General features: G+C 41.9%; 2 protein-coding genes across 3 annotated transcripts; one reads left to right on the forward strand and one right to left on the reverse strand.

Annotated features, from left to right (window-relative positions):
- Window positions 1-13,833: 13,833 nt before the first annotated feature.
- On the forward strand, window positions 13,834-28,845 carry LOC117520644. Its single transcript, XM_034181955.1, has 2 exons — window positions 13,834-13,967; window positions 25,383-28,845. The coding sequence occupies exon 2, from the start codon at window positions 25,522-25,524 to the stop codon at window positions 28,024-28,026; it is 2,505 nt and encodes an 834-aa protein (XP_034037846.1). The 5' UTR covers window positions 13,834-13,967; window positions 25,383-25,521; the 3' UTR covers window positions 28,027-28,845.
- Window positions 28,846-36,315: 7,470 nt separating this feature from the next.
- LOC117520645 (cytokine-dependent hematopoietic cell linker) lies at window positions 36,316-79,643 on the reverse strand. Of its 2 annotated transcripts, none has more exons than XM_034181957.1 (16): window positions 79,550-79,643; window positions 71,327-71,463; window positions 57,182-57,234; window positions 57,027-57,075; window positions 44,563-44,613; window positions 44,444-44,478; window positions 44,330-44,340; window positions 44,161-44,244; window positions 37,960-37,981; window positions 37,810-37,834; window positions 37,658-37,739; window positions 37,564-37,580; window positions 37,396-37,490; window positions 37,235-37,312; window positions 36,700-36,855; window positions 36,316-36,613 (listed from the first exon to the last, which is right to left on the reverse strand). In XM_034181957.1, the coding sequence occupies exons 2-16, from the start codon at window positions 71,421-71,423 to the stop codon at window positions 36,461-36,463; spliced, it is 1,008 nt and encodes a 335-aa protein (XP_034037848.1). In that variant the 5' UTR covers window positions 71,424-71,463; window positions 79,550-79,643; the 3' UTR covers window positions 36,316-36,460. The 2 variants fall into 2 exon arrangements, with proteins under 2 accessions (XP_034037848.1, XP_034037847.1); XM_034181956.1 differs by having other exon boundaries at window positions 37,235-37,315.
- Window positions 79,644-144,179: the final 64,536 nt, after the last annotated feature.

Genomic DNA, 144,179 nt, shown 5'->3' on the forward strand with positions numbered 1-144,179 from the left:
TTTAAGAGGTAAATTTATTGTTCAGTCCCATGTACAGTAAAACTCAACTAAACCGTCATCGTATAAATCAGATATTTGCAGTCACCAGACAAAAAAAGTCCCAGTGTTTTTGTATTGTTTTCCATGTGTAGCAGCTGCACTCTGCATTGTGTAAATGTTATGACTCCCCAGACAGCAAATGGATCCGGGCTGGATGTAGTCCAACATCCAGTACCAATCCTGTAAACGGATCTGGTCCAGACAATTTTTGCACCGTGGCCAAGATCCGGCACAGTTCCACTTTACATTTCTAGAACAGATCCGGACCAGATCTGAATTGGATCCGCGAAAGACCAACCGTTTACAGCCCATATCTGGCACAGATCTGGGACAGATATGGTCTGCATCACAGCACCCTGACAGGAACATGCGGTTAGCATAACGATAAGCAATTTTATCTGCACTCGGCAGAAACTATCGATTAGCGGTCATAAACTCAGGGCTGTGAAAACTCCGCGGGGGGGGGGGGGGGGGGGGGGGCGGCGTTAGTGTGTACTCTGTAATTGTGATCATCACTGAGGTTTTTTTAAATGCTTATCGCAAAGCGGTTTGTTTCTTTACGACAATCAAGTTTTATAAGTCCACAGACACTGATCTGTGTGTTACAGATACAAATCAGTTTCCTTGGAGCCACGGAACTTTCCCCTATAAAACTTGTTCTGCCACAGTGCTGTGATGCGGTCTACATCTGTCCCAGATCCGTGCCAGATATGGGCTGTAACTGGTTGGCCTTTCGCGGATCCAGTTCAGATCTGGTCTGGATCTCTTCCAGAACTGCAAAGTGGAACCATGCCGGATCTGGGCCAGGGTGCAAAAATTGTCTGGACCGGATTTGTTTTCAGGATTGGTACCAGATGTTGGACTACATCTGGCCCGGATCTATTTGCTGTCTGGGTCCGCCCATTCGGTCCCCTCAGGAGGTGAGCTCACGCTCCTCGCCATTGGAGTTGGACTCTAACCAGAAGGGTAAAACCCAGGGCTCTGGCCTTGTGACCAGAGAATCCTTTTGAGCTGTTGGGAATGAGGTTTACTAACTACATATGCACAGCGACACCTGCTGGCCTCCGTTACATTCACCCCCTAAACTCATTCCCATCCGGGTACATGGCACCACTGTAGCGGAGCATTCTGTGTTGTGTTGTTATGACTCCGCCCATTCGCTCCCGTCTGGGACGCGAACTCATGCTCCTCAGCATGGAAGTTGGACTCTCTAACCAGAAGGCTAAAACCCAGGGCAGATGTTCCAGCAATCTCTCAACCACCCAGTTGGACACACTGAAGTTGACATGCATAGCACATTGACCTTGCTACCCAGCTGACATCATGGCAGCCCCAGCACACTCCAAGGACAAGCCACAAATGTTGACAGCTTTTGCTGTAACACCAGAGCCACCCATTACCATCCTCCATGTATCCCCAGCTTGGGCCAGATGTGAACTGAATGCCTGAGCGCACCTGAATAAATCAGGAAGGTATTAGGATGCACCTGGAGGTCTGGGGGAATCATCATCTCACATGGCACCACACTGCCACCTTCTGGCTGTCATTTGCAATGCCAGGTCACCTATTTTCAACTCTTGATAAACCTGAAAGGTAGGACCAGATTAGGAGTCCAACATAAAATTACCACTTGGCTACAATCGGGCAGCACGGTGGCTTAGTGGGTTAGCACTGTTGCGTCATAGCAAGAAGGTCATGGGATCGATTTCCATCTGTGTCCTTTCTGTATGGAGTTTGCATGTTCTCCCTGTGTTTGCGTGGGTTCCCTCCGGATGCTCCGGCTTCCTGGAAGGAACACTTTGAGGAAATCCTGCATCAGACTGGAGCACCCTCCACAGTCTGGGCAGAGCTGGAAGCTGATGGGGGATCATCATCAATTTCATCAATTTTCCTCTCACCTATGGTCATGAGGGTTGGGTCATGACCGAAAGAAATAGATTGTGGGTACAAGCAGCCGAAGATTATATCTCCAGAGTCGCCTGGGAATGCCTCGGTATCCCACAGTCACAGGTGGTTAATGTGGCCTGCCCTGGGAAAGGGAAGTTCTGGGTTGTCTGCTGGAGCTGTTGCCCCTGCGAGCCGATCCCAGATAAGCAGACGAAGATGAATGAATGAATGTTTCTCTGTGCAGCAGTAATCTATAATGTAGACAGCTTTCATATTTCTTTACCTATATTATTTATTTTTGACCCTTGAGCTGCTGTGCGACTGAAATTTCCCCTGCAGGGATTAATAAAGATCATCTTATGTTATAGTTTCATGGTGGAGTGTACAGAGAAAGATTTTCTATAAATAAAGTATATAATATATAGAATATAAAGTATTCTATCAGATGTCAGGAAAACTGTAACGAAGACTACATAGGTGAAAGGAAGCAACCTTTACACAAAAGGCTATACCAGCACCGCAGAGAGGGCATCAGTGGACCTCAGTCTGCAGTTCATCTCCACCTTGAAGACACTAACCACACATTTGAGGACAAGGAAGTTAAAATATTAGCCAGAGAGAAGCAATGGTTTGAGAGAGGGGTCAAGGAGGCATTCTTTGTGAAACGTTTGAAACCCAGCCTTAACCGGGGAGGGGGTCTGAGACACACTTTATCCCCTGTTTACAATGGGGTACTCAGGTCAAAGGAGTTTCAGTCTTTTGTTCATGGTAATGAGTCATTCACATCATCAAGGGAGCCATCAGAAAAGCATCCATCTCATCATTAGAGGGACAGCTGTCCTGTCATTAGGTGTGCTAACTAGAGCACAATAGGTGCTAATTAGAGCTATTGTTTAGTCACTAGCCTATAGCAGTCTGCCTCTCGGTAGGAGGGGTCTGGTTAGGTTTAAAACTCCAGCTGTTGTTGGCTTCTGTTTTATTCTTCTCTACAAGAGTCAGACAGAAGTCAGACTTCCAGAGCAAGTATTTTAGCTGAGGAAGCTTCTGTGATTTGAAGCGAAACGTCCTCGCGTCAAGCAACCCAGTCCAGTCGAAGATTCAAGCTTCTCTACTTTTTTCTATAAAAAAAAAGATTAATTTCTGTTTTTAGAGCTGTTTTCTTGTGTAAAAATTCTTTTCCACTCCACTGTGAAGCTGTGCCTGGTGAGACAACACTCAAAAGATGTACGATACTCTATTTCTACAATCACTGTCATGGGTCAACTTTCTGGTTTCTGTCTAGTTGGGTCTCGTTAGTTTTTTCCATGTCTAATGATTATCCTGGTTCATTCACAGCACTCTAGTGAGTTTCCTACGTGTTAGTTTCACGTCATGGACTCTTGTGTTGTTCTCTCTTGTGTAAGACTTTTTTTTGTGCTTTTACAGTACTCTAACATCTGTTCTTTGTTCACTTCACGTACGTTATCTTCCTGTTTCTGGTTTCCAGGTTCACTTCTCTGCACTTCTGCATTTTGTTGTTTACTGGCCTTTACAACCATTGCCAAAGTGTTACCTCCTTGCCAGATTGTCTGGCGTCATGCCTGCTCTCTCAAGTTATTTCCTCCTGTTTGCTTCTGTGTTTTTGACCCACATTGCTGTTCCATATTTGCAGAATTTTGCTTGCTGTTACTGGTTTTGGTTCTGTGTTATGGTTGCCCACTCTTCACTGGACCTATGCTTGTTGAGCAACTCTTCTGCTGCTTCTTCTCAGGACAGTGTTGCCAATTGGACTGACTTCCTGTGTTCCTGTCCTCAGCCTGAGTAAAGACCCCCTGACACTCGGACGATTTTGATGCACGCACTTCCACGATGAGTAAACCCGTCTTTATCTGAACATGGGAGGGGGGCCGGCGCGTGCAATTGCACAAAGAGAATTTTGAAATGTTCAAAAAATCTTTCACGCATAAAGGTCGTGCAACGTTTCCCTATCTACTCACCAACACTAAGTGCAACACGTCAAGTCAAGTAAAGAAGAAGTGAACAGTGTGAGTGACTGCATCAGAGCGCAGCTCGTCTGAACAATTATAACTAGATGTTAAATCTATCACAAATATACTTTTACAGCTGCACACAACAAGCAAAGAACATGCAACTGTTTTACCAAGCCATGACAATGTAAACATGACAAATAATTACCTTTTTAGATGGCTCCAAATGCTTTCTCCATGTTGTTCAGCACGCACACATGAGAACAGCTGTGGCTGGAGCGCTCCTCTGCGATTCAGGAAGCGATTAGAGGTTTATATACGCAGCGTGGTAGCCAGTGGAACAAAACACGATGTCTAGCTGGGAACACAGTGGGTGGGATTGTCATGATGATGTGCGTGCATCCAAGTCCTGCAAGTGTCAGGGGGCCTTAAGTGACCAAAAGATCTGTTTGTTGATCTGAAGACTGCTGAACTGTAATGGGCCTTTCAGATGGAAGGCATCAGATGCGGCAATTAATGCCTCCCAACATGTCAGTGATGTCAGATGTATTGCGTCGGACGCGGCAAGGAGGGGCGGAGATTGCTATGTCACAATCTGCCTGTTTCCTCAACTCGAAAAAAGCTGACCGATCGCCAGCTTAGCTCTGTAGAACCATGAAAAAGCTGGGATCACCCACTGACCTGAAAAACAAAGCACAATGGTCAGGGTGCTCCCCGCGTATCCCGGAGCAGAGAGCGTGCACAGTAAATTCACCAGTGTAAAACTAACACTGACTGTTAATTTAACACTAGTGATTTTACTGTGTGCCCTGCAGCAGAGTCCAACAGCTCTTCCGTGACACCATCAAGGGCCAACACAGGGGACTCCACAGTGTCTTCAGTCGGTGTGGAGGCGGGTAGCTCCTCTGTGACGTTATCAGGGGCCAAGGCGGGAAACCCCTCAATGACGTCTTCAGGGGCAGAGATGAGGGGAACCGAGGTTTCCCTTCTGGACATGCCCGCCTGGCAGCACAGATGGGAGGTCCACAGCCTCTGGAGTCCGCTGGCGATCATCCTTGGACTGGCATCCTGCTTTCCTTTTCTTGGCCCTGCCCGTGCCATATGTTGCATCAGGCGTGGATGGGGACCAAGGAGGATTGGCCAGCTCTCCACAATTTCACTGATACTTACTGGACTGGTAAGCATTCAAATCAAAATCAAATAAATTTTATTTATATAGCGCCAAATCACAACAAACAGTTGCCCCAAGACGCTTTATATTGTAAGGCAAGGCCATACAATAATTACGGAAAAACCACAACGGTCAAAACGACCCCCTGCGAGCAAGCACTTGGCAACAGTGGGAAGGAAAAACTCCCTTTTAACAGGAAGAAACTTCTAGCAGAACCAGGGTAAGGGAGGGGCAGTCTTCTGCTGGCTGAGGGAGAGAACCAGGAAAAAGACATGCTGTGGAGGGGAGCAGAGATCAATCACTAATGATTAAATGCAGTGGTGCATACAGAGCAAAAAGAGAAAGAAACACTCAGTGCATCATGGGAACCCCCCAGCAGTCTAAGTCTACAGCAGCATAACTAAGGGATGGTTCAGGGTCACCTGATCCAGCCCTAACTATAAGCTTTAGCAAAAAGGAAAGTTTTAAGCCTAATCTTAAAAGTAGAGAGGGTGTCTGTCTCCCTGATCTGAATTGGGAGCTGGTTCCACAGGAGAGGAGCCTGAAAGCTGAAGGCTCTGCCTCCCATTCTACTCTTACAAACCCTAGGAACTACAAGTAAGCCTGCAGTCTGAGAGCAAAGCGCTCTATTGGGGTGATATGGTACTATGAGGTCCCTAAGATAAGATGGGACCTGATTATTCAAAACCTTATAAGTAAGAAGAAGAATTTTAAATTCTATTCTAGAATTAACAGGAAGCCAATGAAGAGAGGCCAATATGGGTGAGATATGCTCTCTCCTTCTAGTCCCTGTCAGTACTCTAGCTGCAGCATTTTGAATTAACTGAAGGCTTTTTAGGGAACTTTTAGGACAACCTGATAATAATGAATTACAATAGTCCAGCCTAGAGGAAATAAATGCATGAATTAGTTTTTCAGCATCACTCTGAGACAAGACCTTTCTAATTTTAGAGATATTGTGCAAATGCAATGTTTAATATGCGCATTGAATGACATATCCTGAACAAAAATGACTCCAAGATTTCTCACAGTATTACTAGAGGTCAGGGTAATGCCATCCAGAGTAAGGATCTGGTTATAATAATACTGCCTAAGGGAAACATGTATAAAGTGAATAAAATTGGTCCTAGCACAGAACCTTGTGGAACTCCATAATTAACCTTAGTTTGTGAAGAAGATTCCCCATTTACATGAACAAATTGTAATCTATTAGATAAATATGATTCAAACCACCACAGCGCAGTGCCTTTAATACCTATGGCATGCTCTAATCTCTGTAATAAAATTTTATGGTCAACAGTATCAAAAGCAGCACTGAGGTCTAACAGAACACGCACAGAGATGAGTCCACTGTCTGAGGCCATAAGAAGATCATTTGTAACCTTCACTAATGCTGTTTCTGTACTATGATGAATTCTAAAACCTGACTGAAACTCTTCAAATAGACCATTCCTCTGCAGATGATCAGTTAGCTGTTTTACAACTACCCTTTCAAGAATTTTTGAGAGAAAAGGAAGGTTGGAGATTGGCCTATAATTAGCTAAGATAGCTGGGTCAAGTGATGGCTTTTTAAGTAATGGTTTAATTACTGCCACCTTAAAAGCCTGTGGTACATAGCCAACTAATAAAGATAGATTGATCATATTTAAGATCGAAGCATTAATTAATGGTAGGGCTTCCTTGAGCAGCCTGGTAGGAATGGGGTCTAATAGACATGTTGATGGTTTGGAGGAAGTAACTAATGAAAATAACTCAGACAGAACAATCGGAGAGAAAGAGTCTAACCAAATACCGGCATCACTGAAGGCAGCCAAAGATAACGATACATCTTTGGGATGGTTATGAGTAATTTTTCTCTAATAGTTAAAATTTTATTAGCAAAGAAAGTCATGAAGTCATTACTAGTTAAAGTTAAAGGAATACTCAGCTCAATAGAGCTCTGACTCTTTGTCAGCCTGGCTACAGTGCTGAAAAGAAACCTGGGGTTCTTATTTTCTTCAATTAGTGATGAGTAGTAAGATGTCCTAGCTTTACGGAGAGCTTTTTTATAGAGCAACAGACTCTTTTTCCAGGCTAAGTGAAGATCTTCTAAATTAGTGAGATGCCATTTCCTCTCCAACTTACGGGTTATCTGCTTTAAGCTGCGAGTTTGTGAGTTATACCATGGAGTCAGGCACTTCTGATTTAAAGCTCTCTTTTTCAGAGGAGCTACAACATCCAAAGTTGTCTTCAATGAGGATGTAAAACTAATGACGAGATACTCTATCTCACTTACAGAGTTTAGGTAGCTACTCTGCACTGTGTTGGTATATGGCATTAGAGAACATAAAGAAGGAATCATATCCTTAAACGTAGTTACAGCGCTTTCTGAAAGACTTCTAGTGTAATGAAACTTATTCCCCAATGCTGGGTAGTCCATCAGAGTAAATGTAAATGTTATTAAGAAATGATCAGACAGAAGGGAGTTTTCAGGGAATACTGTTAAGTCTTCAATTTCCATACCATAAGTCAGAACAAGATCTAAGGTATGATTAAAGTGGTGGGTGGACTCATTTACATTTTGAGCAAAGCCAATTGAGTCTAATAATAGATTAAATGCAGTGTTGTCATTCTCAGCATCTGTGTGGATGTTAAAATCGCCCACTATAATTATCTTATCTGAGCTAAGCACTAAGTCAGACAAAAGGTCTGAAAATTCACAGAGAAACTCACAGTAACGACCAGGTGGACGATAGATAATAACAAATAAAACTGGTTTTTGGGACTTCCAATTTGGATGGACAAGACTAAGAGTCAAGCTTTCAAATGAATTAAAGCTCTGTCTGGGTTTTGGATTAATTAATAAACTGGAATGGAAGATTGCTGCTAATCCTAAGCATTGAAAGCCAAGATAGACATGTCCAAATTTGTCCTCTGACACGCCGAAACGGAGGTGTTCCTTTGTCTCGCTTCCAAAGCGAATCGGTCGTGACGCGCGAAGCCTCCGCGTGGCTTTCCATGACAAAATCTCTTGTTAAAAGTGAAATCTGCCGGAAAATGGCTGATGTCCAGCTCTTGTGATAACCAGAGAAAGAGCACACGATGGTCTCGTATCCACAGAGCCATCAGCTCAGAAATGGTCCGGTGGCTTGTGCCGTGTCGTCGCAGCTTGGAGCGCAGCGCGCTGAGCGTCCTTAAAGGGGTCCATAAAGCTGTACTAACAGACCTTATTCTCTGTGAAGCCCATAAAATTTTCACCGAAAGCCAGATAAATTTTTCGAATAGTTTCCAGGTGCCAGTCTCTAACAGCTTCTGAAAAAATTCTGATGGAAAAAACCCCAAATCATTCCGCCATTTCCAGACAATGAAAATCCGACGACGGGGCGGGACCACTCCTTCCACAAGGCGTGCTCACAGGCGAATGACGTCACCAACAGGCGTGGGAAAAACTCACGCATGCACACAAGGGTTCAAGCTTGTCTGACGTGAAAACATATGAATCAAATTCATATAGTTTAAAAAAAAAATAAAAAGGTACGATACTTTATGGACAGACCTCGTATATATGTTTGTGATGAATTGTATTGACCATGTGTAACTGCTGACGTGTTGTTTTCCTGTAAGTAAGCCTGGCATTGACCACTTTGAATAAAGTCATTATTTGATGCCGGCATGATGCTTATGCTATAATATGTTTAAGGATCTGATAATTTGCTAAAGTGCATGTAATCTTTTGGAAATGCTTTGGATGATTTATCATGTAGTTGGAATAATGTTTCATCATTATAAATTGTTCAAATTTATTACTGTTGTTGACTGAACTTTGATATGATCTTTTTCTTTTGACTCCCTGGAACTGAAACTTTTGACTGTTAAGAGGACAATCAGTTAGCCCCAGACACCACCACACCTCCACTATGCTATCTCTCCCCCCCAATTTCCCAAAGACCGTTCATGTCACACTCCAGCCTTGCCCCGGCCACCAGTTAGAAGATGGTAACACCCCAACTGAACTAAACTGAACTGTATAAAGACTGTGGGTTTCCAGATTTTGGTGTTCTTTGCTGGCACACAACCTGTTGGTATCGTTGTTGCGTACTAAAGTGTGTTGCATTGAACCCACCCTGTGCTCAGTTGTTGACAATCTGCTGATCTGTTCTGCTGTATTCTTCAATAAACCCTTTGTATTCTGGTACTGCGGTGCTGGTATAGGTCTGTATAAGTGCAAATTGAATTCTGAGTTTTTTGTGTCTCTCACGGTTCACGAACACTCGAGGAACACTTCCAGGTCCTTTGGGACATGGGGAAGGGTGTTATCCTCAATAGACATTCCCATCTGCTGTGTTCCCAGCTGGACGCTGTGCTTTGTTCCACCGGCTGCCACGAGCTGTGCGCTGGATGCTGCATATACAACCCCTGGCAATAATTATGGAATCACCGGCCTCGGAGGATGTACATTCAGTTGTTTAATTTTGTAGAAAAAAAGCAGATCACAGACATGACATAAAACTAAAGTAATTTCAAATGGCAACTTTCTGGCTTTAAGAAACACTATAGGAAATCAAGAAAAAAATTGTGGCAGTCAGTAAGGGTTACTTTTTTAGACCAAGCAGAGGGAAAAAAAAATATGGACTCACTCAATTCTGAGGAATAAATTATGGAATCACCCTGTAAATTTTCATCCCCAAAACTAACACCTGCATCAAATCAGATCTGCTCGTTAGTCTGCATCTAAAAAGGAGTGATCACACCTTGGAGAGCTGTTGCCCCAAGTGGACTGACATGAATCATGGCTCCAACACGAGAGATGTCAATTGAAACAAAGGAGAGGATTATCAAACTCTTAAAAGAGGGTAAATCATCACACAATGTTGCAAAAGATGTTGGTTGTTCACAGTCGGCTGTGTCTAAACTCTGGACCAAATACAAACAACATGGGAAGGTTGTTAAAGGCAAACATACTGGTAGACCAAGGAAGACATCAAAGCGTCAAGACAGAAAACTTAAAGCAATATGTCTCAAAAATCGAAAATGCACAACAAAACAAATGAGGAACGAATGGGAGGAAACTGGAGTCAACGTCTGTGACCAAACTGTAAGAAACCGCCTAAAGGAAATGGGATTTACATACAGAAAAGCTAAACGAAAGCCATCATTAACACCTAAACAGAAAAAAACAAGGTTACAATGGGCTAAGGAAAAGCAATCGTGGACTGTGGATGACTGGATGAAAGTCATATTCAGTGATGAATCTCGAATCTGCATTGGGCAAGGTGATGATGGTGGAACTTTTGTTTGGTGCCGTTCCAATGAGATTTATAAAGATGACTGCCTAAAGAGAACATGTAAATTTCCACAGTCATTGATGATATGGGGCTGCATGTCAGGTAAAGGCACTGGGGAGATGGCTGTCATTACATCATCAATAAATGCACAAGTTAGTTTACGATGATATTTTGGACACTTTTCTTATTCCATCAATTGAAAGGATGTTTGGGGATGATGAAATCATTTCTCAAGATGATAATGCATCTTGCCATAGAGCAAAAACTGTGAAAACATTCCTTGCAAAAAGGCACATAGGGTCAATGTCATGGCCTGCAAATAGTCCGGATCTTAATCAAATTGAAAATCTTTGGTGGAAGTTGAAGAAAATGGTCCATGACAAGGCTCCAACCTGCAAAGCTGATTTGGCAACAGCAATCAGAGAAAGTTGGAGTCAGATTGATGAAGAGTACTGTTTGTCACTCATTAAGTCCATGCCTCAGAGACTGCAAGCTGTTATAAAAGCCAGAGGTGGTGCAACAAAATACTAGTGATGTGTTGGAGCGTTCTTTTGTTTTTCATGATTCCATAATTTTTTCCTCAGAATTGAGTGATTCCATATTTTTTTTTCCCTCTGCTTGGTCTAAAAAAGTAACCGTTACTGACTGCCACAATTTTTTTCCTGATTTCTTATAGTGTTTCTTAAAGCCAGAAAGTTGCCATTTGAAATGACTTTAGTTTTACGTCATGTCTGTGATCTGCTTTTTTCAACAAAATTAAACAACTGAATGAACATCCTCCGAGGCCGGTGATTCCATAATTTTTGCCAGGGGTTGTATAAAACAATTATTTCATGGCAGATTAATCATTTTCTCTGCGAATTAGCTGTTGAAAACGGCTCCAATCACTTCCTGAATCACAGAGGACCCCTCCAGCTGTTCGAGTGCACACTGAACAAGACAGAGAAAGCATTTGGAGCTGTCTAAAAAGGGAATTATTTGTCATGTTTATATTGTAATGACTTGGTAAAACAGTTGCATGTTCTTTCCTTCTTGTGTGCTGTTGTAAAAGTATGTTTATGATAGATTTAACATTTCATTATAATCCTTCAGACGACCTGTGCTGTGATTCAATGGTACATTGACGCAATCACTCGCTCTGTTTACTTCTTTACTGGACTTGACGAGCTGCATGTAGTTTTGGCGAGTAGATCGCGCAACATTGCATGACATTTATGCGTGAAAGATTTTTTTGAACATTTCTAAATTCTCTTTGTGCAATTGAACGTGCCAGTGCCCCTCTCACATTCAGTCTACACCTATTAAAGATGAGTTTACTCTCCTGCACGACACAAGGTGTGCAAGTGCGTGCATCAGAGTCGTGCAAGTGTCAGGGGGCCTTAATCACAGATGACACTCTTGCTTGGTGAATTCTGTCCCAAAACGTAGTGAGTGGTCACTACAACTTTAACCGCTTATCAGCCTGCTCTCTGCATTGGGGTTAACATTCTGGTTTGTGACGCTGAACCTCTGCATGTTGGTTTGGGCAACTTCTAATGATCCCTCTCAGGACACTGTCGTCAGCTGGAATGATCTCCTGTGTTTCTGACATCAGTCTGAGTAAGGGATCAAGAGAACCGTTTGCTGACATTAAGAGTGGTGAACTGTCTGTTTACACTGTGATGCTACTTGCTACAACTGGTTCAATAAAGCCAACTTTTCTATACCTGCACTGTGGTTCTCTGTGTTGAGTTCTTATATCGGAGTTATTACACAGAGTGTAGTGGAACACAGAGTACAACCATATCAACTTACTCACCTACTTCAGTAGGTGAGTAGTAAACCACCCATATTGTGGCACATGTCAAAACATGTTTGCAGGAAGAATTGGACAAACTAATACCTGAAACACTCCATTCTTTGATATCCTCAATGCCAAAATGTTTTTCAGGTGTGATGAGAAGGAATGTCAACATTCTAGTGTGGTAAATGCTTTTCCGCCCCAATTGTTTTTGGAGTGTGTGGCAATGGACGTATATTATTGTAGCAAGTCCAGATTGAAAAGATGTTCCTGCTAGCTTGGCTAGCGGGGAATTCCCCTTTGGCTGACTTGGTAGAGTTTTGATCTTCAGTTCGAGCAGTCTGGTGTTCGAACCCGCCGCTGTCCTGGCCACCAAGATAGGTCCTCCGGTCACAAACTGGCGTTGTCGGCAGGATGTGGGTAGTCACAGAACATGCTTAAATGCACCTATGACTTTGGGACAAAGTCAAAAATGGTGAGGAAATATGTAGTAAGGTGAAGCCCAGACTGAAAAGATGTTCCTACTGGCTTGGCTAATGGGGAATTCCCCATTTAGCTGATCCGGTAGAGTTTTGGACTTCAGTTTGAGGAGTCTGGTGTTTAAATCCTGCCGCCGTCCCGGCCACAAAGATAGGTCCTCTGGTCACATTAACAAATGAAATGAAGCTATTGACCACACAAATCATGAAATATCTTGGGTTCATACTGTCTGCAATGAAATAAAAGTCAAAGTAAATGTAAGAATCACTGAGTTTGTTTTTATTTCATTTGTTTCTGATTATTCACAATTCAATCTATCTATTGAACTGAATTTGAATTTATTTATTTATTCGACACACGGACGAACAATAACAAAAACTTGAAGCTTATAAATACCCTCCCCTTATACCATAAAAAATAAAGAATGCATACATATATAAATATATATACTCATAACAACAATACCAAAGACATGTGCACGATCAATATAACTTAATCAATGCACTAAAATTTCAAAACACAACCAAACAAGCAATAGTGAAATCCCAAACACAATAACAACATTAGTAAACCTAATTCTTCTCTCTCTCTCTCTCTCTCTCTCTCTCTCTCTCTCTCTCTCTCTCTCTCTCTCTCTCTCTCTCTCTCTCTCTCTCTCTCTCTCTCTCTCTCTCTCTCTCTCTCTCTCTCTCTCTCTCTCTCTCTCTCCAGTACAAAATATGTTAATGCATGATAATAAAAAAGAAAAAGGTGGGGGAAATTACAAGAGGTTTATTAATGTGATGTGGAAGTTGTCATCGTCGAGGGCGTGGACTCCCGCTGCTCACCAATCAAAGCGTTTACGTGTCTTTTGTGGACATATTTTAAATTTAACGTAAATGCTTGTTGACAACATAGACAAGGTACCCAGTCTGTCTTATTTCTACAAGAATACAAACTACGCTACGCCCTGTTTTCTGAGCGGCTGTCTGCTGTCAAGACCACAACATAAAAAAAATGACGCCTCCGGTCACAACTTTCTAAATAATATTCTTCTTCAAACAAAGCACGCACGCTTTCATTTTATCTCATGTAAGACAGCGACACAAAAGACACATAGTAAACAACAAAGTGACATAGGTTTTTTTTTTTAAACAATCAATAACGCAACTGAATATTGTTTTTATTCTGTGCTTTTATTTTGAAGGTCAACCAGACGTTTTTCCAGATTTATTGCACCTTTAGCTTTTCATGGCTAACGCGAAGCTAACGCATAGCGGCTGGGTTTGCCGCGTTGACAAGCGTCAATATAGCGACTGTACAAGCAGTTTATTCGCTTGAATTTTGTAAAAAAAAATCTAGCGCATTAATTTAGTGATCCGCAGCACGCACGTCGCCAGGTATGTGTCTGTGTGGTTTTTCTATCTTTGCTGATGCAAACATAAACACTTCAGATGTGGGCCTTCGGCTTCGCGAACCCTGTTGTGAGGCACCGTCAAGGCCTTTTTTTGTTTCTGATTAAACCAAGCCGTTATAGGATAGCTGGAGATAGCCCTAACAGTTGTATTTAATCGTTAGATAACATTTATCGCGCCCATAGTTCGTCGTTTAAAAAAAACGATTGATGAATGTGTTTTTAAAAAATGCAGCACGGGCTGTGTGCGCGGCGGGGGAGGGGACTTCCGGGCCTTGTGGCGATCTCACTAATAATATACTCTAAAATGTCCAAATCTAACTGTTGCGGGTGGTGAGGTTGTGTCGACACAAGTGGGCCAGTTGAACAATGAGATATAAAAATAAAATAAAAAGTTGAATTGCACTGTTAAAATGACAAATTTGCAAAATTAGCGTATTCTGCTTGAATTTTCTGCAGAAAAGCACAAGCCAGGTGATGCCACAAGCTTTTCCATCTGTTGTAATTACCCATATTGTGTATAGTCACCTATGAACCAAAGAAGGGGTCGCACTGTTGTTATTGCCTTATTTTGGCGAGATTTGCAGTCAGTTGTGCTTTTGTCCAGTTGCACTGAAACCTGTGTGGAGCCTATCCCAGAGCTACATATAGACAGACACACATTCATGTGCACCTACAGCCAATAAAGTGTCACCCGTTCACCCAATCAACATGTCTTTGGAAGTGGGAGGAAACTGGCTCACCTGGCGGGGAACTCACGCAAACACATGCAAACTCCACACAGAAAAGACCAGGTGGGAAGCAATTCCGCAACCTTCTTGCTGTGAGGTAACCGCGCTAAACATTAAGCCATCGTGCCGCTTATTTGCAGTAATTGGCCTAGTAAGATCCAAATCAAAATTTCAAATTTATTAATTTATATAGCGCCAATTCACGATGAAATCGTCTCAAGGCGCTTCACACAACATAAAGCAACAAAAAAACTAAAATTAAAATTTAAAACACAATAAAAAGATGACCATAAAAGAATACAAGAATAAAAACACATCATAAAACTAATGATAAAACAAGGAAAACAAATGAGTCTTTAAACGTGACTTAAAAGTCGCCACAGTATCCAACTGCCGAATGTGTGCCGGGAGAACGTTCCACAGAGCAGGGGTATGGTAGGAGAAGGCTCTGTGACCAGCAGACTTTTTATTCACCCTGGGAACGCAGGGCTTGAGCTGGTACATAGGGGCTTACCAGGTCAGCCAGATAGGGAGGTGCAAGTCCATGAACAATTTTATAAACTAATAACAGTACTTTAAAATCTGATCTTGCAGCAACTGGAAGCCAGTGCAGGGATGCCAAAATAGGCGTAATGTGGTCAAACTTTCTGCTTTGTGTCAAAAGTCTGGCAGCAGCGTTTTGAACCAGTTGAAGACCCCTAATTTTGGACTGCGGCATGCCAGAAAATGGAGCATTACAATAGTCCAATCTAGAAGAGACAAATGCATGAATCAAAGTCTCAGCATCAGCCATAGACAGGATGGGACGAATCTTCGCGAGATCCTTCTCCTTCTGCCAAGCCTTGATCAAAAATAATGAATGAAGTTCGAGCCAGAAAGCCATTCTTTGTTGTATGTGGCACGCACATATAGAACAGACTGTGTTAAGGAATTACAGACTCTCCAAAAGTCAACAGGCAGTTCAGGTTTGCATGTCCAAAGAGAAACAACATGACCTGGACAAATATGCTTATGCCACCTGTATACCATTGTAAATTAGCATATGTGCTGTGCAAATAATTAATTCAGTTGAGTTTATTTATGCAGCATGACATTTTAAATCACCCGAAGGCAGGTTTCTAATGGTTCTACTGGCCATATTGGTGCTACCACCTTTTTCAGTTGGTCTGGCAATGAGATATGGTTGCACCCTCTTTTTTTTTTTTTTTTTTTCTTTCATGACAATCAGCGACCCTGCGTGTCAATGAATAGTTGTATTTTTTTGCCCTAGTTTTGTATTGATGTAAATATTGGCAGTGCATTGAAGCATGATATTTGATAGTTACTTTAATTGGAATATTGGAATTTTAAAAGAAAACAAGTGTTACCAAAGCATAACGTACCATGTAGCTGCATATACGAGGTCTATTAGAAAGGTATCCAACCTTATTATTTTTTTCAAAAACCATATTGATTTGAATCACGTGTGATTGCGTCAGACAAGCTTGAACCCTCGTGTGCATGCGTGAGTTTTTCCACGCCTGTCGGTTGTACGTGCCGCCATCGAGAGCCACAAACCACCGGATCATTTCTAAACGGATGGCAGCATGGAGTGCGGTGTGCCGAGCGTCCTTAAAGCCATCCTTAAAGCTGTAGTAACAGTCCTTATTCTCTGTGAAGCCCGTAAAATTTTCACTGAAAGCCAGATAAATTTTTTGAATGGTTTCCAGCTGCCAGTCTCTAACAGTTTCTGCAAAAAATTCTGATGGGGAAAAAAAAGCCCAAATCATTCCGCCATTTCCTGACAATGAAAATCCGCCGAGGGGGTGGACCACTCCTCACTCAAAGCCTGCTCACAGGCGAATGACACAACCGACAGGTGTGGGAAAACCTCATGCATGCGCACGAGGGTTCAAGCTTGTTTGACGCAATCACACGTGATTCAAATCCATATAGTTTTTGAAAAAAATAATGTTGAATACTTTTCTAATAGACCTCGTATTTCTGGTGAAAAATAACATCAAAGATGCTTAACAAACCTTCCTCTTGTTAAATGTCCTGACACCTGTCCTCTCTCAAACCCACACCTGCTGCGGCTCTACTAAATATAAATAGACTGTGAAGAGCCACTCCTGTTATTTTAATGAGCGGTTTTGTTTGACATTTTAACATCAGATGAATGTTAAACATGCATATAAAATTAAAGTTCAGTCAAGACTTTCACTTGCAGAGTAAAAAGATGCCCTGCCCCTAGTGCGTATTCTGTTTTTGTGTTTACACTGTATTGATTACAACATTAACATAGTTCTCGCTAGTGTTGTAACAGCTCGTCATGCTGCGTTCTGAAAAAAATTACGTAGCAATCGGGCCGCTACGTTGTTTTCGAGGGTGTGTAGCAGGAAAATGATAATTTCTCTACCTTGATTGTGGATCACATTTGTATTTAACAAGTTTTGTTTCAAGATGCTAATCATGTCTGCAATCTAAATTTCTTCAAGTCAGCAGTATACAGTTGTATGTAAAAGTTTGGGCACCCCTGATGATTTCTATGATTTTCCTTTATAAATCAATGGTTGTTTAGATCAGCAATTTCAGTTAAATACACTCAACAAAAATATAAACGCAACACTTTTGGTTTTGCTCCCATTTTGTATGAGATGAACTCAAAGATCTAAAACTTTTTCCACATACACAATATCACCATTTCTCTCAAATACTGTTCACAAACCAGTTGAAATCTGTGATAGTGAGCACTTCTCCTTTGCTGAGATAATCCATCCCACCTCACAGGTGTGCCATACCAAGATGCTGATTAGACACCATGATTAGTGCACAGGTGTGCCTTAGACTGCCCACAATAAAAGGCCACTCTGAAAGGTGCAGTTTTATCACACAGCACAATGCCACAGATGTCGCAAGATTTGAGGGAGCGTGCAGTTGGCATGCTGACAGCAGGAATGTCAACCAGAGCTGTTGCTCGTGTATTGAATGTTCATGTCTCTACCATAAGCCGTCTCCAAAGTCGTTTCAGAGAATTTGGCAGTACATCCAACCAGCCTCACAACCGCAGACCACGTGTAACCACACCAGCCCAGGACCTCCACATCCAGCATGTTCACCTCCAAGATCGTCTGAGACCAGCCACTCGGACAGCTGCTGAAACAATCGGTTTGCATAACCAAAGAATATCTGCACAAACTGTCAGAAACCGTCTCAGGGAAGCTCATCTGCATGCTCGTCATCCTCATCGGGGTCTCGACCTTACTCCAGTTCGTCGTCATAACCGACTTGAGTGGGCAAATGCTCACATTCGCTGGCGTTAGGCACACTGAAGAGGTGTTCTCTTCACGGATGATGCGAAGGAGATGTGTTGCACTGCATGAGGCAAATGGTGGTCACACCAGATACTGACTGGTATCCCCCCCAATAAAACAAAACTGCACCTTTCAGAGTGGCCTTTTATTGTGGGCAGTCTAAGGCACACCTGTGCACTAATCATGGTGTCTAATCAGCATCTTGGTATGGCACACCTGTGAGGTGGGATGGATTATCTCAGCAAAGGAGAAGTGCTCACTATCACAGATTTCAACTGGTTTGTGAACAATATTTGAGGGAAATGGTGATATTGTGTATGTGGAAAAGGTTTTAGATCTTTGAGTTCATCTCATACAAAATGGGAGCAAAACCAAAAGTGTTGCGTTTATATTTTTGTTGAGTATATATCATATAGCAGACAAACGCAGTGATATTTGAGAAGTGAAATGAAGCTTATAGGATTTACAGAAAGTGTGCAGTAATTCTTTAAACAGAATTGGGAATGTGCGTAAATTTGGGCACCCCAACAGAAAAAATAGATCAGTATTTAGGAGTTCCTTCTTTTGCAGAAATAACAGCCTCTGAACGCTTCCTATAGCTTCCAATGAGACTCTGGATTCTGGTTGAAGGTATTTTGGACCATTCTTCTTTACAAAACATCTCAGGTTTGTTGGTTTCTGAGCATGGACAACCCGCTTAAAATCACACCACAGATTTTCAATAATATTCAGGTCTGGGGACTGAGATGGCCATTCCAGAACGTTGTACTTGTTCCTCTGCATGAATGCCTTAGTAGATTTTGAGCAGAGTTTAAGGTCGTAGTCTTGAAAGATCCAGCCCTGGCACAACTTCAACTTTGTCACTGATTCATGAACATTGTTCTCAAGAATCTGCTGATATTGACTGGAATCCATGTGACTAGGGATGCACCGATCCACAATGTTTCACTTCCGATCCTGATACCTGAATTTGGATATCTGCCGATACTGATACTTTTCAGATCCAATACCAGAGCTCTGTTTGCTTTAATATTATTGCCATTATTGTTGATTTTATATGAGGGTTTTCTTAAAAAGGAGACCTGAAAGTTCACCTACAATTTGCCAGAAGGTGTATCTAAGATGAAAGCCTAGATTTGACGTTTTGGTGAAAGAATTAAGTACTTTTATTTTTTATAGACTTAAAGAGAAAAGACAGCACTCTGTCTGTCTCTCCTCAATTTTCAATTTCAGTGGCACTTTATTAGGATATGGGAGACATAGGTTTACATTGTCAAAGCAAGTGTTACAGAGTAAAAATTAAGTCCTCTCTCCTAGTCATAATTAGGGATGGGTATTGATAAGATTTTACCTATCATTTCCCTTAGCAATACCTCCTGTGAATTTTCTGTGTACTTTACAGGTTTTCTATGTCAACAACATTTTATTGTAAACATTTTAAAATAAATAAATATGAAATTAGTCACTGGATCCTTGATCTCTGGACATAAATGGAAATAAGCAAAATCTGTAGTTTTTGTCAAAAAAAAGTTTTTGTAGTTTTTTTTCTTTCAGGTATTAATGAGACAAATTTAACGCTGTAGCCTCTGAGCTGCGGTCTTGCAGCCGGCTGCACTGCCAGTCAAGATCAATGTAATTCATAAAGAACGGAGGACGTCTCATTTTGAGAGAGAGAGAAAAAAACTAGGGCTGTCGGAAAAAATCGATTCACGTCTGAATCGCGATTCTTATTTATTACGATTCTGAATCGATCCAAAATGTCCAAGAATCAATTTTTAAAAAGCTTTTATTTATTTATTTTTTACATTTTCTTGCTTACTCACTGTGTGTACTGTTTCTCAGGCAACGGCTTCTGTACTACAGCGTCCCCGCAATGGGAGGGTCCGGCGTGCTTCAAACATTCGTGAGCTGTAGCTTAGCATGGTGGACGAAGAGCTAATTCAGCCAGCACCGTCTTTCCTGAAGTCAAATGTTTGGGCTCATTTTGGATATTTGCTGCGTAAGAAGGAGCTTGACATGACTTATGCAGTGTGCAAAATCTGCAAAATGAAAGTCAAGTACTTTGGAAACACTTCAGATCTGCAAGCCCACATGCTACGCCATCACCCGGAGCTAAAAGAGGAGAGCAGCGGTATCTGCCGACTACTGACCAGTGCTTCGCTACACTGCCAGCCAACTCCAAATGAGCAAAGCGGATAAGTAAATTTACATCTAGAATCACTTGATTAACCTTGTAAAGCTGCATTTTCTTAAACATAAACATTTTTAAGTAATATAACTATTTCTCAGAGCTCTTTGAATCGAAAATCGATTCTGAATCGAATCGTCACCCCAAGAATCGGAATCGAATTGAATCGTGAGTTGTTGTATGATTCACATCCCTAAAAAAACAAAAACGTTTTGGTCTGTTGTAGTTTGCTGTCTGTACTACGTTTTGAAAGAGGTGTCATTTCATTTAAATGGCGATTCGCTTTGAAATTATTAATTCCACCCGGAATCTATCATTCCAACGTTTAGAGCCGCAGAACAGATAATAGTAATAATAATATAGTTTCCTTTACCTGGGGGACAGTAACTTCAGTTTGTGAAGCGGGTCCAGCTCACGCCAGTGAACCATCCCGTGTGCTGCCCCAAAAAAAGTTAATGAGGAACGAATAAAAACTCTGGTGTGGAACGAAGGTATGATTCTTGTTTCTTGCTCGCAACAAGACAAGAGTCCGTTGGTGATTTTAATCAGTACAAAGGTGTGTTATGACGAAATTGTGGACCTATTGCTTCTGAAAACCAGTGAAGTAGAGAAGCTTCGCTGCTTCAAGTTTTGCTGCTTGAAGCAGCGAAGCAGTGCTGCGACCCGTTGCAGAAACATGGGTCCGCAATCAATGTAGAGAAATAATTTTCCCAATACACACCCTCAAAAACAATGGCTGCTCCGCTGTAATGTGATCTGAAGGACCGATGAGGGAATCGTTAAGCAAAAGGCTGTTGATGTCAGTGATCGAATCATTGTTTATCGATTCTTAACAGGAACCAGTTTTTGATACCCATCCAAACTCCTGTCTACTTTCTTAATCTCTCTGGCTATCCCAATTCTTTTTCGCCAGCCTCTCCTTATGCTGGACATCTTCGTTCCACCACCAAGTCTCCTTGTGTTGCTTCCGCTGTGCAGATGTCACACCCAGTACCTTCCTAGCTGTCTCCCTCACCACATCTGCAGTACTTTTCTAGTTGTCCAAAATTGCTTCCCCTCCATCCAGTGCCTCTCTCACCGCTCACTGAATTTCCCACAACAATCTTCCTCCTTCAGCTTCCACCATCTGATCCTTTGTTGAGCTCTCACTCCCTTCTTCTGTACCTCTAAAGTCATCCTACAAACCACCATCCTATGCTGTCTAGCTACACTCTCCCCTGCCACCACCGTATGGGCTCCAGTTTCTTTTAGCTTGCATCTCTGATAAAGAATGTAGTCCACCTGGGTGCGCCGTTCTCCACTTTTATCACCCTCTGCTCCTCCCTTTTCTTAACATAGGTGTCCACTATAGCCATGTCAATCCTTTCTGCAAAGTCATTTGCCACCTGCCTTTCCACATTCCTGTCCTTGATGCCATATGTACCCATTACTTCCTCATCACTTCTGTTCCCTTCGCCAACCTGCCCATTGAAGTTTGCTCCTATCACCACTCTTTCATGCTTGGGCACACTCTCCACCACCTCATCTAACTCACTCCAGACATTTTTTTCTCCATCTTACAGCCTACCTGTGAGGCATATGCACTGATATTAATCATCAGTCCTTCAATTTCCAACTTCACACTCATCACCCTGTTGGGCACATAGACTGTTGACATACTCTTTCTTTAAAATGACCCCAGCACCATTTCTCTTCCTATCCTCATCATGATACAACAACTTGAACCCATTGCCTATGCTCCTGCTCTTACTTCCCTTCCACTTGGTCTCTTGCACACACAATATGTCTACCTTTCTCCTCTCAATCATATCAGCCAGCTGTCTCCCTTTACCAATCATACTACCAACATTCAAAGTCCTGTTTCTCACTTCCTCCCTTCTGGTTTTCCTCTTCTCGTGCTGTCTGTGCACACGTTCTCCTCCTCTTCTTCTTCACCCAGCAGTAGCCCAATTTCTGCCGGCACTCTGTTCGGCAACTGCATCGTTGGGGGTTGTTGTTAACCCGGGCCTCGACCAATCTGGTATTCGATATGTGTCTGGGTGTTTTTTTTTTTTTTGTGCCTTGTTTTACATCGGATGCCCTTCCTGATACAACCCTACTCGTTTATCTGGGCTTGGAACCGGTGTCGCAGACTGAACGCCGCCCCCCGTAAAAATTGGTCCGCCTTGCCTTCACTGCGCATGCGTCATTCGGGACCACAGCAGCTTATCTGAGACGGACTCTCTTCACCCAAACCAATCAAGGGGAGTAATGTGATTATTAACCATCAGATGACAAGGTAAAACCTCTTGAATCATTCGAAAGTCAGTTTCAAGCAGAAACGAGACGATAATCAGTGAGTCGCGACTGACACTTTGAAATCACGGAGGCACAGTGAACGCAGCAGGTAGCAGCTGGTCTGGCTGTGGCGCTTTGATTACTCCCCTTGTCTTTTATGATGAAATAATGCTGAATTTATGTGGAAATAATTGTTGTACAAAAGCTTCAGGTATCTGTCGCTGAGATAGATGATGACTGGAGTGCAGTTTTAAGCGGAAACGAGGCGATAATTGGTGAACCGCGGCTGACGCACAGAAATGACACTTGCGAAGTGAAGGCAGGGCAGACAGATTTTTAGGGGGGGGTCGTTCGGTCTGCGACACCGGCACTCAGTGTACTGGCTACACACCATGTTCCATGTTATATTGTACAGTATAACAGCATGTGAATATCATTATTATTATTATTGGTTATTGTTCAGTGTTAACACTTGCAATTTGCAATTGGTATCATAAGTGGTCATGCTGCACCTTTTATGTACAATACTGTTGACATTCAGTACAAAAGATGACTAAATGGTGTCTGTGCTTTTTTTTTTTTTTGAAGACTAAATGTAAACAGTAAGTTATCGCATCCCTTGGCAATGCAGTTAAGCTTATTTATTTATTTATTTTTAAAGTAAATCACAGATACCAGTCAGTAGCTGTTGACTGTAGCTAAAGCTGGTACTCTAGGCAGGGGCTGCTTTGAACAACAAGGGGACTTTGTCTGCTACATGGAAGCAACACTGAATAGACTCCTTTCCATTTGTCCTTTTATACCCTAGATGTATTTTGTGACGCCATTTATTGGGCAAGCCACTGTGAAGGAGAAGTGGAAACATTCAAAATGTCTTTTTAAAAATGCTGTAAATGTCTCCGTTTTGATGCACACATTATCAGGATTCTTTGGATGAAGCTACATTTGGTTGCAACAACGAGAACCTTAAGGCAACTGATGGAATTGATCCTTGAGGCAGAAGCTGGTCTAAATGGTCACAGATATAGAAAAACCAAAACACCAGATCAACAATTGAACCAAATTTCACACTATCCCTCAAGCTATTTGAACACAATCATTTGTGCAAATGTTTCTGCTGGCCACAGATAGGTGAAGGGGGTGGGGATCAACAATCAGGGTCCTCAAAATGCAATGGAAAATGGAGGGTCAATTGGCCTAACATCACCATTTTTAGAGCTCACAGTAGTTATATTGTTGTATTACATATTTAGTCATTTCAGATTGATCAACAAAAAATACATACCTGAGATGAAATGCTCAGAGCACACTTTTTAATGCTGTTTGCTCGGGTGCAAGCTAAAGCTACAGCTGCGAGAAGGCCCCTCAGTCCTTTCTTCTTGATGTGTCTCGACACTCATGATGTCAAAAAAATTTTTAGTGACAGTTGTAACCTCCGCCAAGGAGGTTATGTTTTCGGTCACGTCTGTTTATTTGTTGGTTGGTTGGAATGTTAGCAGGATTACTCAAAAAATCCTAAACAGATTTCAATAAAGTTTTTACCAGGGGTGTATCTTGGCCTAACGTAGAAGTCATTAAATTTAGGTAATGATCCGGAACACGATCCGGCTCCAGTAATTTTTTTTAAGGATCCTTTATCATTGCAGGATAGGGCCACTTCCAACACTTTTGCAATTAAGTTTATGAAAACGGGTCACAAAGGCTGAACAAAAATTAAGTTACGACACAACAATAATTTAGTATTTGTTTCTCCTCATTGAATAAACTTATTATAAAACAAAAAATCTTATGTAGTTCCATGCAGTTTCTCTTTATAAATACATTTGCTGAAGATCTAAGGGTTTAACCCTCTGGGGCTGATGCTGTCGTATATGACGGATGAGACCAAGCTTTAATAAATTAGAAATAACTTTTTAATGATATGAGATAGAACTTACTTTTTTTTTGCTGAAAAGTTAACTCCGCGGACTTTTGAGCCACCGTCCACCACCTTTATACTCCTCATAGAAGCTGTGTATGACGTGAGCAATGTGAGTGTCCAATAGGAATTGGTTCACCGTCACATGGTTTTCCAAAATCCAATCGTAGGGCAGATTCACCTCACGTGGCACACCAAAGATTGTTTTTAGGAGTGATGTGTTACTAGTTTATTATAGTTTGCTGTGTGTTTTGAAAATATGTGTGGAATTTTCCGCTTTACTGTTTCCTTTCTTATTTCTGAATGTAAACCTTTATTACAATTATAAAACACAACTATAGCATATATATTTTGAAAGTACAGGTTGTCCTGAAAAAAAAAGACATAAAACTTGATTGTGGGATGCAGGGAGAGCTGTTAACAGCAATAATAAAACATTTATGCCAGGCGAGTGAACTGTCCAAAAATGCCCTCGGACCCCAGAGGGTTAACCACTGAATGTGAAACATGACGGTAGATGCGTGAAACTACGTGGAATAAGTCTCTTTGCCAAAGGGTATTCCATGTGATGTCAGTGACACTATGGCCTTGGCGGAGGTTTGCACTCTCCGAGTGCTTCTAGTTGACATTGATGCTGTTTGTATAGACAAACGCCACACATGAATTAACTATTGTCTCACTTCAGCATTAATTGGCACTTCACAGCTCACTGGCGCTTGCGTTGTTTATGTAACATGCCCAGAATGGAAAGGAGTCTGTTGAACTCATATGGCAGAGCCACAAGCTCCAAGATTTACCTCATGAGCTAGCACCCAGTGGGGGTGACAAGAAGCTGCCGGAATGCTCTGCGATTGTAGGGGGAGAGCCTTGTGAGCCTCCTACTGTTGGCTAATATGCTACTAGCCATTAGTACAGTGCATCTCCGACAGTTATAAAAGTTTAAGATTTGTGCTGTATGCTTAACTCATTTAATTATTATTTTTTCCTTCTGCAGGGGAGGTTGCATTTGTCACCTGTGCACTGGCGCTGAAACTCGGGCGAATCTTGTGCAGGAGGCAGAAATGGATATATACTGTCCTGTCAAATAGCAGTCCGAGTTTCTTGGCCCTGCTGCTCGTGGATGTCTGCTAAACATGAATCCTGTCAGCTATCAAAACATGGCATCATCTGTGAACGGTGGATATCAGAATCTGGGCTTGGACCGAGTGTTAACCACTTCAAATGTGATGTATTGTGAGAAATGTGGATTCCCTTCTACAGATGCTGCAGCCTTCAAGAAACACATGATGGAGCATATGGGGACAAGATTTTACTGTCTTTATTGCAACCATGTGGCATACAGCGAGGCAGAGTTAAATATTCATCAGAAGCAACACGGCACAATATATCCCTTCAAATGTCATCACTGTGGGCAGGGATACATGAGGAGGCTCTGCCTTGTAAAGCACATCGAGCGTTTACATAGTAAAGATGCTGCTCAAGGACCTGTGAAAGCAGACATGGTGAAACTCACACATGCACCTGTTTCGCGTGCATCTCCAAGTGCTGAACCGCCACCAGTTCGACCACTTGTTCGGGTGACTGTCCCAACTCCCAGCACACCTATTACCATACCAGGAAAAGTTGAACAGAGAGGGAAACCACTGGACAGCACTGTATCAGTTGCCACTAAAGGTGATACAGAACACCCATCTCCTTTAAATGGGCTCATTCAGCACAACAGGGCTCTGACTGTTTCCCTTCCAGAAGAAGTGTCAATCCCTGCTGGCTGCTTGGTAGAACTAGTTGAGGTGAAAACTGTCAATGGTTCGAAGGAGCTAAAGCTGAGACTTGTCTCTCAGCAAGAAAATGAGTCCGCAACAAAAGACACAAGAACCACAGTCTTACAAAACCCATCACCAGGAAAGCCATTATCATCTAACTTAAGTAATCCAAACTCAATGAGGTCGGCGAGTATGGGAATGTGCACAGTTAACCGCAAACAGTGTGAAACAAAGAATGTGAATGTGGACCATCCTCCCCATCCAGTCAGCATTCCCAAAATCCTTCCAGTTCAATCGGTCAAAGAAAAATGCAGTTTAAAAAGAACATCGCCAGAGATTACTAACGCTGTCATTCCAGTTAAGGTTTCTAAAACCATCCCAAGTCCAGTAAGAGAAGGAAACTGTGGGATTAAATATTCGCAGCGAGAACTTATAAATCCGAAAGCAGCACATTCTTCTACTGTTTACCCCAGCAGAATTACCAACAGATTGACAAGTAACATGCATACAGAAAAAATGGGAACATGTGTTCCTCAGAGAGTAGCTGATGAGAGGAAGAATTTTATTCCAGAGCCTTCCCAAAGCATCCAGCCTCGGAGGGCAAGTGACACCACAGGTAATCACCGAGATGTGTCGAAGACCATTAAGGTGGAGCCTGAGCAAGTTTGTCTTAAAGGCAGCACAGCTTTAGAAATGAGAAAAGATGTAGTGTGTCTGAACCAACAGAGCCTGAAACCACCAGCTGTTTCCTTGGGTGTTCCTCTAGCTGCAAGTTCTCAAGGAACACTGTCTGCTCTTTTGGCTCGAAAGGAAAGGGGCAACACTGCAAGTCCATCTTTTCAGATACCTGGAACTGTTCGTAGGACTCTGAATGGGCCATCATCTGTCACACAGCCAGTGGTGAAGAATGTTACAAGTCTAGCAGGTGTAAAGATGGCTGGTTGGTCACAGGCAGCTCGATCAAGTGAGAGGGCGGCTGCAGCAGACAAGCGGGAACCTGAGAGCTTTCCAGTGATTTCCTCAGTGTTTTCATTAAGCCAGCATCCTGAAGATGTCCAGAGCTCTATTAAGCCACTAGTTATCGCTCTCCGAGGCATAGTGATGAACAAAAGTAACTGCTCTGACAACTCAACTGTAAGTAACGCTGAGCCAGCAAGCTCAAGCAAGGATTACACAAAGGAAAGGCCAACGTCAAGATGCTCTGCACTGGCGGTCATGAAAGCCTTCCCCTCCACCAATCAGTCGTTGATGAAGCAGACCGGCGAATCTGTGAAAAGTGAAGAGAGTGACAAAACTACTCGGGACACTCCTACACGAATCAAGAATCTGGTCAGTGTTAAGGAGGAAGGACAGGTTGCTACATTTGTGACTGGCAATAAAAGTTCTCAAAATCTAGCTTTGAATGCTACATCTTTGAAATATCAGGAAACCGTTTCGGAAGCAATTTCTGCAGACCCTGCCCGGCCGATATGTCTTACTGAGCAGTATGAGCGCGATGCGTCCTCCAGGTTTATGACTGTCTCTTTGAAAAAGGTACAAGTAGGTGTGTGGAAAAAGTGCAAGAAAAGGCTAAAACTTAAGATAACGAACTGTAAAACTCAGCCACCCAATGGCGGTCTAAATGATTGCGCTGTTTACCACCCGATGCCGCTGAAGGTGGACCAACTTGTGAAACGCCCAAGCCAGTACCAGCCGGTGGTGGTGCTCAATCACCCCAAACCCCGGGCCCCCTTAAGCGGAATGAGCACAGCCAATGTTAGTGTCACAGGATCCTCTGAGGTTGTTCCAAAGTGCCAAATCTTGAAAATGAGGCTGAGCAAAGTCATGGGGCAGAAATACGAGGTAATGGGATGCACCGTAAGGGTCTTGACATGAAACTGTCAGACGATATGCCAAAAGACACAAAGGCTGTAAATTTATGAGGAAACTGCTAGTGTTATGACAAGAAGTCCACTTCAGGAATAGACAAAATATTAAGGTAATTATTTTCTGAATGGGGAGGATGAGATGTAGATGGGGACTTTTGAAACTCACTGAAGACTAGATCAGATGTTTGTATAGTTTTAGGATGTGGATTATTCTAGTGCAATGCAGTTTGACTGCCTTGAGAGTGCGAACACAGACCACTTTGCTGTATGTATTTGACTGCAGTCATAAACACAGAAATGTCACTGTTCCAAATGTTTCTGACGCAACCGAAGTGTCAGCATTGGGTCATTGATGCATGCTGTTAATTTAAAGAGGTCAGTTATTTATTTTTTATACGCAGCAGTAATGTTTCATTGTTCATATGACTCAGTGTCCAGAATTGACACCCTGAGGCTTTCCTGATTTGTGTAGGAGCCCTGAGGTTGTTGCTTAAATTGGCATAATGACAACATAGTCTAAGTAATTGTTATTCACAGGTACTGCAGGTCTTTGAATGTAGTTGAGCAAGGTGGATGATGGAAAAGGTGTGATCAAATATTTAGTTGCTGCCAACATTAAGGCAAAATCTTCGCATGTAGTCGACACCAAACCTACTGCAATTAAAGTATTTATCCCCATTAATCTCATGTTGTTCACTCCTAGATCTGAAGGACTGTCCAAGTCAGACAGAAAAGAAAAAAGTCCTCTTCTTTGACACATCCATGAAAACACTGAGCACTTATAAGGCTGCAAAATGTTCTGCCCACCCACCCCCATTTTTTTTTTAAAAAGCTCTTCGTATGTCAGTTTTTTTTTTTTGAGAGTTATGTTACATCTAAATTGAGGAGTTGTCTTTGTAAAAGTCCAAAATTTCAGTATAACGCTTCATAACTGCTCATCACGTCATGTGCATTTCTGAACACCCACAATTGTGGCCCTATTTTATTTTTTTTAAGTTGTGGAGGACAGAGCCTGATCTAGGCCTCCTTCGTAAATCAGCCATGATACAATACCATGGAATATCCATCCATTTTCTTCCGCTTTATCCGGAGTCGGGTCACGGGGGCAGCAGCTTAAGCAAAGCCGCCCAGACCTCCCGATCCAGAGGTCTACCATGGAATAGATTAAATTAAAAAGCAAATGCAATGTGTAAATAAATGAAGTGACACATAAATTCTGAGGTTTATTTTTGGCAGCAGTCTGAAATGTCAAAGCCTGGAGAGCAGGGAAGTTGACCCACTAACACTTTTGGCCTCTGCGATTGACGGGCATGGGGTCGGTCTACTTTCAGATCAACGTACTGCAATGTGAAGTGCATCTGGACTTTACAAGTGCTTAAAAATGATCAGTTGTAGTTTACAGGGGTTCTTCTTTGTTTATTTGTAAAGGGACCATGTACAATAAAAAACATAAATGTTTCCAGTTGATGCATTGTGTCAGAGTTAGCCTAAAGCTAATTTACATCTGCAGTCCTTTGGCAGGTCACAATTAAAACATAAATAATAAAACACAAAAACATTATCTGAAAGCTGCAGAGCTGTAGATCAGCCACACAGACATATACACACAGTCATGTCTTACATAATATTTCTAAAATCAGTGGTGACAGAGTTGAGTGTGTTTGAGTAAATTTTTGAGTTTGTTCTTGAAGCTCCAGTAGAATCCAAGTTCTTAATGCTGTCAGGGAGAGTGTTCCACTGAGTTGTGGCTTTTACAGAGAAAGCTGATTGATCAAAAGCAGTACAACAGAAAGGCACAGAACAGTCTTTTACTGAAGATATTCTGGTAGATCTTATAGACTGCTCCGGATGAATACTAATAATTTGACGTAATGGGAAAGGAGCCAAGCCATTTAAAATCTTAAATGTAAGACACAAATTAGAAAACATTAAAATTCTCAAAACTATCCAGATGAAGCTTTTCTAGAATCCTGCAGTGGTGATACTGCATAGATGTATTATGTAGAGTTTTTAAGGTTTGTTTATACAGAAGTTTTAGTGGTTTAATAGTTGTTTCTCCAGCCTGCCCCCAACATGTGATACAATATGACAAATGAGAAAGACTCATAGCGTGCATGAAGGTCTTTGCAGCATCCATTGAAAGGCAGCCCCTAATTTGTCTAAAATGTATCAAATTATATCCAATGGTTTTGGTCACTTTTTTCACGTGACTTAAAATTAAGATTTGAATCAATTACTACACCAAGATATTTAAATTCCCTCACAATCAAAGCTTTTATAACTGTTTCATCACTCGCAAACTGTTTGGTTTTAGAAAAGAACATACCTTTTGTCTTATGTTAAGGCTGAGACATGACTGGTCAAGCCACTCTGTGATCCTTTCTATAGCAGCTGTCAGCTTCCTAGCTGCTAGTTCAGCAGTTTTTGCATGTGTGTATGCAACAGTATCATCAGCATACATTTGCAGATCCATGCCTTGACACACCTGTGGCAGATCATTAATATATAGACTAAATTGGGGGGCAAAACAACCTTGTGGCAAACCCATTGTACACTTAATATCAGAAGAAACATCCATAACTTTAACGTATTGCATCTTATCAGATGAATAAGCCATCCGTTGCAGCGTTCCTGATGAAATATTACATTTTGAAAGTTTGGAGATAACATTATGATTTACTGTATCAAATGCTTTTCTCAAATCTAAAAATACAGCATCAACAGCCCCCCCCCCCCCCTTTGTCTAGTTTAAATTTTATCTGTGATCAGATGTAAAACAGCTGTTTCAGTGGAGTGATTGGGCCTAAAGCCAAACTGCAATGGTTGTAAACAAAATTTAGTATCTGAGAGACGTAGTCAGTTGTTTTAAAAATATTTCCTTCTCAGCAACTTTTAAAAGCACAGGAAGTATACTTATTGGTCTGAAATCACCAGACTTAAAGATAGGCGTAACAATGGCTCGCTTCCAAGTACTTGGAAAAGCATATTTTGACAAATTGATTAATTGGTGGCACTAACATGGTTTGGTGTTTCCTGATAAACATGGTATCGAGCTGATGACTTTAGTCACTTCTGTGACATCTCTTTGAGCCAAAACAAAGGCTTCAACAGGAGAAGTAATGGGTGCAAAATCCAATTCCCTTTCAGTGAAGTTTCTCCCAAGCTCATTAACTGAATCAATAACGATTAAAAATTTCAGTAATAGCAGAGTTGTCATCTATCAAAATTCCATCAGTTTTCAGCTGACTATCTTCTGAGACTAGTGGCGCATTCCTCATCAGCTTATTGATGCCCTACCATATTAGTTTGCTATTACCTTTGGCATTATGTAGAATATTAAGACAAAATTCAGATTTAGCCTGCCTCAGTGTATAAATAACCTTGTTCCGTAGGCCTTTAAAAATCAGCATGTCTGTGTTCACTTTAGATTTAATAGCGTTTTTTTTTTTTTTTTTTTTTTTTTTTTTTAGGGCAGCATCCCTTCATGAGTTTTCACACATTTTCAGTTAACTATGGTAGATTTTGTTTTCTTTTACATTATTTTCTGGATTATAACAGTAAAACTTAGTTAATTTTATTAATAAATATATTGCAACTGCTCTCCAGATCAAAGGCTGTTACATCATCCCAACTTAGATCAGTGATTTCATTGTCGAACACTGCCTACTTTTGGGTAGGCATAAGAAATTTGAGCTTTTGAAAGAAATTTAAACCAGTTTTTCATAAGCTTCTTAGCCACTGAGATCAGATTATGATCAGATAAGCCAGTAATCAGGTTGTAACTTTTAGCTATTCTTTCTGGTTTATTGGTAAAGATGAGGTAAAGTTGTGTGCTAGAGGTTTTTGTTTTTTTTTTGACAATTCTTGTTGCACCTTTTATCAACTGATCTAAATTATATTTATCTGCCAAGCCTTTTAACTTTTTCTCATCACATTATTTCCCCAATCTAAATTGAAATCACCCATTACATTGTTGGTTACATGTAATAGATTTTATGGTTACCCCTTTTAAGCAAGCCCATATATAGACCACCAGGTTTTAGAAATCCGTATTAATGCTTGTAGCTGGAGCTGCTTTTTTTTTTATTGTTTCCTTACTTGCTACCTGCTGTATAAGTGGATGGCTGCTACTGCTTGTCCCACCTGTCTCTGAAGTGAGGCACAGACAAAGGACACCTCACCAGAACATGGCATTTGTGAGACAACTCCACGTGTCTTCCCCTGGAGGTAGCCAAATGTGTACAGATGTCTCGTTTCCTTGGCTACAGTGAATTTTAATCTTGATTAAAATTTCAGCGTTTGTTTTGGAACAGAAAGCACACTTCATTTTTAACAGTTTATGGCAAATGTCTGCTGTTTTTTTTTTTCTGAAAAACCGGTTTAAGGGTTGGGTTTGATGAAGCTGAGGGCCTGAGTCATCTCTGCCATTATTCAGACACATCTTGGAGAGTTCTAGAGGTCCACTAATTTTCCCCAAATATGTTCTGGGGCAAAATGTGTACAGGTAACAATTTCAGCCATCTTCAGCAATAAAGTGGTATTCTGGGGAAATAGTGTGATCTGTGGAGGTGGCCTTTGTGAGTCTGCTATGAACCACTCTAACATACATTGGAGATGTCTAAAATCAGGTGTTTGACACCTAAATTCCCTCTGCTTTGGGTCCCCAAAATCTCCATCAGTAACTATGTACAAAATGCTGCATTTGCAGTGCTGAAATTTTGGATTCTGATAGATAAAGTTGAGAACCAGAGAACCTCCTCTATCTTGGACCATGTTGGCACTTTTTAAAATTAATTTGCAGTTATTTTACATAGTCAATATGAGTGTTTGCATAGTACAGGTCTGTGCTTGCTCAGGCAAACACATTGTAAAGTAGGCTTTTTTTTTCTTTCTTTTTTTTTTTGCACTGTGATTTGTGAAGTAGCTGCTTGCATGGTCCTGGTGGCCACTGAGGATACTGCAGGGTAATTTCTGCATGCACAGGAAAAAAAATGGGCTGTTTAACTTCACATGGTAAAACCTGGGTTGAAAATGGATTTTTGCACAATATAGGCCCTAAATTTCTATTCCAGTCCCAGTTTTGAGCAGGATGGTGTTTTGCCACAATGCACACAGCAGGTATAATTGTTTTGCTTTTCTACAACATATACATAAAGTGTTATAGCTTTTAAAATGAAATAGTATTAAATCTGTAAGCAGAATTCATTGTATCACTTTGATTAGTTTTTGTAGTCCCAAAATTTGACTTTTCATGGCAGCACACTTTACCCGCTACTAATAAATTCAGTGATGTTGCGTGACAGAAATGGTAAATGAACTGCATTTATATAGGACTTTTCCATCTGCATCAGTCACTCAGTGCTTTACAATAATGCCTTACATTCACCCCAATGTCAGAAAGTTGAAGATGTCAGTGTTGTGACTTGAGCTTCTATTTAATTGAATGAACCAGTTTCAGTTCATTAAGAGCCAAAAAACCCCTTTGTTTTTCAACCTAGTTTGGATTCCAATTCTGATTCAGAATTTGAAATTGAGCAGCAAGTTAATGAGGCATAGTCTGGTGCACTGCTGGTTTTGGTTTCTAAAGATACGCTGCCATCCAGCAGTTTTCATGATGAAATCAGGCCATAGCACTGTCATGCACATGCGTTACAGGTGTGCGAATGTTAACCAGAGGAACTGTTGTCATTAATTTTAATTTGGCGTATGTCACTGTATTGTGATGTCACATAAGGCAGGTTGGGTGATTTGCATGCGTTTGTAGAACAATTTTCACTGTGGGGGAAACTTAAGGTTTTACGATTTGAGTCCAGTGGGTTGCAGGTTGGACTGTTAACTCAGAATGTAGGTTGAGGCTGCCCACTTCCTTTTTTTTTTTTTTTTTGCAAGTTATTTTTAATTTAAATTGGTGGGGTGGGGTGACACTTCACTGCAGCTCTACTGTCTGCAAAAACTGGCTGCTTTGAAAAGTCTGATATTTTCAGCTGAGTTAATATTTCAAATATTCAACAATTAACACTAAAAATACATCTTACAGGGGAAATGTAAACTCGTTCAGTCTGTGCATTAAATCTCACTTTAATATGGATTTAGGGAACTTTTATTCTTGTTTTTTTTTTTTTTTTAAATGTGCTCAGTACTCCCCTAAATGTATTGTTAAATTGAATTGTTTTTGACTTCTTGCAGAAGACGCTGCTGCTGATACAGGATATGAATAGAAACGGCCCGCAGCTTCAATGCTGCAATAAAAACCCACAGTACTTGAATGGTCTGTCCACATTTATACTCGATGGTTGCAAAATTTGTATAATTTAAAAAGAAACATTGCAATCTTCTCTTGACACATTTGAGATGAGTTTTCTTGTTTATACTGTAATCAATCATAATGTATGAGGTGCTAGACCTAATGATTAAGCATACAGGTTTAGGTTGCCTATGTTAATTTTGACCCCCCCCACTTAAATGTATGCGTGTATGTATATACGGTTTGATCATGTACAGATTTTCTTGTGTATATACCTATAACAGATATAAAACGTCCTGATTGACTGGTGTTCAGACTCAGCAGGGAATCGCTGATGTTCATGGCCTCTTCTGCTTTTGCTTTATTCCCCACCTCCCCAGAAAAAAATATTAAGCACCCTCATGTCTGACGGTGCCATGATGTTTTCAGTCTCTTGTATGCCGCGTAATTATTTTAAGCGAACGTACGGGTTATTTTGATGTTTGAGCCCCAAAGTACTTAAGTATACATTATATTGCTGGTAACCAATTTTAAAACCTTCAACTGAAAATATGCTGTTAAAAGTGAAAGTTCTTTTAACATCATTTTGGTTTAGAAGTTGGTTACTTGAATATCTGGGTTCAGAATTTAAAAGTGTTACTATGGTCCCTTAAAGTTATCAAACAGCTCCTTCTGAATGTTTTCATTTGCTTTTTTGTGTGTGTGAGAACATACTCCATTTAAAAGTTTTTGGTTTGAATACTTTGTGTTCATTATCATTGTGTTTCATGCTTTTCTAATGACAGTGTAACTTCTTTTTTTATATTAAAACTAAATATTGTGACATTTTATTTTGCAAATGGCTGTTTGTTCAGAAGATGTGTTTTATATACAGTGCATCTGGAAAGTATTCACAGGGCTACACTTTATCCATATTTTGTTACGTTGCAGCCTGAGTCTAAAGAGGAGTGAATTCATTTGTTTTTCCCCTCAAATTCTACTCACAACACCCCATAATGAATACATGAAAAGTTTTTATTTATTTATTTTACATTTTTGCGAATTCATTAAAAATAAAAAACTTTATCACATGTACAGAAGTATTTACACCCTTTATTCAAGACTTTGTTGATGCACCTTTTGCAGCAAGAGCAGGTTTTCATCCAGGATGTCTCTGTACATTGCTGTATTCTTCTGGCAAACTTCAGGCAGGCTGTCATGTGCCGTTTACTATGGAGTGGCTTCCTTCTGGCCACTCTGCCATACAGGCCTGATTGATTAATTGCTGCAGAGATGGTTGCCCTTCTGGAAAGTTCCTCTCTCTCCAAAGAGGAATGTTGGAGCACTGACATTGACCATCAGATTCTTTGTCACCTCCATAAGGCCCTTCTCACCCGATCACTCAGTTTAGACGGGCAGCCTGCTCTAGGAAGAGTCCTGGTGGACCTGAACGTCTTCCTGAATTTATCCCAGGTGGACTCCAGTCGAGCTGTAGAAACACCTGATGATCAGTGGAAACAGGATGCACCTGAGCTCAATTTTGAGCTTCATGTCAAAGGCTGTGAATACTTACATACGTTTTTTTTTTTTTTTTTTTTTAAATTTGCAAAAATCTCAAAACTTTTTACATCGTCATTGTGGGGTATTGTATCTAGAATTTTCTGAGGGGGAGGGGGGATTTAATCTATTATGGAATAATACTGTCACAAAATGTGGAAAAAGTGAAACGCTGTCAATACTTTACAGATGCACCGTAGTTCCTGCGCCGCAGTGCAGCAAACTTAAAAACGTTTTTTTTTTTTAGTCACAACACAGCTCCATTTTACCTTACATGACAATTTAGACAATAAAATATACCCTAGTTATGAAAAAAAAACTCTTTAATATTCATGATTAGGTCAAGCTGCCTTGCGTGCTATTGCTGGCCACTGTTAATTATGTCATCCAAATAAAAACTTAAATCACATATAGATAAGTATTCACACCCCTTTATTCAAGACTTTCTTGATGCACCTTTTTGCTATTTCAGTCTATTCCACTAACCTTTTGTGGATGTGTGAAAAAACTACAGGGAAAGTTTACACTTTATTTTTATATACTATGTGCTTTCACTGAACAAATTTGTACACAGTCGTCGATGTTAGGATTTGCTTTTATTTCCTTAAACCCGGGGTTTTTGCAGACAGGATCTGTCAGATTTAGCAGTATGATCCCTCTGTCATTGTAGCAGTTGGTCAACATCCGTTTTAGTGACTGCATACGTCAACACGCAGTTTTCTGGGTATTTGCTTGCAGACACATTTCTCCCACTGATGAGTGTTACTGGGTGTGTGGAGTGGAATGTGATAATTTCTGCCACCGAGTCAAACATCTGAGGAGAGAGTCAGACATGAGCTACAGTAAGCCAAAATGCTCGAGTGGATGCCTTCTGATAGATTTGCGAAATTCTCCACTCACATCATTCGATCGTTGTCCTGTTCCCAGGGCGAACTTTCTGGTGCTCTCGATGAAGCGGATTTTTACGTTATAAACTTTCTTGTCATGATACACCACCAATACCAAAGGTTCACTGTTGGTGTTATTGGAACAGTCTCTCACCAGAAACGCCCCTTCCTGATGGCTCAGCAAATCAACAGTTTGAGCGACACCAATGTACAAGACAAAGGGGTTTAACTGGCCGGTTTCACAATACAATGTGCCACCTATTGGTTGGTAGAGATAGACAAAAACATGCAGATCATGGGAAATTGCTGATCTGGGAAACCTGGAAGTGGATAATCCAATGCGTTGCTATGTTTTCTATGTATGAAAAACATAGAAAACAGCAATGCATTCTGATGCTTTTCATTTGTGAATCAGCACAGTGTTATTCCCATTTACATCTACTCTTTGGCATATGCAACCCATGGTAATATCGATGTGCCTCTCGTGAGCAACAGCTAGCGGCGCTCTGCATTGTGAATCCGCTCAGTTGTATTCTTAGTGTAAATACCTTGTTGACCAGATGTAAGGCATGCTCTGCATCGGCTCGACTGCAAACCCCAACATACCAGTCCTTTTCAAAACAGGTCTGCTAAGTACATTGAAGAAACCCATAATTCAACTTTACCTCACGGCGACAAAGTATTATGTGTTTTTCAAGCAGGGGTATACCTCTTGCGACATTTCTAGTGGAACAAACTGAGGTTGGCCAATGTCGTCTTCAGTTCGAGCCCATTCTTGATGTTGATGCTTTGACAATACCTCTTCTTTAAGTAGATGATATTTAGTTATTCATTCACCAACTCTAATACAATACAGATGTTCTGTGAAGTTACTTACCTAGATTTGGTTGCAACCTAAGTAAAATCAGAAAGAGCAATTGAGAATCAAACATGTCAACAAACGTTTAAATTAAAATTTCACTTAACCGCACCATTTCTCTACATGTTGAGTTTCCAAATCCAAATATCTTGTACTGGAATGTCTGGCTGAAATACATTCACCACTTTGTAGACCTGTAATGTGATAGGCATTACAGTTTTAAAGGATGAATTGCGTATGAATTTGAAATTAAGTAGGTGTTACCTGTTGTGGATGAACTGCATGCTGCCTATTAACATAAAAAAATAAAATAAAATTAGCTTACAGTGTCCCTCCAGTCAAGTGTGACAGTGCAGAATATAATAGAAATTCTGCAATTATTTTAAACACTACTTGTATATCCAAAACACTTACTTTTTCAGTTGTTTTCTGCCCACTGGGGAAAAATAAGGGTAAGATTAATACAATTAAAGACAGCCTCCACATTTATCTTCAGTGAGTTTTCAAATCAACAGGTAATGTTGCACCAAACAAACTAGTCTCAGTGAGAAAACTTTTTTCATTCAAATTAGATTTTATATACAGTGCATCCAAAAATTATTCACAGCACTTCACTTTTTCCATATTTACTCAAGGCCATCAAATATGGCCATCGGGTATTGTGAAGGCTTTTCCATTTGTCTGTTAAGTCCAGGCCTACTGCCAGACTCTTGAAATTCACAGGGAGCATTCTTGGGACACAGACCTTGGACATCAAAGTTGGCTAATTAAGCTTAATGTATTTTAAGAGGTTAAGAAGTCACATTGTTTCAATCTCATACATTTTTTGAGTGATGTGGGTGACAATCAGAGTAGAGCTGCACCATCAGTCACTGGTCTCTTCAAAACCACTTTGTTTTGTGTGTTTATATACGTGATGTTTCTCACATATTATCTAAAAGCTAGTGAAAAATAAACACTTCTAAAACTAAGAACGCTGTTTTTGGAACCTAATAACACCTCTGAACTTATTTACAAGACGTTTTGCCTAGGTTAACATGGTCACATCACTGCCTGGTGTAGCTTCTTGCTAACAACTTCGTTTCTGGTATATTATCTAAAAGCTAGTGAGAAATAAACACATCTAAAACTGAAAACGCTGTTTTTGTAACATAACACCTCTGGAGTCATTTACAAGACATTTTGCAGAGATTAGCTTGCATGATAACTTTTGCTAATTCAAAGCTAATTTCCTATGGAGTTAAATTTGTCTCAATAACTGCAAATGCACAGAGGGTGATCTACAAATATTCCTTGATTTGCACAAAATGAACAAATGATTTGATTTGAACATGTACAAATTGTACTTAAGACAATAGGATCTTAATAATTAATAACTGCAAATTATAAAGAACACAATGCCCATACGGCTGAGGGTGTTTTAGCATTGTTATATTATGTTCAGTCTTATTTTCAAATGAAGTAAATTATTTTTTTCCCTCAAAATTTAACTCACAACACCCCATAATGACAACATAGAAAAGGTTTTTGAAATTTTTGCAAATTTCTAAAAAACAAAAAAAACAAAACAAATCACATGTACATAAATAAGTACTCACACCCTTTGCTCAATTCTTTGTTGATGCACCTTTGGCAGCAAATACAACCTCAAGAACACAATGCCCATATGGCTGAGGGTGTTTTAGCACTGCGTTATATCTTATGTTCAGTCTTATTTTAAAATGGAGTCAATTTTTTCCCTCAAAATTAAACTCACAACAGCCCATAATGTCAACATAGAAAAGGTTTTTGAAATTTTTGCAAATTTATAAAAAACAAAACAACAAAAAACAAATCACATGTACATAAATAAGTATTCACACCCTTTGCTCAATACTTTGTTGTCAAATACAGCCTCACTTCTTCTTAAATATGATGCCACACGCTTGGTGCATCCTATTTTTGGGCAGTTTTGCCCATTCCTCTTTGCAGCACCTCTCAAGCTCCATTAGGTTGGATGGGGAGCGTGAGTGCGCAACCATTTTCAGATCTCTCAGAAATGTTCAATTGGATTCAAGTCTGGGCTCTGCCTGGGCCACTCAAGGACATTCACCGAGTTGTCCTGAAGCCACTCCTTTGATATCTTGGCTGTGTGCTTAGGGTCAATGTTGAAAGATGAACCATCACCCCAGTCTGAGGTCAAGAGTGCTCTGAAGAGGTTTTCATCCAGGATGTCTCTGTACATTGCTGCATTCATCTTTCCATCAATCCTGACTAGTCTTCCAGTTCCTGCTGCTGAGAAACATCCCCACAGTATGCTGCCAACACCATGCTTCAGTGTAGGGATTAGGGATGGGTATCAAAAACCAGTTCCTGTTAAGAATCGATAAGGAATGATTTGATCCACTGACATCAATAGCCTTGTTGCTTAACGATTCCCTTGTCAGTTCTTAAGTTCACATTACGCTCGAACGGCCCTTGTTTTTGAGGGTGTGCATCAGGAAAATGAGCATTTCTATGTTTATTGCGGACCCGCTGTTTCTGAGAAGCTGCGAAGTGAAGCAACAGGTCACAGCGCAAACACGTGATTGGCGGATTGCTGCAGAGATGGTTGTCTTCCTGGAAGGCTGTCCTCTCTCCATAGAGGAATGCTGGAGCTCTGACCGAGTGACCATCGAGTTCTTGCTGACCTGTCTAATTAAGACCCTTCTTCCCTGATTGCTCAGTTTGGATGGGCGGCTAGCTCTAGGAAGAGTTCTGGTAGATCCAAACTTCTTCTATTTGCAGATGATGGAGGCCACTGTGCTCACTGGGACCTTCAAAGCAGCAGAAATATTTCTGTACCTTTCTTCAGATTTGTGCCTCGAGACAATGTTGTATATGAGGTTTACAGACAGTTCTTTTTTTTTTTTAATTTTTAATAAATTTGCAAAAATCTCAAAAACCTTTTTTTCACATTCTCATTATGGGGTATTGTGTGTAGAATTTTGAGGAAAAAAATGAATTTCATCAATTTTGAAATTAGGCTGCAACGTAAAAGATGGAAAAAGTGAAGTACTGTGAATACTTTCTGGACACAGGGTAACACATCTTTACATCATTCAGATTAGTAGATCACATTGGTTAGTGTGATACTTACAGTAGTGTTCAGAATAATAGTAGTGCTATGTGACTAAAATGATTAATCCAGGTTTTGAGTATATTTCGTATTGTTACATGGGAAACAAGGTACCAGTAGATTCTCACAAATTCAACAAGACCAAGCATTCATGATATGCACATTGAAATTGGGCTATTAGTAAAAAAAAAAGTAGAAAAGGGGGTGTTCACAATAATAGTAGTGTGGCATTCAGTCAGTGAGTTTGTCAGTTTTGTGGAACAAACAGGTGTGAATCAGGTGTCCCTATTTAAGGATGAAGCCAGCACCTGTTGAACATGCTTTTCTCTTTGAAAGCCTGAGGAAAATGGGACGTTCAAGACATTGTTCAGAAGAACAGCGTAGTTTGATTAAAAAGTTGATTGGAGAGGGGAAAACTTATACGCAGGTGCAAAAAATTATAGGCTGTTCATCTACAATGATCTCCAATGCTTTAAAATGGACAAAAAAAACCAGAGACGCATGGAAGAAAATGGAAAACAACCATCAAAATGGATAGAAGAATAACCAGAATGGCAAAGGCTCACCCATTGATCAGCTCCAGGATGATCAAAGACAGTCTGGAGTTACCTGTAAGTGCTGTGACAGTTAGAAGACGCCTGTGTGAAGCTAATTTATTTGCAAGAATCCCCGTAAAGTCCTTCTGTTAAATAAAAGACGTGCAGAAGAGCTTACAATTTGCCAAAGAACACATCAACTGGCCTAAAGAGAAATGGAGGAATATTTTATGGACTGATGAGAGTAAAATTGTTCTTTTTGGGTCCAAGGGCCGCAGACAGTTTGTGAGACGACCCCCAAACTCTGAATTCAAGCCACAGTTCACAGTGAAGACAGTGAAGCATGGTGGTGCAAGCATCATGATATGGGCATGTTTCTCCTACTATGGTGTTGGGCCTATATATCACATAGCAGGTATCATGGATCAGTTTGGATATGTCAAAATACTTGAAGAGGTCATGTTGCCTTATGCTGAAGAGGACATGCCCTTGAAATGGGTGTTTGAACAAGACAGTGACCCCAAGCACACTAGTAAATGAGCAAAATCTTGGTTCCAAACCAACAAAATTAATGCCTCACAGATGTGAAGAAATCATGAAAAACTGTGGTTATACAACTAAATACTAGTTTAGTGATTCACAGGATTGCTAAAAAAGCAGTTTGAACATAATAGTTTTGAGTTTCTAGCGTCAACAGCAGATGCTACTATTATTGTGAACACCCCCTTTTCTACTTTTTTTTTTACTAATAGCCCAATTTCATAGCCTTAAGAGTGTGCATATCATGAATGCTTGGTCTTGTTGGATTTGTGAGAATCTACTGAATCTACTGGTACCTTGTTTCCCATGTAACAATAAGAATAAAATAATAAATATAAAATAATAAAAAATATACTCAAAACCTGGACTAATCTTTTTAGTCACATAGCACTACTATTATTCTGAACACTACTGTACATTTCCAACACTGAAATATGAACCAATACCTTTTGCTTATTTCACTTATGAAACTGTCAACTGTATTTAAATACCTGTAGTGATTTTTTTTTTATTTTATTTTTTTTATTGCCTGAATCAGTGGTGATTGGAGAAAAGGATTTAGTCGGGCCGTAGCAGCTTCAGTAAACACGGCACAATCTTTCACCTCAGATTGTTCAAAATATAAAATTGTAATTTTTTTTGCTTTAGTATCATGTGTTACATCACTGACAGCTGTTTTTACACCAGGTTTTATGCACCTTTCCTGAACTATGAACTTCAGATCTTTATGGTTCACCATTAAAATCAACTTGATACTTAGAAAAAGTCTCCAAAGATATAATGTACATGATGATCTGATTGAAAGAAAGCCAACCACTATGTTTCTTAGATCAGTAGTGGGAAAGGAAATTTTATATGTTGTTAATGAATCCAATAATAAAACATCCACTGATTATAACAATATAGATAAGAAAATATTAAAAAAGGTCATTGTTGGTATTTCTAAACCACTAACACTCAACTTTCATTTCAAATTGGTCATTTTCCTAATAGTGTGAAAACAGCTAGTTATTTTGCTGTACAAAACTGGAGATGTAGACCACTTTACAGTGTCTCTCTGCTCCCACAATTCTTGAAAAAATTTAGAAAAACCTTTTAGTAACAAACTGGAGAACTTCACTGACAAGCACAATTTACTTTCTGACAGTCAGTGTGGAGTCAGAAGAAGCCAGTCAACATCAAAACCCTTAACATAACTCATTGGAATGCTTTGAAATGGTTTGTAAGTTACCTCAGGAACAGGAGACAATTTGTCTAGATGGGGGCATATCTATGAACATGTTTTGACATTGTCTGTGGAGTCCCCCAGGCGTCAGTGTTAGGCCCGAAACGTTTCATCATTGATATTATTGACTTATGTAAAGTATCGCAAATACTGGAATTCATTTTATTTTCAGCAGACTATACAAATATTCTGAGTTCTAGTATTTCTGAGTTCTTTAGGGAATGGGCAGACTGGTTGAATAGGTGTGATGCTATCATATCAATATAGACCAACATCTGTGAGGAATGTTTCCAACGGCTTGTTGAATCTATGCCATGAAGAATTCCAAAGGCAGTTCTAAAGGCAAGGGAGGTCCAACCCTGCACTAGCAAGGTGTACCTAATAAAGTGGCCGGTGAGTGTATAAATACTGTGCAGTAGTGTAAAACACACCAGTAGTATTTCTTCATTAAGTTTTTTTTTTTTTTTTAATTTTCCCCCAATTTTAGTATGCCAATAACAATGAATGTGATCATGGTATTTCCAGAGGTGTCAAATCCAGCTTCAGAAAGTAAAAGTCCAACCACATATTTGTTCCATCTTCCCACTAAACCAGCTGATTGTAATTAATTCAGCTCTTCAGGCAGGTGGATGAGTTTTAGGTGCACATGTAGAATCAACACATGGGAGGGTTTTTACTTTCTGAAGCCGGATTTGACACCTCTGGATATTTCTATTTAAAATAAATTAATATAGACATAAGTAAATACTATTTTATAGAATTTTGTCCCTTTTTAAAGCAAAGGATATTAACAAACCTTTTCAGATAAAAGAAAATCTATTTCCTCTGTACATGTACCATTTAGTAATTGGGGACAATAATCAATGAATTATCAATTGATCAACACAGTGTTCTTGCGCTTTTATTCTGGGATAGTTTTAAAAATAATTCAGTCTTAAAGGCAGACTGTACTCCTAGTTTAAGCTCTAATGCTGCTCAGTCTTTATCAAATTTTTTGATATGTAGAAGTTTACCTAATTGTTGTAGCAGCTTTTCTTTCTGATTATCTTTTAAAACTGTTGCCTGAGGTTTGTACATTACTGTATAGGCACAAACATTTTGTTGATTCACATTTCAAGTAAACACACATATGCAACCATAAACTGTTAGTCTTATCTGGCCCTCGGGCTGCCAGTTTGCCACCTCTGTCTGATCACCTGGGTTGTGGCAGTACTCACTTTCTTCTGGAGGGTTTCTGTAGAGACAGTCCAGACAACTGATTTGCTAAATTTGTGGTAGATGGTGGAGGTGATGGAGAACACCTGGAAGAAAAGAGACTTCTAGGAGAACGCCCAGTCAAAATCCACTAAATCTCAGCTAGTCTTGGATTTGAGTCAAGAGAATTACCTTTGGGAGAGCTGTGTATATTTGAAAGAGAGGAAAGTGGGAAAAGTACTGAATAAATTGTGTATACCAGTTCATAGCAGTCTTAAAAATTCACAAATGTTTGTGGATATTTACTTGCTGTCTCATCTGTGAAGGTAACATGCTTTCATCTGCAAGACAAACATGTAGAACATAATAATTCAATAAAGTTACAAGTCAGCCAACATGATAACATGATATTTATTCTGCCTCACCTAATTTAGTCTTTCTTCTGCCTGGCTTCAGGTCTCGATTTATAGGAGGGCCTGTGTTTCACAGAATAGAATGTAGACAAAATAATAACACTGTAAAACATTTAAAAGTAGACAGGCTGCATATAGTTATCACACAATGTGTTTTCAATAAGTTGTTGTGATATAAAATCATTAGTGTGAGTTCACTGACATTCATTCATTTTCTATACCCGCTTATTCCGATTCACGGTCAAGGGGGGCCTGGAGCCTATACCAGTGGTCAAGAGGTGGGGTACACCCATAGGACCATATAAACACATTCACACTCTCATTCACAGAAAGGGCCAGGTGGGAAGCGACCCCAAGACCTTCGTGCTGTGAGGTACCATGCCTCCCTCACCGAAATTCACAAAAACCTGTGTTATTCTTGAAGCTGTCAGAAAAGATTTGCAAAAGCATGAGAGACTCATCTAATAGGCAAGATCCCATAATCCATGTAGTTTGAGACAAACGTTTTTATCGTTTATTGTGGGGATTTTTCTTGTTTATACACTGTTGTCGCAGAAAATATCAACATTTATATTGAATACTTGATTTAATTTTACTGTTAATTATTGATTTTGCTTAACTGAGAGAGAGAGAGAGAGAGAGAGAGAGAGAGAGAGAGAGATTTAAATAGTTTACATCATTTATTTATTTTCAACTGCATAGTTGTTGGCCACTAGAGGGCAGAATAACCTAACAGCAATTGTGTGTAGCATGTCGTGCACTGTTTCGTGCTCTCAGTTCTCAGTGAGAAGGTCTTGGGTTTGATCAAACAAACTCCCGTTTTTTCTTTGTGATGTTTAGACTATGGGTCCAACATTTATCAATATTCCATCCACTGAGTAAAAACATCACACATTCTTGAGAAAAGTTGGTTTCTCAGAATGCAAAAGATGGTGAACCATGCCCTACTTTTTTCTTGCTCAGGCTCAAAACCTCATGATGGTAGTGGCAGACAATGTTCTTGTTATTTTGATCCAGTTGTCATTGACACTGGAAGAAGTAACACTTTTTTACAGATAAAATGTAATTTAGGACCTCTGATTTTTTTTTTTTTTTTACATTTTTGTCCAAACAAAGGTTTCAACACATTCTCATCCCAAATTCTAATCCAGTTACACTTTTTTCCCCATGAATCTGATTGGTTAATCGTGTGAGAGTGCAGATCATATAATATCTTACATATGTGTAATTTTTGCAACAACAGTGGCAAAAGATGTTTTACTCCATGCCCTGACTGCTGTTCTGACGAGATGTGATTACTGTCGAATGTCATTACCGCCCTCCGCGTGCAACTGCGCAACATTGTCGGGACGCAGAACGTTTGAGACGCATAATTCTTCAGAACACCGGCTGTGCGCGCTGCTAGCTGTTAGCGCTGTTAGCTCAGAGTGAAAGTCGCGTACTGCCACAGAAATGGGTGAATTTAAGCTACTGTACTAAAGTATTGATGTGGATTCTGATACAGAATTACCGTTTCATGTTTGATGGATTTTCACATTCAATGGTTACTCCACTTCCTGACCGGTGTTGGAGAGATGATCGCTGCTTCACGGTAAGCCGAATTACCTACAGAAAAATAAACTGTGCAAACTATGGAATTGGATTAGAATGGGAATAAACCTCTTGTGTCTGATGATGTGCGGATGTTCATGCTCTTATACAGTCGAACATATCCATTTTATGGATCTGCTAACGCGTTGCCGTAAAACTACCATTTTAAAAGCTGTATGTTCAACCGTATAACACAGCATGAACGTCCGCCCATCATCAGACACAACAGGGTTATTCCCTAATTGTCACACATGGACGTTGTTTGGGATGATTTGAGGCTTGTTGCTTTGTCACTTATAATCCAACATATAAAGCACCGAACATGTGCGTGTCCCTCCACAAGGCTAATGCATACGGGTAAAGAGGTGGAGTGTGGGTGAAACCGTGCATGAGCTGGGAAAGACAAATGAAGCTTGAACACTGACAAGCTAACAGGCTAACTTTGGTCTGGGTGTTTATTAAATCACATTTTAGGTGGCTGAGCTCTTGTTCTCATAATGGTTTTGCTTTGGTGTGGGCATTAAAAACTATTACCAGCTTATTTCCTCAGTAATCATGGAATAACTGCACCCAACATCCTCAAGTTAACAATCGCTGCTACAAATGCTAACACTGCTAGCATCTTAATGACATGCTCAGCTAACAGGTTAATTTCCATTTGGGTGTTTATTACATCATATTTTTGGGGTCATAAACAGTGGCTGTCATAACTGTTTTGCTCTGGTGTGGGCATTATAAATTATGACCCGCTTATTTCCTCAGTAATCATGGATTAACTGGACCTGAAGCTATCGATATCAGCTAAAAATGCTAATACCGTTAACATTCAAAATTACATCACACAATCATTTCACTTGACTCAAATACACACACACACACACACACACACACACACACACACACACACACACACACACACACACACATGCTTTAAATAATGTGATCAGAGATTTAACCACACAGGCCGTATTATTACACATATTTGTAATAAAATGATCCACATAAGAATGTCTTCAGCTGCAGCCAGCAGCTTCTGAGATAAGACACTCGCCGCCATTCAGCGTGGCCATGCCTCTGTGTGTTGAGAATAACATGACAGTGAACAAGATGATGACCATGTCTGAAAGACAATACATATTTAATTTATAATATGTATATGTCGTGGACATGAAGGATCGAAGCTCTTCAGCATCTCACCATGTCATTTCCGGTTTGCGGCTTCGTGTACCATCAGTTTGTGGCTTTTTTAAGACAGTGTTGTCCGGTTTGTGGCTTTTCTCCCCACTGGGCAGATTTTTTGTGCCATTTCCGGTTTGTGCCTCCGTCTACCATAGTTCGAGCTTCGTGCCACTGCGTGGCGCTTCGCTCTTATCACTGGCTTTGATCTTACGTGTGCAACAGTATGTTCAAAAATGATGACAATAACCATTGTTGTCCCCAAAAACAAACAAACAAACAACAGGGCTGTGAAAACTCCACGGATCCATGGGATTCTGTGGATTTCATCATGGGGAGGTAGACTGTGGGGTATTCCACAGAAATATGAAATTTCGTTTGACCCATTACTGAACAAAGATCTGACTCTTGCATCCTCTGATTAATGGTACAAATTTGCCAGAATGCCATTTTTCTGGAAATATTACCTGCACATTAATTTGTAACAGCTGTTTCAAATCTACAGTCTTTGTTTTAATATGACTGTAGTTCTTAACCCTATAACGCCAAGTGTATCATATTTGATACAGGATTTTCTGAGATGTCTGCTTCATCAGTGTGATATTTTCTCCCCAAAAAACCCATCGTTTACAATGAGATACTTGTAGTGCACAGACAAACCACCAGAAAAGACGGGTTATCAACAGACCATGGGGCTTAGCTTGAAAGAGGCTTAGAAATGAAGTTTCGTTTGACATATGAGCGAACAACCTGAAAACACTTATTCCTAGGTAATTTAGGGGTGCTAAATTCAAAAATGATGTTTTCTTGGTCATTCACCCTTCATGCCCCAAAACGTACAATATAAGAGCAAAACACTAAAAATTGTTTAATTGTGGGGGGGAAATGTATGGAAGCATATTGCATTCACTGGATAAAAAAATTTTTGACCACTGATCAGGATCTCGTAATTATGAGATCTTTTCTCGTAATTACGACATCAGGATCTCATAATTATGAGAAAATATCTCATAATTACGAGATCTTTTCTCGTAATTACGAGATCCTGATCTCGTAATTATGAGAAAAGATCAGGTGTCTAAAGAGTTTTATGTATATACTTCCGTACTTCCAGTCCGTCAGCACAGACGTGAGCTGAGCTCAGCCGATGATAACACACTATAATCAAACACAAAGTGTGGATTTTCCCCCTGAAGTGCTTCTGGATAAATATCACGTTATAACATGAAACTTTTCACGTAACTGCATGATACTGAGCCAAATATATATTAGGGCTTGGCAGCTCAGAGCTTCCATACGTAAGAAAGAGAGCGACGTCCAGCACGTCAGACTGGGCTTTCCGCCGGAACAATCCCAAGGACTTGAGATGCCTGCAGTGTTGACATACTAATATTAATATCATTCTCATTTTTAAGAAATATCAGTATTTCCCAGTGTCTCAGACCGAGAAGGTGGTAACAGCAGATTAATTGCGACAGCGCCATCATGCCCGCTGATCATTGAGGAAGCGCGCATACGGGGAAGCTGGAGACACCTGATCTCGTAAGTATGAGATCCCAATCTCGTGATTACGAGATCTTTTCTCGTAATTATGAGATCCCGATGTCGTAATTACGAGATCTTATTTCGAAATTACGAGATCAGTGGTCTTTTTTTTTATCCAGTGAATGCAATACGCTTCCGTAGAAATGAGCAAACAATCTGAAAATAGGTATCCTTGGGTATTTTGGGGGTGCTCAATTCAAAAATAATGTTTTCTGGGTCATAAAACTGGATACTAACCCTGCACGAACCAAAACCTGCACTATAAGAGCAAAATTCTTAAAAATGGGATAAATGTGTGCAACATGAAATTGTGCATGATTTTTCATGAAAATTTTGGAATGTCCAATGAAAGTGATATACTCTTTCCTGAAAAAAAACATATTTCACATTAACCCTTTACATGCCTGGAAAGTACATGTGTATGGTGCACGAGAACTTTAAATTCAAACTGATACATTAATGATATTTAAAGTACCAAATCACTCAATTAAACAAATTTGAATATTTCCTTAAAATAAATTTGGTGCATGTATTAACTCTTTTAAGTATCATGTCTATTAAGTGAATCACACAATACTGATATGCATCATGCCATGCCACTCAATTAATTCATCTATTAATTAGTGCATGCCATGCCATTAGTCATGCAGGGTAACTATATTTTTTTTCTCTCTCTGGAAAATAAACATTGTGCTGTTCAAACAGGATTTCAGAAAAGATTATGTGCCTTTTTCTTTCATTAATCTAGACTTTCTTTCATTGGAAAAAAAAGACATTGTGGCTTTGAATGAATTTAGGCTACATGAATTTACACAACAATGTAAATTAGTTTTTATTAATGTAGACTTTTTTCATGGGAAAAAAGACATTGTGGCTTTGAGTGGATTTACAGGAATTTACACAAGAATGTGTGGCTTTTTACTATAAGGTATGTTATTGATATTTTACCCTGATTTTTAAAATATTCTACAAGCTTTAGCTGTGGTTTTTGAAATACTTTAACAGTCTTTTCAGTTTTCATGAATTTCATGTAGTTTAACTGTTCTGAGTTAATGCATAATTTGGTTTACAATTAAAAGGAAAATCATACCAGGTCCTACTTCCATGTCATATTCTGTTATTTCAACATTATCATTGACAGTTTAAATGAAAGGTTGAATCTAGGATCATTTAAATATGCACTAATTTGAGATTTGTTCTTCCAGGAGATGTTGAAAATGTATCAGCAGATGAAAATTAAATTTGGTTTCTGGGGCCCCACAAGGCCCTAGACCCCGCCTCCTCAGGGGGGTGCGCCCCCCAGACCCCCTGCAAATGTTCCTCGGATTTCACAATTTTCATTTCACAGCCCTGAAACAAACAAAAAAATCACAGCACCCAATGGCAGTATTTACAGTCTTTTTCAAACATTCATTCTCTATTATAATATGGTCAGTATTTATTTTTTTTATCTTTTGCATTGTCCATTCTATCCAACGGGAATTTCTGCTTGCCTTAAAACTGACACTTATCTAATTACATTCGCCAAAGATGTAATAAAATCACTGGTGTTTATTTATTGATTTATTTGTCTGTCTGTTAGCAGGATTATGTCAAAACTACTGCATGGATTTGGACAAAACTTCACCATAGATAGATATTAGGTCATGGAAGACTCCATTAAGTTTTGGATGTGATCCGGATCCAAATTCTGGATCAAGATTTGTGGATAAAGTGTTGGGAAGGTGTCGTAACACGGACCCACAACAGGGGGCGCTAATGAACGGACAATGGATAAGGAAAGGAGTAACAATTTAATGTTGCACAAGTACACAACGTAAAACAAACAAAGGTTCTGCCAATCACACACAAGAGGATTGCGGGCAGGCTCGAAGATAGGAGACCTCAGATGAACGAAGAGCCGGGACCCACACCGCTTCCACCACCAACGGCCTGAAGAACACCGAAGCCGCCAAGCCCCGAGTCCCCAGGTGGTCTCTGTCCTCCGTTGTCGGCCCTGGTACTGCTGGCAGAAAAAACAGAAGGTAGTGAGTGTGAATCCTCACACCCAGCAACCTTGATTATTGATTCTTGTGGAGGGAGAGCCTCCACCTCCAATCATACACACGTGCAGCTCCGAAAATCCAGTCAAGGAAATACCACCAGGAAAAAACAGCTGCAAAACAGATCAGATTATTTTTGACATATAAGTCAGCAGAGAGATTACCTTGTATTGTAGGAGATTTCTCGGCGAGGAGGTGGAGTCGCCACCCGGCCTTTATGGTGATGGTGATGATGAGATGATGAGTGACAGCTGGTGTTGAGGATGATTGACGGCTGTCACTCCCAGTGGTTCTGGCGCCCTCTTGTGCTTGAAGCCCGCACTCCAAGCAGGGCGCCATCCGGTGGTGGTGAGCCAGCAGTACCTCCTCTTCGGCGGCCCACACAACAGGACCCCCCCCTCAACGGGCGCCTCCTGGCGCCCGACCAGGCTTGTCCGGGTGTCGGTGGTAGAAATCGACCAGAAGGGCCGGGTCCAGGATGAAGCTCCTCTTCACCCAGGAGCGTTCCTCGGGTCCGTAACCCTCCCAGTCCACCAAGTACTGAAAGCCCCGACCCATCCGACGGACGTCCAGGAGCCGACGAACGGTCCATGCCGGCTCCCCGTCGATGATCCGGGCAGGAGGTGGGTCGGGTCCGGGGGAGCAGAGCGGTGAGGTGTGGTATGGCTTGAGTTTGGAAACATGAAAAACCGGATGGATCCGCAGTGAAGCCGGGAGAGTTAGCTTCACTGCGGCTGGACTGAGGATCTTGGCGATGGGGAACGGCCCGATGAAGCGGTCCTTGAGTTTGTGGGAGGTCACCTGGAGCGGGATATCTTTGGTGGATAGCCACACCTCCTGCCCTGGTAGGTATGTAGGGGCCGGGGAACGCCGGCGGTCTGCATGGGCCTTGGCCCTCGTCCGGGCCTGCAACAGGGCAGAGCGGGCGGCCCGCCACACCCGGCGGCACCTCCGCAGGTGGGCCTGGACCGAGGGTACCCCGACCTCTCCCTCCACAAGTGGGAACAACGGGGGCTGGTAGCCCAGACACGCTTCAAAGGGGGAGAGGCCGGTGGCAGAGGATACTTGGCTGTTGTGAGCGTACTCGATCCAGGCCAGATGGTTACTCCAGGCCGCCGGCTGAGCGGAGGTGACACAACGAAGAGCCTGTTCAAGTTCCTGGTTCGCCCGCTCTGCCTGGCCGTTCGTCTGTGGGTGGTACCCGGACGAGAGACGCACGGTGGCCCCCAGTTCCTTACAAAAACTCCTCCAGACCTGCGAGGAAAACTGGGGACCACGATCCGAGACGATGTCCGACGGTATCCCATGCAGACGCACGACGTGGTGAACCAGGAGGTCTGCCGTCTCTTGGGCCGTTGGGAGCTTCGGGAGGGCCACGAAGTGGGCCGCCTTGGAGAACCGGTCCACTATCGTCAGTATGGCGGTGTTGCCCTGGGACGGCGGGAGGCCCGTGACGAAGTCCAGACCGATGTGGGACCAGGGGCGATGAGGCACAGGCAGGGGTTGGAGGAGACCCCTGGTCTTGCGATGGTCCGCCTTGCCCCTGGCACAGGTGGTGCAGGCCTGGACGTAGTCCCGGACGTCGGCTTCCAGTGACGCCCACCAGAAGCGCTGCTGGACTACTGCCACGGTCCTACGCACTCCAGGATGACAGGAGAGCTTGGATCCGTGGCAGAAGTCCAAGACGGCAGCCCTAGCCTCTGGTGGAACGTAGAGTCTATTCTTCGGACCGTTTCCCGGGTCCGGGTTCTTAGTCTGGGCCTCCCGGACGATCTCCTCCACGTCCCAGGTGAGGGTAGCCACGACAGTGGACTCGGGAAGGATGGTGTCGATGGGGTCCGACAACCCGACCTTGGCTTCCTCTTCGTGCACCCGGGACAATGCATCAGATCGTTGATTTTTGGTCCCGGGGCGGTAGGTGATCCGGAAGTCAAAGCGTGCGAAGAACAGGGACCAGCGGGCTTGCCTGGGGTTCAGCCGCTTGGCGGTCCGGATGTACTCCAGGTTCCGGTGGTCCGTAAAAACCGTGAAAGGCCCCGTAGCCCCCTCCAACAGGTGTCTCCACTCTTCTAGAGCCTCCTTCACCGCGAGGAGTTCTCGATTGCCCACGTCATAGTTCCGTTCAGCGGGGGTCAACCTGCGGGAAAAGTAGGCACAAGGATGGAGAACCTTATCGGACTCCCCGCTCTGGGACAGCACGGCTCCTATTCCTGAGTCTGAGGCGTCCACCTCTACTACAAACTGGCGAGTAGGATCAGGCTGCACCAGAACTGGAGCAGATGAAAACCGGCGTTTCAACTCCCTAAACGCGGCCTCGCACCGGTCCGACCAGGTGAAGGGGACTTTGGTGGAGGTCAGGGCGGTCAGGGGGCTAACGACCTGACTGTAACCCTTAATGAACCTCCTGTAGAAGTTTGCGAAGCCGAGGAACTGTTGCAGCTTCCTACGGCTCGTTGGTTGGGGCCAATCCCTCACCGCCGCAACCTTGGCCGGATCCGGGGCGACGGAGTTGGAGGAGATGATAAACCCCAAGAAGGACAGAGAAGTGCGGTGAAACTCACACTTCTCGCCCTTCACAAACAGCCGGTTCTCTAACAACCGCTGTAGGACCTGACGTACATGCCGGACATGGGTCTCAGGATCCGGGGAAAAGATGAGTATATCATCCAGATACACGAAGACAAACCGGTGCAGGAAGTCCCGCAGGACGTCATTAACCAAGGCTTGGAACGTCGCGGGGGCGTTAGTGAGACCGAACGGCATGACCAGGTACTCAAAATGACCCAACGGGGTGTTAAACGCCGTCTTCCATTCATCTCCCTTCCGGATCCGAACTAGATGGTACGCATTCCTAAGATCGAGTTTGGTGAATATTTTGGCTCCATGCAGGGGTGTGAACACCGAATCCAAGAGGGGCAATGGGTATCGATTGCGAACCGTGATCTCGTTCAATCCCCTGTAATCGATGCATGGACGAAGTCCGCCGTCTTTCTTGCCCACAAAAAAGAAACCAGCACCCATCGGGGAGGTGGAGTTCCGGATCAACCCGGCGGCCAAGGAGTCCCGGATGTAGGTTTCCATTGATTCGCGTTCCGGACGTGAGAGATTGTACAGCCTGCTGGACGGGAACTCACTGCCCGGAACCAAATCGATGGCACAATCGTACGGACGGTGTGGTGGAAGGGCGAGCGCCAGATCTTTGCTGAAGACGTCAGCCAGATCATGGTACTCCCCTGGCACCGCCGTCAGATTGGGAGGGGTTTTAACCTCCTCCTTAGCCGTCATTCCGGGGGGAACCGAGGATCCTAAACACTCCCGGTGGCAGGTTTCGCTCCACTGCACCACGACCCCAGACGGCCAATCGATCCGGGGATTGTGCTTCACCATCCAAGGAAAACCCAAAATCACTCGGGAGGTAGAAGATGTCACGTAAAACACTATCTCCTCCCGGTGATTCCCAGACACAACCAAGGTCACAGGCTGGGTCCGGTGTGTGATTAGCGGGAGTAGAGTGCCATCTAGTGCCCGTACCTTCAAGGGCGAAGGCAGAGCCACTAGGGGGAGCCCCACTTCCTTTGCCCATCTGCTATCCAACAGATTCCCTTCGGACCCCGTGTCCACCAGTGCTGGGGCGTGAAGGGTTAAATCCCCACTCAGGATTACCACTGGGATTCGTGCTGATTTGCGGGAACTTCCCGTGCACATGTTATGGCCCACCCTTAGCCCAGTGTCTAAGGACGGGCGTTGGTGTTTGACCGTTTGGGGCAGTCTTTTAACAGGTGCTCACATGAGCCACAGTAAAACATTCCCCGCGGGCCAGTCTCCTTTGTTTAATATCTGCTCTCACTTTAGCCCTGCTCGTGTCCATAGCTTCGTCAGCAGGGGGAGCTGTTGCCACACGGAGCCCACCGGCAATGGAGCGTGAGGACGACGTCACCCCGTCAGACCCGGAAGAGAGAGGGACGGCTTGTGCCCGGCCACGCCCCCCGGCCTGCTCCCGACGGTGTTCATTCAAACGGTTGTCTAAGCGTATAACCAGAGTGACAAGCCCGTCGAAAGTCTGCGGTTCGTCCTTAGCCAGTAAATGCTCCTTCAGTACTGGGGACAGTCCGCTTATGAAGGCGGCGCGGAGCGCGACGTCATTCCAACCCGACCTCGCAGCCGCGATGCGGAAGTCGACAGCGTAATCGGCCGCGCTCCGACGCCCCTGTCTCAGTGACAGCAGCACGGTCGAGGCGGTCTCGCCTCTGTTGGGATGATCAAACACCTGTTTGAATTCCCGTATAAACCCAGCGTATGACGTCAGAAGCCATGACTGCTGTTCCCAGAGCGCTGTAGCCCAAGCGCGTGCCTCACCTCGAAGCAAATTAATTACATAAGCCACCCGGGTGGCGTCTGCCGCGTACATGACTGGACGCTGTGCAAAAACGAGCGAACACTGCATCAAGAAGTCTGCGCACGTCTCCACACAGCCTCCGTACGGTTCAGGAGGACTTATGTAAGCTTCAGGGGACGGTGGGGGGGGTAGTTGAACGGCCAGTGGAACATCTACATTAGGCCCCGGACCAGCAGGAGGAGACACTGCAGCGACGCTTGACTCGCGTGCTTCCACTCTGGCGGTGAGAGCCTCCATCCTCTGATTGAGGCTTGCATTTTGCTCAGTTACCAGCTGTAACTGAGCAGTGAAAGCGGTAAGGATTTGCTGCAGATCACTCACCACGCCTCCTGCTGACGCCTGCGCTCCTTGTTCTCCCATTGGCTGTTCAAGCTGTGGTTGACGCCCCTCGGGATCCATGACGAATGGCCGAGAAATCCTGTTGGGAAGGTGTCGTAACACGGACCCACAACAGGGGGCGCTAATGAACGGACAATGGATAAGGAAAGGAGTAACAATTTAATGTTGCACAAGTACACAACGTAAAACAAACAAAGGTTCTGCCAATCACACACAAGAGGATTGCGGGCAGGCTCGAAGATAGGAGACCTCAGATGAACGAAGAGCCGGGACCCACACCGCTTCCACCACCAACGGCCTGAAGAACACCGAAGCCGCCAAGCCCCGAGTCCCCAGGTGGTCTCTGTCCTCCGTTGTCGGCCCTGGTACTGCTGGCAGAAAAAACAGAAGGTAGTGAGTGTGAATCCTCACACCCAGCAACCTTGATTATTGATTCTTGTGGAGGGAGAGCCTCCACCTCCAATCATACACACGTGCAGCTCCGAAAATCCAGTCAAGGAAATACCACCAGGAAAAAACAGCTGCAAAACAGATCAGATTATTTTTGACATATAAGTCAGCAGAGAGATTACCTTGTATTGTAGGAGATTTCTCGGCGAGGAGGTGGAGTCGCCACCCGGCCTTTATGGTGATGGTGATGATGAGATGATGAGTGACAGCTGGTGTTGAGGATGATTGACGGCTGTCACTCCCAGTGGTTCTGGCGCCCTCTTGTGCTTGAAGCCCGCACTCCAAGCAGGGCGCCATCCGGTGGTGGTGAGCCAGCAGTACCTCCTCTTCGGCGGCCCACACAACATAAAGATTACACTTTATATAGGTTTTGAAGGATTACGTCAAAACTACTTCTACTACTTCCAAATTTGCATCTCAGATACACTAAAAAATGAACTGCTGTCTCAAAGAGGAAAAGTGATGTAACAATTTGTATAGATTTTTTAAAAGTTATTTCAACTTAACTAAAATCATTTCAGGTTAACTAGGGAAGTCTTGTGGTTTAACTCAGTTGAAAGTTGAAATAACTAAGTTGAAATAACTTTTAAAAAAATCTATGGAAATTGTTACATCAATTTTTCCTCATTGAGACAGCAGTTCCTTTTTTAAAGTGTAGATATTAGGGCATGGAAGACTCCACTGAATTTTGGAGGTGATCTGGATCTGGATTCTGGCTCAGGATTTCACTTTATAGGCTTTGAAGGATTACATCAAAACTATTTCATAGATTCTCACCAGATTTGCACCACGGATAGATATTAGGACATGGAAGACTCCACTGAATTTTGGAGGTGATTCGGATCCGGGGAGAGAGTGAGCGAGAGGGTGCTTGTCTGGATAGCTGGGTTATTTTTCTGCATGATCTGAAGTTTCTTTTAAGCTATACATCACTTTACCTGACGTTAATGACATTTGTGTCCGCGAACATCTCGGGAGGACGTTCGTCTGATGGAATGAGATTGAGAAGAAGACAGCAGATATAAGCAGGCATTTGCAATACATTGTCTTTGATCCTGCATTAATTTTTCGAATGAGAAAAGAAGAACCTTACAGTGGGTTTTGTTGACAGGCCTGGAGATGATCTTGACCTTGGAAGATCCCTGTCTTAGAAACAAAAGAAATGCTGATCACTCACAACCCTACCTTGACAGCAATGACAGTATTCTCTTCGGTTCCACACAGTTTTGATTTCTTGTAACTTTGTTGTTAGTCCCAGCAGCAGACTGCAGCACCAGATTGTATTGATTAGAGAGACCGAACGGTCCAACTGTGAACAAATTTAACAGCCACATACAGTACAAAGGAGTCCAAACACAGCCGGGGACCCTGGCTGTGTGCCACATCCACACAGGAGAGTAAAGGGAGCGTATTCACACTGCATGCTTCCTGTTGCCCCCTTTGGCTCAGGCATAATTGTAATCTCCTGCAGTCTGATTCAGCTGACAGATGGCCCTGGAGACCCACTGGCAGATCACACTCATTCAGCATGAGCTCACATCCACACTGCTTTCATTCACACCGCACTTTGCAGCCACGCTGTTATTCTTGTCATCGCTTAGGGCCCCTTCACACATAGCACAAATAAGTACAAATCAGGGCAAATCACGGCGAAACAGATTATAAGCGAACCACAAAAACCTCGAACTGACCTCTGGAGGGTCATGTGGTTGGGCAGGCATGAACAAATGTGTGAGCAGCTGGAGCATGTGTAACCACATCATGCAGCTGCTATGAAAAAAAAAATACATGCCACCCACGGGATTCGAACCTGCAATTTACAAAAGCTCTGATTGCCAGCCAGAAACTTTAGCTACCATCGCTGTCCTATAAAAAGTGCAGAAGAATACCTCAACAAGGAGATAGACGTATTTAAAAAACAAACAAACAGAATTTTATTGAATCCCTCTTATTGAGCAGACAATACAAGTATGAACCGTCTGTTCCTCTGTAGATGACCCATGGTCACAGACGTACAGTCATGTAATGATATGAATGATGCAGTGCACTCTTATCATATCCACATCTACTGGCCTGGTGTGTCCAGCCAGCCCTGTGCGTGTGTCTGGCCTGACACGCATGTCCTGTGGACGGTGCGCCATAGGACACACACTGCATCATGTGGAATGGAGCTCACGTGGGTGACGTGGCATTCAGATCACTCGCTGTGTGTTATGATCTGACGGTCCGTTTCACCTGGGACAGCCTGTCAGTGTGTGTGCTGTGCGCTTGCTCGCTGCAGTCTGTCGCAACAGCGATATATGTTTTATGTATGTCCACGTGAGTGTTGTGAAAGTGTAGGAACACGGACCCACAACAGGGGGCGCAATGAACGGACAATGGAGAGAGTAAATAACAAGATTTACTACTGAAACAAGCACGAGTAATACAACAAACACAATTTGGGGTCGAATCCGCTGGTGTCGTGTGGGCAGGCTCGAAGGTAGGAGACGTCTGTCTCAGTCGAACCGGAACCACCCAGATCTCCTCTGCCACCGAACCCCGGAAATACTGGAACCGCCAAGTCCCGAATTCCCAGGTGGCCACTGCCTCCGCTCGTCGGATCCGGTACTGCTGGCAGGAGAGAGCAACAACACACAGGAGTGGATGAACGCACCCAGTAACAGAGAGGGGAGAAGCCGCCTCCACCTCTTGGCACAGTATAGCAGGAAGGTGAGTACTTATCCAAAGAATGAGGTTTTCAGTAGTCACCAGTCCTGAAAAAGGTTTTAACAGTCTTAGCTGATGATGCAATGTATAACTGCAGAGAATACTACCTTGGTCTTAGGCGATATCTCGGCACTGAGGTGGAGACGCCGTCCTCCTGATATACCTCGGTGCTGAGTAGAACAGCTGTGTCTGGTGATGGGTGACAGCTGTCACCCAGGTTACTCCCATGATGCGGCAGCGCCCTCTGGTGCCTGGAGCCCGCACTCCAGGCAGGGCGCCCTCTGTTGGTGGTGGGCCAGCAGTACCTCCTCTTCAGCGGCCCACACAACAGTGAGGACAGCAAGCAGACACACGTGCGTCACAGTGGACAGTTGTAAGTTCATGCCCGTCCAAACATGGTACATGTTCTCCAGCTGTGACATCCAGAACCAGAGATCTCAACAGCTGTGGCTGTCGGTGGCAACGCCCCCTGTCAGTTCAGCGCAAAGACCAATATGTCACTCTGTGTTTGTGTTATGTGATCATTTCTTTTTAGTTATTTTTACTGCTATTTAGTTATTCCCCTCCATCCGCAACACATCCGCCACATGTGTTGTGGGGGGGGGGTGCAACACACACGCGATTCACACGCATGGCACATGTGTTGTGGGGAGAGCCGACTGGCACGCCACATGTGCATTGCTGTTTTGTAATGCTACACGCGTGGGGGCGAGCCAGTTCAAAAGTGATTGTCTGCTCACTATTTTCGTGCTAACAGCGCGAATGCCCACACATTTTCTAAGTGCCAAGCGAGCTGTATTAGATGTTCATGTGTGTCACCTGGAATTTGGCCGACACCTGCCGTGAGAGGGATTGAATGGCCTCACACAGGGCACACTCTGTCTTTCAGCCGCTGGTGTGCGCAAATAGTTGTAGCAACAGGTGTACGAGGCGTTGGAGGTAGCTCAGATTTTACACGTGTTGCATACGATTCCTGCTTCATGTGCAGTTAAGCCACATTCGTAGTATGTGTGAAGAGGCCCTTAGTTCTGTTTCATTCTAATTATGTTCACTAGAGTTTTTCTGTAGACAAAAATAATAATAATAGTAACAAAATGAAACCATCATCAATATGTCAGTTAGATTGCATTCAGTTGGCTGTGGGTTCCTAAATTCAAACTCATGATGTAAACATTGCCTGAAAAAAATATTAGTAAATCATATCCCAAGTTATTTAAATTAAAAGAATTTTATTTTTACAAAGTTGACACAAAGTATATATAAAAGTATAAATAGTATATATAGTATATATAATATATATTTAATAACAATTTTAATAAAGTTAAAACTGTATCTGTGCTGTACGGTTGCAGAAACCGGAAGCATGAACAGTTGACATTGTGTAAAACACAACAGGCTAACAATTTTTTAAACTGGAGCTTCTTTGCGACGATAGATACATTCAAAAAATAGACTTTTTGTGTTGAGACATTGGGCCTCATGTATCAACGTGCGTACGGCGATATTTGAGCGTATATGGGGTGTACGCCAAAATGGCTGCGCTACTTGGCATTTATCAATGTGTTCGTTGGTGTACGCTGCGCTGAAAATATACACCAGGTCGAGAGGTGGCGTAAATTATACACCAAAATGAACCAGCGCTGGAATCCACATAGAAATGAAGATGATCAACATGATAAACAGTGTCATTATACAAATCAATGCATATGTTAGATAAATAACACTTTCCTGATTATACTACATAATAATCAATACAAATCCCGCTTTTGCAGGATTGCTGGTCTATCGAGCACGATCCGTGGCCACAGCGCTGACTGCAAAGAAAGCGCTGCTCGCCTTTTTCTCCAGAGCCTGGAGCCAGAGCAGCGCTGAGCTTAACTTTATGTGGTGTGATCGTTTTAGACAATGAAATTGATAATTACAACTGTAGTGTTGTCATTCCCTTCGCCCGTGCTGCAATCAGGTTTTGTCGTCTCCATTCGTTTGTCACAATAAAATAAATAAAGAAATACATTTTAAAAATAAAGAAATCTGACAAATTAGGCGTGTCTTATTAATTGAGCGAGCAAATATCCACATGTCAGGAATTATTGACATGTGAAAAGAGAATACAGTGGTCCCTCGCTATAACGCGGTTCACCTTTCGCGGCCTCGGAGTCTCACGGAGTATTTAGTCCAATTTTGCATGCTTTATTTTTACAGTGTTCTGTGTTCAGCGTGTCTGTTTATAAGAATCTTCTCGCCCAGAAGAAAAAAAGAGCGCCAACAACTACTCAAAACTGTGTTTGTCACACAGAAACAGACACCTGCAGCCAGGTGTGAGTGGAAAAGGCGCGGCGTCAGGACGCAGAGGCGCGATCTGTGAAATACTGGTGAGTCACTATTAATAATTTCTTATGTGTCCAACCTCGTACGTTGATCGTTAAAATTAAATTCGTTAGTTCTAAAAGCCATCATAATTATTTATAGGAAAACATTCTATTTTTATTTCTCAAACAAATGTTCGGGCCTGAAAACAGTTTGATCTTATTTTCCTACTAAGGTTTGAACTTTGAGAGTGTTTACACATGAGAGAAAAGTGAGAAAATGTTCATGCCTGATTGTGAAAGTGTATAAAGTGGTTTTACAGGGGTTTTACAGCCTTAAAACGTCTATAATAATTGTAAAAAATGATGCTGACTACGTCGCGGTTTCGCATATTACGGGCTATTTTTTAGAACGTAACTCCCGCGATAAACGAGGGACCACTGTAACACTTTTTTGATTATACTACAAGACAATTGATACGACGGCCGCTTTTGACGCTTATTGGCACGCATCGTGATTGGTGAAGGTCTTTTTCTTTGCCATCTTCCTGACTTCCATGTCGTAAAATGTGGGTGTGTCTGAAGCGGAGTATGAATATTTATGGGCGTGTTTATTATAATTACGATCGTTTCCACCCGCCGCATTTATCAAGCTCACGTCAGGCGTATGCCGGAAATGGGCAGGTGCGCACTGCTTGATACATGTCACGGCAACTTTGGTGTACTTCAAATTTACACCGTAAATTTACGCCACAAGTGCGCAACTTTGATACATGAGGCCCACTGTGAGTACTTGCATACTAAATGTCATATGCGCATATTGGAGTTCACCATGGTCACACCTACATTTATTTCATGGTAGTCTGCAGTGAGCCTCAGATTTGCTCGATTTCCACAGAAAATGTTTTCACTCAAGTAATTTATTCTAGATTATTGCCTCAATTTCAATAGCTGCAAAATGTAATGGGGAAATTTGGGTCAGTGCCCAGTCATTGCAATGAGGAGATTTGACTATAAAAACTGGTGGTGGCTAAATGTTGGCCATGATAGATATTTTCATTTTGCAAAATTTAGCTCGAGCTGAGCATAAAAATCTCCAACAATTGATTTAGTTTGCAGTTAGTTGGTGCACAAGAGTGAAGCAGTACATTACACATGGGTTCACATTGTTTACTTACAAGAAAAAATTGGGACAGTATGGAAGATCCAAATAACAACCACTCAGTGATTCTCACATTTAGTTTGGCTTGTATTTATTGCAGAGAGTACGATGTTTTGTGTGGTCAACTTCATTTAATTTGTTTTATATACTCGTACATCCATTCCTACATTTCAGGCCTGCAACACATTCCAAAGACTGTTGAGATGGTGGCAATTTAGGGCTAAAGATGTAAATGAATTATGATGCTATTTCAAACAGTTGATGTCATGATTTGGTACAAAAGCAGTATCCATGAAAGGGTGAGTCTATAAGGAGCAAAGATGAGCAGAGAATCTTCATTTTATTGACAAATACATGAGAAAATTCCGTAAATGTTTAAAAACTGTTCGTCAAAGATAGATTGGAAGGAATTTGCATTTTTCTACCTTTACGGTAGAAACAATTCACGGAATCTGGAGGAATGTGTAAAGCACAAGGGCGGAAGCCTAAACTGAAAACCTTTGATCTCTCATTCCTCAGACAACACTGCATCAAGAACCATCATTCATCAATAGAAGATATAACTGCATGGGTAATGAGATGAGATGAGATATACTTTATTGATCTCACAGTGGAGAAATTATGTTTACCTCAGACAGCAATTAGTCCACAATTATTACTTGTTTACTGTAATAATGGCACACATCAGAATTAAGGACAGTACATTTTATTTATTTATTTATTTAAATTTATTTCATTCATTTAAAAGAAAAACAGAAAAGCAAAACCGACAAAACATCACAAAACCATTGAATGAAAAGGAGCAGTTTGGAAGAACAAGTCTTATATATTCTGCCCCTTTTTTACAATACAATCCTGCAAATCATCATCAATGGACATCATTACATTTCCATGACTTTGTCTCATGCCACCGACTTCTTTCTTAATTTTAACCATTATTTAAAAGACTACATCCCTAATAGATTACATTTTAAACTTCAAACATTCTAAATATTATTAACAGATCACATTTTAGCTTTGTCACAGCCCACTGACTTATTTAATAGTTTCATACTTACGAAATACATCAAGTTTAATGCATTTTTTAAATAATTTAAGCAACCTTGATTCTTTGATTTCTTTGTTGAGGTTGTTCCACAATTTTACACCATTCACTGCAATACTCCGTTCCTTTATCATAGTTCTGAATCTTGGTTTTTTAAAGACTTCTATGCCCTTCAAGTTATAACTACTTACTCTTTTTTCAAACATATTTTGAATGTTTGTTGGTAAAGTATTGTTATTCGCTTGGTACTTTATTTGAAGTAACCTCAAATCAACTAAACCATGAAATTTAAGTACCCTATACTTAATGAACAATGGATTAGATGGATCTCTAAATCGGCTGTTGCCAATCACTTTTAAAGCTCTTTTCTGCAAAATAAATAAAGGTTGTGTATAAGTTGTACATGTTGATCCCCAGATTTCTACACAATAACTCAAATATGGAACAATCAGTGAATTGTACAATGTTAATAATCCATAACTATTTAATGAATATTTAAGTTTATGCAAAACAGCAATGGCTTTCGCTTTCCTTTTATGTAATTTATGTGTGATTTCCATGTAAAATCTTCATCAATCATAACTCCTAAAAATTTCGTTTCTTTTACCCTTTGAATGTCCATCCCATCGATCGATAACATCAAAAGCTTTTTTCAGGTCAATAAAAACACTTACCATATAATCCTTATTATCTGTTGCTGTTGATATTTTCTCTGTTAATTCCATAATTGCCATAACTGTTGAATGTTTTGTTCTAAATCCATACTGAGCATTATTTAAAATATGATATTTCTCAATGAATTTGTCCAACCTTGTCACAAAAACCTTTTCCATAATTTTAGAAAACTGTGGAAGCAATGACACTGACCTGTAATTTGAAACGTTATGTTTGTCTCCATTTTTATATAATGGGACTACCTTGGCAATTTTCATTTCATCTGGGAAAATTCCTGTTGACAGATTACAAATGTAAGTGAATGGTTCAATAACGGTTTCTATTATGCTTTTTACAGTCATCATGTCTAAATCTTCATAGTCAGTTGATCTTTTGCTTACACAGTTTTTTTTTTTTTACAATATTCCTTATTTCATCTTTTTCCACATTGTCAAGGAAAATACTATTGACCGTATTTACAATTGTATTTAATTTATCTTCAACTATTGGTTTATTTCCCACCAGAGTTGATCCCACCTTTGAGAAATAATCATTAAACTCATTTACAACTTCTCTTATATCATTTATCTCTTTATTTTCCTTGACAAGGTAATTCAGAAAAGTTGATTTCACTCCGTCACTTTCATCACACTTTTTATAATTCCCCATGTTGCCCTCATATTATCTTTACTCTTATTCAATTGTTCACTATAATAATCTTTTTTTTGTTTCCTAATTATTGTCAATAGTTTATTTTTTATATTTTTTGTATCTGTGTTCTGTTTCCTTTGTTTGCATTTTTAAAAAGCACTTATATAAATAGTTTTTCTTTACACAAGCGTTTTTTATTCCCTTGGTCAGCCATGGTTTATTTACTCTTTTCTTATTAGTTTTTATTAATTTACAATTTTTATTATATGATTTCATCAGTATCTTCATGAATGAATTATATGCTACATTAACATCACTGACATAAACCTCTTCCCAATTTTGATTTTAGGCTTTTAATGACTTATCTCTTTTAAGGTTTATAACAGTTTTTTTTTGTACCTATTTTTATATTTAAATATTGAAAAAACTGGTAAATGATCACTGAGATCTGTCATCAATATCCCATTCTTAATAATTTCATCTGTTCTATTTGTGAATATATTATCGATTACAGTTGCACTTTGAGATGTAATTCTGGTTGGTTTTGTTATCAAGGGAAATAAATCCAAGCTATTCATTGAATTCACAAAATCACTTACTCTTTGGCAACTGAAGCTTTCCACATTAACATTAAAGTCTCCACACATAAAGAGCGTTTTGTCTTTGATTTTATGGAATAATTCTGTTATTTTATCTGTAAATTTCTCAACACAAGAGTCTGGTGCTCTGTATACACAACTGATTAGAATATTTTTAGATGTTTCATGTACGATTTCCACTGTCACAATTTCTATGACATCATCTATAATTGTCATTTCTTCTACAATTTTACATGTCAAATCTGTTTTTATGTACAAAGCAATACCTCTGCCTTTTTTATCCCTTCTATTTACAAAATATAACTCATATCCCTCCATTTAAACATCAGCCATGAGGTCATTTTTAAGCCAAGATTCTGTGATTGCAACAATGCTGAATCTATTTTTAAACTGGTTTAAATAATCTTTTATTCTTGACATTTTATAGTACAAGCTTCGAATGTTTATATGTATGAGTGACAGGGTATCTTCAATAATTTTTTCACTATTTAACTGTTTTTCCGTATAATACTCACAACCAATTGTAGTCAAGTCAAATATACTTTCATCAATAGTGGTGTTTATGTCATATATTTTATCATCTGTTTCCATGCTTAATCAGATTTTTTTTATTGGTCCTACTACCAACTGACGTCACATTCCTTTGTCTACTCAGGTCTGTACTTTGTAAGGTCCTCCATGTCTCTGATTTGTATACCCTTTGTTCCTTCTTGCACTCTAATCCAAACTTTACAGTTCCAGACCCATGTAGCAACAATATGTTTCTGTTTTTTTAATAATCTTGCTTCCCTGGCAATATCTGCAATTTTTTTTTTTTTGTTAGATGCTCGTTTATATTTACATTTGTTCCTTTCAGATTCTTTGCCTGTCTTAATAATTCATTTTTGTATTTTCTGCTTGTAAATCGTATTATTATATTTGGTAGTTTATTTTTACTATCTTTAGATGGAATTGTGTGACAGATAGTGTCTTGATGTATGACAAATAGTGTCTTGATGTATGACAACACCTTTTTGATTTAAAAAATTTGTGACTTCTTGTTCTAATGTTTGTAGTTCTTGAGGTGGTGCATCCTCCCCACTGGCTCCATCAGAATCCACCACCCTTGCGTATGACCGATGTTTTGTTTCCAAACCAGTTATTATAACATCATCTTTTCTAGTGTATTGTTCTAGTTCATGTTGTTCTGGTGATGATGTAGTACTGATAGTGGTAGAGGCACCAAAAGTAACAATTTGGCTAGCAGGATTCAGTGTGTTCAGATGGCTGGTGTTAACTCTGCTTTCCTCGAGGTAACAAAAGGTGTCCCTCAAGGCTCAGCCTCGGGACCTATCTTGTTCACACTTTATACTACTGACCTGTGTACAAACCTATCAAATTTTCTCTAAATCACCTGTTTCCTTTGAGAACATATCATCAATCAAAACTGCCAGAGAAAATGTTGTTGAGCTAGTCAGCAGCTACAAGTATTTACGATTGACTATTGACACAGAGCTTTCTTTTTAAAGTTCATTTCACCTGATCTCCAAATTAAGGGTGAAGCTAGGCTTCCTTTACAGAAACAAGTCATGCTTCTCCTTAAGTGCTTGGAAGCGCTTGATAACTGCTATCCTCCTGCCCCTATTGGACTATGGTGATGTTGTGTATAGGTGTGCTTCATCCAGTTGTCTACAGTCCTTGACTGCGCTGTATCACTGCGCCCTGAGATCCACCACTGGCTGTAGCCCCCTCAGCCACCACTGTGAGTTGTATGCCAAAGCTGGCATGCCCTATGCCCTATTTGTCTGTCAAGCGTTATACACATTGGATGACTCTGGTTTGCCAGACGACAAGTTGGGACATGTCCAGCTCTCCACAATTTCTCTTATACTCACTCGACTGGTAAGCACTGAAAGCCGAGATAGGCATGTCCCAACTTGTCGTCTGGCGCTCCGAAACGGAGGTGTTCCTTTGTCTCGCTTCATCAGCGAATCGGTCGTGACGCGCGAAGCCTCCGCGCGGCTTTCCATGACAAAATCTCTTGTTAAAAGTGAAATCTGCCGGAAAATGGCTGATGTCCAGCTCTTGTGATAACCAGAGAAATTGCACACGACGGTCCCGGCTCCACAGAGCGATCCGTTTAGAAATGATCTGGTGGTTTCTGCCTCGTCGTCGCAGCTCAGAGCGCGGCGCGCCGAGCGCCATTGTGGGCCGTCCTTAAAGATGTAGTAACAGTCCTTATTCTCTGTGAAGCCCGTAAAATTTTCACCGAAAGCCAGATAAATTTTTCGAATGGTTTCCAGCTGCATGTCTCTAACAGTTTCTGAAAAAATTCTGATGGAAAAAAAGCCCAAATCATTCCGCCATTCCAAATCCGACGAGGGAGCTGGACCACTCCTCCCACAAGGCGTGCTCACAGGCGAATGACGCAACCGACAGGCGTGGAAAAACTCACGCATGCGCATGAAGGTTCAAGCTTGGCTGACGTAAAAACATATGAATCAAATCCATATAGTTTTTGAAGAAAATAAAAAGGACCGTTACTTTATGGACAGACCTCGTAGTTTTTCAGCTCCCTCTTATTGGAACATTCCCCATTCTGAACTGAAACTGCCCAGACTGACTTCTTTGAACACCTTCCAGCCTATTTTAAGAGATGTTGAATGGGATTCTTTTGCACAATGCCTGTGTTTCTAAATCTAAATCTGCTTGAGACTTCACACCATGTGCAATGTTATTATGACCAAGTTGATTGTATTTTATTTATCACCAATGTTCTCATGTTGATGTTAACCTGTCCATTATGATGTGTGCTGCTGTCTTTCTTGGCCAGGTCATCCTTGCAAAAGAGATTTTGATCTAAATGGAAATCTACCTGGTTAAATAAAGGTTATTATTATTATTATTATTATTGTATTTTAATGGGTGGGGATCCAGGCCATCCAGGACCTGGGGTGGATGTAGTGATGCACGGCACATGCTCTCAGATGTGATTTGACTATACTCACAAAGAAGCTGAAGTATAGTGAATAATTGATGAATAATTGAAATGATAAATATATGAAGAAACTAAGTTAAACAAGAAATTAAATAAATGTCACAGTGGCGCAGAGTAACATCATAGCCAACATTTTTAACCTTTATTTAACCAGGTTAGTCCCACTGAGATCAAGATTTTTACAAGGGAGACCTGACATTTTTTTATAGGTGAGGTCAACGGTTCATCTTTCAACAGGACAATGACCCTAAGCACACAGCCAAGATGTCAAAGGAGTGGCTACACGACAACTCTGTGAATGTCCTTGAGTGGCCCAGCCAGAGCCCAGACCTGAATCTGATTGAACATTTCTGGAGAGATCTGAAAATGGCTGTGCACCAACGCTCCACATCCAACCTGATGGAGCTTGAAAGGTGTTGCAAAGAGGAATGGACAAAACTGCCTGAAGATAGGTGTGCCAAGCTTGTGGCATCATGTTCAAGAAAACCTGAGGCTGTAATTCCTGTAAAAGATGCATCAATAAAATATTGAGCAAAGGGTGTGAATACATATGTAATTGTGATTTCTTAGTTTTTTTTATTTTCAATAAATTTGCAAAAACTTGCAAAAAAACTTTATGTTGTCATTATGGGGTGTTGTGACATTTACAGGCAGATGGGTGTTTATTAATGAAAACTGGACCTTCTTTTTGGTTGTGTGATACAAAATTATATATGCCATGCATACAAAGATGGTGAAATTGATTCGTGAAACTGTTCAGTTGATTTTATATCTTTCAGTAGCATTTTAGCATTCTTTAAAGTAGACCTTCACTCCCCCTTTATAATGGTAACCGGGTGATTCATAGACACAGACCATTCATAGACACAAAATGCATAAAATTCATAGAAAAAAAGACCATTCATAGACAGACTTACTGAACGAAGTCGTCATACTTCTGAGAGAAAACACCTGTGTTATAACATATTTATTATTAAGTTTTATGTAGAAATATAATGTATTCATTAGTCAGTATTTTGTTTATATATATATATAGCCTAATCATATATTGTCTCTACAAATTACTAAAATAGTTGGCTTCACTGCCACTATCTGCCCTCTCTATCATATATTACATATATTAACACATATCTTTTAATTTTAAATAATGCACTAATTCTGAAGTTTTGTATCAAACACAGACAGATGCCAAAGGCATTATGGGTAACATGAGCCTCCACTAACACTGATTGGTTGACTCATTCATTCTATGTAAAAACCAACATGTTGATGTGACTTGATGTGTGTGTTGGTATTTACATATAAATATGCTTTTAAAATATGTCATTTTATTCATATGTAAAAAAAGCCATTTGCAAAAGCCAAAAGTCAAGTTGTGATTAGACAACCGTCTGATATAACCGGGGTCAAAATGCATAGAACACTGTCATCTCCTGGCGCCCAGATGCTCAGACCTTTAGGGCAAATACTGCCATGAACACTACTGGCCAGTAGATGGCAGTAGAGACCATGAAAACTTGCCAAACCAAATATTCCAAATAATCTTCTGGCATTTTTACATAAACTCAATAACAACATCTATAAACCCAGAGAAAATATTCACAAGAGTTTTAGGCACAATATACAAAGAGTTTAATGCTGTTGTCCATGTGGAGCCTGATCAGAGCGCCTCAAATGTATTTCTCCTGTTGTGAACTTTTACCATAATTCACTAGCACTGTCGAGGTATGTCCACACTAAAACCTTCAAAATTAGTGCAATACTTTAAAACTAAAACATATAGCTGATATTTTCACTTTATAAAACTTCAGAAGTGACATTAATTTAAATAACATGTCTGAAATTAGTTTAGTTAAAATTTTAACCATAAGTTAAAACTGTATGCCTCTGGATGACTTGGGTGATATTGCCAGTAAGTTAGTATGGTGTCAAGAGCAATTATCTAATGACCAGTTCTCTTCTGACTGCAGAGAATAGAGCAGTTTCTGTTGAAACCATCTTTCTTCTGCCTGCAGACAACAGAGCTGTTTATCTGCTACAAAATATTTAACAGAAAAGCTCTAAAATCTTTAATGTCAAACTTAAATGTTTTTGACTGTTAAAGCTTTATTCACAATGCCTGCAAAAACATGTTGGCGATATAAAAATTATCAAACCAAAATTTATCGGAAGATAATTGGTCCGGTGATGGTTTTCAAAGTCATCTGAAAAGCTAATCTGATAATCAAAACATTAGCTTTGATAATTAATGGATTAACGGAACTGTGCTTCACCACTGATTACTGTTAACCCCAATATGAATATTAAAATATGACAAACCATTTGTCTTGTATCATAGCTACATGTAAGACGTTTGCAGAAAAAAAGTAGTATTCATAGAGTTACGATGGATTAAATGCACTGCCATGAATATCCCTGTATCACCTCCCATAAACCAGTCCACAATCATCACCTGGCCATCACCTATGACAGTGCTGTGTTTTAATAGATAATGAATGAATCTTCATGTCTATGAATGGTCCTTGTCTATGAATAGTCTTTTTTTTGTGTCTATGAATGGTCTTTTTTTTCTATGAATGGTCCGTAAACCTTTATAATGATGTTTTAGACTGTATTCTAACCTCTTTTGTTTGATAATTTTTATTCTTTTTTTATTTGCTAAAAACTCAGAACAAATGTAAAAGTAAAGTAAAAAAAGAAAAAACTATATTTGGCATTTCTGGCTTGAACTTGTTTATATTATTTACGGTTAAAGCAGGCAGGATGGATAAGACTGAGTCGAGGGAGGACATGCATAAAAAAGGAACTTCACTCCTACAGACGGACAGAATTACTCAGTCTGATTTACTGTGCAGTCTGGATGACAGTAATTTGTTTTTTTCCGTTGTACACTCAGCTTGAGTGTCTTATGAATAGCAAACATCTTGACAAAAACAGTGAAAATAGACAGAATATTGATAAAAAAAATGAATAAAGATCAACCAAAAAACCATTCACATCTACAAAAACCTGTTGGCTCCATTTGTTCATTTGTTTTAACAGGTCAAATTCAAAATTAAATATGATATGTAGTTGGCAGTTAAAAAGTGTAAATGTATTGACAAAGTGATCAAATGATATTGATTTATCATCTACCTGCATACTGTCCATCTTCTTCCATAGACCTTGCTGGGTATATGTGCACTTTGAACGCGTCCTCCTGGTCATCTGTGATGTCGTACTCATGCTCCATGATGCTGCCGTGGTTACTATATCGCTTTCCTGCAGCAACCCTAAGGAGAACAAACTGAAGCTGCTTCAAACAGGAGACGCTAAGTCCAGGATGGACAGTACACACAAGCAAGAGGCTTTGTAAAAATTGCATATTAATACTTGTTGCCTGAGCTCTTCTATATTTGTGATTTAAAATATAAAATCTTCTTGTTGATACCAGCAGCTCCACATAGATTCCAAGCAAGATATGTTGTATTAAAAAGGTAAAGAAACATGTCGTGCATTGAGTCAATGATGGAAAATGAATTTGGCATGGTCTGTATTACTTGGGGATGTTTGAAGGTGTCATTTCATGCACTATTGGATGATGCTCCCATTCCGCTCATAAAAAGAAAATACATGTTTACCTTATCTGTGATCATCTGTTCAGTGGCAAAAAGAAACATTTTATTCAAGTTTTGTGCCTTGTACAATAGCATTAATTAGCCCGTTAGCGTCTGCTTACTGATGCAATGTGTGCATTACAAATAAAAAAATACTCTGATTCATTTGGGGTCTTGTTGCATGAAGCAGTAGTAGCATATTTCAAAAACAGACGCAACTTATGGACTGGTGTGACTTGTGTGTGTGTCCCCCCACTTCATGAAGCATTGTTAGTTATACACAACTAATAGTCTGGTGCATCCTCATCTGGTTCCACTGTGTCAGGGATTATATGATTAGTTTGTTTAAAATGTCACAATTAGATTTTGTCAGAATAATCTCTTCTTTGGTAATATCATCATGAATCAAAATATCAAAGGAGGCACTTGAATTGTAAAAAGCTGCACTTTGTCATTCGTGATACTTCCCTGAGTGTGACACATGGGTCTTTCTGGCATATTTGTCCTTTTAAATCATATACTTTTGATATTGAAAAGGATTCTGGCTGAAATGCAAAAACGTGCAGAAAAATACAGGTTGGGGACAAATTCATATTTATTTTGAAGGGTTGGGTTTTATCTTTATAAGAGATAAATCCCTTTGAGTATAAAGGAAAATGAAGCAGGAAGGGAACCAAAAATAGAAGCTGGGACATTTAACTGAGACCCAGGGTTGGTGACAACACCAGCGGATATTACAGCAGAGCAACATGCAGTCCCCAAAGAGAGAATCACACTCAAGATTGGATTTGGCACCACAGTCCAACATTCTGTCTATTTTTCAGAGCTTACTGGGCCATAGGAAATGGTGAGACATATGAAAAGCTGAAGATTAGATACTTGGAACTAACATCTGAGGTGAGCAGTTAGTCTGAAAAATAAGCCTTCGCCCTGTGGAAATTGGGCAGAGAGGATTTATGGCAACTCAAATGTGACCTGGCTTTGATACGGGCATCAAGAAAGTAGCATTCCCAAAGAAAGAGGGAGAAGAAGCACATTCTGAAGAAAAACCAACCCAGACTTCGCAAATAAAACATGCACCCAGACATTGTTGAATGTTGTAGCTCAGCAAACCAAAACCTTTTGACTTTTGACCTCATATGGTGCACCCACATTTTTTCCCCACATTTTGTTATGTTACAGCCTTATTCAAAAATGAATGAAATTAATTTTTTTCCCCAAAATTGTACTCACAACACCCCATGACAATGTGAAGGAAGGTTTTTTTTTTGGTATTTTTTTTTTTAGATTTTTGCAAATTTCTTAAAAATAAAACAAACTAAGAAATCACATGTACATTCACAGCTTTTACCATGGAATCAAAATTGTGCGCAGCTGCATCCTATTTCCAATGATCATCCTTGACATGTTTCTACAGTTAAATTGGAGTCCACCTGGGGTAAGTTCAGTTGACTGGACATGATTTGAAAAGGCAAACACCTGTCTACATATAAGGTCCCATAGTTGACAGTGCATGTCAGAGCACAAACCAAGCATGAAGGCAAAGGAATCGTCTGTAGACCTCCGAGACAGGATTCTCAGATGATGAGAAATAAAATTGTCTGGTCTGATGAAATAAACCCTTTGGCGTGAATGCCAGGCATCATGTTTGGAGGAAACCAGGCACCATCCCTACAGCGAACCATGGTGGTAGCAGCATCATGCTGTGAGGATGTTTTTCAGCGGCATGATGCCGCTGTGAAACTCCTCCCTGTCCACGTCCCTATTTAAATATGCAAATGTATTGAAATAGGCACTTGGGACCTGGGGATTCCTGGAATGATCACGGTGAGAAAAAGAATTTAACTGAGTATGAGCCACACATAAAGTGGAGTAAATGAAGTGGAGATACACAGGGATATTTTATTTGGTACCCTGTCAACCAGAATAAACATGAAATGGAAACAGTGCATACACACTGAAGTTAAAGAGAATGATGAGCCGCAGCTGACAGTGTGTGGCATCGCAACTAAACACACGCATTTATTGACAAATACTGAACACATGGAGACAATCAGAGGCTTGTTAAGAAGCCCTAGTTTCACCCTGAAGAAACAAAAACAATAATAATAATAATAGCAAAAAACGTTTGAATGTGCACATGCCCAAATGTGCCCACGCTGGTTTCATTCGGAACAATTACATGAATAAACTATTTATTTGTTGCGCACATGCCAGATGGGGCATGAAATGTGGGGTGACATGGGGGGCGGGGGGTTATGGTTAGGGTTAGGAGAAGGGGTAAGAGTTAGAAATAGTAAAATAAAAAACTACATCATGGAAATGTCTCTCATTTCGTGACAGGAGCATGAAAAAAAGTGTGAGACTGGGCTGCCCCACCCATGCTGTTAGTCAGGATGAATGAGTCATGCATTGAGCCAGGCCATGTAGCCACAATGTTAGTTAGATGCATTGGTGCATCACATATGATTTGACTATTGATGGAATGAAAATCTTTCCTTTTAACAAAAACAATTTCATCATGTGATGGCGCCTTTATAGCAATATATGTGTGCAGTCAATAGCTGCGATTACATTAGGGAAATCGGCTGTCGTTGCAAATTGCGCTTTAATGTTGGAATGTGATGTACCTGTATGACATTCGGATAATTGCATTCCACACAGCTGGCATGGCTTGGCTCAAGATTGACTGGCGCGCTCCTGACCGAGTGGCCAGCTCCTGCTGGAATGTCCCTGTTGCCAGAAAGTGCAGCGTGGTCACCACCTGTGGGTGTACAGACAACCCCTGGCTCCTTGCTGTATTGCACGCTGGGCCGCTGCAGTTCTGCGTGCAACTCCAGTAACACTGGCCATGTAATTTGGCTTATTGAGCCAATTATCATCACTTACAAGTAAATCCTCGGGTTCCATGAATACACGCTCATGTCAATTGCACCACTTGCAAGTCCTCTAACAACGCCAACACAGCCACTGTTAGTGCCATTTTACGCATCACTTTGCACATGCTTTTATGTCCATCCATATAATTACATACACGTGGGCAGTAGTGGGCACAGCTAACCAAAAAGTTAGCTTTGATAACCATTAATCCCATAACTGAAAAGCTATCCGAAATGACGCTAAACCGATAAACTGCTAAAAAAATGTATCTTTATTACAGATAACCGATAACTTTTAGCATTGATTCGGACGCGGCCACATCAGATTACACTGTCGGCTTCTGATAAACCAGTTTCACTTTCACTTTTTGCTGCTGGGTAAATTCAAGGATCAGAAAAACATAAGAACGCACGAAAAATGTTATGTGTCGACGCGGGTTGAGGGGCAGACCTGCGTCAGACGGAACCCAACGCTACAAATAACCAGAAAAGCGGTTCGAAAAACAATATATTTATTACACCCACTGTGCATAAAAGGTGTAAAAACAAAAACAGCGTCCCTCTGGTGGAGTGACTGTTGGCACGCTCTCCAGCGCCCGCAAGGATCAAAGCCTGGCGCTCCTGGACTCACTACCACCGCCAAACACCCCCCAGGTGGACACGACAAACCGACTCTCTGTGAAGCAAAGAAGAGGTGAGGTAAGTTAGCAGTTACAACAATATCTTTCAAAAGACACACGCTATCAGCAACACATTCAGGTCTGTATCTTTTTAACTTTATGCAAATGAGCAGCTTCTCACAACAGGTGGAGGATCACTTATCCGCACGCCACAGCAGTGAGAAGCAAGCTGCACAATTCTCATCACATTTCAAGTATACTGTGTAACAAAACACCAAGTTACTACCAACAATTAATCAAACACTTAATTACCTTTAATGTGTGCTGACAGCATGTGTCCTCACCCTTCCTTGCTTCACGGGCTCGATGTGTCAAACCCAGGCGCGGTCCTCAGCGTCTCACAAACGGACATCACAAGGTCGAGTTCCCGGCAGTTCTGCTTGAATCACACATGACTTAAATCTAGTGAGCTGCAGACTTGCGCAGCCTACTAGGAGTTGAAACGGCGCTTCTCGTCTGCACCAGTTCTGGTGCAGCCCGATCCTAGCCGCCAGTTAGTGGTTGAAGTGGATGCCTCGGACTCAGGGATAGGAGCGGTGCTCTCCCAGAGCGGGAAGACCGATAAGGTCCTTCACCCGTGTGCCTATTTTTCTCGCAGGTTGACCCCCGCTGAACGGAACTATGACGTCGGCAATCGGGAACTCCTTGCTGTGAAAGAGGCCCTCGAAGAGTGGAGACATCTGTTGGAGGGAACAGCCGTGCCATTCACGGTTTTCACTGACCATCGGAACCTGGAGTATATCAGGACCGCCAAGCGGCTGAACCCCAGGCAAGCCCGCTGGTCACTGTTCTTTGGCCGTTTTGACTTCCGGATTACCTACCGTCCCGGGACCAAGAATCAGAGGTCGGATGCATTGTCCCGGGTGCACGAAGACGAAGTCAAAACGGAACCGCCGGATCCCCCGGATCCCATCATCCCGGAGTCCGCTATCGTGGCCGCCCTCACCTGGGACGTGGAGAAGACCATCCGGGAGGCCCTGACCCGTGTCCCGGACCCCGGAAACGGACCAAAGAACAGACTATACGTCCCACCAGAGGCTAGGGCTGCAGTCCTGGACTTCTGTCACGGTTCTAAGCTCTCCTGTCACCCAGGGGTGCGAAGGACCGTGACAGTCGTCCGGCAACGCTTCTGGTGGGCATCCCTGGAGGCCGACGTCCGGGACTACGTCCAGGCCTGTACCACCTGCGCCAGGGGCAAGGCCGACCACAGAAAGACCTCAGGGCAGCTACAGCCACTGCCCGTGCCTCATCGCCCCTGGTCCCACATCGGTCTGGACTTCGTCACGGGTCTCCCGCCGTCCCAGGGAAACACCGTCGTCTTCACGATAGTGGACCGTTTCTTCAAGGCGGCCCACTTCGTGGCCCTCCCGAAGCTCCCAACGGCCCAGGAGACAGCGGACCTCCTGGTCCACCACGTCATCCGTCTGCATGGCATGCCATCAGACATCGTCTCCGATCGCGGCCCCCAGTTCACCTCACACGTCTGGAGGAGCTTCTGCCGGGAACTGGGGGCCACGGTCAGCCTCTCGTCTGGGTACCACCCCCAGACCAACGGGCAGGCAGAGCGGGCGAATCAGGAACTGGAGCAGACACTTCGCTGTGTGACAGCCGCGCACCCGACGGCCTGGAGTACCCACCTGGCCTGGATCGAGTACGCCCACAACAGCCAAGTGTCATCAGCCACCGGCCTCTCCCCGTTTGAGGTGTGCTTGGGGTATCAGCCCCCCTTGTTTCCGGTGGTTGAGGGAGAGGTCGGTGTGCCCTCGGTCCAGGCCCACCTACGGAAGTGCCGTCGGGTGTGGCGTGCCGCCCGCTCTGCCTTGTTGCAGGCCCGGACGAGGGCGAAGAAACATGCAGACCGGCGGCGAGCCCCGGCCCCCAAGTATCGTCCTGGGCAGGAGGTCTGGTTGTCCACCAAGGACATTCCTCTACAGGTTGACTCACCGAAACTCCAAGAACGGTACATCGGACCGTATAAGATCCTCAAGGTCATCAACCCCGCCGCAGTGAGGCTCCAGCTTCCGGCCTCACTGCGGATCCATCCAGTTTTTCATGTTTCCCGGATCAAGCCCCTTCACACCTCACCCCTCTGCACCCCGGGTCCGGCGCCGCCTCCTGCCCGGATCATCGACGGAGCACCGGCTTGGACTGTCCGCCGGCTCCTTGATGTCCGTCGGATGGGCCGGGGTTTTCAGTATCTGGTGGACTGGGAGGGGTACGGACCCGAGGAGCGCTCCTGGGTGAAGAAGGGTTTCATCCTGGACCCGGCCCTCCTGGCCGACTTCTACCGTCGCCATCCGGACAAGCCCGGTCGTGACAGCGAGCTTACAGGCTAACCTCCGCTAACACTAGAAGACAGTTGCCAGTTATGGCTTCTGAAACAAGAGAGAAAAAAAAGAAACAGCACAGTTCAGCTGAAGCATTAGTGGACGTACGTGACACCGGTGGGAAATACACATGTGGAACAAGAGGTGAAGCTCTTAACAGACAGAATATTTTATGTCCACTAACGCTTCAGCTGAACGGTGCTGTTTCATTTTTTTTCTCCCTTGTTTCAGAAGCCATAACTGGCAACTGTCTTCTAGTGGTAGCGGAGGTTAGCCTTTAAGTTAGCAGTCGTGCTGATAATCATTCGAGTACATTTGTTTAATGAAGCTGCTGTAAATGAAGAAATTCATCAAAATATCGACATATATTGCGAAGGTGTTTTGCTTCTTTCATCATCCATCCACCTCAAGTTCCAAGCGCTGTTTTCTAAGCGAGGCAGAAAAAATTGTACGTGACACCTGATTGGCTGATTACTCGGGTGGTGAAAATATTACCCGTCCGCGAAAATGGTGTATTGCTATTTATTCTTTAGTGTTTTAGCCAATCATATTGGCGTATCATATATATATATATATATAGGGGTTTTACTAAACCGAAAAATTGGGGCACCACACCCCTTGCAAAATGCAAACATTTTTTAAGCATTATTCCTAACATACAGCCTTCCCCCAATGGCGACTGATCCTTCTGTAAATACGTAACATTGATGCGAGGAAGTAGAAAAGCTGTTATTTATATTTATATATTTATTTCCAGAACACAAAAAAACATGCCAAAATGAGTAAGAATGCGTAAACATGTCTGATTTCATGCAGCTCCCACACTCTGTTGTTCTTTTCTGGTCCTTCAAGAAGCCTCAGAATGCCCCATTTTGACCAAAAATTTTTCAAAAGCTCTACACCATATTTATATGAATGCCCCTGAGTGGTCCAGCCAGAGCCCAGACCTGAATCTGATTGAACATCTCTGGAGAGATCTGAAAATGCCTGTGCATCTACGCTCCCCATCCAACCTGATGGAATTTGAGATGTGCTGCAAAGAGGAATGGGCAAAACTGCCCAAAGATCGGTATTCTGAGCTTGTAGCATCATATTCAAGAAGACTTGAGGCTGTAATTGCTGCCAAAGGTACATCAACAAAGTATTGAACAAAGGGTGTGAATACTTATATGCACGTGGTTTGTTAGTTTTTAATTTTTAGTAAATTTGCAAAAATTAAAAAAAAAAAAATCTTTTCTCACATTGTCATTATGGGGTGTTGTGAGTAGAATCCATTTTGGAATAAGGCTGTAACATAGCAAAATGTGGAAGCTGTGAATACGTTCTGAATGCTATATACATATACGAGTAAACACACACAAATGGGGTATTACTAAATGAAGAATTTGAACAACATATTGTGGTTGATGGTTCACTTAAAAAAAACAATCAGGTTAAGTGATAAAGTGTAGTCATATATTTATTTTATCCAACATTTCATTCTTCTCTCTCTTTTTACCTGAAAATATTTGATATTAAAATCCTTTGAATTATTTCAGGAACATCTTTGTGTTACCATTCTTTTTAAAAAATCATGACTATTGTGTACAATATTGCTTATTTTACTTTCAGCACATTAAATTGTAATTGTGTGAACTGTGTAATCACAATGTAATGTGAACAGTTACTTAATACATTTCATTTATAATTCACACCCTCCGGCTACCTGATGAGGTCCCTCGCCTTGCAGAACAACGCCTGACAAAATTACAAAAGTCTAAAGCCTGCTACTTTGTCATATTCCCACAAATGTTATTTTGACCTGTTTTTATGATGCATCAGCATTTGTCTGCTTTTCTGTTCTACTGCAAGAATAGAAACACTGAAGGTTACGTACCTTTTCTACAAACACAAAGGAATCGGTGGGAGTCCAGTAATGTTCGGTTATGTGGATAGAGGCTTTGCAGCTTTTGTGACACACTAAAACATCTATTCTTTACTGAGTTACATGTGCCATGTGTACAGTAACCCAAAAATACTTCCTGTGTGGTTTAGAGCCCTCCTATCACCTGAAGGCTTCACTGATCATTTCGTGTGGTTGTGCTGTGCTGTGGTTTTACAGGTTGACATGTAGAAAGCTGTTAAGATCAGAAAATTTTGTGAAAATGCATTTATTTGCAATGTTGTCATTTTTTATGTGTATGTTGTTGTACCTAAATATCTGCAAAACTATAGTGATGTCTGTTTCGGTTTTCAGTCATACAAGTCGTAGTCGTCTCTGGAGCTTAAAAAAGTGCGACTGGACTTTCTTAAAGATGTTTCACCTCTCATCCAAGAGGCTTCTTCAGTTCTAAAAACCAAAAGGTGGAGAGTCCCACAGTGTTTAATGAAAAGTTTGAGGTTTTGATCAGCGTTACTGTTTCCTGTGCTGTTGTTTCATACAAATGTCAAACTGAGTCACACTGGGCTTAGTGAGCTACTGTAACATGATGGTGAAACTGAGACTGAGGCGAAAGAATTAAATGAGCTAAATGTATTTAAAAAGATTGCAAAAAAAAAAAGAACAAAAAAGTAATATCTCTGTGTTGTATCGTTTATTTAGTCAGGATGAAATTAATTTACAGTGCCATATATACTTCTGTTAATCTGAACGGCAACGTAGTGACATTTCAACTTCTGATCCACTCTGCAAAAATCAGTTTGACATTTGGCTTTTCATTAGATGGTTGATGCAGGTGCATTTCCTCATCATGCTTGGAGGCAAGTTAAAATTTGAGCCAATACCGTATTTGAGTTTATATATATATATATATATATATATATATATATATATATATATATATATATATATATATATACACACACACACACACACACACACACACACACACACACACACATAAGACTTTGGTTGAAAAAAAAATCTAACAGTGGAAACGTATGTATAAATGTTTTTGTCACTGTAGTTTTTTTGTTGTCTGAATGTTATGTAGGCTGAGAGAGGATACAGCACTGGCAAATGTAGAACACACACACACACACACACACACACACACACACACACACACACACACACACACACACACACACACACACACACACACACACACACACACACACACACACACACACAAATTCAAGAACAAGCAAACATTCAGTACAGAATATGCAAAAATGTAATTTTAGACACCATAGCCACAATACAATGAAAGTACTAACAACACAAAAAGAGGTTTTTGGTCAGAGAACTTTAACTAACATGCCATTCCGTGCATCGTGATGCTCTGTTATCTTTGGTCAGCAGAGCTAAGTAAGTTTATTTATTTACTATGTTGGTGCTTTTACTCTTAAGCTGGCTATTTTTTTTACATTTCATTATTGTATTTGCGATGCCCTTGCTGTGGGCTGGGGTGTTTGGCTGGCTTTGTTTTTGTTTTCTGTTTCTCCTTCCAGGTGGCATGCGTTCAGGACTGAGTGGCTGACGTGTGGCTGAGTATTAGGACCTCACCCTGAACACCTGAGGCTTGTTTTCACGTGCAGGTCATCAGGACTCACAGCTGTGGTGTATCTGTCTTGATCAGAGCTTGCTGCACTTAAACCTTGAATGCACAGTGTGTGATTGCCAGAGACTCGACCTTGTGAGCAGACGTGTGAGATCGACGTCAGGAGAACAATCTCACCATTACGGACGCAGAGACCGCTCCAGGTTTGACGCCACAGTCTGTGAAGGAGGATTGGGTGAGGTCTCACGCTCTTCAGCACACTTCCTGAGGTAATTTGGTTTTGGTGACTTTCATGAAGTAATGACAGTGGATTTGGTGTCCCTCACACCTTGTTATATTGAGCTGTTATGCTATGCTAATCGCCTAATCAGCTTCTGCTGCAGTGGAGATTTGAACTGAGTTGTTCTGTGCCTGCAGGGTGAGAAGCTGAGTTATATTAAAGCCAGGAAGTGTTTGCTGATTGTGTGCACCTTTGAGCTGTGTCTCTCTGTGTGGAGAGTGTTGGACTCACCTCATGTTTTCTTCCTTCGCAGACTCGGTTTGTCGCGGCCGCCTGGGGGGTGTCGGCGGGGTCCCTGGGTCCGAACTGCTGTGGCTCCGGACCGTTTGCACTGCTGAGAGCGCGCCGTGTTTCCACCTCACCAGACCGCGGACTTTTTGGGTTGTTTATCACTTCACTCACTATTATGTTTATTAAATTCTGTTACCTTTTGAACCGTGCTCTGCTTATTTTATGCTGGGTCCTGTCAAACGCTGGGTCGGTGCTCCGACCGCGTCCGACACATAACAGCCCTGAATGATAAAATTCAGTAAAAGTCATCTGGGAAGAAACCTATTTTTAGTACTCGGGCTGTGTTGTGTTTTTTGCATGCACTTTTGTTGTGAAAGTGTAGGTACACGGACCCACAACAAGGGGCGCAATGAACGGACAATGGAAAAAGGTAAGAACAAGTTTTACTGTTGTGAAATTAGCACAACTGATACAATAATTCACAATTTGGAGGTGTAAGCCGAAATCTGCTGGTGTCTTGTGGGCAGGCCCGAAGGTAGGAGACGTCCGTCCTAGTCGAACCGGAACCACCCAGATTTCCTCTGCCACCGAAACCCAGAAGTACTGGAACCGCCAAGTCCCGAATTCCCAGGTGGCCACTGCCTTCGCTCATCGGATCCGGTACTGCTGGCGGGAAAGAACACAAACACACAGGTTGGGATGCGACCGCACCCAGTAGATGAGAGGGGCAAGCCGCCTCCACCTCTTGTCACAATAAGCAGGAAGGTGAGTACTTATCCGATCACTCGGCTTTCGGTAGTCAGCTGTCCTGAAAGGTTTAACAAGTATTATAGGATTATACTTAAATAAGCTGCAGAGAAGATTACCTTAGGCTCAAGGCGATATCTCGGCACTGAGGTGGAGACGCTGTCCTGCTGATATACCTCCGTCCTGAGTGCAGTCAGCTGTGTCCAGTAATGGGTGACAGCTGTCACCCTGGCAGCCTTCGTCGGCGGCAGCGCCCTCTGGTGCCTGGAGGCCGCACTCCAGGCAGGGCGCCCTCTGGTGGTGGTGGGCCAGCAGTACCTCCTCTTCAGCGGCCCACACAACAGGACCCCCCCCTCAACGGGCGCCTCCTGGCGCACGACCGGGCTTGTCCGGATGGCGACGGTAGAAGTCGGCCAGGAGGGCCGGGTCCAGGATGAAGCCCTTCTTCACCCAGGAGCGCTCCTCGGGGCCGTACCCCTCCCAGTCCACCAGATACTGAAAACCCCGACCCATCCGACGGACGTCAAGGAGCCGGCGGACAGTCCAAGCCGGTGCTCCGTCGATGATCCGGGCAGGAGGCGGTGCCGGACCCGGGGTGCAGAGGGGTGAGGTGCGAAGAGGCTTGATCCGGGAAACATGGAAACTGGATGGATCCGCAGTGAGGCCGGAAGCTGGAGCCTCACTGCGGCGGGGTTGATGACTTTGAGGATTTTATATGGTCCGATGTATCGTTCTTGCAGTTTAGGAGAGGTAACCTGTAGGGGAATGTCCTTGGTGGATAACCAGACCTCCTGCCCAGGACGATACTTGGGAGCCGGGGCCCGTCGCTGGTCTGCATGTTTCTTCGCCCTCGTCTGGGCCTGCAACAAAGCAGAGCGGGCGGCCCGCCACACCCGACGGCACTTCCGTAGGTGGGCCTGGACCGAGGGCACACCGACCTCTCCCTCAACCACCGGAAACAAGGGGGGCTGATACCCCAAGCACGCCTCAAACGGGGAGAGGCCGGTGGCTGATGACACTTGGCTGTTGTGGGCGTACTCGATCCAGGCCAGATGGGTACTCCAGGCCGTCGGGTGCGCGGCTGTCACACAGCGAAGTGTCTGCTCCAGTTCTTGATTCGCCCGCTCTGCCTGCCCGTTGGTCTGGGGGTGGTACCCAGACGAGAGGCTGACCGTGGCCCCCAGTTCCCGGCAGAAACTCCGCCAGACATGTGAGGTGAACTGGGGACCGCGATCGGAGACGATGTCTGATGGTATGCCATGCAGACGGACGACGTGGTGGACCAGGAGGTCCGCTGTCTCCTGGGCCGTAGGGAGCTTCGGGAGGGCCACGAAGTGGGCCGCCTTGGAGAAACGGTCCACTATCGTGAAGATGACAGTGTTTCCCTGGGACGGCGGGAGACCCGTGACGAAGTCCAGGCCGATGTGGGACCAGGGGCGATGAGGCACGGGCAATGGCTGTAGTTGCCCTGAGGTTTTTCTATGATCTGCCTTGCCCCTGGCACAGGTGGTACAGGCCTGGATGTAGTCCCGGACGTCGGTCTCCAGGGATGCCCACCAGAAGCGTTGCCGGACGACTGCCACGGTCCTTCGCACCCCTGGGTGACAGGAGAGCTTAGAACCGTGACAGAAGTCCAGGACTGCAGCCCTAGCTTCTGGTGGGACGTATAGTCTGTTTTTTGGTCCGTTTCCGGGGTCCGGGACACGGGTCAGGGCCTCCCGGACGGTCTTCTCCACGTCCCAGGTGAGGGCGGCCACGATAGCGGACTCCGGGATGATGGGATCCGGGGGATCCGACGGTTCCGTTTTGACCTCATCTTCGTGCACCCGGGACAATGCATCCGATCTCTGATTCCTGGTCCCGGGGCGGTAGGTAATCCGGAAGTCAAAACGGCCAAAGAACAGTGACCAGCGGGCTTGCCTGGGGTTCAGACGCTTGGCGGTTCTGATGTACTCCAGGTTCCGATGGTCAGTGAAAACCGTGAATGGCACGGCTGTTCCCTCCAACAGATGTCTCCACTCTTCGAGGGCCTCTTTCACAGCAAGGAGTTCCCGATTGCCGACGTCATAATTCCGCTCAGCGGGGGTCAACCTGCGAGAAAAATAGGCACACGGGTGAAGGACCTTATCGGTCTTCCCGCTCTGGGAGAGCACCGCTCCTATCCCTGAGTCCGAGGCATCCACTTCAACCACCAACTGGCGGCTAGGATCGGGCTGCACCAGAACTGGTGCAGACGAGAAGCGCCGTTTCAACTCCTTGAACGCGGCCTCGCACCGGTCCGACCAGGTGAAGGGAACTTTTGGAGAGGTCAGGGCTGTCAGGGGGCTAACTACCTGACTGTAGCCCTTAATGAACCTCCTGTAGAAATTTGCAAAGCCGAGGAACTGTTGCAGCTTCCTACGGCTTGTAGGTTGGGGCCAATCTCTCACCGCCGCAACCTTGGCCGGGTCCGGGGCGACGGAGTTAGAGGAGATGATAAACCCCAGGAAGGACAAAGAAGTGCGGTGGAACTCACACTTCTCGCCCTTCACAAACAGCCAGTTCTCCAACAACCGCTGCAGAACCTGACGGACATGCCGGACATGAGTCTCAGGATCCGGGGAAAAGATGAGTATATCGTCCAGATATACGAAGACGAACCGGTGCAGGAAGTCCCGCAAGACATCGTTTACCAACGCTTGGAAAGTCGCGGGAGCGTTAGTGAGACCGAACGGCATGACCAGGTACTCAAAATGACCTAAGGGGGTGTTAAATGCCGTCTTCCATTCGTCTCCCTTCCGAATCCGAACCAAATGATACGCATTCCTAAGATCCAGCTTGGTGAACATTTTGGCTCCATGCAAGGGAGTGAACACTGAATCCAACAAGGGCAACGGGTATCGGTTGCGAACCGTGATCTCGTTCAACCCCCTGTAATCAATGCATGGACGAAGCCCGCCATCTTTTTTACCCACAAAAAAGAAACCTGCGCCCATCGGTGAGGTGGAATTCCGGATCAATCCGGCAGCTAATGAGTCCCGGATGTAGGTCTCCATTGATTCGCGTTCCGGCCGTGAGAGGTTGTACAGCCTACTGGACGGGAACTCACTGCCTGGAACCAAATCGATGGCACAATCATACGGGCGGTGGGGAGGAAGCGTGAGAGCCAGATCCTTGCTGAACACGTCAGCGAGGTCATGGTACTCCGCTGGCACCGCCTTCAGATTGGGCGGGACTCGGACCTCCTCTTTAGCTTGGGAGCCGGGAGGAACCGAGGAACCGAGACACTCCCGATGGCAGGTTTCGCTCCACTGAACCACTACCCCGGACGGCCAATCAATCCGGGGATTGTGTTTAAGCATCCATGGAAACCCTAAAACCACACGGGAGGTGGCCTGAGTCACGAAGAACTCGATCACCTCCCGGTGGTTACCTGACACCACCAGGGTTACTGGAGGTGTCTTGTGTGTGATTGGTGGGAGTAGGGAGCCATCTAGTGCTCGAACCTGCACAGGCGAGGTAAGAGCCACCAGAGGGAGCCCTATCTCCCTGGCCCATCTGCTGTCAAGCAGATTCCCCTCAGAGCCCGTGTCCACCAGTGCTGGGGCCTTCAGGGTTGAATCCTCATACAGGATTGTGACTGGGAGTCGTGTAGCAATGTGGGTGTGTCCCACGTGAATGTTTTGGCCCACCCCTGGCCCAGTCTCTAAGGGCGGGCGTTTGGCGTTTGACCGCTCGGGGCAGTCTCTCACATGGTGCTCTATTGAACCACAAACAAGACACGCTCCGTGGGTCCATCTCCTCTGTGCATCTGGTGCCCTAAATGTTGCCCTACTCGTGTCCCTAGCTTCGTCAGTAGGGGGAGCTGTGACCCCACGGAGCGCAGGAACAGAGGAGCGTGGGGAGGGCGGAGCTCGATCGGACCCGGAAGGGAGAGGGACGACGCGTGCCTGGCCACGCCCTTCGCCTCGTTCCCGGCGGCGTTCTTCTAACCGGTTGTCGAGTCGTATGACTAGATCAATGAGCCCATCCAAATCCCGTGGTTCGTCCTTAGCCACCAGGTGTTCTTTTAGGACTAGAGACAGTCCGTTTACAAAGGCAGCGCGGAGGGCAGTGCTATTCCAGCCGGATCTCGCTGCCGCGATGCGGAAGGCGACTGCATAGGCAGCTGCGCTCCGACGCCCCTGTCGTATGGACAGTAGTGCGGTTGAAGCGGACTCTCCTCTGTTGGGATGATCGAATACCGTTCTGAGCTCCCGTACAAACCCATCGTATGTATGAAGGAGCCGTGAGCTCTGCTCCCAGAGCGCTGTAGCCCAAGCGCGTGCCTCCCCGCGAAGCAGATTTATCACATAAGCTACTTTGCTAGCATCAGTCGCGTACATTACGGGACGCTGTGCGAAGACGAGCGAACACTGCATCAGAAAATCCGCACACGTCTCCACACAGCCTCCGTACGATTCTGGAGGGCTTATGTATGCTTCTGGGGACGGAGGGAGGGACCGTTGAACGACCAGTGGAACGTTACTTTCACGCGCAGGGTCCTCGGGAGGGAGAGCCGCAGCGGCGCCCGAAGGGCGTGCCTCCACTTGTGCGGCGAGAGCCTCCACCCTGCGGTTTAGGAGAACGTGTTGCTCGGTCATTAAATCGATCCGAGAGGTGAAAGCGGTGAGGATCCGCTGCAACTCACCGATTACCCCTCCCGAGGCCTCCACCGCGCCTTGGTCTTCCATTGGCCGTTCAACAGCCGGTTGACGCCCCTCGGGATCCATGACGCTGGCCGAGATATCCTGTTGTGAAAGTGTAGGTACACGGACCCACAACAAGGGGCGCAATGAACGGACAATGGAAAAAGGTAAGAACAAGTTTTACTGTTGTGAAATTAGCACAACTGATACAATAATTCACAATTTGGAGGTGTAAGCCGAAATCTGCTGGTGTCTTGTGGGCAGGCCCGAAGGTAGGAGACGTCCGTCCTAGTCGAACCGGAACCACCCAGATTTCCTCTGCCACCGAAACCCAGAAGTACTGGAACCGCCAAGTCCCGAATTCCCAGGTGGCCACTGCCTTCGCTCGTCGGATCCGGTACTGCTGGCGGGAAAGAACACAAACACACAGGTTGGGATGCGACCGCACCCAGTAGATGAGAGGGGCAAGCCGCCTCCACCTCTTGTCACAATAAGCAGGAAGGTGAGTACTTATCCGATCACTCGGCTTTCGGTAGTCAGCTGTCCTGAAAGGTTTAACAAGTATTATAGGATTATACTTAAATAAGCTGCAGAGAAGATTACCTTAGGCTCAAGGCGATATCTCGGCACTGAGGTGGAGACGCTGTCCTGCTGATATACCTCCGTCCTGAGTGCAGTCAGCTGTGTCCAGTAATGGGTGACAGCTGTCACCCTGGCAGCCTTCGTCGGCGGCAGCGCCCTCTGGTGCCTGGAGGCCGCACTCCAGGCAGGGCGCCCTCTGGTGGTGGTGGGCCAGCAGTACCTCCTCTTCAGCGGCCCACACAACAACTTTGTTAATTTGCAGCAGACATGCTATCAAATTAAACTTTTACATGTGCTATAGGTTATATCTTTGTTCTCTGCGTTTATTGAATTGATGCAGGTGTTTTTTTTTTTTATTTGCTTGCCTTAATGTGGAAGTTTTGTGTTTCTCACAGCCACTGTAGAATGTGACCACTAATCTACAGTGGCTTGCAAAATTATTCAGCCCCTTGGTATTTCTCACATTTTAATTCATTTATGCCATTTCAAATACAAAAAGTAAATCAGGCTTCTCAATCTAAAAAAATTCTAAAATGATTTTTCTTAAACCCAAACCAATATCTACAACTTGATATAAATTAATTAAAAATATAAAAGCCAAGATGATGGATTGCATTAAGTAATCAGCCCCTTTGGTATAATACCTGTAAATAATCAGTTTAATTGCCAGTTTTCTCCAGACAAGTCAGGGGATGGATACATGAACATTTCCAAGTCACTGAATATGTCTTGAACTTTATTTACATCAAGAAATACAAACTGTATGACACTCTATAGTAAATCTGTATATCTGAGTAGACAGTTCTCAAAAACTGGGTGAATGTGCAAGAAGAAGAAGAGTGAGGAAAGCTACCAAGACACCCAGACAACCCAAAAGAATTTATAGGCTTCTGGGGCTGTGATTGGAGAAATTGTGCATAGTGCATGTTTTTCATTTTGTATCCCCCGTTATACAGCTTCATGATGATGTGGAGAGTAGGATTTTCTTTCACCAAAACAAAGCTAGGCTCGCGTCTCAGATGTACCTTCTGGCAAATTGTAGCTGAACTTTCAGGTCTTCTTTAAAAAAAAAATACTCCTTATATTCTTACCATTGCACTCATAAACATTCATTATTTATATATTGTACAATGGTTCAAATGAAGAATGAGAGTCCCCGTCATCTTAATAAGGATATTTTATTAATTTTTAGCAATGTGTATGTCGCTGGCGTTTATTGGTCTGCAGGTCAGCGATAACTATTAAGATTTCTTGCTTAAATGTTTGCAGGTATTACTTTTCGTTCATATATATTATATCCACGTCTGATGACTTTGTCTTTCTTAGCATGCAGGACAAAATAAAAAATAAAGAAAATAATAAGGAAATTATTTTGCTAATTTATGACAAATGACTGCTTTAGGAGAGATATTAGATTTTATTAACTCTGTCAAGGCATGTCATGTAATCATCTGTCTGTCTACTCAAAATCTCTATATAACTCAGTGAGGTGATCCATCTTTCCATGAGAAACAATCCTTTAACTTTTTGTGTTGATCAAAATTCAAACTTGTAATACTTTAGCCCCCCACCCCCCCAAAAAAACTTATGCTGTCTCGTTTGGCTTCTTTGAGGTCGCTTGTCAAACCTACAGATTAAAGGACGGGCAATCAGAAAAGAGTGAAATTAATGAAGAATATGTGACTAAATTAGCCTTGCATACATCTTGTACATTTTTTTTTTACTTATGTATATGTTCAAAATTCCTCAGAGCACAGTGATAAAGAGTTACAGCCATGACAAAAACTCAGAGTAAATGTATGTGATAATTATTTTCACAGTGAAATCGGCCTAAACTTTATTTTACGTGTTTTTCCTCTGTTTTTCATGAGAGCAGTACTAGAACAGAATATCTTCCTGTGTGCAGCAGCGGGGCAGAGGCCCCGGCCACCAAAAAAGTGGTGCAGCTGAGCACAGGCGCACAAGGTCAGCCTCTCTCCTGTGGTTTCTTGTGCAATGTTATAGGCTGACTTCCTGTGAAAGATTACATCTAGCCTCTCATGTTCTCACTGATGCTTATCATTGAGCCGCAAACGCCAACTCCCCGAACATCTCTGCACCTTCGCCCCCAGCAACAGCCTGATCACCCTGTCAATCTAGCAGCTCATCCTGACTCCAGAACACCCCCACCCAGCAGCCAACAAAAAAGGACCCCCCCCACCACCTCCACCCTTCTTCTCATCCTCTGTCCTGGACCTGTCACAGAGAAATAAGATCCGGGTCTCAGGATTCTGGGTGTGTTGGGTGTGTGGGGTTGGGGGGCAGCACCAAGGTTGGCTATTGGCACACACAGTAAAGACACAAGTTTATCATACTGCAAAACTAAAGAACAAAATTAAATTATGGAATTTTTACCCGAGTCCATCAAATATGGCCATTGCGTATTGCAAAGACTTTGCGTCTGTCCATCTGTCTGTCTGTCTGCACAGCATAACAGCCATTTTCTAATGTCTAAAATGATCTTTCTTAAACTCAAACTGATAGCAAATCTCTACAACTTGATATGAATTTAATTAAAAATATAAAATACAGCTTCCTACTGTCAACTAGCTGAAAAGTTAGAATATGAATTTACATCAACATAAAAAAATGCTTAAAGTGGCAGGGGGTTAAGAGGAGCATAGTGTGTGTGTGTGTGTGTGTGGGGGGGGGGGGGGGGGGTAGGGTTAGATTTTTAGCCATGTATGCTCCTCAGAAGCATTTACTGAAAAAAAGTTTGAAGGACCTAGGTGAGGACTCTTTCCAGGCATGTAAGGTAAATAAAGGAAATGCTTAAAATGGCAGCGATTAAGAGGGCCGTAGTCGGGGGTTAGGAGGGCAGAAGATTAAAGCAGAAGATTTTTACCATACTTATGCTCCCAGCATATTTACTGAAAATAAAGTGTGAAGGACCTACCTGAGATGTTGAGGACTTCTTCCAGGCATGTGAAAATGCAAATATAGAAAATGCTTAAAGTGGCAGGGGGTTAAGAGGGCCGTAGTTGGGGCTGAAGATTTTTAGCCATGCTAATGCTCTCCAGAAACATTTACTGAAAAAAGTCTGAAGGACCTAAATGGCATGGTGAGATGCTGAAGAGCTTCGCTCACTCATGTCTGCTATATACATATTAAATTATGTAAAAACTAGGAGGAAATAAACGCCCTCTAAAACTGAAAATGCTGTTTTTTGAACCTGATAACACCTCATTTTGCAGACATCAGCGTGCACGCTAACGTCCGCCAATGCAAAGCTAATGTCCGCGCTTGTCAAAAACTCATGTATGTGCACACGTACGCCCTCCTGCAGACGCTGTTAAAACGTAAATATTGTCTATGATTGATTGATTGATAGAGGGGCTTTATTGAACACGCACACACACACACACACACATATATATATATATTATTGCTGTTGTTGTTGCTGTTGTTGAAATCCTTGTCTCTACAGGAAGGATACATGTAATTGCAAAAATAAAGCACATCAAGCACATGGTGAATGAAGTGATACAAACAGCTTTGGCACCTGGATAACCCTCAGAACACAACAATAAACAGTAAAACCACGTTTCAATGTAAAACTTTAAATACTTTGCCCCCTGAGATTGTTTGGCCTACATTCACATTACTTTTGCATATCTGGCACACATGTTCAAACAAAATCTAACGCACGCTAAGGCAATGATAATGTGAGTAAACAAAGTTTTTAGTATGCTTCAGCACCAACAACTGCAGCCAAATACATCTGATAACTTACCTGATTACCATGTGGAGAATTTCTGTCTTCTTTGCAGATTTATTTTCAATGCAAACACATGGGAGGTGTTTTCAAGCGAAAACATGTGCAGCTTTGGCAACAAGGAATATGTTTTATTACAACCCCAGTTCCAATGAAGTTGAGGCGTTGTGTGAAATGTAAATAAAAACAGAATACAATGATTTGAAATCCTCTTCGACTTATATTTAATTGAGTACACCACAAAGACAAGATATTTAATGTTCAAACTGATAAACTTTATTGTCTTTGTGCAAATATTTGCTCATTTTGAAATGGATGCCTGCAACATGTTTCAAAAAAGCTGGGACAGTGGTATGTTTACCACTGTGTGACATCACCTTTCCATCTAACAATACTTCAATAAGCGTTCGGTAACTGAGGACAGGACACTAATTGTGAGTGTCATGTTTGGGTATAAAAGGAGTGTCCCCAAAGGTTCACAAGCAAAGATGGGACAAGGATTGCCACTTTGTGAACAACTGCGTGAAAAAATAGTCCACCAGTTTAAGAACAATGTTTCTCAATGTTCAATTGCAAGGAATTAAGGGATTCCATCATCTACAGTCCATAATATAATTAGAAGATTCAGAGAATCTGGAGAACTTTCTACATGTAAGTGGCAAAGCCGAAAACCAACATTGAATGCCCGTGACCTTCGATTCCTCAGGCGGCACTGCATTAAAAACCAACATCAATGTGTAAAGGATCTTCCCGCGTGGGCTCAGGAACACTTCAGAAAACCACTGTCAGTTAACACAGTTCATCACTACATCTACAAGTGCAAGTTAAAACTCTACCATGCAAAGCAAAAGCCATACATCAACAACATCCAGAAACGCTGCCGCCTTCTCTGGGCCCAAGCTCATTTGAAATGGACAGACGCAAAGTGGAAAAGTGTGCTGTGGATTGATGAGTCCACATTTCAAATTGTTTTTGGAAATCATGGACGTCATATCCTCCGGACAAAAGTGGAAAAAGAAAATCCAGACTGTTACCAGTGCAAAGTTTCAAAGCCAGCATCTGTGATGGCACCATCAATGCTGAAAGGTACATCCAGGTTTTGGAGCAACACATGCTGCCATCCAAGCAACGTCTTTTTCAGGGATGTCCCTGCTTATTTCAGTAAGACAATGCCAAGCCACATTCTGCACGTGTTACAACAGCGTGGGTTCGTAGTAAAAGAGTGCGGGTACTAGACTGGCCTGCCTACAGTCCAGACCTATCGCCGATTGAAAATGTGTGAAGCGCAAAATAGGACAACAGAGACCCCGGACTGTTGAACAACTGAAGTCGTACCTCAAGTAAGAATGGGAAAGAATTCCACCTATAAAGCTTCAATAATTAGTGTCCTCAGTTCCCAAAGGCTTATTGAGTGTTGTTATAAGGAAAGGTCATGTAACACAGTGGTAAACAAAGTAAATTAAAGTAAATTATTTCTCTGGATGTAAGTCAAACAAAGCTCAGAGGTGTTGTGGAATGCCTTCAGCAATTTCGACATGTCTTAATGCATGTGCTTTAATGTTTTGTGTGACATACACTCAACAAAAATATAAATGCAGCACTTTTGGTTTTGCTCCCATTTTGTATGAGATGAACTCAAAGATCTAAAACTTTTTCCACATACACAATATCACCATTTCCCTCAAATATTGTTCACAAACCAGTCTAAATCTGTGATAGTGAGCATTTCTCCTTTGCTGAGATAATCCATCCCACCTCACAGGTGTGCCATATCAAGATGCTGATTAGACACCATGATTAGTGCACAGGTGTGCCTTAGACTGTCCACAATAAAAGGCCACTCTGAAAGGTGCAGTTTTATCACACAGCACAATGCCACAGATGTCGCAAGATTTGAGGGAGCGTGCAATTGGCATGCTGACAGCAGGAATGTCAACCAGAGCTGTTGCTCATGTATTGAATGTTCATTTCTCTACCATAAGCCGTCTCCAAAGGCGTTTCAGAGAATTTGGCAGTACATCCAACCAGCCTCACAACCGCAGACCACGTGTAACCACACCAGCCCAGGACCTCCACATCCAGCATGTTCACCTCCAAGATTGTCTGAGACCAGCCACTCGGACAGCTGCTGAAACAATCGGTTTGCATAACCAAAGAATTTCTGCACAAACTGTCAGAAACTGTCTCAGGGAAGCTCATCTGCATGCTCGTCGTCCTCATCGGGGTCTCGACCTGACTCCAGTTCGTCGTCGTAACCGACTTGAGTGGGCAAATGCTCACATTTGCTGGCGTTTGGCACGTTGGAGAGGTGTTCTCTTCATGGATGAATCCCGGTTCACACTCTTCAGGGCAGATGGCAGACAACGTGTGTGGTGTCGTGTGGGTGAGCGGTTTTCAGATGTCAATGTGTTGGATCGAGTGGCCCATGGTGGTGGTGGGGTTATGGTATGGGCAGGCGTCTGTTATGGATGAAGAACACAGGTGCATTTTATTGATGGCATTCTGAATGCACAGAGATACCGTGACGAGATCCTGAGGCCCATTGTTGTGCCATACATCCAAGAACATCACCTCATGTTGCAGCAGGATAATGCACGGCCCCATGTTGCAAGGATCTGTACACAATTCTTGGAAGCTGAAAATGTCCCAGTTCTTGCATGGCCGGCATACTCACCGGACATGTCACCCATTGAGCATGTTTGGGATGCTCTGGACCGGCGTATACGACAGCGCGTACCAGTTCCTGCCAATATCCAGCAACTTTGCACAGCCATTGAAGAGGAGTGGACCAACATTCCACAGTCCACAAATGACAACCTGATCAACTCTATGCGAAGGAGATGTGTTGCACTGCATGAGGCAAATGGTGGTCACACCAGATACTGACTGGTATCCCCCCCCAATAAAACAAAACTGCACCTTTCAGAGTGGCCTTTTATTGTGGGCAGTCTAAGGCACACCTGTGCACTAATCATGGTGTCTAATCAGCATCTTGGTATGGCACACCTGTGAGGTGGGATGGATTATCTCAGCAAAGGAGAAGTGCTCACTATCACAGATTTAGACTGGTTTGTGAACAATATTTGAGGGAAATGGTGATATTGTGTATGTGGAAAAAGTTTTAGATCTTTGAGTTCATCTCATACAAAATGGGAGCAAAACCAAAAGTGTTGTGTTTATATTTTTGTTGAGTGTATGTCCACAACCTTATTTAATTGTGCTGTAAAAATTCGGGAACACAACCCAGTCATGTCACTATTATCAACTGTATTTTTTTTTGGAGTATAAGTCACATTTGTTAAAAAATGCCTCTTGAAGAGGAAAACCCCATATATAAATCATTCCAGAGTATGTCGCACCTTTTCTTTCTATTGTCAGCTCTTTAATTACAGAATTTTGTACATTGTTGCAGTGTAATTTTTATTACTGGTATTTATTCTTATATTATTAGAGTATATATTAGTTAGTGCTCTGGTCCCTGTAAAAATCATATGCAAATCAGGGCTGCATCCAGAGTGAAAATCTGACAGATGCATTTTTGCCCAATGATTAAAATAAAAATCATACCCGTCTTGTTATTCAATAATCTTCATTCTTTTATTCGTATTTTATTTTATTTGTGTATCACATGGCTGTGGAACTTGCCTATAATTTAAAAATAATCAAGTTTTTAGAATTTTGCAGAATTTATATGCTCCAGAAGAAAAGTAGATCTGCAAATTTACAGTGTAGTTTTTAGAATTTTATATAATTTATTTTTAATATTTATTCGATCCAGAAGAAACAAAAAATATATCTACAAATTTACAGTGTAGTTTTTGGAATTTTATAGAATTTATTTCTAATAGTATTTATTTGCTCCAGAAGAAAAATATAACCACCAATTTACAGTGTATTTAAAATATGAAGAAAGTTCTGTGTGTCAACAATGATTTAATTTCTTTGATTATAGGAAAGTGTCCTATGCCACGTGACTGAATGGGTGACTTTGTTTGGATACATGTATTTAGTAAATAAATAAAATGTTTTCGATCTGAAAGTTTGTGTGTGGCATAAATACACTTAAACCAGGCATACCTCCATGATGATTTATGGATAAATTAAATACTTTTACAATCAATGCATGTGGCATGTCCGATATCGTCGGCATCAACAATCGACAGCGAGTTTCGGCCATCGATCGACCAACAATTGTAGTGGAAAAACCACCGAAAATGTAATTTCAGCCATCACAGAATGCCTTTCAACCACACTATTGTCTGAAAACTATTTATAAACCACTCACCATTTCTTGCTGAAATAAGCACCCAATTTTCCTTGCACAACAACTTTTTTCCTGGATGCCATGATCATCGACTCGACTGGACTGACGCTTGTTTTGATCCACCTGCGCAGTGCATTGTGGGATCAAATCAAAAGCTGTGTTCACCGCAGGGACACGTTCGGCACTATTCAGGATTATTCAAGATTTTTTTTTTAACCGATGACGAACGATGCGTAAAAAAATCTGACCGTTGCAACTGCATCGGTCCAAACTGGTCTGGATCTGGGCCTGCAAATAATCATTGTAATTATTAGCATTAATAACAAATGTGTGATTTTTTTTTCAGTGTACATGTCGCACCGGCGTATAAGTCACAACAAACTAGTAAAAAAAAAAAAAAAAAGGAAAAAACAGTAAAAAGCTGTGACTTATACTCTGGAAAACACACTATGTATGAAAATGTTGCCTTATGATCTCTAATAGGCTTGTAGACAATACTAGACACAATATACACTCCTTTTTCTTAATTTGTGAATGCTAATTCATTAGCTAAGTCACTACAATGACTCGTCAGGTTTGGTAACACGGGTGGTGCTATGCTAATTAGCCATGCTACATTGTCTAATTCTGTCTTTGTAAAACTGGTCTAAAACAAAACAAAGAAACAAACAACACCTTACCAGATTGACACAGTTTTCTGTCAGTTATTCACCAACACTGTTTTGTACAAATACCTTCATATAACTTCTAACTAGCTGCCCCAGCTAGCTAGGTGGCTCGGATACGACAGTTGTAATTCATGCCGTCTTATTGTAGCGTGAAGTTCACTGTTTTTTTAATATGTATATGTCGCAAACATGAATGAGCGAAGCACTTCATCATCTCACCATGTCATTTAGGTCTAGGCATGGATATTGATAAGATTTTATCAATATCGATGCCATTATTAATTCCGCTTATCGATCCGATTCCTTGTTGATTCCCTTATCAATACTTCTTGTGAATCTGTGTACTAAAAGTTTTCTATGTCAACAACATTTTGTTGGGTCTTAAAGTAAATAAATATGAAACTGGTCACTGGATCCTTCATCTCTGGACATAAATAGAAATAAACAAAATCTGTACTTTTTCTCAAAAGCATTTCCTTTCAGACATTAATGACATGAATGTCACTCCATAGCTCTGAGCTGAGCTCAGCCGGCTGCACGTCAGCATCAATGCATAAAGAATGTAGGACGTCTCATTTTGGGATGAAAAACACGTTTTGATCTATTGTAGTTTATTGTTTGCATTACAACGTTTGGAAAGAGGTGTCATTTGATTTAAACGGTGATTCGCTGTGAAGTAATTAATTCCGGCTGGACTCTAACTTGACTCGGCAGAGAGCAGCACAGCGTTTGGAGCTGTGGGAGCAGAACGGAGGACGATTCTCATTTCTTCTCTGCAACAAGACAAGAGTCCCAGTTAGTGACTTTTAATCCGCATAAAAGTGACTCACGATTGACATTTCTAAATGGCTCTGAGAGGGGTTAAGAAGCAGACTTGAAAAGCTTCTGAAAAGCATTGAAGCAGAGAACCAACAAAGCAGCAAGTCGGAGCACTGCTTCGTTGGTTCAAGCTTCAAGAACAGCTGCTGCAGAAGCGGTTGATTACAGAGCTGCTGCAGGGTCTGCAATCAGTGTAGCGAAATGATCACTTTCCTGTCAAACACCCTCAAAAACAACGGTCACGAATCATTTCATGCCATTTCCGGTTTGTAGCTTCGTCTACCTTCATTTGTGGCTTTTTACGGCAATGTTGTCTGGTTTCTAGCTTTTTCCCCACTGGGGAGATTTTTTGTGTCATTTCCGGTTTGTGCCTTCGTCTATCATAAGAGCAAGCTTCGCAGCGCTTCACTCATATTAATGCTTTTATTAAACAGAGAATAAAAATCAGTTAAATTATAGAGTATAGCTCTGCATGTGACTGTGTTTGTATCAGACTGAAGACACAAAAGTTATTTTTCTGTAGCCCAGACAAACAATTACAGAAAAAAATGAAGGGAAATGGTTGAAAATTAGATATAAAATAAACTGGAAAAATAAGCAATTTTATAAAGAACTTCATTATTTTAAAAGACTAGTGATTTATGATCTGTTAAATTGACTTTTGGGGCCCATTATATTTGAGGAATATCAATTTGTTATTTTGAAAACACGTATATGGTGTTAAAAAAAAAACTTTGTATGCTGTAATGTGACAAAGCATTCATTTAAAATGTCACGATCAAATTATGCCAACCTTCAGAGTCAGAATTAGATTTTCATTGTAGATTAGTTTTCTTATTAAAAATATCAAGTTCTGATTTTGAGAGTAATGCATCAGCTGTACAGGTGCTTTTCTCGCCGTATTCTTGGTCAGACTAGAAGCTGACTTTTCTAATCAGAATCAAATAGGACAAGTTGTGAGCAGGCAGAGGGATGAAATCAAGCAGTGAGAGAGGGACAATAAAAGAGAGACAGATGGCATTGTGGCAGAGCCATCTCTGTGATGACAGTGTGATTCAGCAGCGTGAATAATTAAAGCTGGAAGGAGTGATAGGAATCTGTAGACACCAGGGTCGGATAGTGCTGGATGGATATCAGGGTCCACTGGTGCGGGGAGATGGTGTCCGAGACGCCATTAGTCACGCTCTCTGTGCCCTGGGCGTCCGTCAGGGCACCGTACTGAAGGTCAGGCGATGACAAATGGATAGAGACCTGCGGTGGTTCACCACTGAATTTGACTAGAAAACATGTCCTGTGCATGAAATATTAACTCTTCGTAGAAGATTCCTAATAGCAGTGTTTCATACGGCTTTATGAACTTTGAGAGGAACAGTACTTTGTCAGCTTGACATCAAGTTTTTGACAAGGTGAAATGGAAAGAAAAATACATGTATATATCTTAAGAATATAAAAAATATATTTATTTTCATAAAAAAAGATTCAGTTAGTTTTATGTTCTTTTTAGTTAGGTTTTGTTTTCATTTACCTTATCTATTAAGCAAATTGTATAAAAAGGCATTATACCCCGTCACACATCGCCGGAATGAAGCCGATTGGCGTCAGAATGACGATTTCACCCACATCCAAAAAGTGTCCAGTTGCTGTCCGAAAACATTCTGACAGCCATCTGTGAGAGTCCACACAGTTGGTCAAAATTGGCTGGAGGCCCCGAGTGTGATGCACATGTTCAAAACCCTCCAGGCGCTGTTGAGATGGGACGCCTGTCTGACGGCGGTCCATGTGTAATCTGAGCACCATCTGACTGCAATTTACATATTCTGATGGTGGAAAAACAGGATCCGAAATGATTTGAACGCGTATGAGGGAACCTTGAGATGGATCTGGCACGGCAAAGCCTGCCTGTATGACCTGCACGTGCCACGTATAATAATGTCCACCACCCCTGGAGCGCAAAGGAACTGTTGAAATGTATGTGGCATGCTTTATCATGATAATAATCCTGAATTATTATCCTGTACAGTGAATGTGAACAGCGGCTATTAAACCGAAAGCATCATGCGCTACTGTGCACACGCCGCCGCAAATCATCTGTAAATGGAAGAAGTCAGGATCCACCAGGACTCTTCCTAGAGCTGGCTGCCCGTCTAAACTGAGTGATCAGGGCAGAAGGGCCTTAGTCAGGGAGATGACCAAGAACGTGATGTCACTCTGTCAGAGCTCCAGCATGAGAAGAGAACCTTCCAGAAGGACAACCATCTCTGCAGCAGTCCAATCAGGCCTGTATGGTAGAGTGGCCAGACGGAAACCACTCCTTAGTAGGAGACACATGGCAGCCCACCTGCAGTTTGACAAAAGACACCTGAAGGACTCTCAGACCAAGAGAAACAAAATTCTCTGGTCTGGTGAGACAAAGCTTGAACTCTCTGGCATGAATGCCAGGCATCATGTTTAGAGGAAACCAGGCACCATCCCTACAGTGAAGCATGATGGTGTATTATCAGGGTGCAGGATTACTTTGTGTCCTTAGGGTGAATTAAAAAGTCTGCGGTCACAGATCTTTCTCTTATCATGCCCCTGTTTTGTGGAATGATCTCCCTTCTGAGATTAAACTGTCATATTCAAATCCAGACTTAAGACGCATCTATTATCCCTCTCCTATGGCTAGCATACTGGCATAGCATGATGTTATCCCTTTAAGTCATATTATTAGCAATGGAACAGGTCTTGGCCTCACTTCATCTAAATTCTGTGGGATGTTTTTCAGTGTCAGGAACTGTGAGACTAGTCAGCAATGAGGGAAAGATAAATGCAGCAATGTACAGAGACATCCTGGATGAAACATCCTGGATGAAAACCTCCTCCAGAGCGCTCTTGACCTCAGACTGGGGTGATGGTTCATCTCTCAGCAGGACAATGACTCTAAGCACACAGCCAAGATATCAAAGGAGTGGCTTCAGGACAACTCTGTGAATGTCCTTGAGTGGCCCAGCCAGAGCCCAGACCTGAATCTGATTGAACATCTCTGGAGAGATCTGAAAATGGCTGTGACACCCCCCATCTAACCTGATGGAGCTTGAGAGGTGCTGCAAAGATGAATGGGCAAAACTGCCCAAAGATCGGTGCGCCAAGCTTGTGGCATCATATTTAAGAAAACCTCAAGTTGTAATTGTTCCCAAAGGTGCATCAACAAAGTATTGAGCAAAGGGTGTGAATACTTATGTACATGCGATTTCTTAGGGTTTTATTTTTAATAAATTTGCTAAAATTGAAAAAACAAAACTTTTTTCATGCTATCATTATGGGGTGTTGTGAGTAGAATTTTGAGGGTAAAAATGAAGTTACTCCATTTTGGAATAAGGCTCTAACATAATAAAATGTGGAAAAAGTGAAGCGCTGTAAATACTTTCCAGATGCACCGTAGTTTCAGTTTCTACAATTTCTAAGAATGACAGCTGCAGATAAGAAGTCAGAAGTGAAAACGTAGAGCTATCCTCCACTGGTCTTAATATTCTTATTACTGACCTTGCATGATGCGAGTCATGTAGTTCACTTTTTTAGTTAACAAGTTGTTGTTCACTGGATGTCCTGCTTTTGTTTTAGTCTGTTCCTCTCACTTCCACAAATGGCCACTGTCGACTCTGTACGTCGAGTGAAGCGTCTTTTCAGGGAATTGGTTAAAAATAGTGTAAAGAAACAGAGGCAGATGAATGGATATTTAATGTGAATGGACAGATCTTCTTGTTCCTACGGACTTTGACTGCCCCACAATTCGACAAGTCACAGAACTGTTTCTTTTCAGCCTTCTGCAGCGCCACTGCTGAAGCTCAGATTGGTGTGTAGATATGACAGTTCTGAGAACTGTGTGTTATTCAACCACACACATTCAATGAGCTGCTTCATTTAACATAATATATGCTAAAAATGAACAGGTTGCATACCAGAACTGCCTGGTCTTGAGTGTGTGTAGTACCAAAGCAAGCTGTGTGCAACATAACCCACAAAAGAATGAACTTGAGTGTCATCACGTTTCAGATGACTGCTTCATTCATTAATAGTAGCACTGAGCCTACATTGGCTTTATGACAGCAAGAAGCCCCATTTTCAGGTCAACTCTCAGCCAGAAAGGTTCCTTGATTATTCCTTATTTATCCCAGTCATTCCTCCTGCTGTGGTGCAGCGTCTCTGGAAGATGTTCTTCTGAGTGAGAGGAGATGCGGCTAATGAGCTGGGAAGATAGCCCGCTGGCTGTTAGCAAGTGAGGTAAGAGCCGTGTTTCATCCCACTCCAAACTTCCACCCAACGTCCTTTTCAGGCACAGCTCATATACCGTGGAGGAGTACGGCTTTACGGTGGCGTTCATAAATAATTCATAATATGCATCCCAGCTAAGGCCTTTATACCCCTATTCCACAGAGCGCTGTTCCTTCCTGTTTCATCCCGAGTAGCATATCGGGGTGTGTTTTGAAGCATCACAGTAACTCCTTGATTGATCTTGAACAAACTTGGTATATGCAGTAGTTAAGACCATCATCTGCACCAGTTTTGAAATCGGTATGAAGTTTTCGAGCTGTTCAAAATTTCATCCAGATTTGCCAAATCTGCATCATTATGCGGTCACGTACAGGGTGTTCGTAGCCTTAACAGCTTCAGTCATGTTCAAACATCTTTAAACAGGTTAGTCCTAGGGGGTACAGCTTGATACATGTTTGATTGTGTTCTATCAGGGTCAAAATTTGAAGCAAAAGCAGGGTTTTGTTGCAGTTCTGGCTGAAAACGCAGCCGGGCACAGCTTTCCTGTTGTTTTTGAGTGAATTGTCAAGTCTGCACTTTATAAGCCAGCCTGGAAGGAGGCATGCCGAAGTAAGCCATTTCATCCAGTTTTTACACTTTTTTTTCCTGGATCATGGGGATTGTAATAAAACGGTGTCATGTGGAATAGGGGTGTTAGAGGCTTTTGAGCAATGACAGAGCAGCATTTTAGATTTTGAGCAGCTAGCATATGTTTTGCTATCAGATTTGCAGCAGAGTTGTAGTCTTACACACCTCTCTGCAGCTTCTCTCCCCCTGCCATCCCCTCATTACCCCATCCCCGTAGAGATGGTGTCTGCTCCCAGACCACCAATAACCAGCAAAATTCTATTTAAGCATAAAAATTCAAAAAGAAAAAATAATATAGCACCTTCAACTGCACCACAGACTAAAACAGTTAAATGTGGGCTATTAAACATTAGGTCTCTCTCTTCTAAGTCCCTGTTAGTAAATTATATAATAATTGATCAACATATTGATTTATTCTGCCTAACAGAAACCTGGTTACAGCAGGATGAATATGTTAGTTTAAATGAGTCAACACCCCCGAGTCACACTAACTGTCAGAATGCTCGTAGCACGGGCCGAGGCGGAGGATTAGCAGCAATCTTCCATTCCAGCTTATTAATTAATCAAAAACCCAGACAGAGCTTTAATTCATTTGAAAGCTTGACTCTTAGTCTTGTCCATCCAAATTGTAAGTCCCAAAAACCAGTTTTATTTGTTATTATCTATCGTCCTCCTGGTCGTTACTGTGAGTTTCTCTGTGAATTTTCAGAACTTTTGTCTGACAGTGCTTAGCTCAGATAAGATAATTATAGTGGGCGATTTTAACATCCACACAGATGCTGAGAATGACAGCCTCAACACTGCATTTAATCTATTATTAGACTCTATTGGCTTTGCTCAAAATGTAAATGAGTCCACCCACCACTTTAATCATATCTTAGATCTTGTTCTGACTTATGGTATGGAAATTGAAGACTTAACAGTATTCCCTGAAAACTCCCTTCTGTCTGATCATTTCTTAATAACATTTACATTTACTCTGATGGACTACCCAGCAGTGGGGAATAAGTTTCATCACACTAGAAGTCTTTCAGAAAGCGCTGTAACTAGGTTTAAGGATATGATTCCTTCTTTATGTTCTCTAATGCCATATTCCAACACAGTGCAGAGTAGCTACCTAAACTCTGTAAGTGAGATAGAGTATCTCGTCAATAGTTTTACATCCTCATTGAAGACAACTTTGGATGCTGTAGCTCCTCTGAAAAAGAGAGCTTTAAATCAGAAGTGCCTGACTCCGTGGTATAACTCACAAACTCGCAGCTTAAAGCAGATAACCCGTAAGTTGGAGAGGAAATGGCGTCTCACTAATTTAGAAGATCTTTACTTAGCCTGGAAAAAGAGTCTGTTGCTCTATAAAAAAGCCCTCCGTAAAGCTAGGACATCTTACTACTCATCACTAATTGAAGAAAATAAGAACAACCCCAGGTTTCTTTTCAGCACTGTAGCCAGGCTGACAAAGAGTCAGAGCTCTATTGAGCTGAGTATTCCTTTAACTTTAACTAGTAATGACTTCATGACTTTCTTTGCTAATAAAATTTTAACTATTAGAGAAAAAATTACTCATAACCATCCCAAAGACGTATCGTTATCTTTGGCTGCTTTCAGTGATGCCGGTATTTGGTTAGACTCTTTCTCTCCGATTGTTCTGTCTGGGTTGTTGGTTGGTTATGTGCCACGGGCCTTTAGGGTGGCAGTGATTGGACCATTGCTTAGGGGGCCGTCGCTTGACCCAGCTATCTTGGCTGATTGTGGGCCGGTCTCCAGCCTTCCTTTTCTCTCGGGGATTCTTGGGAGGGTGGTTGTGGAGCGGCTGGCTGATCACCTGCGGAGGAGTGGTCTATTTGAGGAGTTTCGGTCAGGTTTTGGAATTCGTCGTAGTACAGGGACAGCGTTGGTGAAGGTTACAAATGATCTTCTTATGGCTTCGGACAGTGGACTTATCTCTGTGCTTGTTCTGTTGGACCTCAGTGCTGCTTTTGATGCTGTTGACCATGGAATTTTGTTGCAGAGATTGGAGCATGTCATGGGTATTGGAGGCATTGCGCTGCGGTGGTTTGAGTCATGTTTGTCTGGTGGATTGCAGTTTGTTCATGTGGATGGGGAGTCTTCTTCACAGACTGGAGTTGATTGTGGAGTTCCACGGGGTTCTGTGCTGGGACCAATTTTGTTCACTTTGTGCATGCTTCCCTTGGGCGGTATTATTGGACGGTGTTGCTTGGATTTTCGTTGTTGCGCAGATGATGCCCAGCTTTGTCTGTCCATGAGGCCGGAGGATGCGCACCAATTGGCTGGGCTGCGGGATTGTCTTGCGGACATGAGGACATGGATGACCTCTGGTTTCCTGCTTTTGAACTCAGATGGAGCTGAGGTTGTTGTACTTGGCCCCACGGGTCTTGGAGGCATGGTGTCTGGCCAGATCGTTGCTCTGGATGGCGTTTCCCTGATCTCTAGTAATGCTGTGAGAAATCTTGGAGTTATTTTTGATCGGGATGTGTCATTCGGGGCGCATATTGAGCGAATGTGTAGGACTGCCTTTTTGCATTTGTGCAATATCTCTAGAGTCGGAGAGGTCTTGTCTCGGAGTGATGCTGAGGAGCTGGTTCGTGCGTTTGTTTCCTCTGGGCTGGACTATTGTGGTTCATTGTTGTCGGGTTGTCCTGGGAGTTCCCTAGAGAGCCTTCGGTTGGTTCGGAGTGCTGCGGCTGGAGTGCTGGCGGGGACTGGCAGGAGAGAGCATGTCTCACCCGTGTTGGCCTCCCTTCATTGGCTTCCTGTTGGTGCTAGGGTGGAGTTTGGAGTTCTTCTTCTTGCTTGTGGGGTTTTGGGTGATCGGGTCCCATCTTGTCTTGGGGACCTCGTGGTACCATGTTACCCCATTGGAGCGCTTCGCTCTCGGACTGCGGGCTTGCTTGTGGTTCCTGGGGTTTGTGGGAGTGGAGTGGGAGGCAGAGCCTTCGGCTTTCAGGCTCCTCTCCTGTGGAACCAGCTCCCAATTCAGATTAGGGAGACAGATACCCTCTCTACTTTTAAGATTAGGCTTAAAACTTTCCTTTTCGCTGGGGCTTATGGTTAGGGCTGGATCGGGTGACCCTGGACCATCCCTTGGTTATGTTGCTTTAGACGTAGACTGTGTTTCATAATTATTGTATGGCCTTGCCTTGCAATGTGGAGCGCCTTGGGGCAACTGTTTGTTGTGATTTGGCGCTATACAAGAAAAAAGTTGATTGATTGATTGATTGATTGATCAACATGTCTATTAGACCCCATTCCTACCAGGCTGCTCAAGGAAGCCCTACCATTATTTAATGCTTCGATCTTCAATATGATCAATCTATCTTTATTAGTTGGCTATGTACCACAGGCTTTTAAGGTGGCAGTAATTAAACCATTACTTAAAAAGCCATCACTTGACCCAGCTATCTTAGCTAATTATAGGCCAATCTCCAACCTTCCTTTTCTCTCAAAAATTCTTGAAAGGGTAGTTGTAAAACAGCTAACTGATCATCTGCAGAGGAATGGTCTATTTGAAGAGTTTCAGTCAGGTTTTAGAATTCATCATAGTACAGAAACAGCATTAGTGAAGGTTACAAATGATCTTCTTATGGCCTCAGACAGTGGACTCATCTCTGTGCTTGTTCTGTTAGACCTCAGTGCTGCTTTTGATACTGTTGACCATAAAATTTTATTACAGAGATTAGAGCATGCCATAGGTATTAAAGGCACTGCGCTGCGGTGGTTTGAATCATATTTATCTAATAGATTACAATTTGTTCATGTAAATGGGGAATCTTCTTCACAGACTAAGGTTAATTATGGAGTTCCACAAGGTTCAGTGCTAGGACCAATTTTATTCACTTTATACATGCTTCCCTTAGGCAGTATTATTAGACGGCATTGCTTAAATTTTCATTGTTACGCAGATGATACCCAGCTTTATCTATCCATGAAGCCAGAGGACACACACCAATTAGCTAAACTGCAGGATTGTCTTACAGACATAAAGACATGGATGACCTCTAATTTCCTGCTTTTAAACTCAGATAAAACTGAAGTTATTGTACTTGGCCCCACAAATCTTAGAAACATGGTGTCTAACCAGATCGTTACTCTGGATGGCATTTCCCTGACCTCTAGTAATACTGTGAGAAATCTTGGAGTCATTTTTGATCAGGATATGTCATTCAATGCCCATATTAAACAAATATGTAAGACTGCTTTTTTGCATTTGCACAATATCTCTAAAATTAGAAAGGTCTTGTCTCAGAGTGATGCTGAAAAACTAATTCATGCATTTATTTCCTCTAGGCTGGACTATTGTAATTCATTATTATCAGGTTGTCCTAAAAGTTCCCTGAAAAGCCTTCAGTTAATTCAAAATGCTGCAGCTAGAGTACTGATGGGGACTAGAAGGAGAGAGCATATCTCACCCATATTGGCCTCTCTTCATTGGCTTCCTGTTAATTCTAGAATAGAATTTAAAATTCTTCTTCTTACTTATAAGGTTTTGAATAATCAGGTCCCATCTTATCTTAGGGACCTCATAGTACCATATCACCCCAATAGAGCGCTTCGCTCTCAGACTGCAGGCTTACTTGTAGTTCCTAGGGTTTGTAAGAGTAGAATGGGAGGCAGAGCCTTCAGCTTTCAGGCTCCTCTCCTGTGGAACCAGCTCCCAATTCAGATCAGGGAGACAGACACCCTCTCTACTTTTAAGATTAGGCTTAAAACTTTCCTTTTTGCTAAAGCTTATAGTTAGGGCTGGATCAGGTGACCCTGAACCATCCCTTAGTTATGCTGCTATAGACGTAGACTGCTGGGGGGTTCCCATGATGCACTGAGTGTTTCTTTCTCTTTTTGCTCTGTATGCACCACTCTACATTTAATCATTAGTGATTGATCTCTGCTCTCTTCCACAGCATGTCTTTTTCCTGGTTCTCTCCCTCAGCCCCAACCAGTCCCAGCAGAAGACTGCCCCTCCCTGAGCCTGGTTCTGCTGGAGGTTTCTTCCTGTTAAAAGGGAGTTTTTCCTTCCCACTGTCGCCAAGTGCTTGCTCACAGGGGGTCATTTTGACCATTGGGGTTTTTACGTAATTATTGTATGGCTTTGCCTTACAATATAAAGCGCCTTGGGGCAACTGTTTGTTGTGATTTGGCGCTATATAAATAAAATTGATTGATTGATTGATTGAGAGATTTGTGCAACCTATAATGTTCAGTATCCACTTGATTCGGTAGAACGTTCAGTGGGCTTCACTGACATTAATTTCTTTGTCAAAATGTTGCTAGTACTACTACCACCACTGCTACTCAGTCGATACTAATGGGGCAGTATGGCGATTTCTGCACAAGTCCCAATCTTCCATCGGTGATCTTAACTGAAACAGTAAGTAAGCAGTAATAAAATGACATACCCACTTTTCTTTTTTACTTTCACTTTTGATACTCTGTGTGCTTCTTACCCTGTGTGCTGCTATACAATGCGGCTGGAACCTCAATTTCCCAGAGGGAGTTCTCCCAAGAGATCAATAAAATCCTTTCTAATCTCTCATCTAATCTAATCTGATTTGTTCATACCTACATTAAAATCTGTAGGACTCAGGACTGTGCCAGAATGTTAACATCATAAAAATACAAAAAAAAAAATATATATATATTAATGAAACTAAATTAAAAAATTTTTTCTTTTGATTTGGCCTCTATATCTTCACCCCACATTTGCCTGGGGTCAAAGTGACAAATCATTCAGTCATGTGAGATCTAGGCTCACATTTACTGGATGGCACATGCAGAGATGACAAGCCAAGACTTCTTAAATATTTTTTGGATCTACTTGTTTTTAGCTCCTTAAAATTATGAGACCACACACAAAAAGTGCTGTAAATACTAAAGCATTTGTCCAGTTTGGATGTAATTACTCTTAGATGAAATCTGATCATTTGCAATATGAGTAATTTAAGATTTAAAAGTTCATTATTTGCTTTCAACTCTGATAATGTTGTGATAGCTAAAATTAAAATATTTTTGTCAATGTTAAGGTAGATTCATGGTTTGTGAGCGATACGTCTTGGAGTTACAATTCTGACTTGAGTGGAAAGAGAAGGAAGCAACACCGAAATATCAAATTTCCCAATAAATTCTGCCCTTTAGGCTCGCTGTCAATTTGTATACTCCCACTGAGTTACTCGCCACAGTATTTCAGGATCCTGTCATCAGAAGCCCCAGAGTTCATCTCCTTAGACATATCAACAACACAAGCAAATTTTGACAGTTTGGATTTTGACAGGAGCCCAGTTTTAAAATAATCAGATATTTAAAAACAAAGCATATTTTCAATTTTTTATTTGATTTTGACTTCAAGCAAATTTGATGGATAATTTATGAATTATTTGCTTGTAAAAAGACAGCAAGTATTAACAACCCTCTGTCTGAAACAGACAATAAGGACAAGACCACACAAATAATGTGAGCTTAGCAGTTTAATTTATTCTATTTTTTATTACATATTTTATATTATCTTTTAAGATGAGTGCGTTAGTAAAGTGAATGAATTAAAGAATTATACCTGAAATGCACATTCCCTCACAATGCAAACATGAGAACATTTTTACACTGGAGTCGTACTTTTACAGTTGACATCCTGTGGTGAACTGAGCAGGACTGATATCAGCACCAGATTTCTCTTTTTTTAAAGAAAGCATTTTAAAAAATGAATAAATTCACACAAATTTGCAATTAAGCTGCAGTATTTGGAATCTTACAATTTTTTTTGTTGCGTTATATTCGTAAACTATCAGCCTTTTCTAATGTGCTTTACTAATTTTAACATTTTAGATGCTTGGCTAAATTTTCATCATCATTCTTCTTCTTCTTGTTAATATTATCATTATTATTATTATGGGCGGCACATTGGTTTAGTGGTTAGCACTGATACCTCACAGCAAGAAAGTCATGGGATCACTAGCTGCCTGTTCTGTGTGGAGTTTGCATGTTCTCCCTGTGTCTGCGTGAGTTCCCTCTAGGTGCTCCGGCTTCCTCCCACATCCAAAGACATGCAGGTTAGGTGAATTGGAAACTTTAAATTGGCCATAGGTGTGCACATGGGTGTGAATGTGTTTGTTTGTCTATATGTGGCCCTGTGACAGATGGGCATCCTGTCCAGGGTGTACCCCGCCTCACACCCTGTGACTGCTAGGATAGGCTTCAGCGCCGCTCTGTGACCCTTATTTGGAGTAAGTGGGTATAGAGAATAAATGATTATTATTACTCACAGAGAATGTATTTTTATCAAGCTTTCTTTTACTGACAATAAAATAAAATAAAATAAAATACAGCATCCAGTGTAGAATGCAGTGCACAACGTTCCTATTAAAAGGAGAAATAATAAATGACAGAACCCTATGGAATCCACCTGGATGTGCTGCAATAGTTTCAAGGAACCAGCCCCCCAACAAAAACAAACAAAAAGGTTGCACAGTGTTATTATTGATAATGTCACCCAGGAGATGGTGTTAACGACAATGACACAGAAAGAACTCCTGGATTTATCCGTTTGCAGTCAGTTGGTCACTTGGATGGTCTCAGCTTGACACTGACATCTTGAGGTTTGGGGTAATACATATAGAACTAATACTAAGACAATATTTCTGTTGCAAAAGAAAGCTATAAGAATTATCAGCAATAAACCATATTGTGAGCCAACGAATCCACTGTTAGCATGTTTCCAAATGTTAAAATTCTGGGCCTTGGTTGATTACATCATAAAACAAATTATGTATAAAGTCAAAAATAAACTTTTGCCTCAACATGTCCAGGGTCTGCTTAAAATGAGGGACTCCAGTTACAATTTGAGAGGAACATTATTATTTTAGAAATTAAATATCCGAACTACTGTAAAAAGTCATTGATATAAAGTTGTTAATATTTAGAATATGTCCTGATAATATTAAATTACTTGGTACCATAGTTGGCTTAAAAACGCTTTACAAAAATAACATAATTACTCGATATAGTTTGAAGAATTCGGTTTACCGATTTTGTTATTGTGTTTGGGATTGTGCACTGTTGCTTGTTTGGTTGTGTTTTGAAATTTTAGTGCTTTGATTAAGTTATATTGTTCGTGCACATTTCTTTTGTATTGTTGTTCTGAGTATATATATTCATACATTCTTTATTTTTTATGGTATTAGGGCAGGGTATTTATAAGCGTCGCTTCTGCCTTCACCCTTTCAGCCACACAGGTTCACTGTACGTTGTTCTTTTTTGAGTTTTTCTTATTGACTTTGTTGTTGTTCATCTGTGTGCCAAATAAATACATTCATTCATTCACATCTCATTGGGTTGGAATCCCACAATTCACAAAATTACACAGAGATTTTTTTTTTTTTTGCATAGTATCGACAACTATACATGTTGCACAGATCTCTTACTAGCCGAGCCTCGGAGGTCTGAGACCTGAGTGTTGCTGTTATCTGTGCTGGAGTGAGTTTGGCAAAGTGGTTGCAGGTTGTGGAAAGATGAGACATTTCCGTGCCTGTGGCCTTGTTTCCTCACATCAATAGAGTTCCAATTACAGTTGAAGTTACCAATTATGACTTAGAGAGTTTGCTTTACTAATACTTTGCTTTAATAAGTACTACAAACTGTAAGTTTGTTGAAGTGATGTTTAAAACTTTCAAGGGCCTTTTTTTTTACTTGGTTATTCTCAGCTCGTCTGTAAGTTAAAAAAAGGATGGCATTTTGAACAGACGGACAAACTTCACACAGCAGACCTTCACTTTTTGTCTGTCAAGAAAAGTGATCTTGGCTTCACAAAGGGAGGTGTCTACTCTGCTCACACATCCAAATGAGTAACTGTGGCACCAGGAATAATGGATGAGCAGCCATTTGTGAAGTCTAATTACTGCACCCTCTCAATAAGTAGCACTCTAGGGCACCTCTGGTCACATTGTGGTCTGTTGGGAGAAGAGGCATCAGTCTGTTTGTGCTGCTGCAAGTTCAACGTTCAGGTCCTCGTCCAGGCTGTGGCCTCCAGTAAATGTGGCTTTACATCAGCCTGGACGCAATCCATCCCTGTTAACTTCAAACGGGAGGAAACTTTTCTTTTGTTGTCAACGTGCGACAGCCACTTCATTCAGAAGGATCTCTACATTATACCGTGCTTCAAGTTGTTTCAAGGGCATGAATGATAATGGTTGTGAATCCATGCACGCAATTATGGGATAATAATTTAAAACTACCAAAAACTGATTTTTGCTGTGCATTGAAGTAATAGGACAACATTCAGTTCAAATACCCATATAGCGCTTACAGTATGAGTTTTGCTGCAAGGAGCCGCTCGTGTCATCTGACCTACCTATTAGAGAAACTGCCAAGAACTACTTTTTCAATTGGATAATGTTGCCAAACAAACAAAACCCCATTACATTCACAGCTGAAGCTGAGACTTTGATTCAAAGATACATTGTCTGAAACCTGACTGAAGACCTGTTCCTGAACCTTAGCTGCATGTGGTGAAATGTTGTCTTTTATCCATCTGCCCTGACCTAGTTCATCTAGAGTTTGCCTGCCAATCATCTGTACCTGTTTCACTCTTCTCCTGTAGCCAGTAGATGGGAGACAGTCCACTGCTCAACCTCTACCTTCTCAGTCTTGACACCAAGCTGCATCCTTTCCCAAACCCCTATCCCCCACCCCCCACCTCCCTCTACTCACTGTCACAATAGTCCTGCCTAAGGGTTGCTGATTCCAACTTGGGTCCTGATCTTCTGGAGATGAACAGGTCTGTCATCTCCTTGCCAAGGTCTGCTTCTCATAAGCGACACCTGCAGCTGTTCTTCTCCAGTGTGCCCTACTCATATTTTCAAATTTCAGGTTGCATATTTTTACATCTGTGCGCAGAAACAGCACATGTGGAGACAGTGTTTTTGGTCTTGTGTGTCTGTCCATGTGTGAACAAAATAATTCTGTATTTTGATCTGATTGGACCAAATTTGGTGGTCAGCTAAGAATCAAAGTGATATGATTCTCAGACAGATCTGGCAACTTGCTTCTGATGGATTGTTTGTTGCTGTGACGCCACTCTGAACTTCACACGGTTGTACTTGTATATACTTCTTTTATTTCTGTTTAGCACTCTTCTGGTTATTAATTGTATGTACTCTGAACGTTATTTAACAACAGTCCTGTTGTGAATCGCTAGTAGTTAGCATTCGCTAGCGGTTAGCTTTCGCTAGCTAGGTCGACCCCTCCCCTCTCCGTTGTTACTTTTATAGCTGTTTCTTTTCTACCCGTTTAATACTTCTGTTCGTTTTTCAGTTGAACTGCTGTGAGTTTTAAGTAATTATTCTACTCGTGTGTAAAATCTTAAGAGCAGCTAGCGTTTTCGCTAGCGGTTAGCTTGCGTTAGCTATTTCAGACCCCCGTCATAATTTTTTCATTTCATTTTTTTACACTCCTATTAGTTATTTGACTATTTAGTGTATTTTATAGCTGCTGCTTTTTACCTGTTTAATACTTCTGTTAGTTTTTCAGTGTAACTGCTGTGAATTTTAATAAATTTATTTGCGTCTGTGTGAACCTTAGGAGTGGTTAGCTTATCCATTATTGGTTAGCTCGTGTTTGCTTGGCTAAATTCTTGAATTTCTTAGTGCACAACGTACACTACTAATTCTACTTTACACCCTCCGTAAATCCTGCATGATGTTGGAAGATAGGATGACTCTCCTAGAGAGCCGTGTTCGTAAGTTAGAGCAGCTTCTTAACTCAGTGGAGTTAGATGTTATAGGCACTCCGGATGAGGTTAGTGTTGGGCCGGCTAGCGAGCCCATTAGCATCAGCTTAGAAATGCCGGCTGTGGAGGACGGCTTTCGGACTGTGGCTAGGCGGAGGAAGCCCCGTAGGGCTTGGTACCCTGTTGTGGCACCCCGATCTCACTCGCCAGTACGAATTGTGAATCGGTTCTCCCCCTTGGATTTACCAGATGTGAATTCTCTAATGGCGCTTTTCTACTTCACAAAAGTAGCACTACTCGGCACGACTCTACTCGTTTTTTTTTGCTTTTCCATTAGGGTTAGTACCTGGTACCGGGTGCTTTTTTAGTACCTGCTCACGAGCGGTTCCAAGCGAGCCAAGCCGATACTAAAATGTGATGTCAACAGGCTGCCGGCCACTGATTGGTCAGAGAATGTCGTCACTGGATGAGTCATGATCGTGCCGTCCGAGACGAGAATCAAACCTGCCATTTTTAAATAGTCACAGCGGCGTTACAGTGACCATCCTTTTCTTTCGTTTCACGGTGAGTTTTTTTTTCTCTCGCGCAAAACCACACCGTGGTCTGTGGATGTGCGGACGTTTGTGTTTGGTGGCGGAGGAGAGAATACAGAGAGGTGGATGAAGCGATCCGAAATGAGAAAATCTCCCAGTCTTTGGCTGCGCCCGGCTCACCGGACATTACAGCAACGCAGAGGACAGCTGAAAAAGCTTAAAAGTGATTACAGGACCACAATGACCGGAGTAGGTCGGACCGTAAGGGCTGGAAACGGTTCGACCGCAGGAACGCTGTTTACGGACACCGAACGGCGAACAACGGGAGGCAGGATGACCGCGGCTCGGCTTTGTTGGAAGCGACGGACGGTAAGTGTTTTTGTGACTGTCTGTAGTCTGCTTGAAAGCACCATTTAACGTTACTTATCCCATTGGTGGGAAGCCCACTTTAACAAACGAAGACTTTAACACAAGTCTAAACTTGTGTTAAAGTAACATCGTTGTCTCATGTATGCTGACTGCTAACTAGTGAGCTAGCTAACTCCGTGCTCCGCTTTAAAGTAATAACTTCTGACAGAAAAACACCTAAAGTCAGCATGACAGCAAACATGTACATTTGACTCATTTAGTGCCATTACTGTGATGTTTTTTTTTTTTTTTGACATGTCGCTATTTTGTGTTTTTGTTGAAGAATCCAGTTCCATAAGCGAGGGTTCGACCAGCAGCTTCAACATCTGTATCATCGTCCAGCAGCACACAGCAACGTGTCATCACAGGTAAGGATAATGTCTCATATCACGTAACTTCCCCAGATACGATATATATACAGGGTGACACCCCCCATCCCCTTCACCAAAAAAAACAAAACAAAACAAAAAAAATCCAGAACCCATAAATATTGTCATAAATCCCACAAAGTTATCAAAAAAAAACCCTTCAGTCTCTGTATGATCATTCCCTAGAGTTTCTGTTATCTTGGTCACTTTGCATAAAAGTCATGTTCTTTCAAAATGATGCTCCAAATGGTCTGATTTGTTGGAGGATCATTTTGAAAGAACATAATTTTTATGCAAAGTGACCAAGATAACTGAAACTGAATGATCATACAGAGACTGAAGGTTTTTTTTTTTGTTTTTTTTTTTTTAAAACTTGCTTTCCCATTTCTACCTTCGTTATTGTCCAGGCAAGACAAAAAGGAGCCTGTTCCAGCAAGCAAATCTGTCCATCTTGAGTGATGTTGAGGCTGAAGCTGAACTGGGCCCAGTGTGATTGACACATCCGACTGATCCTTGAGGAAGCAACGGTGGTGGAAGCTGCATTTAATCAGGCATATCTTGGCGTGCTGGGTGACCTTGTGCATGCGATGCATGACTGGGGCATGTGACCTGCGCCCCCATCCCAGACTACAGACACATGAAACTTTTATATAGTTTGTGTTGCTTTTTTTTTTTTTTTTGTATTTGCTCTTTTTTTGTTGCAGTAAACAATTTGACTCGTGTGACTGTATCATAATTTGTCATTTCAGGCTGAGTCAACAGTAAAAAACATTTTGTCATTGATGTTTTGGTGCAATGAAGGTTCATTTCTAAGAATTTTTAATTTGGGTTTTTGCTGCTCCAGAAGACACCGCACACTACACCTGGCTGAATCTTTACACAGATGCTGGAATAACCATGTCTAAACTGAGATTTTACCAAATGGTATTTAACATAAACAAAAAGGTTTAGTCACTTCAGTGAAGGCGCCATTACATCAAGGAATTTTGAACAACCAGTTTTACTGTCTGTTAACTTCAATTTACATTTATGACCCCATTAAATGTAAAACTTATTTTATTACTGGATTATGCTTATACAGCTTTTCAAACTGTTAGCCTTTAAATCAGTAAACCTTGGTAACTTTTACAAATCAAACTGATGTTACACAAAAGTGGAGACATTTCAGCAAAAAGTACAAAAATTTATTCAAAATTCATAGTGAAACATAACATGATGATTTTGATGACAAAGGTGTCCCATTCCATGGCATGAACCTTTGCAGCGGTGACTCTGAGAAAACCATCTGAAACACACACACAGCATACATATTTTAATTAGTGCTGTCAGGTTATTAAAAAAAATAATGTAATTGATTACAGGGTTTGTGGTTAGTTAATCTAAATCATTTAATTGCAGGTATATTAAAAAAAACCCTCAGATTTCAGAATCAGAAGAAGTTTATTGCCATTGCCAGTGAACAGGATTCACAGACTAGGAATTTGCTTCGGTACAATGGTGCAACATTAAGAAAAGATAAAATATAACATATGTGTCAAAATAAGATAAAATATAAGATAAAAAAAAGAAATATGAAATATGAAAGGCTGTGTGCAACAGAAAAACAGAGAAACAGAAAAAACAGTGCAGTGGGAGGAGTGCAATTAAAAACCAAAGTACACTGTCTAAAGTGACCCGTGATAAAATGATAAAGTGACAGAGTTAAGCTTAAGGTGACTGAGTTATGAGGAGTTCATGAGTCTAACGGCAGAGGGGAAGAAACTGTTCTTATGGCGGGAGGTTCTGGTCCGGATGGACCGTAGCCTCCTGCCCGAGGGGAGTGGTTTGAATAGACCGTGTGCAGGGTGAGAAGGGTCAGCTGTGATCCGACCTGCTCGGCCCAGAGTCCTGGAGACGTGTAGGTCGTGGAGAGATGGAAGGCTACAGCCGATCACCTTCTCAGCAGAGGCCACAATGCGCTGCAGTCTGTGTCTGTCCCTGGCTGTGGCCCCGGTGTACCACACCGTGATGGAGGAGCAGAGGATGGACTCGATGATGGCCGTGTAGAACTGCACCATCAGCTGGACAGGCAGCTTGGCCTTCTTCAGCTACCGCAAGAAGTACATCCTCTGCTTGGCCTTCTTGATGAGGGAGCTGATGGTTGACTCCCCCTTGAGGTCCTGGGTGATGGTGGTGCCGAGGAAGCGGTGACAGACCACAATGGTGATGGGGCTGTTGGTGAGGGCGAGGGAGGGCGGGGGGGCTGTGGCTTTCCTGAAGTCCACGATCATCTCCACTGTTTTCTGGGCGTTGAGCTCCAAGTTGTTGCTGCTGCACCAGGTCACCAGCCGGTCCACCTCCCTCCCTGAGTCCGATGAGGGTGGTGTCATCCGCAAACTTGATGAGCTTTACAGAGTTGTGGCTGGAGGTGCAGCAGTTAGTGTACAGGGAGAAGAGCAGAGGGGAAAGGACACAGCCCTGTGGAGATCCTGTGCTGAGAACCCGAGTGTTCGAGACATTTTTTCCCAGCCTCACACACTGACTCCGGTCCGTCAGGAAGTCTGTGATCCACCTGCAGGTGGAGTTGGGCACGTGGAGCAGAGAAAGCTTGTCCTGGAGCAAAGCTGGAAGGATGGTGTTGAATGCAGAGCTGAAGTCCACAAACAGGATCCTAGCGTATGTTCCTGGGGAGTCCAGGTGCTGCAGGATGGAGTGCAGGGCCAGGTTTATGGCGTCATCTACAGACCTGTTGGCTCTGTAGGCAAACTGCAGGGGGTCCAGGAGGGGGTCGGTGATGGACTTCAGGTGGGATAAAACCAGGCGTTCGAAGGTCTTCATGACTACAGACGTGAGAGCCACAGGCCTGTAGTCATTAAGTCCAGTGATGCATGGTTTCTTGGGGACTGGAGCTATGATTGAGGACTTGAAACAGACTGGAACATGGCATGATTCCAGGGAGGTGTTGAAGATCCCCGTGAAGACTGGGGCCAGCTCATCAGCGCAGTGTCTCAGGGTGGCAGGAGAAACACAGTCTGGGCCCCGGGCCTTACGTGGATTCAGCCTTTTGAAATGTCTCCTCACGTCCTCCTCTTGGACCGAGAGGGCAACAGGGGGAGTGGGGAGGGCAGCAGTGAGAGGGGGGAGGTCCAGAGTGTTTGAATATCCAGTTGTGTGGGGGGTGGGGAGGTTTAAGTCCTTGTCTTCAAACCGTGAATAGAAGACGTTCAGGTCGTTGGCCAGCTTGAGGTCGTCAATAGAACGAGGTGCTTTGGGCTTGTAGTTGATCTCTTTCAACCCCCTCCACACAGAGGCCGAGTCGTTGGCAGAGAACCTTTGCTGCAGACGTGAACTGTACATGGATTTAGCCTTTGCCACCTCCTTGCTATATCTGTACTTTGCACATCTATAGCTGTCTCTATAGCTATTTCTGTGTGCTTGGGGCATTTAATAATAAGGTAAAAAAGGATCAGGGTTATTTTTGTTACATATCAAGGAGGTATTAAACAAGCTGTAAATTGATCTTACATTGGGAGAACTGTCTAAGTGTAATGTGGATGAGTTAAATGCAAACAAATTTCATTGTATGTGTACAATGACAATAAAAGGCTATACGAGGTCTGTTAGAAAAGTATCCGACCTTTTTATTTTTTGCAAAAACCATATGGATTTGAATCATGTGTGATTGCATCAGCCAAGCTTGAACCTTCGTGCGCATGCGTGAGTTTTTTCACGCCTGTCGGTTGCGTCATTCGCCTGTGAGCAGGCTTTGTGTGAGCAGTGGTCCACCCCTCTCGTCGGATTTTTATTGTGAATAAAATGTCTGAACGATTTGGAGCTTTGCTGCATCAAATTTTTCCAGAACCTGTGAGAGACCTCCAGGTGGACACCATTCGGAAAATTCAGATGGCTTTCAGGGACGATTTTATGGGGATTACACAGATTAAGGAGTGCTCCAGCCGGTTTAAAGACTGCCCACAGTGTCTGAGAGCGCGGTGCACTCCGCGCGCTGATCCACAGGCTGAAACCCCGCTGAAACAACCCGATCATTTCCAAAGTGAAGGCTTTGTTGATCCGGGACGTCGTCTGACTTCCACAGAAATGGCAGAAGACATTGGACATCACCACTTTTTCGGCACATTCCACTGTTACAGGAGTTTTTGTCATGGAAAGAGAAGCGGAGGGATGCGCCACGGAGCCGCTCATGGCGCAGACAAAAGCACCTCCGTGTTGGTCTCACAGGATGGCTTTCAGATGGCTTTCAGACAGCTTTCGGTGGTTTTTCAGTCGTGTGACTATCCGAGAAATTGTGAATGAGCTGGACATGCCAGGAAATGTCCTGTGAGGCTTCATCACAGCATTGCTTTGCGCCATGCGGCTCCGTCCCGACGCGCGAATTTCTCTGCACGTCTGTCTCAGTGTGCTGAAAAATTGCTGATGTCCACGTCTTCTGCAATTTCTGTGGAAGTCAGACGATGTCCTGGATCAACAAAGCCTTCACTTTGGAAATGAACGGCACATTCCACTGTTACAGGAGTTTTTGTCATGGAAAGAGGAGAAGCAAGGCTTTAGCTTTATTGATAACTGGCCTTCGTTCTGGGGCCGCCGTGGCTTGCTGATGCCGGACGACCTCCACCCTACTGGGGAAGGCGCCGCCATCTTGTCTGCGAACATAGATAGAGCTCTATAGGGAGGGTAACATTAGGAATCTACAGTAGGCCACAGAGCAGGTGATTACAGACCCTGCAAAGCTTTAGACAAATGTGGGTGTGGAATCCATGAGCTTAGTGGGGAATTTAGTGCAGAAAATCCACTATGGTGATAGTGCAGTTTATTTTCCAGGGAGGGAATTTCAACAAGTTGAGACTGTGGTCTGCTTCCGTAGACATGTCCATAAAAATCATAGAGGGATATGCTTTCCAAACTTAATACCCATTACTATATTGGATGATGTTGAAATTGAGGATGGCCCAGTGGTTGTTCCAACAATAGCAAAGATTTCGTGTCTGCTACCTACAACGCGCGTGGAATGTTTTAAACCTAAACCTACTTCTAGGCATCTTATATATGCTACTCTGGAACCACCTCTAAACCCAAACAGTTCAACTGTCAACCCCACTGAGGTCCTTAGACTGGGTCTCATTAACATAAGATCACTGTCGTCAAAATCATTGTTGATCAATGATCTAATTATTGATCATCACTTAGATATGATTGGGCTGTGTGAAACCTGGCTTAAACCTACAGCTGTCCTCCCCTTAAATGAGGCCTGCCCACCAGCATATACATTTACCGGTAGTCACGTCCCTTGTAATGCGAAACAAGGCGGGGGTGTTGCTCTTATTTATAAATCTAGGTTTAGCTTATTAGCTGTTGGGGGTTACAAATATCACTCGTTTGAGCATCTGATTCTCCGCTCTGCTCAGGATATTACACATTGCCAATGTCAGAAGAATAAAAATCAGTCGTATTACTTTGTCACTGTACATAGTTCTCCTGGCCCATATTCTGAATTCTTAGATGAATTTGGTGCGTTCATCTCTAACTTGTCAACTGGTGTAGATAACATTCTGATCATTGGTGACTTTAACATTCATATAAATAAGCCTTCTGATCCCTCTGCAAAAAATTTATGGAAATTGTGGATGCATTAGGATTTCGGCAATGCATTCGGGATTCGACGCATATTAGTGGAAATACCCTGGATCTGTTTCTCACACGTGGTATTGCTGTCATGAATATTGACATCATGCCTCTTACATTAGTGGTGTCTGATCACTCTCTTATTAAGTTTACAGTTTCGCTGCCGTGTTTAGTGGAACAACAACCTTATATATCATTACGGTGATGCATCAACTCCTCAACTAAGACTGAACTCAAAGCTAGACTGCCTGATGTCTTAGCTTCACATTTGACAAATACCCAGTCAGTAGACAGACTTGTGGATAATTTAAACTCAGTGCTCAAAACTACACTCGACATGATTGCACCACCTGTGTTAAAACCGCGCTCCCCCAAATCAGTCACCTTGGTTCAGTGATTATCTGCGTGACCTCAAGCATAAAGCAAGAGGTCTAGAACGGAAATGGTGTCTTTCAAAATTAGAAGTATTTCACCTTGTGTGGCGTGATGCTATCTTAGACTATAAGCATGCATTATTGGCTACAAAGCGGGCTTACTACTCTGATTTGATCAACAAAAACAAGCATAACTCAAAGTTCTTGTTCGACACAGTGGCAACACTTTTGCAAGGACAACCACCTGTAGTTCGCTATCTCACTAGGCATGCTGACAAAACTCGTAATGTCAACAAAAAGCACAACCTGTTTATTTGATCCTATACCAACAAAACTGTTTAAGGACCTGTGGCCCACTCTTGGGCCGACTGTGCTGGAAATGATTAATCTTTCTTTAACTTCTGGATCTGTTCCTAAATGTTTCAAATCTGCAGTGATTAAACCATTACTTAAGAAACCTAATCTTGACCCTAGTGTATTGACAAACTATCGGCCGATATCAAATCTATCATTTTTCTCTAAAATTCTGGAAAAAGTGGTGTCATGGCAGCTCATAGACTATCTTACTGAGAATGATCTCTTTGAGCCACTGCAGTCTGCTTTTAGAAAATATCATTCCACAGAGACGGCTCTCACTAAAGTGTTGAATGATCTTCTGCTTACAATGGATTGGGACACCACTACGGTTATGTTGCTGTTAGATCTCAGTGCTGCATTTGATACAGTGGATCATCATATTCTACTTGATAGGCTCGAAAATCATTTTGGGATTACTGGGAGTGCCCTTGCATGGCTGACGTCATACTTGACCAGTTGTTCTCACTGTGTTTTGTACAGTAACACTAACTCTAACCTTAGTGACATGAAATTTGGGGTTCCACAGGGGTCTGTCCTCGGCCCCCTGCTTTTCTCCCTTTATATAGCACCCCTTGGGCACATATTGCGGCGTTTTGGGATTACCTTTCACTGCTATGTTATACATGCCGATAACTGCTGGTAATCTCGTTCACATAAAATCCTTGATCTCCCTGCGTCAATAAAACAGTCAGATTCTGTGGAGACTTTCAAGTCCAGACTTAAGACGCACTTATTTTCGCTTTCATATGGCTAGCATACTGGTACAGTTTTGTTTTACGCTTTTTACTCTTTTAAATCATTTATTAGTAATTGGAGCGGGCCGCTGCCTCAGCTTTACCTAAATTCTGGGTCTTTTAGTGAAGTTTAGGGCTAGTGGCCGGCGATCACCTTAGTGTTTCTCTGTTTTTCTTGTTGTTTAATGCTGGTAAATTATACCGTATTTTTCTGTCTTTCTGATGCCTGATTCTGTTTTTTTCTCTCTGTTTAAGGTGCAGCTCCATCCAGAGATGGGAGTTGTATTCGTGTTGGTGATCCTCCTGTCCTGTGCGACAATAGCATTTCTTGTATATTCGTCCATGAATTGTTCTGTGAATTGTTCTGTAATTTATGTTTGTAGCATGGCCCAAGCAGAAAGTCACCCCTTTGAGTCTGGTCTGCTTGACGTTTCTTCCTCAGAGGGAGTTTTTCCTTACCACTGTTGCTCTGGGGGTTGGTAAGGTTAGACCTTACCTGTGTGAAGCGCTTTGAGGCAACTCTGTTGTGATTTGGCGCTATATAAATGAAAATAAATTGAAATTGAATTGAAATTGAAATTTGATGAATGAAACATCAAAGCCACACTGAACCGAAAAAGATTACACTGCTTCAGCTTTTATAAAAAAGTAACAATTTGCATGGATCTTTTAAAGTAATTCCCAACTAAGCCATTGCGGCGTACATGCCATGCAACCTTTATAGTCAAATTAACTCAGCTTTATTAAAGCATTTAGTTAAGTAGTTTAGTACACTTAATTTGTTTTGTTAATTAAGTTAATTAATTAATTTGGGTTCATTACAATGAACCAATTTAATGAAAAGGTTTTAAAGTGAATAAGTCATCATATTATTTCACTGAGTGTAAGTTATTATGCAACTTGTTTATTTTGCTTCCATTCAATTAAGAAATGTCCATGCAATTTATTAACTTAATTTTTCTTTCTTTCTTCATTTTTATATCATGTTTCACTGATATCGGAATAAATGACACATTGCACATACGACAGTCGAATATTGTGGAGACTTTTAAATCATGTTCTTCACGTGTTCTTTTATGGTTATTTATTGTGTTTTTAAATTTTTATTTCAGTTTTCTCTGTTTTAATTGTGCTTTGTGAAGTGCTCATCGCGAATTAGTGCTATATAAATTAATAAATTGGAAATTTGATTGCAATTCCAGTTTTACAGCCAAACTGTTTATTTATTTGTCCAACTGTTGTTTTTTGTTTAAAACTGTGAACAATTTTGTAAGTTAACTAAAACATGAACATGCAAAATCCTTTTTTTAATGCTGAAAATACTCTTCAGTTTAAGTTATAGAGACTTACGCTATGAAGCAGTTTTTACAGTATGAATCACAAAGGATTAATGTGCAGGACTCGCTGTCAAACATGTAAAGTGGGAGAGTTTCTAATGCCGTTGTGTCTTTATAAGTGTGGTACTGCATGTTGTTGCGTAGGACAGTATCCTGGACAGCTGACAGAGTAAAGCCTGCTGAGACATTTTGTAATTTTAGTGCATTTAAAAAGAATTTCACTGGAAGGAACTGCTGCAATAATGAGCCAACAGCACTTTTATCTATATAAAGTTGTTTTTATTATTCTGAACTTTTATTTTTAGGTTGTTGGAAAGGCTACGACATCTATACAAGGTGTCACTCATACGGTCTCCATTTCTTCACACATTTCATGATGAGTATAGTCACTGTGCACATTGTAGCTACAGGGGAAGTCTCACAGTAAAATCACTAACCGTGCACTGATAATTTTACACACCTCTCCAACTCAATGCACTTATGAATTTTTAATGTTGCTCTTCCACCCCCCTTCTTGTGTGCTTAATCTGTGGAACTCCTGCATAATTATTGCAGCCGCCACTTGGTGGAGCCAGCAGTCCCACATCTTTCACTAAGGTAAGTGTGTTCAGGGACATTCTATTAAATGAGTGAGGATGGATTCATTCTTTCACTCATTGCATTTTACAGGATGTGTTTCTAGGTTTGCCAGAGCTGATGAATGTGAACCACCAGGGCAGCTTTATTATTATTATAAAAAAATATGGGATATTTAGAAGACTTTAAAATGCTTGCACATTGCACATTTTCCATTGGACACCAAAGCTGAAATTGTCAGATTTCCATTCGTTGCTGCAACATATCGCAAAAGTTTACCTCCTAGATGGTGTTTTACCATCATGACTCAAGGCTGGTTATTTCACATACAATATAGATAAAAAATAACCAACGATAGGTAAAGCCTTACGGACAGTAAACAATAAGATAAGTTTGGTTTATTTTTTTCATATAACCTTCCCTCCACCTCGAGGCAAACATTTCAGTAAAGAGCATCTGGAAAATTTATGGGCCCAAACGGAAAAGGAGACGTAAAGGGTGAGGAGATGCTAAATGCGCCACACAGATAAAGTCACTTTAAAACGGAATCGGTGTCACATCTGATAGCAGAACCATGACTGGGGAGCTTTTTGCTGAAATAGAACGAGTAGATCCGTTTCTTTGACATGTCTGAAATGAGGCGATAGGATCCGAGGAGCATTAAGTTGGCATTTCTTACGTCTCTCTTTAGATTAAAGCGCCAGAGGCTTTCCAACTGCTCATCTCAGGACCGAGAGGAGAAAGTGCAGCAAGAGTCAAAGTCGCTGCAGCGACAGTATGAAAAAGAGCTGTTTTTGATGTTGTCTGAATAGTGAAGGTTTCCTCAAAAAAAAATCTGTCCTACATGTTTGAACCAGGTATGAGTAAAGCTGTGAAAGTATTACATCAAACCGAGACATCTGTGTATGCTCATTCGTTTTCCCACTTGAATGTGAAGGAAGAACCTCCTGACTGCTTCTGTATTACCACAGAACAGGCCTTTGGCTATTTGTTCTATTCTAACCTGTTGACACAGAGCATATGGGTGGAGCATACATCCTCTTTTACACTTATGTCCTGTTACTGAGCCGATGCACAGCAGAAACAGGATGTCCTCCAACCCCATTAACACATCGTCAGGCGACCATTTGAATCGACAGTAGTTTCCTACTGCAATGGGCCGCCAGATTTTTGAACAAATATCTGTTTGTTGACTGGTCGCCAGGTTAGTTAGTCAAACATGATGAACTTTAGCTCTTTTTCTTTTCTTAACTATCAACAAATATCCATTCATTTGTACACACAGGGCCCTATCTTGACGATCTATGGCATATGGTCTAAAGTGCATGGCGCAAGAGCATTTGAGGCATTTCCGACTCCACTTTACTATTTACACAATGCATGATCTAAAGCCCCTTTCACACCGGGCCACCGTAGAGTTGCATAATGCGGCATACCGACTACGCTGAGCTTATGCAGCCCTACACTGAGCTTATGCAGCCCTACATGGCAATATGTTAAGGGGCACAAAGGGGTCTGTGAAATGCAGGCAAAAAAAATTAAACTTAAACTAAACTTAAAATTAAAATTAAACTGGACATAGTGCTCTACTCAAGTCTATGCAACACTCCACTACTGTATGCAAGTCAATGTAACACTGTGCTACTGTACACTATGGCTCTGCAATTGTATGCTACCCGACACCAGTCCGGCAAAAAAAATCCTTTAGGTTTTTTTTTTTTAAATCAGCACATACCTGCATTGCTAGATTTTATTCATCCCGCTGGACTCTGCTGAACTTTGCTGGCAGTGAAGCTTCAAAACCACAGAAGAAGAGGCGGACCAAAGCCCCCCCACCCCCGCGCACAACATATGCAGCCATTCCATCATAATAGATACACAGCACAATGCAACTCTATGCAGGCCCGGTGTGAAAGGGGCTTAAGTAAAGAGCGGGGTGCAAAGGAGTTTAATTTAGACATTTAACTGGCATATTTTGGGCATAACATGAATTACATGAATCAGATTCTCTGCTCCGGTGCATTGATGTTTAGATGGAGAACTCAGAAGTAAGAGGTTTTCTTTTGAGAAAATGATTCTTTGTGATTTCATTTGAGTGTGACACACTAATGTGCATCTCTGTGTGTACAAGCAGAGTGTACACGTGGCATCACCCCAAGGTGTATTTGCATATTACGCTGTGTAAATAGCAGACAAACTGCACTTGACATTCGGAGAGGTTTTTGTTTGATTGCTTTCTGCTGCCTCACGATAGCAATCGACCAAAAGTGAGCTCAGATGAACACAGGTGCACTCAATATTTAAAGAACCTGGGCACTGGACTCAGTTATTGGGGTCAAAGTCTTTGGAGGCAACAGGGGGCAAAATTGGAGTATTTGTTACTGTGATTTGTACCAGGTTTAACACACATATGCATGTGGGTTCTGGAATTATTTCTGCAAGGTAAAAATTTTCCAAAGGTCCATCACTGAGGTCAAAGGTGAAAATTCAACTCTCACCTGAGTTTGTACCAAACGTAGCACATCTGTTCTGGAATTGTCCAGATGAGGTGAATCTTTATAAAGGTCAGTTATCAGGACCAATGTGTTGTCTGACTATTTATTGGTCTGCTCTTCCCAAGTCCTTTTGCTGATTTCTTCCAAACTCAGTATGCTAGTAAAGGCTGACCCCAAAAGTATCGTTCAGTAATTAATTTTAGTAAAGGCAAAGGTCAAGGAATTTCATTTTTAATCCAGCTTGGACCACATGCAGCACATGGGTCCAACTGCACATGCCACTAAACCCAAAGCCAGATGTGTGCGCTCACAGTCCTTTTAGAGGTTCGTAGAGGGTCAACCTTTCAGCAAAACCCAACATTTAACCTTTGACTGATTTAATTTATAACGATGATAATTATGAACAAGTTCTAACCTGATTACAGAGAAACCAAAAGCAAAAGCAGTTTATTTTTTCTAAATCAGTTCTTTGGGGAGTTCCTGAAGCTTCAGCTCATCACTGGAGCAGATGAAGTGCAGTTAGAAGAGCAAGGATGAGGAAAGAGTTGGAACTTTTCCCATCAAATCTGTACCAGTTTTTTTTCTGTCTCTCAGTCAAGCAGGTACAAGAATTCAGCCTCTTTTAACGCCTCAACAAACATGGGTACATGCACGTTTCAGTTAAGTAACACGTGCTGCTTCGATCGTGAGGTCTTCATTGTCATCGGGCCAAAGGTAAACGTTTCTTGAAGCTACACAAGCTAACGGGAATGCGTGGAATTAATCAAACATTTGTAATGTGGTCCACCCACAGTGGAGAAACAGCGGCCTGCTGCTCACAAACCAAACCTTCTCTTTTCATCTCTCTCACTATCACCACAATTCTATGTATAGTTACGGCTGTTTTTTTTTTTTTTGTCCTCAGAGCGGGTTATTAACAATTGCATGGCGCTGCAAACGGCATCTCGAAGGTGGAGGCTGACCTTCATTCCCGTGCTGAGGGCACGTCGGTAAATCCATTTCTCCAGAGACGCGGTTCACTGAATAACAAATCACGGGGGCAGACGCGGCTGTCTCTGCTGTTAGAGATGAAGGTTGGGAGAAGCTTTCCTCACTGCGGGGGTTTATTATGAGGTGGGGGGGTGGACAAACACAGGGAATGTGCTGCCATCGCAAACCGCTTCCACACACATAGACCTTCTCTTCACTTGTCCTCCTTCACAAACTCTAAATGAATGATCTTGGTATATTCCACAGATGGCGTATTGTTATGTTTCACATGCAAGTAGTCTACCAGTTGATCACAGAGCTTCTTTGCACTCTGCAGATTTTCGCAAAATGCTCAACATGCTCAGTCAGGCGGTTCTGTGGGAACTTGCGGGATCCTCACTAAGTTGTTACATATCCTGGCCAGATGCCTAATAATACTGTGAATTAGGTAGATGTGTACTCACACCTATATTAAATGCAAGGATGGGCATCAGCAAACAGTATTTCTGCTATTTAAATTTGTGTATTTATATTTGCGAATTGGTTTTACTGATATTCTGTGTGCTTCTTACCCTGTGTGCTGCTATCCAATGCTGCTGGAACCTTAATTTCCCTGAGAGAGTCTTCCCAAGGGATTAATAAAGTTCTATCTAATCTGATCTTTATTATAATTTATTTAATAATTAGAAGCTGGTCATTACACCTGCATGCAGGTGCAAAGCGTGTCATAGTGAACATAAGTGGTCGCCTGGGATGCCAAACACCAGAGGGCACTGGAGACATAACTTTTTTAAGAATAGCTTTTTTTAATGGTGGAGATGAGATATCTTGTGGTAACATATAGTACCACTTATTTTCCTTTTTTCAGTTTAATATGTCATACAAATTAATGATAGTTATGTTGCAACATAATTAACCCAAGCAGCCTTTTACTTACAATGATAAACATACAGCGCAGCCTAATGGTTATTTACAAGTTGAAAACATGATGCAGTGCCTGTTAAAAAAGAAAATCACAAATGCAATAAAATGGCACACAAGTTCAAATTGTTTGTGATATAATAGTTGAGTAGTTGCCTCTAAGTCAATGAGAAAAGTTGTCAGCGGGGAGGACAGTGTAAAACCTTGCCTACATCACCACCATTGCCAGGGCCTTAAAGAATTTTCTGATTTGGACTCAACTTGGTAGAAGCATTGAGGATCAGACAAAAACAAAGTAGTTCAATTTTTAGGAAAATCATTGCAAGGTCAGGGTCGAAATTTTGACCCAATGCCTATTGTTTATATTAGAGAGATTCCAAAGAATGCATTTTTACCCGAGGCCAATATATGGCCATCGGGTATTGAGAAGAATTTGCATCGAGCTGTCCGTCCATCTGTGCCCAACATAAGTCCAGTCCTATTACTGCCAGGGTCTTCAAATTCACAGGGAACATTCTTGGGACACAGACCTCACAGACATTGGACAATTTCAAAGATGGCTAATCTTGACCTATTTTAAGAGGTGAGAAGGTCACATTTCCAGTTTTCCATTTTTATGCTCATACGGCCAGGAGTATTTTAGCATTGCTTTATTATATTTTAAATGTACCTAATATTGCAAATATTGAGCCTTTTTTTTATCTTTGGCTGATGCAGACATTGATACATGCCATTGTTTCATCGATTCTTATTTTTTGGTCACCAGAAACTAACATTAGATGGTCTTTAGCTGGTTCAGAATGCTGCTGCTAGAGTTCGAACCAGGAAAATCAAATTTGATCATATTACCCCAGTTTTTAGTTGACCCTCACTGGCTTCCTGTACATAGCTGGGGAAGTAACCTGTGAGTGACTGTCATCCCATCTGTGGGTGTCGTAGACTCATCTGCACCATGCTATAGTGTCCGTGGACAAGCACGGCCTGATGGACCTCAGAGCCCATATCGGACATAATTATTTCTTCAGCTAATAACAAAGGAGGGAAAACAGTACATTTTAATGTAAACACTAAGCCAATTAAAACTTAAGCAAAACACTATTTTTTAATTAGCAAAAGTATAATTTGATTATGTTTAGATATATTAAAAAGATGAATATATCACACCAGTGTCCTGTCCTCTTTTGATACACTGATTCTAAAATGTCCTTTCATAAGGAACAAAGATAATCTATTGTTAAAAAAAGTAAAGCCCTGCATGTAAATAAATATGTGCGTCTCCTTTCATATTCACAGTGCACAGTGATATTTACAGCACGTTTGGCGCCGAGCCTCTGCAGATATTCCTGTATCTCATTTCCGATGTTCTCCGTCTCAAACTAAATCAACTTTAAGGAATGTCAGGCACCTGTCAAAATCTGTTGAGGTGGCTCACATTTCACCAAGCACCTTATCTGGCTTCATGAGCGCGCGCGCTGCATTATTTACACCCCGTAAACAAAATGGCTGCGGTGCTGTCGGCGCTGATAAGCACCTTTAGCGCCTGGAACAAGGTGACAGCAGCCAGATTACAAATTGGTGATTTAGTTTATTCATTCCTTTGACCTAGAAAAGATGACCAATTCCAGTCGACGTTGTTGTTCCGGCGCAGCCAGATTTACTGTCTGTGTGGTTTGATTTAATCTTCTTCTCCCACCAGAAGAAGAAGAAAGAAGGTTAAAGCAACTTTCTCCTGATCTGGGAAGAGATTGTCTTACAGATTGAAGGATGAGATAAGATTCGGAGCGTTGGCTGAAACCAATTTTTGGAACATTACGGCTCAGCTGTGACCCGGATTGCATCTAATTTCTTCTTTGGTGATGTCGACGGACCCGCGGCTGCTTAGAGACTTTTATGTCATTACATTATAACACCTTTCACAGGGAAGAATTTAATTTTTTTCCGCCCCGCTTTCTTTTTCCGCACTGAATAATATTAGGTTTCTTTCCGCTGTTGACTGTGCATGAAATGTAAAAAAGTTCATTGAAAAAAGTCAGGGAGCATTGATTTGAAGGCTGAGCACACACGGGACCCGAAGGCACCAAGAGTACGATGCAGAATCGCTGGTTTTTACAAAAATAAATAAATAAATGGCGTGTGCACATGCTGCTATCAGGGATGCCCTCGGCAACAGTCTGATCAGTGCTTCATAGACAAGCGGAGCAGAGTGGGGAGGCGGGTTACACGTGGACATGGACAGGTGAGGACGGGCCTCACACACACCACCTTATTAAATAAGTGGCGAGCTCCTACATGGTGAAATGGAGCGGCGAGGAAGACTTATATGCACCGCCTCTTCTGCAGTGCTGGTGAAGCGCCAGCATCACCATAAACAGTCAGTCAATAGGCTGACTCAACAGTGTGTGAAATTAAGAGGGAAATGGAAGTAGACAGACATTAAGCCTCTCTCCCACTTGCCTCCATCGTCTCAGATGCCAGACAGCAGCTAATGCACCCCCTCCCCCTCCCCCTCCCGGACAAATACGTGCCACTATCACGCCGTGGCAGCACCGCGGTTCCACGGCGTGCCGTCTGCTCCTCAGAAAGCACCACGAGACAAACAGAAACGCTGACCTTCTTTGGCAGCATTTAACATAAATGTGACACCGAGCGCTGGCGGAAGAATTTTCAGCGCCTTTGCATGAGTTACAGGTTGAACAAAACCTACAGTGCTAACGTCGGAGCGCGTCAAAGCAAGAGAGGAAACAAACACAGCATGCACCGTAAAGATAATAATAATAAAAAAGGCCTTTTTCACACGCAAAACTAAAAATACATATCAAAACTGAACTTAATTACATTCAAACATAACACTCCAGTAAAACCAGACATGTTGTCAGACATCCACTGGGAGGATGTTTGAAATTTTTTTCTTGCCCCCCCGCCCAGCTCCTTGATGTTAATTTAGATCTTGTTTTTGAGTTGGAAACAAAATCCTTTCTGCTGAGAGCCTGGATTTGTCAAAGCAGGGAGGAGTCACATTTCCATACGAAATGTCTGAGTTAGAACGAAACTACTATTAAGGAACTTCGGAATACTGGCTTAATGATAAAAAGACAGTTACCAAGGTAACATGCAAAGCAGTCTCATTGACTCCAAGTTGAACTATGAGAACAACCTTCAAAATAGAAACTGGAGAGTTGAACTGAATCATGCTGACTGGAAATTATGTTGAAGTTTGCCATCCAACATTAAAGAAAATGAATTATTCTGTAGATTTGGAGGGAAAAAATACGCAGCTTTTGGCTGCTGATCTCAGCAGGATGACAAAAAGCAAAAAGGTACAAAAACAGATGAAAGACCCAATGATACAATGTAGTAATAAGACTATTTTATATTTATATAGCATTTGAATTATATATACAGAATGCTGCACAAATTAAAATATAAAAACTATACATATTATCATACAATTCATATTAAAAAAATTTGATGAAAGGCATCAGAGCGCTGATGCATATCCTGTGCACTGTGCACACCACAATATAAATGGAAAAGTAATGTTTTTTTGACTATTTATATCATCATATGATACCTGTGTGAAGTCAATCATATCAATTAATCACAAAAATGTTGCTCATAAATATGTATTTTAGATCATCCAGCTGGACTTCTTGGTGGTTGTCATATATGCAAAAAGAGGTTTTTCAGACCATGTTTTATTTGACCTATGACCAGACTACTCCACATTCTAATGATCCATCTGAGCTTCTTGGTTGTTGAGATGCACTAAAATAAATGTTTTTTGGTCCATGTTTTCCTTGACCTTTGACCAAAGTACTTCAAAATCTAATCACATCTAGATATCCATGCAAGTAGTTATCCCACCATGTTTGAACACACACACACACACACACACACACACACACACACACACACACACACACACACACACACACACACACACACACACACACACACACACACACACACACACACACACACACACACACACACACACACACACACACACACACACACACACACACAATATGATATGTAATGTAAAATATGTAATTTCACTCTAATTCTTACTTTGCTTTTTACTTTATTTGTTCATTTTTACCTAAGGCCAAAATATGGTCATCAGGCATTGCGAAGGCTTTGTGTCTGTCCGTCCATCTGTCTGTCTGTGCTCAGCATAAGTCCAGTCCTATTACTGCCAGGGTCTTTAACTTGGCAGATTAGATTAGACAGAACCTTCATGCCAACCACAGAGCCAGTCCAACTGATCAGTTTGTCCAGCCTGGATGTGTCCTTCTTGTATGTGCTGCCCCCCCAGCACACCACGGTATAAAACATGGTGTAAAACAGGGAACATTCTTGGGACACAGACCTTGGACAAGTTCAAAGGTGGCTAACCTTGACCTATTGTTATGATCATGGCTGACAGCATGAATCATGCAAATCTGCTTTTTTGGGGGTGTGTGTGTGTGTGTGTGTGTGTGTGTGTGTGTGTGTGTGTGTGTGTGTGTGTGTGTGTGTGTGTGTGTGTGTGTGTGTGTGTGTGTGTGTGTCATTTATTTATTTATTTATTTATTTAATCCTTTATTTAGACAGGAAAATCTCTTGAGACTCAATGTCTCATTTACAAGAGAGACCTGTTTTGCAAAACAATAACAGTTAACAATGTAAAAATAATGTTACAGTACACACAATAAAAAATTCAGAATACATACATTAGTAAAATAATTAAAAGCAAGTGCAAGTGCCTATAAATGTATTTTCCAAACTTTTCAGTAAAACTTTGAACTCCCCAAGTGTGACCAGACTAGACAACCTCAAATCCTGCTGAAGCATGTTCCAGGTGGATGGACCAGAGTAGCAGAATGCTTTTTTGCTGAACTCAGTACGTATAGAAGGAACACTGAAAGTGATCGAATCATTGGAGCGAAGACTGTAATGTTGCTGTTTGCATGAAAAGTAACATGACAAATATGGTGGTACCAAGTGAAGGATGGATTTGTAAATGAATGTGTACCAATGTAGGAGTCTGCGTGTGCGTAAAGAGGGCCACTTAACTAAGGAGTAGAGGGTGCAGTGATGAGTGAGAACTTTGCTATCTGTGATGAACCTGAGAGCTCCATGATACACAGCGTCCAACATACGTAATAAGCTGGCAGAGGCGTTCATATACACAATATCTCCATAATCTAACAGACTCATAAAGGTGGCAGAAACCAGTTGTTTCCTGGCATTATAAGAGAAACAATGTTTATTTTCGAAAAAAGAAGCCTAGTTTTAGCTTAAGCTTTTTTAGTAGATTTTCAATGTGTGGCTTAAAGGTCAAATTTTCATCTAAAATAATGCCAAGGTATTTATATGATGATACAGAGTCAATTTGTAATCCCTGTGGTGTGGTGATAGTAGGGAGAGGTGAGGGCACTTTATTTTTGTTCGAAAATAACATTACTTTTGTCTTACTTGTATTTAACATTAACTGAAGTTGTGAAAACTGAGACTGAATGATATTAAAAGCGGACTGCAGGTGCTCAAAAACAAGGGCAACTGATTTTGCCTGACAATAAATTATGGAATCATCAGCGTAAAAATGCACAGCCGCATCTGTGAGACCATGGGCCAAGTTGTTAATGTATATAGTAAAAAGAATAGGCCCTAAAATTGACCCTTGTGGGACCCCCCCCCCCCCCCCCCCCGAGTCATGATTCTGGGAAGGACACAGTGACAGCCAATCAGAGTAGATAGGCACTGTGACATCACTGGCTAGTCTCTCTGGCTGCTAATTCAACATGGTGGAATCTGCTCCCAAACCGCTGCATTTCTGTATAAATCTAATACTTTTCTCATATATTATGTAAAAGCTAGCGAGAAATAAACAGTTCTAAAACTGAAACCGCTGTTTTTCTAACCTGATAACACCTCTGGAGTGATTTACAAGACATCTCACAGGCATCAGCATGTATGTGCATCTCATGCAGTAAAGGGTAAATGCAAAATATTGACCAAATGATCTAGTCTAACCCCTCTGTTCATACCCCCTGAAGTCACTCTAAAATGCTGCCTGGCAATGACAAAGAGACTGTAAACCAATAAAGAAAGCTATTTTAGTAGCATTTTCTATTATCACACACAAAAATAATATTACAGTAACATTCTAGATATTATAAGGTTTGAATAATGGAGAATTTATGTCCATAATGGTAGTGGCAGCATTTTTGGAGTGAAAAATGCATGATTTGGCTTAGACTGGATCATTTGATCAATGATTTGCATTTTCGTGTTCATAATAACTGTCTCTATATTTTTTAAGGGGGTATTTCATAATATTTGTGCTAACACCAACCCCTACCTATTGCATTTGTCGCTAGAGTGTCTTTTGCCATTGGAGAGTGAGGTTTTCTGACTACCTATGCAGAGAACTCTGTCTGGCCTCCATCACATTAACAGTAAAAACAAACAAAAAACAAACAAACACAACAACAACAACAACAACAAAAAACAATAAAATTCTTTTAGATGGGCGCCCTCATTTCTCATAGTTCCTGGCCTGTGCTCTACCTTCTCTGAATCTGGCATGACCATGTGTTCCAAAGGTAAACAAGAAGTCGGTGGTCCAGAGAGCGTAATCTTATCACGCAGGTTTTCTGTAGAATACGATGCCAGTTTAAATAAAATAGCCTGACTCTGCTGAGTCCTGTAAATCCAGACGAAAGATGCATTTATTCTCTCTAACTTATAATCAGTGCATCATTGCCTCATCTTGCACTATTAATCACATCACCATGGGAAAGGACTCAATCTCATCATACTGAGATTTTGGGAAGTGTTAGCAGAGTTTACGACTCCCCCGCCAATTAACATCTTAAATAGATTTTAAATTGATGTTAAAGTACTTTTGCTTTTTATTACTAATTTCTGTTCCATTTTCTGTCCGAGCAGTTGCCTAGTGATGTGCCGCCCAGACTAGCGGGATCGATCACTGCTAATGAATTTGTCTGGGGGCACTGCCTTGGAACTGGGGGAGTCATGAAGATGACAAACATTGGCAGGTCAAGTGAGTGTGGACTGATCTTCTGGATGTCTGCTTTCTGAATGAGGGAAGGTATCCAGGATATTTTTTAGAACTGAGAAAGTCACTTCAATGAGTGTCAACATGTCTTGAAGACAATTAGGACATTGAGCAGGTGTGTTGTGAACTCTGGGATATCTCCTGTCTAAATAATTGAGATCCTGTATTGAAATATATCTCCAGTATAGTAACTCTTAATTTAAATGTGTTGTATTTGGTTGTATCATTTGCAACATATCTGGTGTGTTAATGTGTATTTTGTCAGCCTTGTGTTGGCACTTTCTGTTCTGTCTTGTAAGTGTAGCCGTGGCAGTTGGCCACCCCACTGAGTATGGTGTGCGTGAGGTGTTTTCCTTGTACAAAAACAAAATAAAGATTCAGTTTTTCCCTTTACCACCTTATTCATGCATACAGCTTTAAAGTGATTATTTGGTGAAATATAAATAAAGTGACTTGACAAAGGCCATAGGCTGGCCTTGAACCCGTCTGGTTTTGGTTTAACGCATGGACAGGGTTAAAATTTCTCCTTCAGAGACTTAACCTCTTAAACCCTAGAGTCCCCAAATTTGGGGACTTGCCCTGTTTTGGAACATTTGAACACTCATAACTAACCAATGCTGACACCAACATACAGTGACACCAACATACACCACAACATCCCCTAGGACCTGTCTTTTAGCTGATCCAAACTTGACCTTGTACAAGCTGAGAAATAAATCATATTATTATATGGTATGTGATTTTGTCAACTTCTGATTGGCCCATTCGCCACTTTCTGACCTGTACCACATGCCGAGTTGACCGCTGGTAGAGCTGAGTACACCTCATGTGCAGCGTAGTGCTAGCCAGTCGAGCGACGCTTTCTATCGATAACGACCAATCAGATAATGAGATACAACGCCTACTTTGGCCCGCTTTGAGTTGCATCGTGCGTCGTCATGACGACGCTGTGTACATAATGCAGGAAAACAGGGCACAGACAAAAGAAAAATTATGCTGGCTGCAGCAGCTCCTCGGTCTTCTCTCACAAATGTGTTTAAATACAGTCCATAAAAGTCCTGCTCACAGACTGATTGACAGAGACAGGACATGTCCACATCAAGTATAACTCCAGACATCTCCACATTTACTCACAGATGGCTCGTTCGCGCATCTCGCATGTGCATCTCGCAGTCAAAGTAGGAAAGATAAACTATAATAGAACTCAGAGTGCAGACCTGCAGCTCAGCAAAAATATAAACTGGAAGATAAATCAGAGTGCACAGTCTGTCTGCAGCCAAACTGCACTCTGATTCCTCTGTGCAGAGAATCTGCAGGCTGCGTTCTCACCTCTCTGCCCCCTGGTGCGCGCACCTGACGCAGACATTCCTGTGTCGTCATGACACCACAAAAAGCTCGAGGCAGCCCTGGTGTGAAAGGGGCTTTAGAGATTGTGCTCATGAAGTATGTTGGACCTGTTGGTGCAGTATGACAGTAATAATAAAGAGCTGAAACTTGAGATTGATTTTTCAGTTTTAGTATGTTTGACAAACTCCTTGTTTACCATATAATACAACAGTTATAGACTTTTAATTTCGGTGTACCCAAAATTAAAAGCATTAATGTCACCTTATCACATCTAAATTCCACTTCACATATTTTAAATAAGATGCTCCTATTTTTTCAATTCCAATCATGTTTATATATATATTCTATTTCTCCCTCATTTTCTTATTTTATTGTATTGCTACAAGTATTATTATTGCTTATCCTTGCACACGCTGTTTGATGCACATTTTCCTCTACTCGCACCCATCTTGTGTGTTTTATGTGAGTTTCTCCACTGTGAGATCAATAAAGTCTTATCTTAGCTTATCTTATTGATAGTCCAGCTCCTAGCCCACGAATCCACCTGTCCAGATCTACTTGTTGATCTTGCACTCCATTTTGATTAAACATGTCAACATAACCTTCGCACTTATTCACTTGTGGCGAATGTCATCCAGGTACATCACATTCCATCATGAAAGCACAATTTGCAGCAAGAGCCAGTTTAGGCGCCATCATATGATGAATTTGTTTTTGTTAATAGGAAACATTTTCATTCCATCAATGTTCAAATCGTATGGGATGTGCAAATGCATCTAACTAACATCGTGGCTACGTGGTGTGGTTCAACGCATGACTTACTCAACCTGACTAACAGCTGGTTGGGGCAGCCCAGTCTCACACTTTTTCATGCTCCTATCACAAAATGAGTGACATTTCCATGATGTATGTTGCTATTCTAACTAGGGATGTCCCGATCAGGTTTTTTGGCCCCGATCTGATTCCGAGTCATCTGATTTTGAGTATCTGCCGATACCAAGTCCCGATCCCATACTTTAAACAACTGAATGAACAATGAACAAATGCTAAATATATAATATTTTCATTTTAATCACCTTATTTTATTATTTATCACTTAAACAGTGCACTTCGACTTGAGGTAGCTTGAACAATCAAGTAATAACCTACCAGACTTAAAAAATGTACAAATTTCCATGTTATTTTATTTGTCTAAAAATAAATGTCCAAGGTTCCTTATGTTAAACAAGAAATTATCTAATCTGAAATAACAGGTGGTTTTAATTTACAGATGAAAGGTTTCTAAAGAACCATTTATTGATTTAGCTAATTTAATTACAAGTGTTCTAAACTTTTTTTAAACAGTAATCAGAAATTTTGAGGTAACAACAAGAACAAAAAACATTTCCAAGGCTTTTTCATCAGAAAACTGCTCTGTAAATGAGCAGATCAGTGGTTTCTGCACCGATCTGTTTTGTACAGATCAGTGGCTTCTGCCACTAGTCTTCCATGTTTTGGCCCGACGCATCGTTCCTATTGGACAGCGCGAAGCTACGTCACAGCTCAGAGCGTCGAAAGTTGTATTGGGTTGAACTTGTTATGTTTCTTCTTTTGTTCAATAAAAAAAATAAAGATTGGGTTGAACTTTGACCGCGTCAGCCTGCCGACAAGCGGCAATGCGCTCTCCCATCAGAAGTGTCGCTTTAGCTCAGCTTTTGACGCGATGCTGACGCCTCTAAAAAGCAACGCGTCTCATTGAAAATAATGCTTTTTACACTGATTCTTGATGCCTCTGACGCTTCCGACGCGTGAAAGGCCCATTAATCTGCAATAATGAGCTTGAAATAGCGCTGATCAAAATAATGAGGATAAGATCTATATTGGATTCCTGATCGGGATGCATGTCCGATTTCGATGAAGTCTGAAACCACGTGATCGGGCCCGATTTCCTAATTCTAATCCTCACCCCTTCTCCTAACCCTAACCATAACATAACTCTCTCCCTTCCCCTCACTCTAGCCATAACCACCCCAGAACACTCCCCGTGACACCCCACATTTCGTGCATCCATTTGGCATGTGCGGTATGAGTAAATACAGTGAGGAAAATAAGTATTTGAACACCTTGCGATTTTGCAAGTTCTCCCACTTAGAAATCATGGAGGGGTCTGAAATTTTCATCTTAGGTGTATGTCCACTGTGAGAGACATAAACTAAAAAAAAAATCTGGAAATCACAATGTATGATTTTTTAATAATTTATTTGTATGTTACTGCTGCAAATAAGTATTTCAACACCTACCAACCAGCAAGAATTCTGGCTCACACCGACCTGTTAATTTTTCTTTAAGAAGCCCTCTTATTCTGCACTCTTTACCTGTATTAATTGCACCTGTTTGAACTTGTTACCTGTATAAAAGACACCTGTTCATACACTCAATCAATCACACTCCAACCTGTCCACCATAGCCAAGACCAAAGAGCTGTCTAATGACACCAGGGACAAAACTGTAGACCTGCACAAGGCTGGGATGGACTACAGGACAACAGGCAAGCAGCTTGGTAGAAGACAACAACTGTTATGATTATTTATTAGAAAGTGGAAGAACCACAAGATGACTGTCGATCTCCCTCGGTCTGGGATTCCATGCAAGATCTCACTTTGTGGGGTAAGGATGATTCTGAGAAAGCTTAGAATCAGCTTCATTGGCAATGAAACCAGCGCAGGCACATTTGGGCATGTGCACATTCAAATATGTATTTTGTTATTACTGTTATTATTACTAGTGCATTGCCGGTGGGGATCCACGGACTCTAGATTGGATAATGTTTATAAAATAGGTAGCTGACATTTTTCAAGGGTGGTAATAAATTAAGCAAAACTTATATAATGAGTTGGAATGGTGTGTGAGTCCGGAATGTTTTTAGAACCTCAAGAATTTATATAAGAGGAACGCAAGCCTTTTATTTCCTGTTAATTATGTAATTTTTTAATGTTATTAATATTATTTTATTTTTACTTCTATTTTGTAATTTTATTTTTCAATGGAACAAAATAGAAATAAGTGTTTTCACTTTCTTGTGTCATTTATGTATTTTTAACATATTTACAATTATATCATGTACTTACATTGAACTTACTAAATAAAATCACTCACCGCCAGTGCTTAATTTGTAAAGTGGGAGGTCCCGGAGCGCAGAGGATGGGTGGCTCCGGTGCAGAAAAAAAAAAGAAGGGCGGGGGGGTCTTGCGAACAACACTGTGCGCCACACCGAAAATAAACTGGGCATGTATTGTAGGCCTAATAACACTAGTCACACCAAATCCGGATAGAGTACAAATTCCTGTTTAATGATGTACAGTGGTCCCTCGTTTATCGCGGGAGTTAAATCCGCGAAGTAGTGCTATTTTTTACACTTATTATAGATGCTTTAAGGCTGTAAAACCCCTCACTACACACTTTTCTCAAACAAGCATTAACATTTTCTGACTTTTCTCTCTTGTGTAAACACTCTCTTTTTTCTTCTGTGCGAGAAGATTATAAACAGACACACGCAGAACACAATGCACGTACTCTCCCTTCACTCAATGCCTCCGGGGGTACGGATGCGGGACCCGCAAAGAATCCAAGTCCTCTCTCGGTGGTCACGGAGCTCTGCGGCTACGGTCAACATCCGGATCAAAACAGCGAGAGTAGCCTCTGGACCTGTTGCCAGATTTGGCGCAATTCCGCACAGCAGACAGGAGGGCGGCGGTGTGATTGGCAGTGAGAGCAATCGCGGTGATTTTTTTTTTTATATTTTGTTAGTCAAGAGAGGTGGCGGATCACGGATCCAGTATAAATAGCTGGCGGAGCCAACGTCAGAGGTTCCGGAGCGCGCTCCGGCTTGCTCCCCCTCAAATTAAGCCCTGCTCACCGCACTCACGCTTTTAATACAATGACTTATTGCCCCCTGCTAGAATGGCGTGTGAGTCCATAATGTAGTTACTTCAGTTTTGTTAACTAATATCTGTAGCTTCTCCAAAAATATGAGTCCTATCAACGTTCCATTTTGGCAGCATTCATCCTTGACTCAAAATACATAAGCATACCAAAAGCAAATGTCAGCTCTCCACAGTTTCTCTGTGATCGAAGTTACACACATGCACACTCTTTTCCGCGGTCTGCCGCAAGCAGGTGCTTCTAATTTTAGATAGGCAGGAACAGAGACTGTCTCAGAAGACATCAAACAGACTACAGTTTTCACTAATGGTACCAGCAACATTTAACTTAACTCACTCATGGTAACAACAACATGAGACTTAACTAAACCAATTCAACTACAAAAACACAATAAATCAAGAACACTCACAACACTGTTAAATTAACATGAACCACAATAACAACATTTAAAACCCCAGAATCCAAAACTCCCATGGTGCATTGCAGCACAACATCCATTGTTTACTGGATAGCTAAAATTGCTAATTTCACCAAAAATACTTGTCCTATCCAGCTTTCCATTTTTGCAGCATTCATCCTTGAGCCAAAATGCATAAGCATACCAAACGGCAAATGTCAGCTCTCCCTGGTTTTTGCATGATCGAAGCCATACACATGCACCTACGCATGCACGCACACACACGTGCACAGAGGTCACTTGGCTTTTATAATATAGAATTATTTTTGTTTTGTTTCTTGATTGTGAAACTAGAGCTTCTTAACAGGCCCCCTCTATTCAGTATTTGTCAATAAACGTGTGTGTATCATTGTTAATGTCACACACTATCAGCCACGGCGTCCCTCACATTTTTTTTTTATTTCAGTGTGTGCGTGCTGCATTGAGCCCACACCGTTGTGGCCTCACACCCGCTCCCACCTTTACCGTGTCATGTTTATTCTGTTTGACAGGGAACCAAATAAACTATCCCTGTGTGTCTCCACATCATCTGTGTCACAAACTTACTGTAATTTCATTTGTGTTCATATTGACTGATCTGATGGAGGGGAATTCCCAGCTCCCAGGGCATGGGTTAAAGTTCTCTGTCACCACGACGGATTTCCGTCATTTGGAAAATTTAACCACACATACGCGTGCGCACGTGGTGTCACGTGTGTTTTGGGGTCGAAATATGATACTCTCATTGTCAAAGAAACATCCCATTCTGCGCTAATCAAAGCACCAGCAGTGTCTGCGTGGACTGCAGAGGAAGGGACTGTGTGAATTTTCCTTCCTCTCCACTCTGTTTACTGCTTGCCATGAGCCACAGCCTTTCTCCTCCCTGTCTTCGTGAGAACATTGGCAGACACTCCCCAAGTAGAGCGGAGTGCGGCTTTGCTTTGGACCAATGAAGCATTGATCCGGCTCACTGCTTCGATGGTTTGTTGTATTATTTCGCTTTATCTTAATTTTCCCCCGCTAAAACCCTGAAGAGCATGTGTCTGTGAGTAATATTTACCTTTTTTTATGTTAAACCGTCCTGTTATGATCTTCTAAAACAGTTGATGGATATATTTTATAACTTAAAAAACGGGACCGATGCTAACGCGTTAGCATGTCTATGGCGTTTTCAATGATAAGTTAGCATTAAGCTGTTCGCATATCAGCACAGTTTGTGCATTTGTTTTCTGTATAATAAATAATTAATGGCTTAGCGTTTGTTGTCGTAAAAGAGTAAAATGTATTATGAATTGTAATATTTTTAATTTATTTTTATTTATATATTAATAATAATAATAGCAACAACAACAACAACAAAAGTAATAATAACTAATATTGCTACAATACACTTAGAGAAACAGACAAAAAGAACCTGATAAAACAAAACACAACAGAAAAGGTAAAACCAACTAACAATGAACATAAATGAATAAATATAGAAATAAATAACTGTTTCCTGTGAACACCTAGTGACTCTTAAACCTCCACTTCATCCCTATTTTATTTAAGTTTAATGACAATTTGTTTCGGTCAAACCACATCTAAGCTGTGTTTTTACACAAGAAAAAAAATAAAATACAGTAAACTGCACATTTGTGTCTTTTTCATGAAAATAACTTATTAAAGATCACATATTACACTTTAGTCAGGCCTTTAAAATACTTTTGTGGACTCTTGCTGTAATATGTTGTCAGTGGTTGACATAGTTGCTGTAGGCATCTAAAAATGCTCATAATCAGGTTAAACCTGATGGAAATCTTTTTGTGGTGTGTCGGTGATGTATTTATGTGCAAAATAAAACAAAACACTACTCCAGGTATGTTTTTGATGAGAATATAACATCATAACTTTATTACAAGCTCAAACATTGATGTTGCATGAAAAAGGCCTTTTAATAATAACTCACGTCAAGAAATAATGGCAAAACTCACATGTAAGTAAAAAAACAAAACAAACAACAACAAAAAATGATTAATCAATTACTAAAATAATCGTTAGTTGCAGCCCTAGTTTGTTTTATGAGTGAGAGCATTTTACCTATTAAATGTGAATAAGCCAGTTTTGAGTTTCTCAGTGCGCATGCGTTTTCAAAAGTGGTGACAGTGTTACTATGTGCACACCAGAACAATGCTGTCAGTTGCTTTAGGCCCTAATTTTGTATTTTATTGACTGTACAGCGACACAGCACCCATTTGGTGCATTCACCGGATTAGAACAGATCAAAACACTACAGAAGACAAAGAATTTTACTTCAAAGTTTGAAGTGTTTTTTTTGTTTTTGTTTCAGAGGGCTTCATACCCATTAAAATTCACCAAAATGTACAAAATTTGACTTGCTCTTTTAAAAAAATTTCTGGGGGAGCACCCCCAGACCCCCCATAATCAATAGTGTGTTTTTACTTCACACTTTGAATTGACTTTTATTTGTTTCAGAGGGCTTCATACTCATTAAAATTCACCAGAATGTACAAAATTTGACTTGCTCTTTTAAAAAATTTCTGGGGGAGCACCCCCAGACCCCCCATAATCAACAGTGTGTTTTTACTTTACACTTTGAATTGACTTTTATTTGTTTCAGAGGGCTTCATACTCATTAAAATTCACCAGAATGTACTAAATTTGACTTGCTCTTTTAAAAAATTTCTGTGAGAGATCCCCCAGACCCCCATAGTTTGAAGTGAGTTTTCTTTGTTTCAAAGGGCTTCATACCCATTAAAATTCACCAAAATGTACAAAATTTGACTTGCTCTTTTAAAAAATTTCTGGGGGAGCACCCCCAGACCCCCCATAATCAACAGTGTGTTTTTACTTCACACTTTGAATTGACTTTTATTTGTTTCAGAGGGCTTCATACTCATTAAAATTCACCAGAATGTACTAAATTTGACTTGCTCTTTTAAAAAATTTCTGGGGGAGCACCCCCAGACCCCTCATAATCAATCCTGTGTTTTTACTAAACAGTTTGAAGTGAGTTGTTTTTTTTTGTTTCGGAGGGCTTCATACCCATTAAAATTCACCAGAATATACAACATTTGACTTGCTCTTTTAAAAATTTTCTGGGGGAGATCCCCCAGACCCCCCATAATCAATACTGTGTTTTTACTTCACAGATTGAAGTGAGTTTTATTTGATCAGAGGGCTTCATACCTGTTAAAATTCACCAGAATACACAAAATTTGACTTGGTCTTTAAAAAAATGTTCTGGGGGCACCCCCAGAATCAAGACTACACCCCGCCCCCACCACCCTTTTATGTACCTTTATGTTCAAGTTTTGCATTCTTTTTATGCTTTGTCTGTCTCTCCTTAGAGGCTATTTATAATAGATTTGTATACTGTATAATGTGTTTATTGTATTTATTGAGGAAAAAAGAGTGTGTGCTCCCACTACACCACATTTTAGGGAATTGCTGGCATTGATTTTTTCCAGGAAACATTTTCAGTCAGATGAAAATTTATTGCTTTAACCCATGTCCCAGGGCCTATTTACATGGATTTGCATATATAAATAGGGGCATGGAGAGGGAGGAGCATGGTTTGTGCATGTGCGCTCAATTCCACGTTCAGTGGCATGTACAAACGCTACATGCTTGGATCCATGTGTACGCACACTTTGATATATCTGGATGTTTTTGTGCTTACGCCAGTTTCTCGGTTTTTGCATATGCCATGTTTCAGTGGGAAATCCATGCAACTCTTTGGACACGAGGCCCCAGATCTCCAGTTCTGAAATTATCTTTAGGCAATAAATTGTTTCCATTATATTATTAGCCCACAAAGGGTTACTAAATGGTTATAATTCTGTGGAACATATCAGACTCACCAAGCATTTTATTTCTTTTCCCCCTGAGCTTTCTTCTTATAGTCTGGTTCTGTTCGGTTGTCTCTCTGAAATCATCCAGCT

Source organism: Thalassophryne amazonica, chromosome 11 (assembly GCF_902500255.1).
Source record: "Thalassophryne amazonica chromosome 11, fThaAma1.1, whole genome shotgun sequence".
NCBI classification, from domain to species: Eukaryota; Metazoa; Chordata; class Actinopteri; order Batrachoidiformes; family Batrachoididae; genus Thalassophryne; species Thalassophryne amazonica.

Coding starts and splice junctions, on each gene's coding strand:
- LOC117520644 (XM_034181955.1), top strand. CDS start 25,522: ATGAATCCTGTCAGCTATCAAAACATGGCATCATCTGTGAACGGTGGA.
- LOC117520645 (XM_034181956.1), bottom strand. CDS start 71,423: ATGGAGCATGAGTACGACATCACAGATGACCAGGAGGACGCGTTCAAA. Junction 37,982..44,160: donor CAGAAACCCTCCAGAAGAAA/GTGAGTACTGCC, acceptor ATTTTTCCCCAG/TGGGCAGAAAACAACTGAAA. Junction 36,614..36,699: donor CAGGACAACGATCGAATGAT/GTGAGTGGAGAA, acceptor CTCTCTCCTCAG/ATGTTTGACTCGGTGGCAGA.